General features: G+C 32.6%; 12 protein-coding genes and 2 pseudogenes across 23 annotated transcripts; 9 read left to right on the top strand and 5 right to left on the bottom strand.

Moving 5' to 3' along the window:
- Window positions 1-7162: 7162 nt before the first annotated feature.
- LOC114420062 lies at window positions 7163-10651 on the top strand. 2 transcript variants are annotated; one of them, XM_028385914.1, is made up of 2 exons: window positions 7163-8573; window positions 8716-10651. In XM_028385914.1, the coding sequence occupies exon 1, from the start codon at window positions 7210-7212 to the stop codon at window positions 8365-8367; it is 1158 nt and encodes a 385-aa protein (XP_028241715.1). In that variant the 5' UTR covers window positions 7163-7209; the 3' UTR covers window positions 8368-8573; window positions 8716-10651. The 2 variants fall into 2 exon arrangements, with proteins under 2 accessions (XP_028241715.1, XP_028241714.1); XM_028385913.1 differs by having other exon boundaries at window positions 7163-8586.
- Window positions 10652-12765: 2114 nt separating this feature from the next.
- Window positions 12766-29677, top strand: LOC114420061 (protein ALWAYS EARLY 3-like). Of its 3 annotated transcripts, none has more exons than XM_028385911.1 (21): window positions 12766-12918; window positions 14205-14302; window positions 14470-14611; window positions 14877-14975; window positions 15181-15243; window positions 15937-16014; window positions 17060-17207; window positions 17519-17769; window positions 17859-18237; window positions 19196-19273; window positions 19770-19981; window positions 20096-20146; window positions 21562-21888; window positions 21975-22153; window positions 22924-23206; window positions 24348-24581; window positions 25868-26035; window positions 26152-26295; window positions 26378-26602; window positions 27134-27424; window positions 29082-29677. In XM_028385911.1, the coding sequence occupies exons 3-21, from the start codon at window positions 14480-14482 to the stop codon at window positions 29244-29246; spliced, it is 3507 nt and encodes a 1168-aa protein (XP_028241712.1). In that variant the 5' UTR covers window positions 12766-12918; window positions 14205-14302; window positions 14470-14479; the 3' UTR covers window positions 29247-29677. The 3 variants fall into 3 exon arrangements, with proteins under 3 accessions (XP_028241712.1, XP_028241713.1, XP_028241711.1); XM_028385910.1 differs by having other exon boundaries at window positions 12767-12918; window positions 17060-17246; XM_028385912.1 differs by lacking the exon at window positions 15181-15243 and having other exon boundaries at window positions 17060-17246.
- Window positions 29678-31453: 1776 nt separating this feature from the next.
- LOC114420060 (sucrose nonfermenting 4-like protein) lies at window positions 31454-40048 on the bottom strand. 3 transcript variants are annotated; one of them, XM_028385909.1, is made up of 14 exons: window positions 39949-40048; window positions 39292-39527; window positions 39080-39167; window positions 38486-38665; window positions 37867-38004; window positions 37720-37779; window positions 37326-37415; window positions 35025-35129; window positions 34338-34476; window positions 34092-34265; window positions 33731-33794; window positions 33509-33578; window positions 32250-32364; window positions 31454-32009 (listed from the first exon to the last, which is right to left on the bottom strand). In XM_028385909.1, the coding sequence occupies exons 2-14, from the start codon at window positions 39414-39416 to the stop codon at window positions 31909-31911; spliced, it is 1449 nt and encodes a 482-aa protein (XP_028241710.1). In that variant the 5' UTR covers window positions 39417-39527; window positions 39949-40048; the 3' UTR covers window positions 31454-31908. The 3 variants fall into 3 exon arrangements, with proteins under 3 accessions (XP_028241710.1, XP_028241708.1, XP_028241709.1); XM_028385907.1 differs by having other exon boundaries at window positions 39792-39958; XM_028385908.1 differs by lacking the exon at window positions 39949-40048 and adding an exon at window positions 39792-39937 and having other exon boundaries at window positions 39292-39589.
- Window positions 40049-42604: 2556 nt separating this feature from the next.
- On the top strand, window positions 42605-54396 carry LOC114420059. Of its 5 annotated transcripts, XR_003668340.1 has the most exons (12): window positions 42606-43201; window positions 44037-44109; window positions 44210-44337; window positions 44454-44846; window positions 45671-46971; window positions 47180-47550; window positions 47669-49434; window positions 49526-49683; window positions 50469-50629; window positions 51104-51261; window positions 51800-53471; window positions 53546-54396. XR_003668340.1 is itself a non-coding variant. In XM_028385903.1 (11 exons), exons 1-11 carry the CDS (start codon window positions 43106-43108, stop codon window positions 52019-52021), a joined length of 4827 nt encoding a protein of 1608 aa, XP_028241704.1. In that variant the 5' UTR covers window positions 42606-43105; the 3' UTR covers window positions 52022-54396. The 5 variants fall into 5 exon arrangements, 3 of the variants coding, with proteins under 3 accessions (XP_028241706.1, XP_028241704.1, XP_028241705.1); XM_028385903.1 differs by having other exon boundaries at window positions 51800-54396; XM_028385904.1 differs by lacking the exons at window positions 51104-51261; window positions 53546-54396 and having other exon boundaries at window positions 51800-51977.
- Window positions 54397-57083: 2687 nt separating this feature from the next.
- On the bottom strand, window positions 57084-59101 carry LOC114420058 (pentatricopeptide repeat-containing protein At4g15720-like). The gene has a single exon (XM_028385902.1). The coding sequence runs from the start codon at window positions 58986-58988 to the stop codon at window positions 57177-57179; it is 1812 nt and encodes a 603-aa protein (XP_028241703.1). The 5' UTR covers window positions 58989-59101; the 3' UTR covers window positions 57084-57176.
- A 415-nt stretch (window positions 59102-59516) lies between these two features.
- Window positions 59517-61345, top strand: LOC114418827 (annotated as a pseudogene).
- A 773-nt stretch (window positions 61346-62118) lies between these two features.
- LOC114420057 lies at window positions 62119-64370 on the top strand. The gene is made up of 2 exons (XM_028385901.1): window positions 62119-63502; window positions 63583-64370. Exon 1 carries the CDS (start codon window positions 62258-62260, stop codon window positions 63401-63403), a length of 1146 nt encoding a protein of 381 aa, XP_028241702.1. The 5' UTR covers window positions 62119-62257; the 3' UTR covers window positions 63404-63502; window positions 63583-64370.
- A 2762-nt stretch (window positions 64371-67132) lies between these two features.
- Window positions 67133-73850, bottom strand: LOC114420056 (cullin-1). Its single transcript, XM_028385900.1, has 19 exons — window positions 73352-73850; window positions 73159-73258; window positions 71826-72011; window positions 71599-71646; window positions 71313-71516; window positions 71144-71221; window positions 70871-70960; window positions 70696-70776; window positions 70506-70568; window positions 70299-70334; window positions 70137-70223; window positions 69907-70056; window positions 69751-69806; window positions 68953-69073; window positions 68689-68850; window positions 68462-68605; window positions 68111-68329; window positions 67832-67999; window positions 67133-67734 (listed from the first exon to the last, which is right to left on the bottom strand). The coding sequence occupies exons 1-19, from the start codon at window positions 73489-73491 to the stop codon at window positions 67633-67635; spliced, it is 2235 nt and encodes a 744-aa protein (XP_028241701.1). The 5' UTR covers window positions 73492-73850; the 3' UTR covers window positions 67133-67632.
- An 8135-nt stretch (window positions 73851-81985) lies between these two features.
- Window positions 81986-82988, bottom strand: LOC114420055 (nuclear transcription factor Y subunit B-5-like). Its single transcript, XM_028385899.1, has one exon. The coding sequence runs from the start codon at window positions 82645-82647 to the stop codon at window positions 82282-82284; it is 366 nt and encodes a 121-aa protein (XP_028241700.1). The 5' UTR covers window positions 82648-82988; the 3' UTR covers window positions 81986-82281.
- Window positions 82989-88935: 5947 nt separating this feature from the next.
- On the top strand, window positions 88936-91617 carry LOC114420054 (COMPASS-like H3K4 histone methylase component WDR5A). Its single transcript, XM_028385897.1, has 2 exons — window positions 88936-89721; window positions 91056-91617. The coding sequence occupies exons 1-2, from the start codon at window positions 89026-89028 to the stop codon at window positions 91347-91349; spliced, it is 990 nt and encodes a 329-aa protein (XP_028241698.1). The 5' UTR covers window positions 88936-89025; the 3' UTR covers window positions 91350-91617.
- A 7471-nt stretch (window positions 91618-99088) lies between these two features.
- LOC114420052 lies at window positions 99089-104379 on the top strand. Of its 2 annotated transcripts, XM_028385894.1 has the most exons (4): window positions 99089-99230; window positions 99418-99474; window positions 100584-101408; window positions 101896-104379. In XM_028385894.1, the coding sequence occupies exons 2-4, from the start codon at window positions 99430-99432 to the stop codon at window positions 103795-103797; spliced, it is 2772 nt and encodes a 923-aa protein (XP_028241695.1). In that variant the 5' UTR covers window positions 99089-99230; window positions 99418-99429; the 3' UTR covers window positions 103798-104379. The 2 variants fall into 2 exon arrangements, with proteins under 2 accessions (XP_028241695.1, XP_028241696.1); XM_028385895.1 differs by lacking the exon at window positions 99089-99230 and having other exon boundaries at window positions 99250-99474.
- Window positions 104380-108002: 3623 nt separating this feature from the next.
- LOC114420053 (mitochondrial thiamine diphosphate carrier 2-like) lies at window positions 108003-111382 on the bottom strand. Its single transcript, XM_028385896.1, has 8 exons — window positions 111238-111382; window positions 110971-111132; window positions 110765-110893; window positions 110554-110665; window positions 109939-110066; window positions 109649-109801; window positions 108793-108930; window positions 108003-108529 (listed from the first exon to the last, which is right to left on the bottom strand). The coding sequence occupies exons 2-8, from the start codon at window positions 111085-111087 to the stop codon at window positions 108311-108313; spliced, it is 996 nt and encodes a 331-aa protein (XP_028241697.1). The 5' UTR covers window positions 111088-111132; window positions 111238-111382; the 3' UTR covers window positions 108003-108310.
- A 3333-nt stretch (window positions 111383-114715) lies between these two features.
- On the top strand, window positions 114716-115862 carry LOC114420050 (protein SRC2-like). Its single transcript, XM_028385893.1, has one exon. It carries the CDS (start codon window positions 114763-114765, stop codon window positions 115609-115611), a length of 849 nt encoding a protein of 282 aa, XP_028241694.1. The 5' UTR covers window positions 114716-114762; the 3' UTR covers window positions 115612-115862.
- Window positions 115863-116897: 1035 nt separating this feature from the next.
- Window positions 116898-119129, top strand: LOC114420049 (annotated as a pseudogene). The gene has a single exon (XR_003668338.1). The product of XR_003668338.1 is annotated as a ninja-family protein AFP3-like (transcript).
- Window positions 119130-120536: the final 1407 nt, after the last annotated feature.

Raw genomic sequence — 120536 nt, 5'->3', positions numbered from 1 at the left:
ATTTTTTTATGGAATTTATCTTGATTTCTTATTAGTCACGGGTATAGTTGCACTTGTCAACTTCAAGATGGACATGACCAAGAGGGATTTCATGATTCCACATGTCATACAATGTTATTAATTTGTAGATAATTGTAGCTTATAAATAATACATGACTTATAAATAATTGAATATATATCCCGTGATAAGGAAATTCATATTCAAATAATGAAGTAATTAGAGATAATATGTAAGTTTGTTAAAATCATGTGTGTGTGCACATGTGTCAGAGCTGTGAAGAGTTTATCCTTAGGATGTTAAGTAGTCTGTTACATGTATTTTGTGGACCCTACACAATACAATAATTATATTAATAATATATAGAAATTAAAGTCTTATTTTAAACATAAATTTGATTTAGATTCTGAATTTTTAGAGCAGTCCAGGAGTTTTGGTAAAACAGCAAAACCAAATTAATGTGTGAGGTTTTTGGGCCAGGGCCATAAAGAAAAGGATATTTGAAAACGTGCTTGAAGTCGAGCTTGAGGTTGTGGTAGTGCAAACATTGCACAAGTGCTAGCGAGAGCGTCAATACAATATACGGGATATGTCGTGGAGATGATAGATTTGTCCTTTTTAGATTAGATTAGAGTTAATACAAAAAGTAATGAATCGATTTAGTCAGATAATTAATTGGTTAATCGTCATAGTTGTGGGCAGGCGTTGTCGCGCTGATGCAAAAAGAAGCACGAGTATTCACTGGCTCAAGTGGCTCAAACATGTTAGATCTTCCTTAAAAGTGGTAATAAAAAGTAGGGTTGACCATGGGGTGGATTTGAGTCCGATTCAAACAATCCCAGTTAATCCAATAAGTTACAAAAGAGGCTTAATTTTTACTATTTTTTTAATCTTCGGAATGCATGAGTTCGGATTGGACAGGTTACTGAATCGCTTAGATGCAAAACAGGTTGAGCCAAGACACTTTGGGCTTAATTTTTTTGTTAAAATCCTACTTAATTTATTTATTTGGGTTGGACTCCTATTGTCAAGTCAAGTTTTATCATTCAATCTTTTTCTTTGGTGTTTAATGTCCATAAAATCTTGTATTAGACTCTTTAAATGAAATTAAATGATTAGAAGGCTAAAAAATTGAAATTAAACTCTTATATTGAGTTGGATTGGATGCTGACGAATTAAAAATTGAAATTAAACTCTTATATTGAGTTGGATTGGATGCTGACGAATTAAAAATTTAAACTCAAATCTGACCGTAAAAAATTATTTGAGATTGAATTTAAAATCCACTTACCCATTTGACTGGACAAACCCACCCAAATTAATTTTTTTAGTTGGGTTATGTTGGATTCAGATTAAGTCGAATCCATTTGTTCACCCCTAATAAAAAAGATTTTAGGAACACACCATTAGTATGTTACTGTGGGATTTTGGGATCCTTCTCCATACACTCAGTTTCAACTAATGAAGTTTCAAATAACCAATTTCTCACTTTCAATTCAGGGTCCTTCAATTTGAAGATCTTTTGTCTTACAGTGTAGTAGTATAATAACAAAAAACATATATCCAACATTCGCCTGAAGATTGTTGGTTCATTTCAGCTTGCCAAAACCCAAATGGAAACAAATTATTGATATCTTTTCATTAGCTTGGATTTAGATTCTGTCTGTTCTTAATTGTGTAATGAAAACTCACTTTATGTTGAAAGGTGATTGGTTAGCACAAAGTTTTTTTCAGCGTTCCCACACTTCAACAAAATAGGTGTAAATTAGTAGTACTTTTTTCCTCTCTCTCTCTCTCCCCTAAAAGCATAATGACGAAATTATATTTTTTTTCTCTTTTTTTTGTTTCAATTTGTTTCTCTATTTTTCTAATTTAATTTAGTCTTTTAAACTATTGTTATTCCAGTTATTTTTTCATTTTATATGCCCACCTTGTTCCTATTTTGTTTTTCATTTAGAAATCAAACAATTGTCATAAAATCATCATTATTAATAAAATTTCAGACCTATATCTCTAAGAAGAAGAAAAAAAACAAGATGAAGAAAAGTTGGTTTGAAAAAATAAGTTTGAGAACTGCAGTATGCGCATGCATTTGACTAAAAAAAAGAGCTTATTTCCCACGGTCAAAATTCGTCAAAAACTTAAAAATTCTGTCGATAATTCAAAATTTCTAATGGATTAAAATTCATTGAAAAAATATTCATAGGAGATTTTAATTGATAGATTTTTTACTGTCTATCAGAAATTCTATTTTATAAAGAATTTATTTCAATTTGTTTTTCATTTTTACTATTTGTCATCGATAATTTAATAATTATTTTTTTATTTATATTACTTAACATCAAAATTTGAATTAACACATACATGTAATTAACAAAACACTCAATTTCATAAATCCAAAACAAAAATAAATGTGGATAGAAAAAATATATTGGTTATGATGATTAAAAAATATACTGCTATATTTTTTTAAACATACAAGACAAGATTTGTAATAATCACAAGAAATTATGATAAAAGCGGCCAGTAGAGAGTACAACATAGAGTGGAGTATTTGGTACAATCACCAATGTGGATTTTCATCTTTCTATATTTGTATACTCTTACTCTCGGAAAAATGTTATTCACGTGTAGTATATAAAAGTGACATATTACAAAAAATATAAATAATGCAATAACTTAGAATTTAAGGTGCAGTAAAAAAATTGGCATATATATCACGTAAGTAAAAATAGGAATGGATGAATAATTAATTTGATTAGATGTTACTCAACTCAACTGAACTATACTGGTCTCTACAGAGATAACAAGTGAAGTAAAGAAAGCAAGAAGAAGAATGCTACCTCCACAGAAAACATAACACAGGTTATACTAAAATAAAAACACGATCACTTATGAAAATAAATATATTATGAAAAATTGAATACGAGTTTTTGTAATGATGTATATATATATATATATATATATATATATATATATATATATATATATATATATTAAAAAACTAGTTTCAGTAATATAAAAATTTACACTATAAATTATGAAATGTCTTAAAATATAATTAAATTATAAAAACTAATTTTCATGAGAGGTCTTTTTAAAAAAATTTAAATAAAAAAATTAAACCAACACCCTACCTAACTAAATTGCTTGGTATTCTGTGTCAAAATATTGTATAGTAGAGTTTGCCACTAAAATTAAACCAGCCACTCTAATTGGTGGTGACAATTTTTAAATGTGAAATGTTTGAAACTTATATGGCAACAAAAGGAAGTCTTTGCTCAAATTAAAGTTAGAGATTTGGCAATAGAGCACAAATAGAGACTATACTTCTCGCATTGAGTCCCAAGCATGAAATGACTTTGACCCCAAGGTATATATAGACAACAATGCAAGAGGATCACATATCATGCCAAACATGTTCTAAGATGCACAGTTGCTCATGCCTAACATATTGTCAACTCCAACTAATAAAACTGAAAGTTAATTATTGTACAAGCTATGCAAACAAAAGTAGCTTATCTAGTGGCCTCGAAAAATTATTAGACATTAGTTTAACCTATAAAATAAGTTCAAAATTATTCTAAAGCACCAATAGCCATCTTTCCTATTCCTACAAAGTAAATATATCACACATTTTTATAGTTTGTCAGTTGTTTATAAAATCTTTAGGATGTCAGATAAGATAAAAACAACAGCCAAGCATTTCTCCCTCTCTAGGATAGTAGTAACAGAAAAACAAAATGATGCTTCAGAAGAAAGGGTGAGATAATAGCATAAATAACTCACAAAAGAAAGAAAACAAATGATGCTTCAGAAGCCACAACAAATATGGCATTTCCATCACACAAAAATGAAATAACAACACAACTATGACAATGTTTGTCAAAAAGTAGGTTTAGGCTTTAATCAATTCAATCCTACAAAACCGACTTCTAAGATGAAAACTGTTCCTCACTTATTCAATGTGAGACTTCAACATGTTCTATTTTTCTCATCTATCCATCATGTGAGACTTTCAACACACTCCTATCTAGGTGTGATCACACCTCCCCTCATGCTAAAGACTATATGTCTATAGTGTGACAAACATAGGGATCCATTTATGATAGACTTTGATATCATGTAACAAAAATCAATAAACTCACACACATATTTGAACTAAAAAAATGAATGTATATTAATAAACCCACACACAAAAATATATAACATAAAAAAAATACACAGATTCCACTCTATCACATTCTTACCACATGTTTCTATTTGTGAATTTTTAGCTAGTATTGAAAAACTTTATAAAATAATACTAAATTGATAAGGTAAAAACATTTTTAAAAAATCACAAAAGCAAAAAAATAATTAAGCTATTGATGAGTTAAATAAGTTAAGATCAAGTTGTATTATATATATTTGTTAAAATAAATAAGTCAAACTTAAATATATATTTTTTCACAAAGTGAAATCTAAATTTAGTGTTTAGTTATTTGTTTACACCCGTAGTTTGTGGTTGTAGGTTCGAAATTTGATTTTGTGATAAAAAAAAACTATTTTTATGCATGTATTTGATTTTGATTGTGCTTTCATTCTATTAAGGAGTTGGTTTGATTCTAAGTTTATACTATGTGTTTCTATTGATTTCTCTTCATTTTTTGTTGCTCATTTTGATGATTGTAAGTTTGAAATTTTAATTTTTTATTTATTTCTTCCATTTCTAATTATAAGATTATTTAAAAAAATTGTTCATTTTTATAAATTTTTTTAATTTTTAGATGTATTAATTATTTTTTCCTATATATCTAACTTAATTATTATCTCTCCAAACATTAATGAAAAATAATTAAATTGATAAAAAAATAAGAAAAAAACAATTTTAAAATAATAATATAATTGATAAATTTAATATGATTAATTAAATTAATTATTTTTTTAGGAACGTAAATTAAGGCAAGTATTATAGTTAAGAAACTAATAAGGAATATTGTTGTTTCTATATAAGCAATTGTGGTTGTATAAAGTATAAACAACAACACCTCATTTGCTTCAACCGCAAAAGCAGTAAAGAAATGTTGCTTAACTTTAAAGAATTCAAATAATGAACTCTAAAACCAGAATCAAACACGATTAAAATTTAAAAAATCAAAAGTGTAATAAAATGTTGTTGTATTGAGAGAGGAGGGTGTGTGTGTGTTTAAACCTCGTATTTTGCTAAGAAATAAAAGTGGATGGTACGTGGTCCCAACGCGCGTTTGTGGCGAAAAGATTTTTTTTAAAAAAACGTGATAGGGAGTTGGTGACAATGAATGGGGAGTAAGACGAATGGCTAAGATGAGAGGTGAGTGAAGAATCGGACGGTATAGATGCGATGGATGTATTCGGATATCCGTACAGGTGGCGCGTGAGTATGACGCAGTTGCTCCTTTTTTTGGACGCTACTTCCAAACCCAATCAACTCTTTTCCACTCCCACTTATCCACCCATCAAAATGTCGGTCAGATTTTTTTCTAGCTTAATTAAGGTTTTTTATTTTTTTATTTCTTAAACTTTTTTTTGAAATTCGATTTTAAGTTATTAAGATTTTTGTTTCACAGATTAAGGTTTTTTATTTTTTTTTTCATTAAATTTTTTAGTCTCTAAATTTTTATTTGACCAATTGAGATTCATAAATTTTTAATTATTGAACAAAAGTTTTAATTTATTATTTTTATTTATTTAATGAGATTTCAAAGATTAAAGAAATAATTTTTCAAAAGTTTAAAAACTAAAAAATTTAATAAAATAAAATTAAAAAATATTGATCAGTTAAACAAAAGTTGAAGGACTAAAAGTCTTAATAAAAAATAATTAAAGACCTTAATCAATTAAATAAAAGTTAATTTAAGAATTAAAAAACCAATTTTAAAAAAATTAGAGATTAAAAATTTAATTAATCATTTTTTTTTGCATAAGTATGTTTTTGATCTTTTTAAATTAATGTTTTTTTTATTCTTTTAAATTCATTCTCTTAATTTTAGTCTCTGTAAGTTAATAATTTTATAATTTGATCCTATAAAATATTTTTTTATTTTTTATCATGTAAGTTTGTATTTTTCTAATTCTGATTCTTCCAAACATAAATTTATAGGGATCATAAATGAAAAAAATTAAATATTAAAGAGACTAACATAAAAAACACAAAATTATAATATATAAAATAAATAAAAAATTCCAGGGATCAAAATTAAAAAAAATACCCACTTACAAAAATTAAAATTTAAAAAAATAAACTTATAAAAACAAAGAAAACGTTAATTTATAATAACCAAAGACATATTTTAATTTTTTTTCACATTATCATTTAACTTTCTATTTTATTATGGCTATAATTTAAAACTAATATATATAAGTGAGAATTTTCTTCTTAATCCAACAATTTTTTTTTTTATTTCAACTTTGTTTTTAATCCTATCACATCATACTGTACTCTTATTATAACTAGGCTATTGTATATATAAACATTATATTATTAAAAAATCATAACTCAAAATTATTGATTATATTAGGATAATCCTATGCCAATTAATCAATACTTCTAGTTCTGGCAAATACTAATATAATATGAAAGTTAAACTAGCACTCACTGGTTTAAGTACCAATCTTTTTAGCTTATTTAAAAAAAGTATTATTACATTAAAGTTTTATAAATTAATAAAGAAAACCTCATGAGATGCTCTTTTTTCACGCGTCCTCCAACTTGATTTATATTATATTCAAAATATTGAAAATAACTTTTCTGGTGCTAAAAAAATTAAATAAAAAAGTACCATTATTAATCGCATGTGCCTATAACTAGCACACTTTTTAAGTTTAAGAATATAAAACCACTCCTCTAAAAAAAAAATATAAAATTACTTGTATAGTTTTAAATATGATCTTCAATTTACAATTTCACATTATACTTTTACTTTTTCTTTATTATGTGCACATTAGAGTCTTGGATTATAGAGAGAGAGAAAAATCTCATCTCGTAACTTTTCAGTACTGTAGGAGTAGAACCGTTTTAGTGATTTTGTTAAGGTTTTACTTTGTCAACATGATTTTCTTGGATTTGAAGTCCATACATGATTTGTCACAAAGCCCATTTTTATTGGGAAATACTATTCTCACTACCCAATTTACTATTTACTCTACTAATTTTGTGGTGCCACCCCCATCCGTCCTCTAGCAACGCAAGCATGTTGAATTGGCACAAGCACAGTCACAGAGCCCTTCTCCATCTGAAGACCTCGGCACCAAGATCTCAACATCAACATCATCCTCTTATCAAATTCTGCAGCACCATTTCGGACTCCTTCACAGTCTCCTACCTCATCACCCGCTTCGGCTTCTCCCCAGAGACCGCCCTCAGCATCTCCCGCAAGTTCCGCCTCGACAGCCCCCACAGGCCCGACTCCGTTCTCGCCTTCTTGGCCACCCACGGCTTCTCTCCTTTCCAAATCCGCCAAGTCATCCAAGGCCAACACACCATCCTCCTCTGCGACCCCAACAACCTCATCCTCCCCAAATTCCAGTTCCTCCGCTCCAAAGGCGCCTCCACCTCCCACATCATCCGCATCGCCACCGCTTCCCCCACCTTCCTCTCCCGCTCCCTCGACAGCCACATCGTCCCCGCCTACCAATTCCTCCGAACCTTCCTCGTCTCCGACGAACTCATCATCCGATGTCTCAGCCGCGACTCCTCCGTCTTTTTCTCCGACGACCCCCGCTTCCCTCTTACCGCCGAATTCCTCCTCGATAACGGCTTCACGCGTTCCGCCGTTGCCAGGCTGCTGCACATGTGTCCCTCTGTTCTCTGCTCACGTGACTTACCCGACACGGTGCATGCACTCAAGCAATTAGGGTTTGATACCTCCGCCCCCAATTTCAGTGCTGCGTTGGTCGCGAAAAGCACAGTGAATAAAACCAACTGGGGTGAGTCGGTTAGGGTTTTCAAGAAGTGGGGTTGGTCCCAGGAACACGTTCTTATGGCGTTTAAGAAGCATCCTTCTTGTATGCTGACGGAACCTGATGAGATAGATGCTGTGTTCAGTTATTGGGTTAAGGAGTTAGGTGGGAGTTCTTTGGAGCTTGTCAAGTATCCTGTTATTTTTCGGTTGAGCCTTAAGAAGTGGATTGCTCCCAGGGCTTCCGTCGTTCGGTTTCTTGCAGCGCAAGGTCTATTGGAAAGGAGTGGCAACATGGTCACGCTGTTTATTATGTCTGAGAAAAGATTCCTGGACACGTTTGTGAAACGTTATGAGAAGCATTCGTCTCAGTTGTTGAAGATGTATAAGGAAAGTGTGAATATGAATGTTGCCAATAGCAAGGAGAACAAGAAGAAAACTTGCTTGTAGTTTAACAGCCTTGCGCTGTTGTTCACTTGGAATACATGATATGTTCTTGTGTCTACTGAAGATCTGACGAACAATCATGCTAGCTTGTTTATGGGATTTGTTATTTTGCAGGAGTTTTGCCTGTGGAAATTTGTTGTATGTTTTCCTGCAGAAGCTAAATAAAGGAAGCACGAGTCTTTTGATGAAAGAGAGAATTGATCATGCTTGTGAGTGTAAATTGTATGTAGTTTTTGACCTTTTGTTTTGAATGATCTGATTGCATAGAATGCGGTTTAGTTAAATACTTGAATTATTTGCTTGTCTGAATCCTGCTATATTGTGGCGTGCTTTTAAAACTGCTTCTTGTAGGACTGTGAACTTTGTATTTGGTACAAACTACAAAGACTTTGGAGCTTCCATGATGTTGATGTGCATACTGCATACCTATGCTCATTAGTACATTGGCGATTGAAAAAAAAATGGGAAAAGATGTTGGATGTGCAATACAGCTATATAAAACAGGTAAACAGATTTCATATGGATATTTCAGGTGAAAAAAATGGAGCATTCTATAAACCAGGCAAATAAGGGTTGATTTGAAAGATTATTTGGTAACATCCTCAATCTCATTAAAATACTTATTTCTGCATATAAATTGTTGCTCTTGGTCAAATTCTATCTTCTTTTTTGGGAGGATGCTGTTCTTCTCACCTGTCAAGCAGGTTATTTTGTGTGAATTATTTAATTTAAATATTGCTGCTTATTTCATAATTTCATATTCATCCTTCTGGGATGTGTGTATTTAGTAGAGTTGTTCCAGATTTTGGCTTGCCTTGTTTCATTGTTTTTCTTTAGTGAAATGAGCTGATACTTAAAAGAAGCTATCCGCCTTTTGAGATAAAGCACCTACTCTTCATAAAACAGATATGATATGATGTTTTTCTGAGTAGCTGTTTTTATTTTGCAATAGATGACTTTTTCTGTGTGGTTTATTGTAAACTGTGGAAGACTAAACTAGTAGATTTTAGTTGAATGGTTTGATGTTTGCTCACCACAGGATTCAGAGTTTATTTATATATTTGTTTGGCAATGCTCGTATTAAATCTCAAATTCCTATGTGATTATTTGACCTTTTTTATGCATCTTTCATGCTGAATTATAGAGTATATGGTTGTAAATAACACATTAATTTGAACGATGAATTACATTGTTATATCAACTTTGATGCATGATTTTCAGAGTTCCCTATTAATGGGGAAAAAGAGTTTGTCCCCAAGCCTATTGAATCTTTAGACCAATCTTGTCTGAGCTTTGTTTTGAACTTCATTTACAATTTTACTGACTAGTGACAAGCAATCACAAATGAACTTATTTCACATGTTTAAGACTGGTTTGAATGTGTAAAATTGGGAATTCAGCATTGCTTGATTTCTCCTCTTACACCTGATTCTGTTTTCTTTTTCACATGCATCATTGCGACTGTTTAGATAGCTTTGGTTTGTGACAAAAGTGATTCCTTGTAGTTTTCTTTTTTATATTCTTTGGTCGAGATGAAGCTGTACAAACTAAATTTTGTCTTGCAAGTTGCAAGCCTGTTCTAAGATCAAAATTGGAAGAGGTATATCAAGAGGGGGGAGAAGAAAGTTAGGAAATGGATCTTCACTCTTCATAGAATAGCATGATATGCCCAACAAAGTAGATGCTCATGCCAATACCAAGTGTTCAAGCATTGATTGAAGAAAAACAATAAACTTCTAAGTACATACTTGCAGGCTTCATGCAACTGGCAATACCCTGTATTACTGTATATTTAAGCCCTCATGGCTCAGGAAGTTAAAGTAAGTTCATCCACTGATTTATTGGGTTATTATCATTCACGTTTTGAAGTAGTGTGCAAGTTGATCTGCATTCGTGTTATCACGCAAAACAAAAGACATTGATCCGAAACTCCTTGTCAAGTGAAGTAATGGACTACTTATGCGAGTCAGCATTACTCACCAAGCAAGTTTGCTCGCCCGAGCTTTCCCGTAGGCCGTAGCAAATAGCATGTGATATTGTGATGATTACTTTACAATCTCTATTGACATACTAGTATATGGATTTCTGTGGACATGATAGCTAGCAGCCTAGCAGAAGGGATTGTACTTGTTTTTATACTTTGTCTTATCTTTGATGGGGGACAAGCTTGAGCATCCCATTAAATAATTATCCTTTCCTGTTTTTATCACACCAACAAATTATATTATTATTTTATAGGATAATAATACATTAGTAGCTCCTTGATGATCTTTCATTTAATTTTTAATTATGTCCTTAAACTATAAAAATTTGTAATTAGATTCTTTTTTCCTTCTTCCAATTTTATTAATAAGGTCCTTCGAAAAAGATGAAGGACATAATTACAATTTATTTTTTTTAGAGTTTAGGTTCTTTATTTTCTCTTTTCTTTTAACTTTCAATTCAACATAATTGATTGTGTGACTAGCGAATGCCGTTTCCATTTACTATTATTCACCGTGTTGTTGGTTGTGCGTTAAGCCGGGTAGACCCAGCAATGAGAACTAAAGCAAATTTTGAAAAATATTGTTTTAATTTTATATAAGGGAGTTATAATATTTGTTTTTTTTAGCTTATGAATGTGTTATTTTATCTTGGGACGGACTTTGTCTTAAATACTCATGTTATCTAACAAAATCAAGTCTATAAGTAAGAAATGACATATAAGCTACAGTTATTGCCTTCGTCTCATATATCAAGATGTTTTATTCTTCTTTTTCTTACTTATCTTAGAACAAACATTTGATGTTTTAGAATTTTAAAGTATTTTCTCTTAATTATACCCCAGTTTAGTATCTACTATACTTGAAATAAGTAGGAACTTGTCTGGTGAGATATTAAATAAAGGTTTCACAGTCCAAATTTACATGTATTAAATATTTTTTAATTCATGTGTATTAACCTTTAAAGTCTAAGGATATGAAAATAAAAAATAGTACTACATGATACCATTTCTAATAACGAGCTTTCATTAGGTCTAATGTTCACTTCTAATAAAAATAATACTATATGATACAACAAAAAATTCACTCGATCTTTCTCTTCTTTCTAATGTTCACTTATGGTATTTTTATTTTTGCCTAAAAAATAAAATTGTTCACCCCAAAGTACTTGTCATCTTCACTAAAAAATTTGTGAATTGGATAAAGTAAAAATGGCAACTAAAAATCTTTATATATATATATTCAACGTATTATCTTGTATATATTTATAAAAATTTAGGATAAAGTAAGAGAAATCATCTTAATTTATTTTATCAACTATATTTAATTAAGTTGGTTGAACATAAGGTGTGAGTTATAAATCTCATGATACTTGTCTTCGACTAATATAAAAAAAAAATATTATTTTAATTTATTTAAATCTCTCTACATGAAAATATTTTTAGTTGTCATTCTTCAACAATAACATCTAAATTGTTTTTTCAGACAAAAGCATTTTTGATATTTTTCTTAATTTCTTATCTTTTTCGATTTATCTTTCATTTTTTAAAATTGTTAATTAAAAATAATATTATATCACAATATAAATTACTTATCACAAATAAAAAATAAAAGTATATATTCAAAATGTTTATTTGTTACAAATTTTTATTGTAATATTATTTATATATTTACAACTATTTATTTATTATAAATTTTAGTAACAATTAGTTTCATAGTTAAAAAAACTTCGCAAGAACACTCTTTTTTGTCTTCATTTTAACGATAAAAGATTAAGTATATCACATTTTGTTTAATAACAAATACATGATGCCCTGCTACTTAGCTATAGAAGTTCAATTAATTGATATTTTAAAGTAATTATAACCAGAATAACTGGGTTAGGAAGACATTAATACAGTTAGGCTTTTAAATATCTGTGAAATACCTTTTCAAAACTGTGATGTTTTTTTTTAATTTTTTTATTTTCGGATTAAAGTTTGGGTGAGATGGATCTTAGGTTTACAAGTATCAAAATAAACTTTCTCAAAAAGTATTTAAAGATGTATTATTGTATTTATAAATTATTTATTAATAAGATGTTTACATAGATAATAAAAATTAAACTCAGATCCTCGTGAGATATGAATTCATTTTTTATCTGGATTAATTTTATTGACTTCAAAATTGTGTTAAAGAAACTGTAAATTTTATATTATAAAGATAAACATATATATTTAAACTAGCTTAAGTTTCAACTCAGTTAATAAAGCTCAAATTCCTGTTTCGTCTCATGGGCGTTTTATTTTTTAAAATTTAATTCGAGGGTGGGGGAATAAATTCGTGGGCGTTAATTCAAGAGCGGAGAGCGAAACTAAAGCAGAAGAAATAAAAAAATAAAAATGGCACTATTATTTTAAAGTTTCGCGGTTATACCCCCGATTTCATTTCCATTTGGTTTTGTTTACGCCATCACATTTCATTTCACAACTCGGGGAGTTGTTGTTGTGGTTCATCTTCCTCCTCTATTCACTGGCACTTGATAGATCCCTCTCTCACAGCTTCCATTCGCAATCCAGTTTCTCTTTGATCGGTGAGCTTCTCTCTCTTCACTTCCTTTCACTGTTTTTTTTCTCTTTGCGAGGGCTTTTCTTCTTCCTCGGATTCCCAATTTCGATCCTGTCTTGCTAGATCAAAGGGGGAATTTCGCAGAATATTCCAATTCCCCGTTTGGTTTTGGGTTTCTAAACTCAAATGCGGGGTTCGGTGGGCCTTAGGGATAAATTAACTGAATCACCTCCTTTCTAGTTGTGGATTCTGAATTAAATTCCTTCTTCTGCTTCGCAGATGCCTTTGCTGGTTTTTCTTTTTCTCTTTGTTTTCTTTCTCAGCTGAGAAACTGCAGTGTGGAGCTGTGATTTTGCTTTTTCTCGTTTTCACTGAGACTTCTGCTTTTCGTTTCTCTTATCGCTGAATTGAAATTCAAGCTTCGGTGTGGATTTTGTGCTAGTTGCTGTTGTGTCTGCATGTTTGTGTGTTTCTGGATTTTTATTGGCCAGAGATTGTGAAACAAGTTCATGCAAGTGATTTGAAAACGAGGAGGAATGGTTGAGATTAGAGAGTTTCAAATGCAGTTCTCTGTAGGTGTTTCAGCATTTTGAAAACAAGTTTTGCATCTTCTTTTAATGGAGGAGGTGGGGATTGGACTTGGAAAATCTCTGAATAAAAGTTGTGGTGCAATACGGGCTAAGGTCTGTTGTCCCTTGTTGGTCATCATGGTGCATGCACTCTCCACAGAACCTCCTTATAGCTCTTAACTAGCCTGTCTGGTTTCTAATAAAAGGATGGGATTATCTTGTTATTTGATCCTCTTTTTTTTTTCTTTAATATATTCTTTCCAATATTTTTTTTATTCAATCTTTATATTCTTTTCAGTTTATGAGTATTTCCATATTCATTTTGCTCTCTATGTATTGAGCCAAAGTAAGTGCTTTTGTATCAACATATCATTGATTTATTTAGTGTCAAGATTTTATTGTCTCAAGTGTTTTTTTTTTTAAATTAAGAATCTAATTTCTGTTCAATGTGTTCAACTTGTAGTTTGCCTTAGTACACTCTGCTACCACCTGACCTAGTATGTAGTACAGAGTACAGACAAATGTTTTTGTAGCTAAAGTGATTCTTAAGTTGGCACTTGGCATTAATAGGTTGAGTCGTGGTGTTTTGAAATATGGTGCACTATAGTTGTAGCCGTAAACCCTGCATTATATATGCAATCAAAACAGACTTTTTTTAGGGTGAATACCCACTACTACCTCATTGTAAAGTATGCTATATTCTCCATTAGAAAACTTGAGGTTATTTACTTTTGATTTACAGGATGCATCTTCTGGGTTTTGAACCTTTTACTCCTCATCAACATTATTTGTAGAGGGAAAGGAGGTGTCATTTCAGTTTGAACAGCTTTAGAATCTCAAGTATGGAACCTTCTTTTCTATGACTCCTCTCTCTCTCTCTCATGGTAGGATGCAATTTTTTTTCCTGACGAAACTGTTCAAGGTATTTAGTTAATTAGATTGTATTTGTTTTGAACATTTTGTTTTACTTACTTCTCTTCCTTTCTGGTAATTTTTTGACAATCAAGGAAATCAGTTATGGCTCCTTCTAGGAAATCTAGAAGTGTAAATAAGAGGTTTTCTACTGTTCGTGAGGCTGCATCTAGTAAAGACAAAATTGCAGAGAATGCTAGCAAAAATAGGTTGAAGGCGAGTCCTGGTATTCAGAAGGTGAGTTTGTTTCTTTACGTCTTTGAAAAGGAATTCTTTTCTTATACACGTACTGAGTTAAAACAAAGGAAGAAATTTCACCTTTGCTCTTTATTGTTTTTGCCCGAGTGCTCTTTTCAAGAAGTCATTATAATATTTTTTTAGCATTTTGTCAATGTAAAGTTAGGTATTAAAAAAAATTGAAAAAAGTTTGGTTAACTTGGTCAAGCATTATGGATTCTATTTCTTAACTTATAATTGTTTTTCAAATTTCAATGATTTGCAGAAGAGAAAATTGGCTGACATGTTAGGGCCACAATGGAATAAGGAGGAGCTTGAGCATTTCTATGAAGCTTACCGTAAATATGGGAGAGATTGGAAGAAGGTTAGTTCTAGTTTAGTCATAAGGTGCTTTTTATTGAATAAAGGTTATTGGTCCAATCTCACCATCATGTTTTTATCTAATAAATGGGCTACATATTTATCTCTTTTTTGTGAATCTACCTTGTTTGATGCACTACAATTTCCTTGTGCAACATTATTACTGAACATGTTATCCTTTTCAGTGACATTTTTACCTATGTTTACAGGTTGTTCTTGCAATACGTAATAGATCTGTGGAAATGGTAGAGGCCCTGTACACTATGAACAGGGTAAAAGCTGTACAAGCTTCAACATCCTGGTTTTCTGATGTTTCTGAAATGCATACACCATGTATTCACTATTCACATGAAAATAAAAAGATTTTAAAACACATACTAAAATTCATGTAGAGATATGTACTTAGGGTGTGCTTTGTAATTTTTTTAATATTTCCTGTATCTTTCAATACTGTTTCTGGAGCTATTTTGTTTCTTCTTCTATACAAATGGAAAACAAGATTTTTTACCCTTCATAATTTCTGTTTTAAACAAGTGAATGTTTTATTTTATTTTTTCCCTCAATTCCTCCTTAAATATCTATACGAAGAACAAAAAAGGAGACAGAAAAGAGAGAAGCAGGATTTCTTCTAAAAAAATTGCTGAATCCTTTAATGAATATCTGTTTTTAATATTCAACCAGTAAGTACAAGATTCATTTTTTGTTGGTCTTTTCTCCTAGCTAGTGGGTCAGGTTGTGATTAATCATTCTTCTGGATACATATAACCCCCACCATGTTATTTCTGATTTCTATTGCCAATGTTAAAGCCCACGCCTCCCAGATCCCCCCCGATTTTTTTGTTACAATTTTTAATGAAGTTTGTATAGTTTATGTCATTGGTTAAGGGACAAATCTCAATAGTACAGATTTTATTTAGTGTAGTATATTGTTTCTAAGACATGCTAATCTTTGGCTTTATTTTTAGGCATATTTATCTCTTCCAGAGGGTACTGCTTCTGTTGTTGGACTGATAGCAATGATGACAGATCATTATAGTGTTCTGGTAAGAATGAGTTTAAATTTTTGGCAAGTTTTACTGAACATTTGCATTGGTCTTCCTGATTTTGTAACTTTCATGTGGCTGCTCTACGGTAGCTGTGGTATTAAAGATTTCCCCTCATAACAAATCTTTTGCATTAAGTTGTGTGGCTAGAAGAAACTGTGCTATTTCAAAAGTGGTCTCCCTCCATATTGTTTTAAACACTATGTTTCTTTTTCAATGAGAGTTTTGCCATTCACTTCTGTGATAATAGGTAAATTATGATTGAAATTATAGTACTCTACAGTTTCAGTTTGACTCAGTTATAATTGAAATCTAAGGAGTCTCTTTTCTGTCAATATAAATACATCCACATACTTGTCAATGAGTGGAGAGAAAACTGTGGCCTTTGTAGTTTACTTGAATTGAAAAGGATAATATAGGTTGCCCAGCAGAGTTTTCTGACCAATAGACTAAGAGTTTATTTATTTTTATAATGCTTTTGCTTATAAAAAGAATTTATTTTGTTGTCAATTGTGGCAGAGGTGTTGAATTCAAAGGGAGAGAAAGAGAAATAGACAGAGGGGGGGGGGGAGAGAGAGAGAGAGAGAGAGAGATAGGATGGAATTGCTTATGTAAAATTGATTGTTGCTCAGTTCTTATGCGGAACATCTATATACAGATTCTTAATAGATAAAGTGGGGAGTATTTCCTAGGCAAAGAGTAAATGGGAGCTGCTTCCTAAATACTAATTCATATGAAAACTAAAATGTGACACATGAGTTCATTTAACATATGATACATGTACTGTTTGTTATTCTAACAAAAGTAGTAGGTAGTTTTTGTCTATCTAAAGCTGTGTTTAGGAGGTAATAATTTGATTATTAATCTGGAATCTCTGCCAACCCCGGGCAGAAAATAAATCAATGAATGAAAGACAACTTTCCTTCAATTATTATGGGTGGGCACTGGTTATATTTATAAATTTGTATAAATTGCAATAGGTAAGATGGCCAGTTTTTGACCAGTGTTCATAAGCAATTAAAATATGAATAATTTTAATTGGCAGGGAGGAAGTGACAGTGGTAAAGAAAGCAATGATGATGCAGAAATATCTAAAAAGTCTCAAAAGCGTTTGCGGGGAAAGCATCTAAGTGACAGTAAAGCATTAGAAGGGCACTTTTCAGATCATTCTCAGTCACATTCTGTTGCATCAGGTGATGGTTGCCTGTCATTGTTGAAGAAGAGACATTCTGGTAGGATAATATGTCAAAATATATGTGAACACATTACTTTGCTTCAATTTTCTCATGTACCTCTACATTTATTTTGTTTTGGTTTCCAACCATTAATTGTTACAATAAGATTGATGAAATTTGGAAGATTTTTCCTCTTACTCTCAACATGTTAGGCTGATTATCTTTGAAGATCTTATATTTTGTGTATATATGAACTTTAGAAGGGATTTTTTCCAACCATTAATTGCTTCAATTCTTCTTCCCTTTTGTTGTTTGTGGTTTTGTTTCAGGAATTAGGCTGCATGCTGTTCGAAAAAGGACTCCCCGAGTCCCTATTTCATATTCTATTGGTAAAGATAATGGGGATAGGTTTTTTTCATCTGCCAGGCAGGGCTCCAAACAAATGGTTGATACTAATGATGTTGCTCATAAGGTTGCATTAGCATTGACAGAGGCTTCACAAAGAGGTGGCTCTTCGAAAATTTCTGGATCACCAGACAAAAAATTTGTTCCTTCACCGGGCCTGAAAAGTGGGAAGAAGGTAATAAGTTATTTCTATAACATCATCAATTGTCTTTTTCTGTTGTTTCTTTAAAATAAATACTTATTCCAGGTAGTTACTATTTTCAGCATCCTAAATCAGAAATAGCTGGAGCCAAGTTTTGCAGTTCTGACTTGGATGATGGTAGTTCTGAGTTGAGTTTAGGAAGCACAGAAGGTAATAATGAAGATTATTCTAGAAAAACAATTCATTGGAGTGGTAGAGAAAATACTGGAAGAGGAAGGAATCAAGAAAAGAAAATAAAAAAAGACAGGAAGAATTTAGAGACAGGAGAGAATTTAAACAAGCATTTGAATGACATAAAGGAAGCCTCCAGTGGAACAGATGATGGTAAAAATCTTAGTTTTATCAAATCAAATTTTGTCACAGATTTTGCAGATGCAAAAAATTCAAGGTCCTCTTACAAGGGTTCCAGGATGAAAAGTACAAAGCTACTGTTAGAGAAAGGTATTTGGTAATTGCTTTAATACCCCTTCCTCATAAAGGTGGTTGTCCTCTTTATAACTGGTATCTTTACATGGCTTTCTATTTCTAACTGAAACTTTGTGCTTAGCTTAATTTTTTTTACTAAACAAGTGTGGTAAGTTTTCTTCGATAAAATGATTGAAAATAAGGCAACATGATTGGTATTAGGTGTTTTTGTCATTAAGCAGAGCATACTGTATTTCATCTTCATACTGAAAGAAGGACCTCATTCTCCAGAATATGTTGCTGTTCTTTCTTGATAAATAAAAGGATACATTTTCCATTTAAGCATGATGTTTGAATTATTATATGCCTCTTTGGTTTTAGGCTTATATCTTTTCATTTTTTGTTATATGTTTTCATCTTCCAATTTGTTTTATAACATTTTTTTTTTGGATTGAAAGCTACATTTTGTTTGTCCTTGAAATATTAACATGCATAAGAAGTATTCACAGGCCTAAAATTTTATTGGAAGATTTCAGCATGAAGTGAATTTGTATTACTTAAGCCTTTTTGGTTGTTAGCTAAGAGTTTCATGATTTTTGTGAACTTAGTTGTTGTACTTGCCTACTTGCCAATGTTTGGGCAGGAAAAGAAAATCAATTGGAGAAGAAACTTATGTGTCTATTTCCTTTTGCTTTTCATTATTGAATAGGATTCAAGATAGATTAATTGAATTTGATGTTTACATGATGCAACCTCTAGCACAATACTCTTTTAAACTTTAAACTGTTATATACTAGTTAGACCTTAAAACTATTTTTGATGAGAATAGTTATACATTTTGTTTGAATTTTGTAATTCGTATTAGTGTATGTCTTGTACACTTTTCCCCTGACCACTTTTCCAGGCTTCAAATTTTTCCTGTTATTCCCACCCATAGTGCAATTTTTATTAATGTTATCATCCTCCTCCCTTCCCTTTACTTCTCTCTTTGTAGATGAAGGTTCTGCTTTTGATGCTCTGAAAACTTTGGCTGATTTATCTTTGATGCTGCCAGTAACGAACCCTGATACCGGTAAGACATATAAGTTTATCAACATATTAATGTTAGAATATTATTTAAACTATTCCTTCTCCCATCTCCCGTAGATCAATCTGAATAAAAAGTTCGTACCCCATTGCCCGGAGGCTCTTCGCTATGCGAAGGTATGGGGGAGGGATGTTGTACGCAGCCTTACCCTTGCATATGCAAAGAGGCTGTTTCCGGATTCGAACCCATGACCAACAAGTCACCAAGGCTTCTCCCATCTCCCGTAGATCAATCTGAATAAATAATAAAATTGCAAGGACTAAATTTCATTTCCTTTTGCAATGTTTTACCTTGTAATTTTCTTCTCTATTCTGTTTCTTCCTGCAATATGCTTAACAAAATTCATAAAATGGCATAATATCTGTTGCAATTTGTCATTCTTGAGTTCTTTCCACCTCTGCCAAAGAAAATATCTGTTTATTGTATGGAAAATCCTTTTTTGTCATACTTTATGATTGCCTAAATCTTTTCTGTGTCTCAGAGTCATCTGCACAGTTCAACAAAGGAAACCATGATGTTGTTGATGAATCTAAAATGGAAACACATAAAGTATTTCCTAGGATTGAAAGCACTGCTTCAAATAAATTGGGCAAGGTTTTTTCTGATGATGGAGCTGCTGTTCCTGAAGCAGAGGGAGCACACCAGCTTAATGCAGGATTCAAGAAAAGGAAACAAAAATCTTTTAACTTGAAAGTAGGAATTGGTTATTTTCCAGCATTCAATTGCAATGTTTATGGTTCCTTGTTTAATATTTTCTGTGATATTTGACTTGTGCTATGCAAGTAAGATGTATCTTGTTTGTTGCAGAATGATGAAACTCATACAGGTTCTCATTTATGTGGTTCCCTGAAAACCAAGGTGTGCAGTTATTGATTATTAAAGCCAGAATGATATATAATTTGGCTCTTATTTCTTTCTAAGTCCTTATTTTGTTCTTTTTTCAATTGGGTGTAACTTCAGATTGAAATGTTAATTTTGGACAGAATAGTAGTCTTGCTTGTAATACTTGAGGGGACTTCTTTCTGGAATGTGATAATTCCAATTGAAATTTAACCAATTGAAAATATTTGTCATGTACAGATAAAAATTAAAATATAACTATATAAATTTATAAGGTGGCAATTTGAAAGTAAAGTCGAAGTATAAGGATCAAATGTGTTATAGCCAATTTATGGGTGTTTGTATGTGCTGGCTATTTGCATTTGTGTTACAACATGCCATCCAGTCTCAGTTGGTGACAAATTGTCTTCTCACTTTATTTTCGATATTTTGTGAAAGTATGATAATGTTCACAACTCATGCATTTATCATTAATTGTTTTTGCACTTATTAGTGGTAAACATATATAAAAAAAAGCACTGATAAAAAAAAGCACTAATTTTAGATGTATGGTTTCACAATGGCTTCTTTGATCTCTGGCTCATTTAAGTATTTTCTTTTTTTCCTAGCATGGTGTAGCACATGCCATGAAATTGGTTTTCCTAACCCATTATATTTTCTTTAAACATTAAAACTTCTATGCATGCCTATTGTTTAAGATGTAATAAAAGTATAAAACTACTAATGAGCATTTACCTAACTACTTAAGCTTTTAGGAGAGCTGTGTTAGGGTACATGTTATATAAAAACATTCACAAGCCTTTGCCTAAAAAGCAAAAGCTTTAAGCTGTTAGTTGAAAGCTCATTAATAGTAAAATTACATCTCTATCTATCTTGTTTTATATATTGTGTTCTATTATAAATGTATTATACATGCTTTCCTTTTCTATTTTGGCTTTTAATTTGTTTCTATTTTTTTTTTTTTTATATTTTGCTTCCTCTAAATCTATGATACTGCCTTACTTTGCCCAAAAGTATCTCTTGTACTAATTCATTTGAGGTTGTCTTGTATATTACTATATTTTCATGAGCCTGTGGTAGGGTTTGACCCCCTATTAAAAAGGTGTATAAAAGAAGAAATAAGGGAAAAGGGAATATGCTTGTGTCAGTTACACAAGTCAGCAAAGTTAGTTAGGAATGAGAGGTGCTTGTACGTAGTCTTAGAATATAGAAAGGGAGAAAGGCTTAGGAAGGGGTATTCAGGAAATTGGGAATTCATTGTGGGGAGGATTCTGGTCCCTCGAAGAACCAGAACTCATCTTTCTCTGTAATTCAATTCATTCTTGGGGGATAACACAGTTTTGTTCTTCTTTTCTTGATATTCTATTCTCGTTATATCCTGATCCAGTTTCTATAACCCTAGTTACAGTGTCTAAATATTATCTTCATTGTAGGCTACTGATGAGGTGAAGAAATCCATTGTTAAAGGTAAGAGGTCATCTGTTTCTACAGCACATTCAAGACAACTAAAAGGGGTGAAATCCTTAGGAAATCTGTCTTCAAGCACTAATGACAAAAGGGAAAGGGATGATTCATCTTTTTCGCTGATGAAGGTTTCCTCAACTTATCAAGGCAGTCCATTAAACAGAGGAAAGCCAAGAAGAAAGATGGAAAAACCAAAACCAATGGTACAACAAGATTTGGTGGTGTCTAGAAATATTTTTAGCAGTCAACATAAGAAATCCATTGCTTCACTCCAAGATGGTTCTTCTAGTCAAAAGGTTAATAATCTGTCATTTGTAATCAGTGGCATCAATTGAATTTTTAATCTGTATTAGGAAAATTAATTTTACTTTTGTCATCCCAGGGAAAGCTTGTCAATTGCCTGTCTTCATATCAAATGCGGCGATGGTGCACTTTTGAGTGGTTTTATAGTGCTATCGATTACCCATGGTTTTCAAAGAGAGAGTTTGTGGAGTACTTATACCATGTTGGATTAGGTCATGTTCCTAGATTGACTCGTATTGAGTGGGGTGTCATTAGAAGGTATATAATTCGAAATGCTTATATTTTTGCTTCATCTTATACTACCATATTGCATTGATGATTAAGTGGGTGAAGTGGCGGATCTAGGATCCAGGGTCTGTAGGGGCAATTTTTTTTAATAATGATCATATATATGAAAATAAAATATCTAGTTGAATAAAGTGTAAAAGTATCTAATGAGCTGAAAAGATAATAAAATGTAAGAGAAAAACTAGCCAATAAATGAAAAAATATATCAACACTTAAAAAAATTGAAACTAGTGTGTTCAAATTATAAAATCAGAGGGAACAAAAAGATATCAACACTATATATATAGTTATATTTTTTTCAAGGTGAGGGGGTGCATCTGCACCCTCTGAAACATATATAGGTCCGCCCCTGAGTGGGTGTCTGGAAAAGATTCTACAAGTTTGTTGAGGTTTATGAAAATAACTTATGACTCCTATATGCTCTTTTTAGCTTGCTTCAGTGAACTTTTTAATGAAGCTTATCAAAATAAGCACTTGTTAAGATCATTTCAACAAATTTCATGGTTAAATTTATGACGTAAGTTCTCATATTATATGAGCTTATTGGAGAATCGCTTACTTTAGCTGTTTACCCAAGTGCATCTTGAGTTTATTAGAGATATAAAAGCATTCATATGCCTTCACTTGATGGTTTAAGCTTTTGGGTTTAGTTTGTCAGTGGCATGGACACATGGTACTAGAGGCTTTATGACCTAGTGGTCCTGTATAAAGTACTTAATCTATATGCTACTCTTATGCAGTTCTCTTGGCAGACCACGAAGATTTTCAGAGCAATTTTTGATAGAAGAAAAACATAAACTTAATCAATACCGGGAATCTGTTAGATCACATTATGCTGAAATTCTTGCTGGTACCAAGGAAGGACTTCCTACTGATTTGGCCCAGCCTTTAATTGTTGGGCAGCATGTTATTGCTATTCATCCAAAGACGAGAGAGATTCACGATGGAAGTGTACTAACTGTTGACCACTGTAGATATAGGGTTCAGTTTGACCAGCCTGAACTTGGGGTTGAATTTGTCATGGTATGTTTTCTTCTCTTTTGACAAATGATAATGGCAGGAATGATGAAACTTAGGTATTGGGCTGCCTAAATTGTTGTTGTTCTTATTATTATAATTAAAGCCCAATTGGATTCCGTGAATAGGCATTTTGTTACATCAAATTAGATGTTTACAACATGTATTTGTAATTTGCCAAGATGTGAGCGCATTTGAAGCAAGTTATATGACAAATACAAAGGTGATTATAAAGATCAATCTCATTAAAATCCCTATATTGGACAATATGAATATATCTTCTTGTTTATCTCCAATGATTAGTGCCCAACTTTTGGAGCATTGATGCCTTGTTTTAATTTAAGATGTGCATTTTTAAGTTAATCTTATATTAATTTCATGCATTTTACACTATCTGTGGTGTCTGTTGAAAGAAATTGTTGTTTCCTTGCGCACATGTCAAATATCATGTGTCTTTTCCTGTGTCATATCCATGCTTCTTATATTGTACTATTCTACAAAATAAAAATTGTAATGTCAAATTAAGTTATTTTATCCTTCTCTTATGCTTTAAAATTCATTGCTGTTTAGTTTCTTCAATATACATTGAAATTTAACAGTATATATCCTTTTATTTATGATGATCTTACAATCCTCAATAAAATCATATGATCTTAGGATACTCTAATAGTTTTCTTTATTACAGTATACTTGGGTTTACTAAAACCCAACATACACTTGAGTGTACTGTATAATTTCTTTTCTATTTGTATAACTGTAAGTAGTTAGGTACAGCTGGACCTTAACCATAGTCTAGTCAGTTTGACTCTAAATATTAGTCATCTCTCTAACAGTTACTTCAGTTTTCAGAATCAATAAAATAGATTTCTTTAGTTTTCTCTCAAAGGTCTAAAACTCAATAGATCAGGTGCTGCTATCCCTGATGAAAAAATTTGAGTAGTATCCTGATTTTAATAACCTTAGTAGGGATTGTTACACTATAAAGAGAATCTAAGCATAGTTTATTTTGCAATTTAGTTTTTGAATACTTGCATTGCTCATCTCACCTTAATTTCATCTTGTTACCCCCATTGATGTCCTAAGATAGTATGATCACTTCACAGTTTTCTCTGTTAATAGCATAATTTGACACATTTTCATATCTCAGGATATTGACTGCATGCCTTTGTATCCATTTGAAAATATGCCTACATCTCTGATACAATACAATATCTCTTCTGCTCCAATAAACGAGGACTTTATTGAGCTCAAGCCTAATGGAAAACTGAAACAGAGAAAGGTTGCTGGGCACACAATATTGTCCCCTACTGAGAACACAGATGCCATAGAAAATCTTCATATATCTTCCACTATGCATGGAAGAAGTACTTTATCAAAACAGGTATAAATTTATTTTGAGATGGAATTTAATTCTGTTTTATGATGATGATTTGATTGTTTCAAATCCTTAAAGGTGTAAAACACACATTAGTTCAGTTATCTATAGAGGAGGTCAAGTTCAGAAAAATAAACTAATAATACAATAATTTTAAAAATGAATCATGTAAAGGACAATATTTGAAAGGAATATAAAAATTGAAGGCAATGGACTTGCTGTCAATGAACAAGGCGCTGCCTCTGAAGTCTGAACTTAATATTTATCACAAAACACTTGCCAAATGAATCATGTAAAGATGTTTTCTAACATTTTTAGGATGTAATTTTTGTGGCTTATGATATTCTTGTTCATACACTCTGTTTCCTTAACTATGATAAGCTTTTTTTAACTTGTTTGCCATCAATCAGTGAAACAAGAAAAAAAGTGTAGTAAAAAGAAAAGGAATATTGCTTTATCATAATTTGGGTGTATATTCCCACAATGCAAGCTTATAGAAATTAATTATTGTACGAGTATTCTGAGCTAAAGGAAGAATTGGTGCATCTGAAGTCTTTGGGTGGAAGCTAAGAAGCATTATTGAGTGCTATACTGATTCTGGAGAGAAGGATCCTGTTTCATTTCTGTAAATGGAAATATATGGTTGTATTGTATCTATCTTTAATTGCTAATAAGCCTAATTAACTCTGAATATTTGGAGGTGGTGCAACTCAGACACTGTCAAAGTCTACCTCCTTGCTTAATGTTGGGAACCCAGAAACAGATTCTGAGTTCTCAGAGAGACTGGTGAAAAAAAATAGAAAAGGGAAAGGGAAGGAATACTCTTGTAATGTTTTATTGAATTATAGAGACTTAAAGAGAGAATTCTCCATCCAGGAGTTTCTATTTCATTAGAGTTAATGCTCAGTTCCCAACTGCTAACAAGTTGAATGTCCCCTCTCCTATTATCTAATATGCTAATTCCCTACCTCCTAACAACTTTAACTGCCCAATCATAACTATTCTAACAATTCTCTCTCAGGCCCCATCACTTAATGAGTTCTATTTGTCTAAGTTCTTGTAGGAGTCTACATAATTTGAGACCTGCTTTCCAGAGCACCCCCCCCAAAAAAAAGTCAACTCCAAAGTTAGAAACATAATCATCTTTATTTTTTCATTTTATTTAATTGGCTTTTCACAATGGTAATGTTTCTCAAGTTGTTTGCCTTTGGTGGATAAATTCATTACTTTTATCCTGACGGGTCCCTTAGTAGTTTTCTTGTCTTATCCCCCCCCCCCCCCCTAATTCATAGGTTTCTTCTTCAAGTTCCAAATCACAACTGAAAGTTGTGTGCAGTGAGATTGGGATTGGTAATGCCCAACTAGCATCAAGCTCTCGACCTTCCCTTCTTGATCATGTCCATTCAAAAGAAGCTGACATATTAGCTATTTCAGAGTTGAATTGTGCTCTAGACAAAAAGGTGCACAACCCAAATCATCTTAGTTTTTCTGTTGTTCATTTTACGATAATAGAAAATATCTGTTTCAAATATCCTTTTCTAAAATGAGCTTTGAGCTGTTAATTTTGAACTTTTAGGAACGTGTATTGTCTGAACTGAAGCACATGAATGATGGGGTATCAGAGAGCCAGAAATATGGAGACAACTCAGTAAAGGATTCAGAACCTTTTAAGAGGAATTATGCTTCAGTACTAAAGCAATTAACTGAAGCAAATGAACAGGCATGGATTTTCAATATTGTCTATCTACACACCTTCTCATTCCAGTAATTTACAATTGCATGAGTTTATTGCACTTCTGCAGGTTTCTTCTGCCTTGTTTTGCTTGAGGCAACGCAACACATATCAAGCAAGCTCCTCTGTTTTGTCATTAAAGCCCCTGGCTAATTTTGATGATCCAAGTGGTCAGGCCAGCTCTTCCAATTGTTCGGCTTGCCACAACCAAGAATCTATATCTCAAAGTCATATAGCTGAGATTGTCGAAAGTTCTAGAAGAAAAGCTAGAACAATGGTTGTTGAAGCCACACAGGTAAAGAAAGGAAGCTAATTGTTTCTAATTAGTAAACGCAACATTCAGAGTCAATTTTATGTTACAAACTTAAAGAAAACAAAGCACTTAATACTCAGTTATTTATGGAGTAATATTTACTGTTAAAGCCAAATAGTTGATCTTCATGTTTTTCTCATTTTTATAATTAACATGAACTGCATACACTGCACAGGATAGTCACAGTTGGGCCACCATCTATAAAAGGTCTATTATGTCTCCTTTTAGGGAAAAATTCACTTGGATGGATGAAAATTTAAAAGATTAAGGATTTGATTAATATATAACAAGAATACTGGGTAAGTTTGAGCAAAATATTCATGAAAATGTTCCTACTGACAGATCTATTTAAAGGTTCACTTTTATGACAGGATTTTCATGTCTTCCTTGATGAGCCTTTCAACCAAAAAAATTAATAACATGATATTTTCTCAGGATATCATTTTCAATTTTCTGGCTGACAATAATCTAGTGATGTACTTTGACTGCAATTTCTCATAAAAACCATTGCAGGCAATGTCAAGTTTAAGAAAGACAGAAAGTAAGGTTGAAAGAATTGAGGATGCAATAAATTTTATCAATAGCCAGCTTTCAGTGGACGAACCTACTGCTTCAGCTACAACATTTCTTCCTGCAGATTCTTTTTCTCTGGCTTCTCAGGATCAATTGACTGCCAACATATTGAATCCGTTGGCAAGTTGTCATGTACAAGATGCTGAACTTAATAGTTCATCTGATCAAAATGAAATGAAAATTCCCTCAGAACTCATATCTCATTGCCTAGCTACATTGTTCATGATTCAGGTAAATCACATCCTACTGAATTTGATTTTTACTGGAAAAATTTTCATTGTCAATCTGCCCTCACTACTTTCAGTTGCTTAGTCTTTTGAACATTGTGTAGTTCAACAAAACCGGACTCATGCTAATCAGTAACCACTAACAGTTTTTCACTGTTTTGTGGACAATATCTTCGGTGATTTTTCCATGTTATAAAAATATGTATTTAAATCATATCATGTTCTTTTAGATAGTGCTGTGGCCTTTACTTATTTATTTATTTTTTGGTAAATTGTTATGGGAAATGACCAATTCATGTTAAGACAGACTTCTCCATTAGATAGAGGGTGATTGGCATAAGTTGCTGAAACTTCCTTATTTTAGTTTGAAGTCATCACTCTAAATTTTGAACTAGAAAAAATAAATTAGAGCTTTAAGAGGTGATACAAAATATGGCAGTGGTTATTCTAAATAACTGTGTTTCTTTTATAGTATCAATACAATCAATTTAACTTATTGCCTCCCATTATTTAGGATAACTAAGATGTACACACTTGTGTTGTAAAATGATTTTTCCTGTACAATTTCAGTTTAGAAGATATAACCTATGCTGAAGAGTAAATGTATGTTTCAAATTGTCAATTACACTATCACATAATGACAGAACAAACACCAAGGTGGAAATTGCTGCATTCTAAAAAGGCCATATTTTACTTTTCTGATATCCCTACAAATATGTTGTCATGACATAAAAGCTTAATTTGTTTTTGGAAGACACGTGAATGTTTTATATTATATGTCTAATCCCCTCACAAGTCACACCCAAGAATGCTTTGGGCATGAGGTGCAAATAATGCAGACCTATCCCACTTGTGTTGATATTCAACCTTTTTTAAGAATGGGAGCAGTATCAAAGTCTAGACCACACTTGGTCATAGAGCTTTGATACCATGTCAGGAACCAATGAACCTAAAATATTAGGTGAAAAAACATGAATGATTTTATATTTACTTGTAACATATGTCAATCATATATAAGTGGCATTTTTAAATTTATGCTAGAGCAGATAACTTTGTATTATCCTGTAAAAAAAGCCACTGGGCTTAGCTTGAAAAATAAGTGGTTCATTTAATGATGACTTTAAATACAACAGTTTAGGAAATCAGGATAGGGATGTGACTTGGTTATATTAAGTTGGAGCCATTATAGGTGATACATTTGTTTGTGGTGCACTTTTACATGCTAAATTGAATTTAATTGCATTTGTTATCTGAATTTCAGAAAGAAAAATAATAGGTAGAATATATCGTTTCTTTTCTACAACATTGAAATTTGCTTTAATATCTTGAACTGAAGTTTTAAATTTCAAACTTCTCTTTTATTTTCTATACTATTTAAACCATATACCTACTACTACCTCTGTTAATTCTCAAATTGTCTTTTATTCAGTAAAAAACCTTAATCCCTTGTCAGCTTTGCTTATTCATAAAAGCAATCAGATAGGGCTACTATTCCCAAAGTGAGCTTTATCTAAATGCTCACATGGGACAAAAGGTATTGAATGTAGAGTTAATAATTGCAGGTTAATTAAATATTTAAAAATAAATAATTCAATCAGTTGTCCTTTTCAAGATTCTTTACCTGTACACCCTAATGTATCTTTTGATAAAACAAAATGCAGAAGTGTACGGAACGACTATTTCCCCCAGCTGATGTTGCTCAGGTACTAGATTCTGCTGTCACCAGTTTGCAGCCATTATCTTCAAAGAATCTTCCAGTATATGGTGAGATACAGAAATGCATGGGCATCATAAGAAATCAGATATTGGCTCTCATACCGACATAGCTTGGACTCTTTCCTCCTTTGTTGTTTGTAAATCTGCAATGCTCTGGTATTTGGCTGGTTCAACTCTTGCTGACGTGATCTCTATGGAGCGTCGTGAGACCATACCTACCTCCACTGGGACCCAGATATTTCGTAATTAACGCGGGGGAGGGTGGGGGGGACTATTTATAAACTGTTTATACAATTGTAGCCGGAAGAAAAGGGAAGGTTCTACATATTCTCTTTTCTGATGTACATATTTTTAAAGATCAAATCATAGTGAGGGACTAGCATGTCCTATTCAGAACCAGTAATGTGTATTATGTCATAATGTTAAATGCCATAAACTTTATGAATGCTATTGCCTAATGTTAACAGGCTGATTAGTGTATCTTCCCAAACTGTAATTGTTATCATTATATTTTCTTTCACCGTCTTGATGGCTTTCCACATCCCGATTTCAGATTGATAACAATTCAAGTGTTGATACAAAATTTGATTTCGAACTTGGTAGGTGCAGCTACAATAAATCTGTCTCGGGGTGGATGGGTGCCAATTTTAACATTTTTTCTCCGTCTTTCGTTTTGTTATGCTGGTCGGTGCAATTACAATTGGGACTGTTTCGGTTATTCCCGTGTAACTTTTGAGTTATGACTTATGACAACATAGCTTTTATCTTTTTGCCCTCATGCATCCCTTGTGTAGATAGTAATTTAGAACTGTTACGAAGCCAAGCAAAAACTACATTCAGCAACCCGGAACCCAAATTTTTATAAATAGCAGTGTGTTTGGAGAAGTGTTGGCAAAATTAATTTTAAATGAATTTATTTTAGTTAAAATTGATTTTAAATAAAACCAACACGAGCTAAATAAAATTGATTTTGAATTAATATAATTATCCAATACAAAACTACTTAAAATTACTTAAACTCAAGAATCAATTCTTTGACAAAACCAAATATGTTAATATTACTGAATATGTATTTAAAATCACATTAATTAGTATTTCAATGGGATTTTAGAAAATCTTATGTGAAATCAAACACCCAATTTTCTAACAAATAACGGGACAGTTTGTTTAAAATTTTAAAAAACAATTTTAAAATAGCAATTTTTTAATAAGTAGATAGGATTTGCATCTCAAAATAAGCAAAAAAGAAAAATAACTTTTTTTAAACAAAAATAGTTTAGACAAACACTAAAAAATAAACTTACTTATTTTATTAAAATTAGTATTGCTTGTCTTCAAGAAATAATAAACATCCATTGTTTATTGTTTAAATCCATAACAAACAAAAAAATTACTTATTTTTATTAAAATAATTTTTTTTTAAGAAATAAGTTTAAACAAAGCATACATTGTTTATTGTTTAAATCCATAACAAATATATATATGAGGAAGAATCAAATTATATAAGTGTAATTTGACAACTATTATATCATTCTATAACTTTTAGTTATATAGTGTTTTCTTAAAACTCTTTCTTGGATTAAAAGTTCTTTTCAAATAAATTAAATATGTAAAATTTCATATTAATCCAAAATCATTTGCTACCTCAGTCATATAAATTAAAATCAACAAAATTTAAACATTTCAAAATATATTAAAATATGGATCATTTGATTACCTTAATATTTAATTTTAACAAAATGACACAATCTTGATAATATATAAATATAATTCAATGATTAGATTAATAAAAATCACATTTTATATAAGTCATAAAAATGATGTAATAATTATTAAAGTTATACTGATATAATTTGATTTTTTTTCTTTCATATATTTTTTTTTTCCTTGAGCCTAGAAAAGTGATCCAAGTCTCCGTTCAGTATTTTATGGTGGGCATTGTAGACTCTAGTTGTCGAGTCCACAATGGATGTATTTTTCGTTCACATTTCGAACGCAATATTTTTCATTTACATTTCTCTTTTTGCTAAGTCTCCTCAGACTAACCAGCTGTTTTTTTTATTTTACATTTCGATTATGGAAGTAGTTCTGTTCATCGGGTTCTAGTTGTCGAGTAAATAGCCACCTAACAAATTTCATTGCCTAATTTAGTCCGAACGAAAAATAGATTAGTCCTTTAATGATTAAAGTCTACACCGTTTTCTTTCATTTCCATCCACTCATTCTCCACATTTTCCTTTTTTCTTTTCGAAAAATAAATTTCATATTTCCATCACTTAAATCTTTTGCATAAATGGGGGGAAAATGAGAGGAAAAAAAACACAAGAAAATATTTGCCCATCACCACTTGACAATGCCAATTACGCACTATCCATCGGGAACTAAAGATAGTCAACAAAACAAGAGTATTTCGAATATGGTCCTCCCATAATTTCCCCCCCCGGAATTTGTATCTTCACAATATGAAACGATTACAGACAGACATTGTGCACTCCCCTTTGCTTGTGTATCTATAACGGGAGCACAACAACATATTTGAACATAATATGACTGGGGGTGAGATGAATAAATTTGGGGCAATCAGACTAAAATTTACAGGCCTCTCTTTCTCAAGCCTAAAATCTTAAAACAAGGCAATGAAGCAAGAGGTCAATCCAATTGTATTTCAATGAAATAAAGATCAAATCACCGTGTAAAAGCTCTGGAATCTCTTTTTAGTGGCTGGGCCGAGATGGTTGCCTGACTATATGCATAAGTGTCATGACCACCACACTAACTGTTATAACCAAGGAAGAAGTTGAATATGTCACTCAATGCTATGATGCCTTCTACGCGCTTGCTGCCAGCTTCCACAATTACAAGCCGCCTCACACCTAAATCCAGGTTAGTGAACCCAAAATTTTCAGCACAGCAGTCTTCATAATTAAGTCCAATAACTAAAAACCAAAACTAATGCCAAACCAAATTAACAAATAACATTTCCAAGTTCAACAGTTTTATAGTCAAATTACATTCAGATTTTTCAAGGTTTAAAATGAGAAAATTGCCCCTTCATATGTTAGAAGGATAACACAAAAGCCCCTTTCATCTTAAAAACGGGAAAAGAAACCAACCTGGATTTGCCAAACGTTCCATCACTTTATGCAGAGAATCAGTTCGCAAACACATCTGACATCTTTGACTTCTCAGCTCGTAAGTATTGTAAGAATCCTGGCCCAATTGCAATGCCTGGACAAATAAAGCATGCAAGAGATACTTAGATCCTGAGAATAAAATCACTATATAAACATCCATATTTGTATAGAAACAGCAAGGAACACGACCATAAACCACACACTGACATTAGTACTATCTTGATATAACAGTTCAAAATGCAAGTTTTCTTCCTTATTCTTCAACTAAATTCACAAATAACATTCACCAAAACTTTTTTTTTTTTTACTGGAACACAAACTCGGACCCTTGGTAATTTAAATTAAATTTCAAAAAATGAACAACGAAAGGTAATCGACATAAACTATCAAAGTAGTTATTTCCATTCATAATGTTCAACTCAGCCATTAAGGACAAAATTGCTCATCTGTTTAAAACCGGTTTTTAAATTCTGCTAAAAATATTTACCACTAGGTGTGCGCTAATGGTGAGGGTGGGTTTACATCAGCACAGTTAGGAATAAAGCATAGAAAAGTAGAAATTGGAAATTAAAGAAAGATTTTATGGAATTGAATGGAAAGAACAGAAAATAGGAGAGATCTCCTCCATGGATTTCTCATTTCTCCTTTCACAAAGAGCAAAAGCTCAATCAACAAATGATACATGATAGATTCTCTTCTCTTAAATCCTCCTCCAATTTATTTACCTCACAAATCCCCTCTAACTAACCAACTTCTCATGCTACGGCCCTGTTTGGATAAACTTTTCCATAAGCACTTGTAAGATAAAAAAAAGGAAAAATGAAGTGAACTCCCACAAGTGAACTTCAGTTTTTTCCATATCAACCTCTAGATCCCTTAATCAGCCAATAATCAAGCAAAAGAAACAAATAATCAAATATCATTTTTGAGATACGAGATAAACATTTCAAGAATGAAGGACATTGCACGACTTCGATGGGAACGAAAAACAAATAAAAACATCTTAGTTCTAGACACTCTTTGTAATGCTGTCTAAATTCTTCCATTCTTTGTAAAAGAAAATTTAGAGAGGAAAAGCACTGATTTAATCTATCAATTCTTAAGATCGTCCTCATGTGACTAGTGTCATACAAGTCAGGAAAACTACCTAAACAGACAAGACAAACTGTTCATATTGTTTTTTTATTTTCACAACAAAAATTGTCAACAAAAAAGTTTATTAGGAAACAAAAACTTGCCTGATGAACAGTCATTTCATCAAGATTAATATGTGTGTAAGTTCTGTCCTTTGCCAAAGCTGTTATATCACTGTAAAGCAAGGAGGGGAGGAAAAGTGAGAAACTAGACAAGTGACTCTAAATAAGACTGGTAGGACAATTTAATGATTGGACCATAGATTGATTTCAAATATATCAAACAAGGCATCAATAAGTGCATTAAGAAGGATAAAAATAACTAACCTTCGACAATATATATCCAGTAATGAGTCACTATCATCAACTATTGGTATTGAACTTACTTGAGCTACAAAACAACGAACAAAATGTTATGATAGTATAATTATATTGTGCAAGCCAACACCTCTTTTATAAGTTATTTGTTTAAATCAGAAAATGGATTATCCTTGATTTAAATTTAGCCTAAATATTCATCTTGTTTTGTCGTTAATCACCCACAAAAACAACCCTTCTTCTCAAAGTGGAGGCAGTGCCCTCTACCATCAACTCATGCCTCAAAAATATAATAGGATACCAATTTCTTTATTCTTTCTGTTACTTTTTTTGGGTACAATATGTTCAAGGTCAGACAAAGAAATTGCACCTTGAACTAATAAGTTTAGGGCTGAAGTAAGTGAAGCATTTGGTCTCAACATTGCTAGAGGCCGGCGATTTGATTCCCCAATTTTGGGCACCCACGTCCCCACAGGGATTGCACAAATTGGAAGTTGAAGTATAGGTAATGAACTAGAACAATTCCTAAAATACCTGCAAATACCTGAAAAATTAATTTGGTAAGAATCAAGCATATCTTAACAAACATTAAAGAAAGTTAGGGGGAAAAACTTACATTTAAGGATTCCTGAAAGTGAAGCAAGATGTAGTAGCTGTGGAAATGAACCATCTTCTGAATGAATAATAGGAACTGTTGAAATTCCATTTTGCAGGATCTTCACAGCAATCTCTTTCAAATTATCATATGGCCCTGCCTGCATAAATGAAAACAATCAATATAGAGGCCATTATATAAAGATTACAATGACTTTCCAAAACAGATCTTCATTAAGCTCAGAAAGATATAAACAGGGTAATTATTGGGCAAAGTTTCACATAGAACTCAAGAAGCAGCTACATCAAATCCAAGTTCCAACAAAAAAATAAGTTGGCTAACTGCATAGTTGGTGTAAAGGAGAGGTACTTACAATTAAAGCATAAAATGATATAGTCAAATGACTGGATTATTTCTTGATTGATCAAACATTTACACAGGCCAAAGCATGAAGATCGCAAAAGAAACAACAATGTTTAGAAAATTGACATAGGGTTTGGATCCAATTGTCATTCCTATAGACCCAGGGTTAAAGTTATCAAAACATAAAGAATCATTTCCAAATCTATAACTAACTCAAGCTTTTCCATGTATAGCACAAAAATGAGCATCCTCATATTATACACCTTACAGAAAAAGGAAAAAAAACTAGTAGAAAATAAGAGCATATACATAACAATGCCATAAAAAGCCACATAAAACACTTACACGGATAAAACATTGTGTAAATCCTGTCCACTTTCCTCCTTTCCAAGCTGATATGGTATGTGTTTCAAGCTCCTCTTCTGTTAGATTGGACCCATGATTTCCGAGCTGAGAAAAGGACAACATGTTTTAACAGGCATTACGAAATATTGAAGATAGATTAAGCTTACAATTAGAATGTGCAATTTATCACCATCTGGAAAATCTTGATATTGATTCTCAACAACTGATTTCTGGAATCCAGCTCATATTATACAGGAAGCAGCTTAAAATCAATATCTTTAGAGATGCAAGGAAGTTATCAGAGAGTAAAAAGGAAATGCAGGTATTTAATTTTCCTGGGGTGGGAATAAATGATAGATACCAAGGAATATTTTTTTAAAAAACTTGTATCAAGCATTGGAATGATATATGTCCCAACCTCACTTTCTTGGGAATGATTCTAGATACATTAAAACAAAAACACTCTAGGAGCCTGTTTGGTGGACATTATAAGGAAGATAGAATAGGATGAGTTATCATATCCTATCTTAATTCATTGTTTTAGTGAGCTAATAAGATATGACAAGACCATCCTAAAACCCTACCCTATCCTATTCAACAATTAAAATTTTATACTGTGGTAAAAGTTAGGTTCAAACCCAACAAGATGGGATTAAGGAATATAATCCTCACTCCCCCTTAGCTCTTGATCTCCCTACTCGCTCATCCTTTCCTCTCCATAGTCCTTGCACACTTCATTTACACTCTCACCAGCAACCCTACTCTATCTTAGTTCATTGTTTAGTGAGCTAATAATATGTGACAAGACCATCCTATCACCCTACCCAATCCTACTCTTATCCTATCCAATGTTGTTAATGGCGGATGACGGTTTATGGCGGAAAGCCAAAAATCCACCATAAAAATATGGCAGATGGCGTAGCGGCAAATGGCGGACAAATAAAAAAAAATTATATATATATATATATATATATATATATATATATATACATATAAATATTAACAAAACAATAAATAAAAAACAAATATAAATAAAAAATTTAAAAAACAATGGATTGCATTCAAATAAACTAAAAAAGTTTCATGAGTTCACACAATAACCAACACCAAATAAACTCATTCAAGAGTTCAAAATAACAAAAGGATAAAAGCATAATGCAAAGTGCAAAGTATAAGTTGAGGTTCTGATCATCTTCTCCAATGTAATTAGTAGAAGAGGGCTGAACAGAAACAAAAAAAACAGAACCAGGGTGTTGCCGCTGCCGTCTGTAGCCATTGCCGTCGCCATCCATTGCTCGCGTGCGTGGTGCTCGCGTGGTGCCATCGTCGACTTCGGGTGAGACCGAGAGAACTCGCACTGGTGCGTGGTGCCGTCATCAACTTCGGGTGAGACCATGAGAGAACTCGTGCTGGTGCATGGTGCCGTCGTCGACTTCGGGAGTTCGCGTGGTGCTCGCGCTGGTGCGTGCTGCTCATCCCATTTTGATTCCAAAACTGGATTTAGGATTGGGTCGGGTCAGCCCAAGACTGCCCAATCTGTCATTTTGGGAAAATTTAAAAAAAAAACGTTTCTTCCGCCATAACTGCTATTCCGCCACCACTGTTAAACCTATGGCGGCTGCCATGGCGCCGCCAGTTGAAACCCACAACGCCACCGCTATTTGGTGGCATTTTTTCAAAAATCCACCATGCCATACCGCCATGGCGCCGCCATAACCGCCATTTGACAACACTGATCCTATCTTTTTTTATTCTATCGTGTCCACCAATTGGACCATGTTAAAAGGTTTATTCAAGAAACTTGGTGCAAAAACAAAGGTTAGAAATTTTAAGAAGACAGACCAAATTCAAATTTTGTAGTGGCTCCTTAAAAACTGATTTATCATACCCATATTCAACTGCGAATAAATGGAAATTAAATGTTATAAGTTGGTATTGTTTCAGCAAATAACATGCTGGTCAATTGATCATTTAGTTATTCAATGTCAATTGCTCAAACATTATTAAGATTCTTCTGTTTACTTTTTTAGTAATTTGATCTGACCATACATTAGATGGAGCTTGCTACGTGGCAAGGCTGGAGATACAGTTCTTGCAAGAAGATGGTTGGACTTGACACACAAGCATAAAATGGGACTAAATTGTAGGAATATGAAGCAACGGGCCCACCTTTCATGAACAAAATTAGCATTTCCAAGATATTTCCAAGTTACTTGAAGTGTTATACAAGCCATAACGATAAGAGCTTTGCTTTCAGAAAATTTGCCAACAGAAAGGCAAGTAGTCTTATGCTTTACATACCTCTCTTATAATTAAAATAAAATCCAAGGCACTAAGAACTCCAACAAACTGCCCCTTGCAGATGTCCCAAAGAGGAGCGACGGGAATTCCCTGTAAAATTACCCGATTCATAATAGTTGCATGAATAAGCTACTAATCAGCAAAGAAAAAACATACAGTAATAGTATTGATGAATTAATGCAAGAAGCAAAAGACTCAAGCAAGAAGGTTTTGAAACAACTGCTCAAATTCCACAAAAGGATTCAAAAGCATATTAGTTATTTCCCTCCTATTTATCAGGGTAAAAGAAAGGAAGATACAGCAGTATCCAGTATTCAAACACATTTTTAGCAGAATCATTCAACATATTTGAAAAGTCACTATAAGAATTTTAGTCCAAGCAAAGCAAAGATACCTGCTCATGCAGTATGTGAAATGCCTGTTTCACAGGCAGATCAACATCCAAGGTAACAACCTGTGGCCAGATGTCACTAAATTAGTAAATTATGTAATTCTAGATAGTAAGTTCAAAAATAATGGGTCAATGGAAAAAGTTCCAAACCTTGCCTGACTCGGGAAGTAATTCATATGCTGTACTCATAGATAGGAATGCAGAAATACGCTGACGAGAGGTCTGTATATCAACATCTGATATTCTTGGTAATAACACATTATTTAATGTACTGTCTGTCAATCGGACCTGAACAATGAAATTCCATAAGCAAGGAAAAACAAATCTATAATTTATAACAATATTAAAAGGCAAAATGAAATTTTGGTATACACATTTTCTTACACTAAATTACCCATCAATTGTTGCCTCCATAAACCACTATCACATTTTCTATTCAGTCTCTCCTCTCTCTCTCTCTTCTTTCCCATCCATCCCATTCCCCAAAGCACCCAGAAATCTCAAACCTTCCTTAAGATGTGGACAAACATTTATGATAAAAATATACCTACATATATGAGTATTAGTGGATAGAAAGACATTAAAAATAACAAGGATCTACGAGGTATTATAGATTAGTTGCAATACAATCTCCAAATAGATCATGGTATGAAAACTATTCTTTGAAATTTCAGTCCAAAGTGCAAACCCACTAGTCAGCATACAAAGAGAAGTTACGCTCATAAGTCATAACAACAATCACAACTGTCAAAGTATGACTAACTCTTACCATGCATCGAAAAGCCTCATTGTCCACATCCATGTTAGATCCAGAAACTATTTCTGGAGTTAAAACAGGTACAATATTAGGATCAGTAGCCAATAAAACAGTGTTAACTATCCCATATTCTCCAGATACACAAGGTTGATGGTCATCATGCCGCCATTCTCCATCAACAAAAAACTTGTACTGCATTCAAATAAATATAAAATAAGTATCTAGGCACCAAGAATAAAGATAAAAAAATTTCTCAAATTGCATCGTTTTAATTCCACTAACATGTTTCATAAACAAAATCTAAAAAAAAAAAGCTAAAATTGTGAATAGATCTTATATTCAAAACCTCTGGAAATAAAAAACCTCACTCAATAACCATTTCTCTTATGCAGTCTAGACTTTAAAGTATTATCATTAATGCAGAGCTCGATGCCAAAGGAACATTTTGCCACCAAAACATACTTACAAACAATAGACAATAAAAATTATGAAATGCACAAAACCAGTTATCCAGACACACATTTACATACATAAAATTTAGAAAGAGCATGAAACTTGGATTCAATCAACATTTAGTACCAGCAAAGCACTAAAAACTAAACTGACCTGATGATGACCAGGGATCAAGCTATGAATAACTTGAAACACAGTTGGGCAACCTTCCACTGGCGACATTTGTAGAAGTTCAGACCACCTTGAAAGTGACATGAATCCCACGAAAACCAACACAATAAATCAGATAAAAGTAGAGCTTTTTTTTCTCCAAAAGGGTGCTGGTTGCTGATGGATTAAGTTGTAGCAATTTACAAAAGACTCACCGTGTGAAAGAACCACTTAGATACACACTTCTTCCTCCGTATGGCCACACAAACCGCATGGGAATGAGCACGGTCCCTGCCACACCACTCGCATCCCTTGCAGAATCCATGCTTGGACTGAACATTTTGCTTCAAATTCAGAGTGTTACACTGAGAATACCCTCATAGAACACCAACTCATCGCATCATGCCACCTTGTTCAATTCGTTGAGTAAATGCAGCACCAATTCAATGCACTACGAAGCCAAACAGAAAAAAGCTAAAGAGAAAAGGCAGAATTCATCCTAAAATCAAATTCCTGTTGGGAAAATAAAATAAAAAAGTTAAACTTTTGATGCTTTGTTTCACGAAAAATGAAAAACAGCCAGTGTCCATTGCTCATTGCAACAGGACCAAACAGAGATTTGAAGCGGGTACGGAAATCAACACCCCAATTTGCATGCCACAGACCCATTGACTAATAGACACCAAACCCTAACCCTAAATTGAAAGAAACGTACCAAATCGAGCCTCGAACTTCCACGAATTTATGAATTTCTGGGGGGGGGGGAAGAAATAATATAGAAACCCTATTGAAACATAAGAAGATATAGGTTGAGAAAAGAAAATCGAAGATGGGTGAGCTATGAAAGAATCCAACCGTGAAAAGAAAAATACCAAAAAAGACGAAACCTTGAAATAGATGCTGAAAATTTATCACTGAAGCCAAAAACAAAAATTGATGTTAATTTAATCCGAAAATAAAGAAAGGAATAGGGTCAATGAATTATGAAGCTGCTATTGACTAATCATTGTTAGAGAAGAAAATGTAATTTGTTTTTGCAAAATGTCAATCTCCAATGATTTTATGCATCTAAAGTAATGTAATACAGTAAATTTTTAGTTAAGAAGATTATAAATGTTAAATTTTCAAAGTTTAATTATCAGTCAATAAATAAAAGTATGATTTTTAAAAGGCTAAATCTCATTTTTTTTATTAATTATATTTTAATTTTTTATTTTATTTTGATATGTTAAATTTTAAAATTTTCATTTTTATTATTTATGTTTCAGATTTATTTTAATATATTAAATTTTAAATTTTTTTATATTTTTAAAAGTTTTATTTTAATTCTTTTATATTTTTTATTTGAAAACATTAGTAATCCGTTAATGTTAGATTTTGAAATAATTAATTATTTTAATTATTATTAAATTAAATTAATTATTTTACTTATATTTAATATTCCATCAAAAGAATATTAATATTTTTAATGAAAAACAAAAGAAATAATTTTGGAAAACATAAAATAATGAATCACAAAATTGAGATAGAAGCGTTACATGATTAGCCACTACAAAGATAACTAACTAGCTATCCATTGGCGAGTCTTGAACAAATACAAAAGGATCCAAAATAAGATTTATTTCTTTTCTTGGGAGGAGAGTGACATTAATAAAATCAGTGATCCCGATTTATTTCTTTTCTTTTTTCAGGGTACCTAAAGTAGTGGTGGAGAAATTGGTGCGGGTGCAACGTAGGTTCCTGTGGGGAGGAGGTTTAGATCAAAATAAGATTGCATGGGTGTCGTGGAAGTCAATTTGTTTACCAAAAGAGGAAGGCGGCTTGGGCATTAAGGATATTAATCAGTTTAATCTCGCATTACTTGGAAAATGGTTGTGGAATCTCATGCAGAATAAAGGAGAATTATGGGCTAGAGTTCTTGAATCCAAATATGGAGGATGGAGGGGTTTATTCGAAGTAGACAGAGTGGGGGCTGAATCAGTTTGGTGGGGAGATCTAAAAAGGGCTCTAATTCAATCTCAACAGGGTCAGATTCTTCAGAAAGGCATGAAGTGGAAGGTTGGCAACGGTGATAAATTTAAATTCTGGGAGGATAGGTGGATTTGTGGAGAGGAATCATTGGCTGAAAAATTTCTCAAACTATACTCAATTTCCCTTTAGCAGCAACAGCTCATACAACAGATGGGAAGCCACAAGGATAGTGGTTGGGAATGGAACTTTACATGAAGAAGACCGCTGTTTGATAGTGAAATTGATAGGGCAGTCAACTTCCTAACTGAGGTCCCACACAAGGTTATTCAGCAACAAGATTTTGATGGATAGGAGTGGCTTGGAGATCCAACTGGTCAATATTCAGCTCATACTGCCTATAGTATGCTTGGGGAAGGATTAGAAGCTGGAACACTGGATGAGTGTTATTCAAAATTATGGAGCATAAAGGTCCCAAGCAAAGTAATTGTCTTTGTGTGGAGGCTACTCAGGGATAGATTACCTACAAGGCTAAATTTACAGCGGAGACAAGTGCAGCTCACTGACATCTCATGCCCTTTTTGCATAATCAAAGAGGAGGATGCAGCTCATCTATTCCTACACTGTAGCAAAATCTAGCCTCTTTGGTGGGAAACTATGTCTTGGCCGAATTTAAAAGGTGCTATCCCCCTCACCCCTAAACAACACTTCCAGCAGTTTATCGATATTCAAGTGGATGGTGCTCGGCTCAAGAGATGGCAATGCTGGTGGATGGCACTAATGTGGTCTATTTGGAAGCTAAGGAATTCCATAGTCTTTTCTAATGCAGCTTTCAATGCTAATAAATTGTTTGAAGATGCAACATTCATTCTCTGGACTTGACTTAGAAACTTTGAGAAGGATTTCTCTATTCACTTTAACCAATGATCTAGTAGCATTAGATAAGGGTTTTATTTTCAATAGGGGATAGATCATTGTGGGATATTAAATGTCATTTCATTTTTGCACGCATAAAAAGGTTCTCTCTCAGAATGTATAGGTCTGATCGTGGAACCTTTTGTATGGTGGCTTCTATTTTGTATTTAGTACCTCTGGTACTCCAAGTTATATATATATATATATATATATATATAATATTATCTTTACTGAGAAAAAAATACAAAAGGATCCCACCTAGAACATCCCAATCATGCCAATTCAACAACATTACTAAAACTCTATTACTAGCTATTCTCATTAACCAAACCATAAGGTTATCCAGATAATTCACACCCTTTATTTTTATTTATTATTCACATTTATTATATTAAAGAGAAACGATGGAATTGACGTTACACAAGAAATGAGAGATTTACTTTAGTACCTTCGGCAAGACACATTGGATAGTTTTCATTATATCTGTAAACTATTTTGTACATTATATATATTTAAAATCATAAATAAAAATAACCGGTGAATAAAAATAAAAAAAGGTGATTTAAAAGTCCTTTTTCTCATAAAAAAAAGTGTAAAAGTCCAAATTTCGAACCAAACATAGATAGAAAGGCAAGAAATTAAAAAATAAAAATAAAAAAATTGTGAAAACTGAGAGACCAAAACCCAGGTGAAGGTCCTTTCTTTCTTTCCTTCTCCGTGCTCGCTGGGCACATCATAACATTCATTCAAGAGCGTGAAAGATTTTCGAATTCCGTTTGAAGTCTCAGTCTGCGTCTAAACTCAATTCATTCATTCATCGCTTCCTCGATCTCCACCGTCTGATCAATTCTCCCCTGATTCTTTGGTCAAACCCAAAATTAATTTTTAATGCAACTAATAATTCACTTCAACGATTGCCCCGTCGCATGATCACACTTTCTTTCATCGCTTTTCGCTTCTGGGTTTTCTGCTTCTTCTCCTGGGTCGTTTTTTTTTTATAAATAAAAAATTGATTTTTTTTACGCCAATATTTTTTGTGTGGTTGGGTTGAAGTGATGCTGGACTTCAGGGAAGGTTCCAGAGTGAAGGGGTTACTTTTCGGGTTCTGGGGTTTGGGATTTTGGGGTTAATTTTGTGGTGTTCGAGATGGAAGCCAATACTGAGTTCGAGGAAGGAGAGGCTTTCTTCTGTTATAAGGATGATGATGACGACAACATTGACCTTGATTCTCTCTCTTACATTGTAAGGGTTTACTTCAAATCATAAACAAGTTCAATGCTTATCTAGTTTGGTTTCTCTACACTGATTTTGCACGCAAATAGGACAAACAAATGAAATCATTTAGTACCATAATGAATTTTCAATTCATCAATGTGTTTTGTTCCTGGGAGAATACAGGGAATTGAGCAGTTGTTGAATTTTTTTATGATTAAACAAACTTATCTTTCGGTATTGGAAAAGAAATTCAGCACTATAATCGAAAGAGATTTTGAAACATAATAATAGTATGTATTGGGAACTGACAAACAAAGGTAATCAATCCTAGAAAACTGCTAATGCATACTATGAATCAATTATGTTTGCCTTAGGGATGCTGTAGATGCTTTTGAGTGTGTTTGTTTCTCCATTTATTTAAATCCCAATTTAACTCCAATCAATGGTTTTGAATCTCTCACATTGAGGGGCATTGGAAAGTGGGATAACAAAAAAGCACACTTTTTTGCAGCACTATCTACTATCTGCCACATCCAATCTCCCACCATTGATAACTACATGCTGCATCAGTTTGTACTTGTGATGCAAGTTCATCTTTTTGCTGTTTCTCAGATTGTTGATGGTATGCTAATTTGCATTTACAGTTTGGTCTGGGGGAAGACTATTACCTGCCAATTGAATGATATAAATAGTGATAACTGTTGAATTCTTGTTGCTGGGCTTCATGATGCCTGTTGTGATGTTGCTTCGTTCCTAGTGATATTTTTTAACTGATGCAATTTTTGCTTTAGTCATTGTCCTCTTGATTAAATTTCATCTTCAAAACAATAGGACTAATAACTTGCTTCCTGTTTTATTCAAGGATGAGAGGATTCAGCATGCTCTGGGTCATTTTCGAAAGGAATTTGAAGAAGGTATCTCTGCTGACCGTTTGGGTAAGTGACATAATAGAAATCATATCTTGTAATGAGAAATGAAAGATCTGCCTCTGCACTCGCAAAAGTAATATTATTGGATGATATGAATGTTTTTCAGGTGCAAAATTTGGTGACTATGGCTCCTTTTTACCTACCTGTGAACGCTCTCCTCCTTTGCGATCTTGTCCAAAGACTCCACAAAAACACAGTAGTTCCCCAAAATCTCCTAGCAATCTCCACATGGTGGTATATCAAAATTTATTACTTTTTATTTGCTTTTTTGTCCATTGGATGGGAAAATAATGTGTTAGCTTGGAAGAAATATGGTTTTCTTGAGCATTGTCGGTTATGTTTTAATACAGGCTGCATTTCAGAACTCAAAAGCACCTCCAAATATACCACCTTCTATGAGGCTTGGAACTGCTTCCTATAAAGCTCCTCCATTTCGTAATATAAGAGTACCTTCAGCGGATAACTCAGTAAAGAACACAGATATTTCCTCCAATGAAGTAATAGAGAAGTTCACTTTGAAAGACTGTGCAAATAAGTCAGAAAATTTGACTGACCAAAGAACACTGAAGTTGCGAATCAAAGTGAAATCAGATATCTTAGCAAAAAAGAAGGCAGTGATTTACAGTGGTCTTGGACTCGATGACTCTCCATCTTCATCAATGGAGAACAGCCATGAGGAAAGTGAAGATATGCCACATGTATCTCAAGAAACCCCTGAAGAATCTCCAACTAGCATTGTTCAGGTAGATGATGTGTTCTATATCTATGAACCCATTATTCTCATAGCTTAAGCTTTCAAGTGAAAGTACACGAATGGTTTTGGTTGTGTTTAGGTAAACAACTTAATTTAACATTTATTGAATAAGTTCTATGGTTCTAAATTGCGGTTTCGTTGTGATCCTTGACATTGCGAGAAATTGTGGGAAAATGCAGCTGATGCAGCCAGTCGTAATTGTGGTTGCTATGCACTTGTGGTGAGTTGAAAAATCTTTATGTTGCGGACTGCAATTTAGAACCAAGATAAGTGCCTATCATATAAATGCTTATGTATAAGTTGTCTCTATAATCAAAGAGGAAATAGGGTAAAATTGAGATAAGTTGAAAACAACTTATAGACATATCGTAAACTATTTACAAAAGTTTTTCCAAACACTTGCACAAGTGCTTATGACATAAGATAAGTTCAAATAAACTGGAAATAAACTTCCAAATTCACCCTTTATATCTGATTCAACCAAGTGCTTAAGGCATAAGATAAGTTCAAATAAACTGGAAATAAACTCTTCCAGATTCATCCTTTATCTAATTCAGCCACTCATGCAAGAGCCCTTTGAGCTTGAAGCATGGATAAGCATAGGTCTATCTTTTCTTGTGTGCTGAAACTTAAACTTTTATTCAAAAGAATCAAGGCAACAAGGATTGAACTCTAGACTACATGGTCACAGAAGCTCTGATACCATGTCATGAACCAACTGCCCTAAAAACTTAAACAGTTGGGTGAAAGTACATGAATTGTTTTATATATAACAATATTTTTCTTTAATTTTGATAATGTTTGATGCTACAGGTTATGATTTCTTTCACTATCCCTGGAGGTGTGCTAATATCACCTCTACATGACAGTCTCCTCTACTTGATAAGAAAGGAAAAAGCTCATGGAAACATCAAACCCATGTATTCTCTTAATGGTCATCAAGAACATTATTCCATGTCTACTGATGAATCAGATTCTTTTGTGGGGGATGGACATTTGTTGAAGAAAAGGAAGGTGACAGTGGTGGACCAAAGTGACAAGCAGCATATGAATGGTAACCATTCTGAGAATGATATGACATTGCATACGAAGAAAAAATTAAGAAGTAGAACTCTAAATCGAAAGGACTTTCTATCTAATGACCTGAGATGCACTCCACTGTCAAGTTCAATTTGTGATGCTGGTGAAACAGATGAAGTCACTGTTAAGGCTTTTGAAGTATCCAAGGAGGTTGATAAAGATGGTGTGAAATGTAGAATGGTTTCCACTGAAGCAGTGAAGGAGGATACACTAGAGTCAATATCTGGTCAGGATTTTGACAAGATTGAGAAGCAAAATACAGGGAGTAGCTTTATGCAAAAAGTTTTAGAGCATAAAACGGAAATTTTTCAGAATAATAATTCAACTGATCCTAAGATTAATAGCAAGTGTAATGCATTTGCAATTTCAAAAAGGATCAAGTGTGATACAATGAAATGTAAGGTGGATCAAGATACTCAAAAGTGTGAAACTAATCAGGAAGGAAAGGTAAAATCTGAAAGCAAGAATGAGTCAAAAGGTGAAAGGAGTCCTGGAAAAGTTATGACTGATGCTGAAAAAGATAGCATTGGTACTAGTAATAATGCAATGGTAAATGATAGAAAGAGTACTGGCATTGGTGTTACTTCTTCGAAAAGTAAAATGCATAAAATAAAGTCAATGAAGGATAATAAGGTCACAGATTGTGACAGAGATTCATTGAAAGGAAAAAAATCACAACGGAAAGTTGATCGAATAAATCCAACTGATAGGCCTACCCTTAATAAGGCTACAGTAAATTCTATCCTTGATCATGTTTATAAGAGTGCATATATAGTAAAGGAAAGACCAAGTGGCAATAAAGTTGTTAATCAGTTGTCAGCTGGGCCATGTGTAAAAGATGCACCAGGTGCATTTTCTATTGCTGAAAATAAACCAACTTCTGAGATTGTTCCGTCATCAGCAGCAGCAACACCTCAAGTTATTGAAGAAGATTGGGTATGCTGTGACAGTTGCCAGAAATGGCGACTTCTACCTATGGGTTTAAAGCCTGAGCAGCTTCCAGAGAAATGGTTGTGTAGCATGCTATATTGGCTGTAAGTTGATTACTCTCATCTTAGGTTCATTTATGAGCATATTTTTCTAGTTAAAACTTAGTTTATTTTGTATTATAACCAGAATTGAGCAGTATCTAGAGTGATATACAAATTATAATACATTTTTACCTTTCTTCTAATTATGATACATTTGGTCTTTGCTATATATATTATTAGACTTTCAATATTCTTCTGAAATTGTTGTTAGGCCTGGAATGAATCGGTGTAACATCAGCGAGGAAGAGACAACGAAAACACTTTATGCTTCTTATCAAATGCCGATTTTTGTGGGTCAAAATAACATGCAAAACTGTGCCACTGGACCTGAAACTGAAGTGAGATCTGTTGATGCTCTGCAACTTGGCCTGAATCACAAAAAGTCCAGTTCTGATGTAATGCTTGATCGAGGAAAGAAGAAACATGGTATTAATGAAAAGGCAAGGTCAGTAATCAATAATGACATTGGGCCTGCAGACTCAAACCGTATGAAGAAATCTATTTCTAAACATTTGAGCAGGTTGAACAATTTGATAGAAGAAAAAAACACACCTAAGGTGAAAGAAAAGCAAATGAATGGAGGTATCTCATTCACTTCATGGTTGATATATCATGTTGCTTCATATTTATTTTTATGGCACAGTAACTATTTATAGTTATTTTTTTAATAGAATATGTCAATGTTGTCAAATGTGTGCAGGTGACAGAAATCATTTTAGATTGAAACATAAGATGGAGGATAATCAACATGGATCTGGAACTGCTAAGAAATCTAAGACTGAAGATGTTTACTATGCTGATAAACAACTGAATCCTAGCATGGAATTTAAGAAGGTTGGTCTAAACTCAAGAAATGGTTTACCAACAAAGGCTAGTGGGAAAAATATGGGGAAATATGATGATTATTGTTGGTCTGATGATCTGGAGGACAAGTTGGTAGTTCTGGTGAAGAAAGGAGACTGGGCACAGTTTTCATCAGATGATGGTTCATTGGATGCTACAAACAGCAGCAAAATTGGTTCAATTAAGAAAAGGAAAATGACTGACTGGCTGGATAGTGAGAAACATAACAAAACATTGTCCTTGGAAGGCGATATGAAATGTGGTAAAGAAGGCAATGTAAATAGGAGGGAGAATAAGTATATAGTTTTGAATATGGATGCAAAATCAGTAACCGAAAGGGATGATAAATTGGTTAGAGAAAGTGGGGTGAAGCGAGTTTTCTCTTCAGACAGCAGGGATGAAATGGCTATTGGAACAGAGGTGAAAAGTGTTAATAAGGTCCAGCAGCCAAGAAAGCACAAAAAAAATGTTGCTTCTTACCAAGCTTTGGATTGTTTTGATCAATTGGGTAAGGATTTAGGCTCTGGAGAACTTTCATTGACAGCAACTTCAAGCTCTTCTAAGGTTTCAGGGTCTCATAAAGCTAGAACTAACCTTGAAGATGTCAGAGGCTCACCTGTAGAATCTGTTACCTCATCACCTTTGTGGACCTCCAACATGGACAAGCGTATTTTGGCAGCAGGGGACACATCAGAAAAAGATGATGCAAGAAAACGTGGTCTTTCAAAAAGTTTGGATAATAGGGAGGGGAAGTTATCAGTAAAAATGAAGGAGAGAATTTCATATGACATACATCCTGCACATGGTAATTGTGGCAGTGGTTCACATCTTGAGGAGAAAATGAACAAGAGTAATAAGGAAAATGCACTTTCTTGGCAGAAATCTGGTAAGGTTACATCATTGCGGGTTAAGGAAAAGGACAGAATTTCTGGTTCGGAGGTTATTAGGGATAAGATGAAGGTTTCAGCTTCAGATAATGATTTTTACAAAAATGATGTGAGTTATGAGTCAAGAGTTGATCCTAATCATCATGCTTCTGGTACTGAGACAAGAAATGATGTTAAGAACAGTTCTCTGAAGTCTAATCACAAGATTGTCGACCCTAGTAAGAAAAATTCTTCAAGACATTGGTCAAATGAAGCTGGAAAACAAACTGTGCAAAAACAAAATGAGATTGGGAATCCAGTTCTGAAAGTGGATGCTACACGTAGCACTAATAGAAAGATTATCTCCCAGCAGAACCTGATTCAGAACTTTGTGGAAGAAAACATAGCTAATCAAGTATGCACTGGATCAAGAGATGGGAAAGCCAAAGTGATCGCATCTTCCGAGGATAAAGTGAAAAGGGAAACATTATATGTGGGTTCTAGAACTGCACCTGAGTCACAAAAGGGAGATATGTCTAATGGGCACCCAGTTCACGCTTCTGGCAATGATGTTCCCAAGTTTGCGAGAAATCCAATTGATGTTTGTTGCAAGGTTGGAGTTAATTGCAGTTCAGAAAGTTTCATACCTGATGGACAACTCAGTGAGTCAGGTCCTGTGACAACAAATTCTAGCCAAACTGCCTCTAGCATTCTGGAAGAAGCCACAAAGCTAAAAGATTCTGCAGATCATTATAAGGTTACTTGATTATTTAAAGCTTTTACTTCACCTCTGTTTGTTTAATGTAGAATCTTTCTTTTTCTAACCTATGGTTTAATTCTGACTGTAGAATTCTGGGTTTGAGTTTGAAAGTAATGAGACTTATTTTAAAGCTGCCTTGAAGTTTCTACATGGAGCATCACTTCTAGAAAGTTCTCACAGTGAGAGTAGCAAGCATGGAGAGACAAGTCAAATGCAAATATATGCTACTACTGCTAAACTTTTTGAGTAAGGAAAATTTGGAAGATATGTGTAAATTTGTTACTTTTATGATCTCTGATTTATAATGTTTTCAGTCAAAGTACATTTTGAGTTAAAAAAAAGGTTTGGGAATGTTCAGTAAATTGGAAATTTCAAACTTTCTTTTGGAGACTACAAATATGTATGGTAGCAACTAAATATAATAAAGGGAATAATTAAACTCTTTCTACTAAGGTTTTTTTTTTAAAAATAAATAAAACTTCTCCTTGGCCTTAATTTTTGTAATGGATATCTCTCCTCTTCCTTTGGAGTGTTCCCACTTTTTTTGGGGGGTGATTGTGCTTTGAGGTTAATGGGGATTAAGAGGACAATAGGAGCCATGAATTATAGTGCTGCCATAACTCAATGCTGCTTTAAACTGTGAGTCTTTGTCTGTTTTTGGAATTACTTAACCCAACTTGTTTGCTTCTCTGTAACCTAAGCACAAGTTTGGATCTGGTGGGATCTTGTATGTCAATTTTGTGATACAAAGTCCAAAAACTATCTTCAATAGTTCAATTACACTCCTTCAACCATTATATTCAATTAAAACCCGTCAACTTTGTCATCAGTGCTTTCCTACTTCCTAGCATAATTAACTTTCTGTGTTTCACTGCTGCTTTGTGCTGTTAAAAACATACTTTTCATATGTTAAAATTCTTTTTATAAAATAGTGCCATCATATTACCCTAGAATTTTGATGGACTGTGTTTTTCTTGATCTATTTGCTTTAGCTTCCCTTTAATCATAAACTTCCATAAAATGTATTCCAGATCCTGCGCCCATAAATATGAAAAATGCCAAGAAATGGCTGCAGCTGCTTTGGCATATAAATGCATGGAGGTGGTATACATGAGACTGGTTTACTGTAAACATTCTAGCATAAACAGGGATCGGCATGAGTTGCAATTAACTCTACAAATGGTTTCTCAAGGTAATTGAATACAGTTTAGACTTTAGATATAAGTGTATTTCTTCAGGCTTGTTGAGTATTGGGAAAAAACCCAAGTCCCACATTGGCTAGACATAGTACCAAGATATAGTATATAAGTGAGGGGCAACCCTTACCCTATAAGCTAGCTTTTGGGGTCTAGTTAGGCTCAAATCCACATTCTAAGATGGTATCAGAGCCTATCCTAGATCCATTAACGGGTCACCTACCATATTATCCACGCACCAAGCCCAAAGTGCTAGGCGTGAAGGGGTGTATTGGGAAAAACCCAGGTCCCAAATCAGCTAGAGACAAGGCAAAGATAGAATATATATATATAAGTGGGGAGGGAGGGGGGGAGGGGCAACCCTCACCCCATGAGCTAACTTTTGGGGTTGAGTTAGGTCCAAACCCACATTCTAAGATTGAGCATTGTTGTATGTTGGTGTTTCACTGCTTTTTTACTCCATTCTTTAGGTGAATCTCCTTCGTCTTCTGCATCTGATATTGATAATTTAAATAACCTGGCGGTAGTGGATAAGGTTACTATGACAAGGGGTTCTAATACTCATGTTGCTAACAATCAAGTCATATCTGCTCAGAATCGCCCAAATATTGTCAGGCTTCTGGACTTTGTAAGTTTTAATTTCTTGACAAGCCTCATGTTTCATTTGGAAATTTTATCTGGGTGCCTTGACCCTGGAGTACCACAGAACTATTGTTGGGGATTTAGTGGTTTAATGATTCAACGTAATAGTAGGAAATTGGTTCTGTATTGGACTACCAGATAGAATGAGAAAAGTCCATATGGATGGAAGCTGGTCTTTCTACACTAAATAGGAAGTTCAGATTTTCCCCTTAAAATCAGTTTTTATTGCAAGCAAAATCTTGGCTCAAACCTGTAATCCCTTGAAAGCACAATTAGTGGTTATATAAAGATCATATGGTAATTCAACTGTCATATTGGCTATTGTCACTATGCACATTTTAATGCAACGCATGTTATAGTTTTTGTCAGAGGTAAAATGTCAAGCTTATAGTATCGTTTATTCCTTTTGTCCTTCCTGCTTCTCCTTAAATAATAAGTTTAGCTTATGTAGTTATTAAATTTGCCATAATAATTTATTTAATGAAAAAGTCACTATGGGTAAAAGTCAGCATGTGATTTTGCAGACTCAAGACATAAATCTTGCAATGGAGGCTTCTAGAAAATGCAAGAGCACTTACAGGGCTGCTAATTTGAACATGGAAGGGGCACGGAATAGGAATGATTGCATAACTTCTATTAGGAAGGTTGTTGATTTCAGCTTCCAAGATGTAGATGAGCTTGTACATCTGGTTTTGACTGCAATGAAAGCAATTACTCGTGCTGGCCTTGGTGGTGTTAGAGATTAACTTAATACTCTATATAATATAATGTTTTTTTGGGTTTCTCTTCTCTACTGAGAAGGTATCCTTAAAGGAAGTGGCTTAAGGATATCTACCTATGCTGGCACCTGGAAACCTGCAAAGAGGGCAGGTCTCCCACAATATGTTATACCCTTATGTACATGTGTACAAAATGAGCTTATTAGCAAATTTTGGAATGTATTTTTAATTGCTCAGGTTCTTATTTGTGAATAGGAGCACAATTCTCTCACCCTTAAATTTTATGGGTTAGATTGTTAGAAAGAGGGAAGTGATTCCTTCTTGTTAAGTAACTGAGGATGGATATAATGTAATTGTTCTGTGCTACATTCTTTGCTCCACGGATTTGGAGCCCCAGAAAAGAAGAAAATAAAATCTGGAATGTTAGTCAACCAGTTTTGAGGGCTTTGGATACTGATATAGTCATAACAAGTTTTAAAGAAATATTTTTTTGTTATCATATTGAAGTTATGAATGATTAGAAATCCTTGCAGAAAGGTTTTTATTGCGTGTCTAATTGATGCAAACCCATATATTGGTCCTGCTAGCTTTTGGAGTTAAAGTGTTCAGATATACAGGTACTTAGTCATAATTGTTAAACCTGTTCTTTGTTCTACGCTCGTCATCTAACTTCCTACATCAGTTTAGCAGATTTACTGTTTATTATTTGGATCTGGTTAACTGTACAAGATGAATAATCAGCAATGTCAGTTGACTTTGATATACCTTGTGAGGAATTTATGCTGGTTTTGAGTTCTATGCTTGACCAAGGTTTGCAGTTTTTTATATTTGATTTCTGCGAGAATTTATTTTATGTGTTTCCTTTTCTATTGGTAATTTGGGAGGAATTATTTCATCTGAAATTTGTTAATATTTGTAATTATCCTGGACGACAGTTCCTATCGTCTCTTTTGGCACAAACTGCAAGGAAGCCTTAAGGACACATTGAGATAGTGATTCAATGGGTAATTCTGGTATTAGCTGTTAAAATCATATAAGGTTCTGGGTATATTGATATCTCAATTATGCTTCTTTACAGTCACTTGCACATACTGAAACATTGAGAATTTGAGACTCAGTAAGTTAGTATCGTAAGCCCAGGAAGAGCTATATGTTTTTCATTCAGGGTTCGGTATGTGCTTTTCATTTTTCAAATATTGGTTCAGTATTTTTCATTTTCCTTTCATGTTTGAATATTTTATTGCTGTGGGATAAGATTTTTGTTGTTGTTGTTGTTTGAATATTTTGGTCCTACATTTTAGTGTAATAACAGTAAACCTGTCTACGTGCTCTAACATATTGGCAGATATATAAAAGTTCCTTTCTCGAGTTATGTGCTATGTGATAATACAATTATGCAGAGACTGGACTGTGATACACTCAATTTGATTTCTTTCAAGCAGCCCCAAACCAACAAATTATGTTTTGGACTATGATGGTATGAAACACTACATGTTTGCCCCTCCTTTTGATTTAATGATGGTATCCCTCCTAACAAGTGTTTTTCCACAGGTTCAAACCCTTGACATAACACAGGGTCCTCACTATTGAACTCAATTGCATATTACATCAAGGAAAAGTAAAGGGTGTGTAGCTCACAGTATGTGAGCTATACCAAATGCATATTACAATATAATTTGTACACTCTTAAAAAGTATGATTTTGGTTCATATATATTTACCAAATTTTGGTTTTGGTCTCTAAAATTTGAGTTTTGGCTTGTGCATTTTTTTTTTTATATAAATTGAGCACTTTTGATCCTTCCCGTTATCATAGATCCATTAAATGCTGACTTCGTCACTTGATGGTGAGTTGGGAATTTGGATCTATGATAATGGTAGTGACCAGAATTGCTTACTTTTGAAAAACAAAGCACTCAAATCAAAACTCAAATTATAGACCAAAACTAAAAGTTTGGTTTAACGACTGAAAACATATGCAAGCCAATTGTATATTTCAATTAGCTTAATGCTCCATCTGTAACATGCACCATGTTTGCCATGAATCTCTCAGCTTTTGATTTATATCTGACAGCATTTTTGGTTTTGTTAGGTGCATTGCAAATAGAATATGCCTTGTGTTAAAGAAACTCTCAAGCATATAACTGACAACAGTGGTTTTATAAGGTGCGTCTTGAGCTTGTGTTGACTGCTCTTCTCGTGGAGATCAAAGTTGGGTCTACACAGCCTTTTCTTCTTCATTCTTTCATAATTCCGTTCTCTTATTTATATTATTATTATTATTATTATTATTATTATTATTATTATTATTTATTTCAATAAATTTGTCTATTGAGTATTCACCAAGATATTTGTTCAGCTTACATGTGCACTCTATATATTAAAATTTATTATTTAATTTTACTGACGCCTGATGGACACATAATTGATTAAACACAACATTATCAATTTCCTACACAAATCCGCTGTTGCCGTTTCCCACCAGGTTCCGATCCCTTGGCGACATGCACCCGGAGGATCATGGGCTAATTGAAAATTTGAAGAGAGGTGAAATTAAGTTTAAGACTTGATTTAATGAAGCATATCAATTTAGATTAAAATATAATTATATTATCAATATCTTTATTATGTTATCTACAAAATATTACATTAGATCAGATTAGACTATAATTATATTTATTTGTTAGTATACGTTTTTACGGTTTACACAAATATTCTGTTATGGTTAGATAGAGTATATATCTAGGTATTTCTTTAGCGGGATGTTTGAAATTTAGTGCCAATGGTTACATCGATGTATATATTATTATAGAGGTGAAGGAGGATAACATGAGATAATAAAGAAAAGAAAGAAATCTTCTCTAATCTGCAAGAGTGCAACTTAATGGAATGGGGAAAAAGAACTTAGGTGGAGGTGGAAAGAAAGAAATCGGGAATGAAGAAGGATTCGGCTTCTATCACGTTGAGGACGGTGGTTTGTGACTTTCTTGCAGCAAAAGAAAAACAACTGCATCCTGAATATTTTTCTTTTCTTTCCATAGATAAAGGCTCGTCCATGGAAATGGGTGAGAAGAGTCTCCAAAGGAAAGCCAAAAAAGAAGAAAACAATTATATCCTGTCAAAAGCCAGGAGAGTTGTAACGGATTAAGGAATTAGTCTTTTTCAACAATAAGGTAAATTAAAGTTTGAATATCTACTAGATGCAGGGTCCTTATTTAGTGGGTATGAAAAAGGAACATGATTGCCTTCAAAAAAAAAAAAGGAAAGATGTTAGAATTCAAAAGAAATACTAAAATTTCTAATGTATATTTAATACACATATAAATTTGTATAATAAATTTTGTAACAATTAATTTTGATCTAATAATGTATTTTTTACATATATAAATTATAAATAAAAATCATAGGTCTAATAAAAATTTATATATGTAAAAAATACATTATTTAAATCTATGATTTTCATTTAAAATTTATATATGTAAAAAAGTATATTATTAGATCAAAATTAATTATTATAAAATTTATTATATAAACTTATGTGTATTAAATGTATATAAGAAATTTTAGTGTTATATATAGTGACATTAATTATTTTATAACATAATTGATCTATTAGTTCAGGTGATTAGAACATCGTGTTAATAACGTGAAAGTTTTGTTTTGCCAAAAGAGTAATGTTGAAATGATCTAATATAGAAAAATAGGGCTGGATGCACGAAGAAAAACCCTGAGTTCCCAAAGGAATTGTGATGCAAAAGAAACTTTTTAACATAGACTTGAACCCACAACAAGCCTACTTGTCTATCCCACCCACAAAGATTGCCAACAAATTTCTGACACAAACTGAGGAGCCTTCCTTAGATGAGCGTTGAGGTAAAAACAAAAGGCTTTCTGGCATGTCTGTGATGGTGTTGGATCCATCTGTGAGAGAGTACAACATGTGCTTCAAGAAGTGGGAAACGGAGAGAAGCTACGTCTACAACTTGACCAGGGGATGGAACCAGATTTTGCATCACAATGATCTCAAACTTGGTGATATGTTGCAACTCTGGTCCTTCAGAATCTCTTTTTGGCTCTGTTTCACACTAGTCAAGATGTGAACTTGGACATGATTTCAATCTTCAAGGCCATATTACACATATTCAAGTCACTTAGTTTCTTTGGGTGGTTAGATTTATTTTTTTATACCGTTTTCTGTTATTCAATTAGTTATTAAACTAGTTTTATTCTAACTGTTGACACATAATGCAAAGAAATGAATTTGCATGAAAGACAATAGTTTAGATAATCCATGAGTTGATTATATACGTGCGCATTAGTGTGTATGTGTATCAGATGATATATTCTCACTTGTTTTGAAATAATATTAACAAGTTAAAGCTTTATTTAAAAAAATTTATTAACAAGTTAAAAATTTAGAACTAATTATAATATATTCTTTCTTTTTTTTGTACTAGATAATATATTCTTACTTGTTTGAAATAATATCACTCTCAAATTATAAATTCTATATAAATAAAGTAAAAAAAAAACTAATCAATTAATTAAAATAAAAAAAAAGTGTGAAAAGAATACCAAAAAAATTAATCAATTTACTAGTTTTAATCAAATTTAAATTAACTTAAATAATGAAAAAATAAGTTTAAATTAGAACTAGTTTGAGCTTGGGTTTGCTCTCATGTAGCCTTTGTTACAACATACCACTTTTTAATTATTTTTTAATTAGCTTGGTTATTATTAACTTAAAAAATATTTTTTAGATTTATTCAGATTTAGTATATTTTTGGAATATAATTAATAGGAATTTTCGTAAAAAAAATAGACAATTAATGATGCTAGTGTTAATCTCTTTTCTGTTCTTCTCCACGTGCTGATAATGTAATTTCCAAATGAATAAGGAGAAAGAATCCAATGGCGTTATACCGATAGAGATAAGTGCGAAACTCAATGATGAACCATGACACCAACGATGATCAGGTGGTGGATTGCGTTAGTGGTGGAGGAACAGTCGGAGAGGTTAGGGATGAATTATAGGAATTGTTTGATAAAGTCTAAAATTAAATTTAAGGATTATTCTGTAAATTATTATATTGCTCTTAAATGGTTGTATTTTCACTGTTTTATGGAGTATACTACTAGACATTGTTTTTCTGAGAAATACTAAAATGATATGAGACAAATCTTTACCAAAAATCTCCACAAGTGCATAATCCATTTTTGAAGTGATGGAATCTGTTAACATCTCTCACAACCAATTCTCTCTCTACAATATCACTAATCAGCTTAAAGGCCCCATGACAATCCCTGCACATTCTCAAGTTCTTCATTATTCTGATCGTGACTCCTTTAGGTGTGTTTATTAATCCAAACGCCAAGGCAAGTTTCTCACTATGCATGCTCACAATTTCCTCTTTGGCCTCCTCTTCCACATCAACAAACACCAACCCTTTAGTCCCTCCCACATATCCCCTTCCCTTCATTCTCTCTTCCAATTCCCTTAGCAAACTCAGGATCTCCCTCCCTTGAGTATATTTAGAGATGTCTCCAGCATGGAACAAATAAGTTGATTCTTTTATCTCAATCCAACTGCTGCCAGGTTCCTTGTAAACTCCAGTATGCTTCATTTCGGATCGTAGATTATGAGCATTTTCCCAGTCCCCTGCCAACGCATATGCATTGGACAATGTAACATATGCACCTGCTACCTGTTGGTTGGACTCTATTAGCCTATTACTGGCTTCAAGGGCAATGTCTACCCTACCATAAAGCCTACTAGCTGAAAGAAGGGTCCCCCACAACATGGCATATCCATCACCTTCAACTTGAACTGACTTTGCTAACTGGTATGCTTCTTCAATACGCCCCACTCGGCCTAGCATATCTGCAATGCACGTGTAATGCTTTGCATCAGGAGTCACCCCATATTTCCCATCCATGGAGTCAAGGAGCTCAAGTCCTTTATCTACAAGCCCCGAATGGCTGCAAGCATGCAAGACCCCAACAAATGTGATATCATTAGGCTTTATTCTTCTAACAACCATTTCTTGAAACAGTTGAAGAGACAATATGCCTAGTCCATACTTCGCAGCACCCACAATCATTGAAGTATAAGGGATCACTGAAGGATTTTGGATTCTCCTGAAGATTTTGGCAGAGTAATTAACACAACCACATTTGGCATACATGTCCACAAGTGCACTAGCAATCACATCACTTGCTTCATGTCCAAGACGTATGACCACACCATGAGTGATTTTTCCAGAACCCAGGCTTCCCAGACTTGCACAAGCACTGACTGCACTGCACAACATGAAATGATTCGGTTTGTCCAATCTAGAATGATTGAATTCCTTAAACAGTTGTAGAGCATGGTGCCCTTGTGCATTCTGAGAATATGTGGTGATCATGGAAGTCCAAGAAACCACATTCCTTGTACACATGGAGTCAAAGATCAGCCGAGCCTCATCAACATGGTTGCACTTCCCATACATATCAATGAGAGAAGAGCATGCAACAAGGTTGGACCCTAAACCCGAAACCTCAACAAGAGCATGAATTCTTCTACCAATCTCAAGGTTGGCAAGGATAGAACAAGCATTAATTAGAGTGGCAAACGTGAATTCATTGGGCAGAACCAAGGTTCCTTGCATTTGGTGGAAGAGACAAAGTGCCATATTGGGTTGACCCTGGCTGACATAACCAGCCATAAGCGAAGTCCAGGACACGACATTACGATGAGGCATTTCGTCGAACAGTTTTTGTGCATGGTCGATTGTAAATAGCCTGAGATAGCAGTTAATGAGATGGTTGGTGGCAAAAGTATCATTTGACAAACCAGATTTGACAACGTTGGAGTGGGTCGAGGTTGCAGAGGTTAAATCCTTGCAAGTTTGGAGCTTTGCAACGAAGTGAGCTTTGGTATTGGTGTGGAAATGGAACAGCGACAGTTTGTGTTGGCGGGAAAGAGAGGAAGAGAGGGATGTTACCAAATTCATGTATATTCTGTCCCCTCAATTCATTCTCCAATAACTATGCAAACGACCTATGAAAATTATAAGTTGAAGAAGGACGCTCTGGTCATTGCACTGTCCTTTTCATAAGTTTTTATTTTTTTTAACCTCTGTTATCTTTAAATTCCTGTATATATCTCTTAATAAATAGAATAGAAATATGATTAATAAAATTAGTCGAAAAATTAACGAAAAACTTATAAGTTATAAACTAATAACTGAAAAGTTAAAAGCTTATGAATTATCTAGTTTAATCATATCAAAATTGATAAAGATAAAGATAAGATTGATAAAATAATTTTATTTGATTTCTATAATTTCAAAAACAAGTTCGAAAAAATTGGATTTTTTTTCCTATCATCATGGAATTATTTAAAAACAATAGAGAAGAGATCCTCTAATTCTAAACTAAACCGTCCTATTCATGCATAATAAAAACTATAAAAGTCTGGCTCGCAGTGGAGGTAAATTAAAGCGTAATACACGCCCTGTAACTCCAAAAATTCTACGTGCATGGCTACTCTTCAAGTGTCCAACCCTCCCATCAACATTGATGATGTCTAAGAACTAAGAAAAATTAACCCAAATACAATTCCTGAAAGATTTGTGCGAGATGTCACCGAAAGACCAACCCTTGATGCCATACCTCTCTCACTCACACCATCATCTGATGACATGCGCCCATCATTGATTTTTCTAAACTTACCAAAGCAAACAAAGACGAAACCCATGAAGAAATTTTGAAACTTGCAGCTGCTTGTTAGGAGTGGGGTTTTTTTCAGGTAAATTAATAACACTTTTCTATGTCACTATTTGATAACTGCCTCGAGTCTTATTAAGTAACCTCCATAATCCATATCATACATAGATTTGTTTTTTGTAATATGTTATATATATGGAAGGAGAAACTGATGCTGAGTTTTTTGTTAGTTAATTAATCACGATATTGATCTCGATTTGCTGGAGAGCATAGAGAAGATCAGCAGGGGGGTTCTTCATGTTACCTTTGGAAGAAAAACAGAAATATGCATTGGTTCCAGGTACGTTTCAAGGTTATGGCCAGGCTTTGGTTTTCTCAGAGGACCAGAAGTTAGATTGGTGCAACATGTTTGGTCTTTCAATTGAGACTCCAAGGCTTCCACATCTATGGCCTCAAAGCCCAGCCGGATTCAGGTAACTAAAACAGTAGTTCAATATATAAACTTGAATATTTTTTTAGTTCTTATAATTTAGTATTTTTTATTTAGTTCTTATAATTTAATATTTTTTATTTTTTATTCTTGTAAAATTAATTTATTTTTAATCCTTATAAATTATATTTATTTCCTTTTTTACTTTTAACACTTTAGATAATACTTTTTTTCCTTACAAAAATTATATTTACTAGAAGTGATATAATTTTAGTCCTTTGGTAGGACTAAAAACACTGCATTAAATTTTGGTAAATATAAGAACTAGAAATCTATTTCTTACAAAAAAAAAAAAATCTATTTGATGGAGAAATAAATTTTTTACCCATTATTTAAAGTCTAATATCATATGTTAGTTTAGTACTATTTTTGTTAAAAATTTAAAAAAGAAAGTTGCAGTGAAACAGTGGAAGAGTACTCTAGAGAAGTGAAGAAACTATGCCAGAATATGCTGAAATACATGGCTTTAAGCCTGGGTTGAAGGGGGATGTGTTTGAGAAGATGTTTGGCGAGACATTGCAAGGGATTAGGATGAATTACTACCCTCCTTGTTCTAGACCTGATCTTGTCTTGAGTCTGAGTCCCCATTCAGATGCAAGTGCCATCACTGTGCTGCAACAAGCAAGAGGAAGCCCAGTGGTAGACTTGAAATACTCAAGGACAAAACATGGGTGCCTGTTCTGCCAATTCGAAATGCACTAGTCATAAACATTGGCGACACAATAGAAGTAAGACCTTTGCTTAATTATTTTTCTCTTTTGTTTTAATTTGTCCATAGGAATTTGATAGCAGGTAGCAAATCCTTTCACATAACATCAATCTCATCTCCTGTTAATTACTTTCCAGTGATTTCTCTCCCTTTACTTTTATTATGTTTAAAGTTTTTTGATATATCCACATTTAAATTTTTCAATATGTAGGTGCTTACCAATGGAAGATACAAGAGTGTGGAGCATAGAGCTGTGGTTCATCAGGAGAAAGATCGCATGTCAATTGTGACATTTTATGCTCCTAGCTTTGAATTGGAGCTAAGTCCAATGCCAGAATTCGTGGACCAAAACAACCCATGCAGGTTTAGAAGCTACAATCATGGACATCTCAGAAAGCAGGTTACAGGGGAAAAAGACCTTGGACGACTTTGCGAGAATCTAAACAAAACTCCCAAATCAGTTTCCTGGTTTTCGTTTCGTCAATGTGAAATAGACAAATTTCATCATAGCATATGGTGTCTTTTAGTAATTTTTTTTGTTACATTCTTTTCTGGTGTTTATATTCTCTTTCTTTGGTAACCACCAAATAACAATCAAGAACTACATTTTATAAGCTTTATTAGTTATTATTAAATTGTGCTAGTTAGGTATTTCCAAAATAAAAGTTGGTTGATGGGTTATTTAATAAAAAAATATATTATTTTGATATGTGATATTTATTTTGAATTGTTTAAAATTAGAGAGAATTATTTATATAAATAATTATTACTTCTTATGAATTGTTTAATTTTTGTATTAAATATAGGTTAAATGAATTATTTGATTTTTTATCTTAATTTTTTAGTTTAATTTATTTTTAAAAAAATCAAGTTGAAAAAAAACAAGATAAATGATCAAAATAATTTTTAAAAAAAATAAATGATGAAATTAAGCGTCAGTTTCTTCTTTTCTTTTTCTTTTTTACTTCCTGTATAGGAGTTGTTACACTTACACGAAAAAAAAAAAAAAGCGAACAATCATACGAGTGCTCTGTACAAATAATTTATAGGAAAATGCTACTAAAAAATAGACAACTTTTTAAGAAAATGCATAAAATTAGTAAAAGTAATACTATTCACTATTTATTTTGTGTTCTATGATTTCAACAATATTTTTTTTAATTCCTTAATGGCTTAATCAGTATTCGACGTTAGTTAGCAAAACCCTAAGTATATATTAATGAGTTTGATTTGTGTAGATACGAAATACGATTATTCTTTCTGCTCTCTGAAATTCAGATTCCAATTCGTTTGAAATGCAGTTGCCATAATTCCAATCCAACTCGTGAGCTTCCTTAATCGGAAGGAACCTCACCATGTTGAAATTTCACATCCACAGAATTCTTGTTTGCGCCAAGGGTTTCACATTCACAACCCTAAAATGGAACCCTATTGTTCAACTCCAATTTCTCAAATTCGAGTTCTGCACTACCTCACGCTCTTTCGTGGTGCCCTACCTCATCAACAATTGTGGCTTCTCCCAAGAAAACGCTCTCAAAGCTTCCCTCAGGCTCCGTTTCCGTGGCCCCCAAAAGCCCGATTCAGTTCTCTCCTTCTTCCGAAGCCACGGCTTCTCCAACTCTCAAATATGCCATATCCTCCAAAAAGCACCCCGGCTACTTTTATGCAACACCCAGAAGACACTGTTGCCAAAGTTCCAATATTTACTTTCAAAAGGTGTTTCTTCCCTTGACATTGTTCGCATGGTCACCCCTGCCCCTCGTTTCCTTGAAAGAAGTTTGGAGAATCATATAATCCCAACATGTGAATTTGTAAGAGGGTTCCTCCAATCTGACAAGCGAATGATTCATCTTCTGATTCGCAGTCCTAAGTTACTTAATGAAAGTAGTGTGACACCTAACATCAAATTGTTGCTTGATAATGGAGTTACCCACTCAAGCATTGCTTTGTTGCTCCAGAGACGGAACCAGTTACTCTGGTCTGCTAACTTGTTGAAGACTGTTGAGGAATTGAAGCAAATGGGTTTCGATCCTTCAACTTCAACTTTCAGTATGGCATTGCTTGCCAAAAGGACTGTAGGGAAAACCAAATGGGCCGAGAAGATTGACACTTTTAAGAAGTGGGGATGGTCCCAAGAACAAGTTCTTCTAGCATTTAGGAGGCAGCCTCAGTGTATGTTGTCATCCCGTGATAAAATTAATGCAGTGATGAGTTTTTGGGTAGAACAGGTGGGTTTCAATTCTGCAGAGATTGTCAAAGCTCCAGGAATTTTTCTATTTAGTCTCCAGAAGAGGATTGCTCCAAGGGCTTTAGTTGTGCAGTTTCTTATCTCAAAAAGTCTGCTACAAAAGGAGGCAAGCTTAACTACACCATTTATTCTGCCTGAGAAGTTGTTCCTTAAAAAGTTTGTAAAACATTTTAAGGAGGATTCTTCTCATCTGTTAAAGCTGTACGAGGAAAAAATGAGTCTTGAAAATGATAGGGGCAACCCTTGTTCGTAGCCTTCATCAAGTGTGTAACATGATCAAATTTTGGTGCAAATCAACCACCTTGTTTTGTGCAATTTTTAAAAAAAAATAGTTCTGCCTACCAAAATTTTGGTAAAAGTCATGCTAACTTATCTTCAGATTTGTTATTTCTTACGAGCTTTTCCTTGCAGAATTTTGTTATTGTGTTTCAGGAGCAACATGCTTCCATATACAGATATGATTTGAGGAGGAAAAAACTAGGATCTTAAGGCCTTCTATACTCTGCTCCGAATTGAGAAACGTCGTGGAGGAACTGAAGCCATTAGGGTTTGACCCTTTCAAACTGAGTTTTGCTATGGTGTTACAGGCTAAAAGTGCTGTTTCTAATTCCCTATGGGATGCTAAAGTTGATACCTTTAAGAGATGGGATTGGTCTGAGGATGAAGTTTTCATTGCTTTTAGGAATCAGCCTAACGTCATGCTGTACTCAATGGAAAAACTCATTACAGTTTGGAGAAAAGGGTTGTTCTGAGGGGTTTGGTTGTCCAGCATCTTCTCTCCAATGGTTTGATAAAGAAGAGTTCTAGCTTGGTTACACTGTTTAGTAAGTCTGATAAGGTGTTTCTGCAAAAGTACGTGAGATGTTTCTGGGACAGGGAACTTACTAGCATGTGGTTGTTGTGGTTTAACTTATGGATGCTGATTTTGGTGTAAGCTAGCCATAGTATTATGCTTATTCATCTCTAACTAGTATCTCTTCTACTCCTAGCTAACTCTGGATTTCTTCTAGTTTGATTGTTATGTTTCATATGCTTAGTTCGAACGTCTTTAGATTAAGTCACAATTCTGATCAATAGCAGTAATTTGACATTTTATAGGTGATTGATCCAAGACAACAAAAGGTTTTATAGTTGTAGAAAGCCTTTGCAAGTAATATTGATGTTGATTCTCATTAACCCTCGTTGTTAGTTTGTTTCATTCTATATATTTTCTTTTTCAATGATGGGTATCTTTAGGAATTGTGGGATTGGAATGTTGCTTGAATTTCTAGCATTTTTTTTTACCTGTTGGGCTCGAGAGCATGAGAGTATACAAATCAAATATCATCATTCCCGATAATGGTGGTAATTTAATTTCAGCCAGAATAGAACTGATGAGATATCAGAAATGCTTGTCTGGCCTAGGGAAACCTGGGTGATTGAATAGTTGAGTATTTGTATGCAAATTTTGCCATGAAAAGCTTTTGAATATGCTATATGGTATTCCTTCTAGTTTCTCTCTTTCCAAATGAGCACTGTTTTTGTCATGAAGTTGAAGAAAGGTTATTCTTCTTTCTATTAAGTAAATGTTTTTTAGAAATTTATATAAATATATTATATATAACAAATATATTTTTATAATATAATAAATATATTATATGAATTATATTAGCATTTTTATATATGACTTATTTAATAAATAAACATTTTTAATATATAAATTATATTTAAATTTATAATAAATAATTTAAATCATGATATAAAAATATTTTTTACTATTGATATTAATTTTTGTTTAAAAATTATTAGCAATAATTTAGAGTTGGAGATTAAAGAGGATAAATAAATTAAAAGGGATAGAAAGTTAAGAATATCAAGTATACAGATCAATATAAAATTATGGTAATTTGTGATTAGTTGAGAGGGGAATTTTTTTGCTAGTTGTGAGAGTAGTATGCGAAACACTTGTCTTAAAAAGAAAAAAGAAGAAGAAGAAGAAAAGATATTAAGAATGTCTAAGCAAGAGAGTGAAGAGAATTAACGGTGGTCTCACCTTCATATTGTGAATTTTAATTTAGGCAAATATATAACAATGGTCCCTTGCTTTTTTCTTTTAAATTGATCTTTTAATTTTTAAAGTTATAAAATGAATCCCTTGTTTAATTAATGAGAGTTATTCTTTCGAAAATTTTATCATTTTTTATATTTTCAGACAATTTTGATTTTTTTTATTCATTCAATACCTAAAATTTATCTCATCAAATTTACCTATATAATGCAAAAAAAAAAAATTCTCAAAATCGGTAATTAACGAAAAAAGTTTAAAGCATGCCAAAAATATAAAAAAAAATAACAAATTTTTCAAGAGAACTATCATGTTATTTATTAAATAAAAAATTATTTTAGAATTTATAAAAATTAAGAAATCCAATTTAGAAAAAAAAATATTTTTCGTAAATATAAAAATATTCCGTAAAATGAAAATATATCAAATTTGAACGCCAATGTAAGTTTGGATATAGTGAAACTATGTGTATAGTGACTGTAAATATGAGTTATTTCATTAGCCAATTAGACGACATGTGTTAAAACCTTAGCTTCTTATTTATCTTCTTTTCCGGCAATCTCCGGTGGCTCCTCCGACATGGTCGTTACCCAGCCACCAACCCTCCTCCACGGCTTTCAGCTCTTTCCTTCTGCTTCCCTCTCTGCGCTGCCACTGTCGTTCCTCCCTCTCACGGAGTCGTCTCTTTCGCGCTCCTCTCACTCTCTCGCGGCTCGTAGTGGTTCGTCTCTTTTGCAGCGAACCCATCTTCTTTCGTTGTCGGCGACGTCGTCCTCTTGTTGCGAAGTCTCTTCGATGGCATCAACGCCACCTCTTCATAACCAGATGCGTTGTTTGTGGCAGATCCGGGGTTGAAAAAACCAGATCTGGTGTTCGAAACACCATATTTGGGGTCAGAACAACAGATCCGGGAGTAACATTGGGTTCTTATCCGATGCTGCTTCTTCAGTTGTATTGTAGAAATTTATTATGCATCTCAATCTTTTCCTTTTCTTTGTTTTAATGTGGTAGGAAATTAATTTGTTTGTTTTGAATTAATTCCTTCCTCTGTTGCCTATTGGAGTAATTGAAATTCCTTTTCAATTGGTATTTTCCCCTTGCTGATTGGTTATTGTGCTTGCATTTGCAACTTTTTTCTTTCCCTTTGTGATGGATGACCTTGCAGAATGGAACTTTTTTTCCTCGAAGATTAGATAGGATTTGGGGAAGAAGGGGAAATTGTCTGAAGTCGTGGTAGGTAGGTGACGATGCTCATGAGTGGAGATGAGAGCTGCTTATGTCAATTTTGACATCAGTTATACACTAACCGATGCAAAAAGTTTTTCAGATTTAGCTTACTAATAATTTGACAACAGGAATAAATTTAAATATTTTTATATTTTCATATTTAGCTAATAAAAAAATGAGTTAAGGTACCATTCATATGTTTCAGACTTTAATTTATGTTATAAAAGTAGATATAGTAGTTTAAGAGTTTTAATTTTGATCAAATGTTATGATAAAGATTTTATCATTGTTATTTAATTTAAAATGACCTTTAATTTAAAGTTTTATAGCAAAAAACAATTATACCATTACATGTCAATCTATGTTTGGTGGACAACAAAATCTTTTTTGTTTTTCATTGTATTCTAAACTTTTTATAGTTTGTTTGTATTCTAACTGAATTCAGTCTAGTTATTATAAAAAAATCATATTTTAATTTAATTTTAATCATATGTGAAAATTAATATTCCATTTATTTCAATGTATCAAATTAAAGTTTTCATACAAAGCACAAGTGTTTTTAAGTTGAATTAAAATACACAAAAAGTTAATTAGAATAATAAATATTTTATTATTGACGTAAAAAGTGACTTCTACGAACATTTGTACGAATCACGAACAAGAATGGCATTAGATAGTAAAGATCCATTCCATATCCACGCAGCAATACCATTAATCCTTGGGATAATTCGATCCTCTAACAGTTATAAAATATCAGACACTACAAAATATAGAAATGTCGTTGTGAAATATTATCGTAGGCAAATTAATGTCGAGCCATAGCAGTTGGGTTTAGATTTAAAAGGCATACCCAATCACCTGATGATTTCTAAGCTGATAATCAAAATACAATTTCCTTGAAGCGCTTACACAATTTTGGGGGGAGGGAGGGAAGGGAATCATATAACCAACGGGCATTGTGAGAAGGAATTGCAGCAATCAGAACCCAAAAAGATGGTGAAAGTATCAGTGAGCAGGATTATGGAATTTTGATTACAATTTCCCAACATGATCACACATCTACATGGAGGCAAAATATACAAGCACTGACAGCTCCTCCTTCAAGGATTTTTTAGGAAAAACTCCTCTCTTTTTTTTTCAGAAGTTCAAGCATGATCCTTTTGTTTTGATTTTGCAGTAACCACTTCATTTGCACAATTATTCATACCATGTCAAGCCAAGTACTTGAACATATTAGCATTATCTTTGTCTCTTTCCAAGTAGTCACGAGAAATCAAATCTTCAATCCGCTTTTTAATAGCCTTGACGTCAGGCTGGGAAATTACATTCCACGTGAAGAAAAAAAATAATCAAGAATTGAGAGGGGGAAAAAAATATAAGATTATGTTAGGAGAATGGTCAAATATGTACCTTAAACATGCGACCTAACTGCTCAACACACTCAACGACTAATTGTTGGTAGCCCAAAACTTTTCTACTCTTCATAATACGCACAATTGAGGCATCAATAGCATATCTTCTGTCCTTGTCAACATCCTCAATTACTTTTTTCTTCTCATCCACGGGAGGAAGAGGAATCTGTATAAAAAAATGAGTCAATTCCACTCAAAAGTCAGTATATAGAAAAAGAGACTGAGAAAGCCAAACAAATAGAAAGAAAGATTAAAACATATTTAAATAAAATTATACCTTGATTCTCCTCATTTTGTCAGTAAATTTATAATTAAATTCAAAATAATCAGTGGATGAGATTGTTTTTGTATTTGGCTCCTTGTTGAGAATCTTGTACTTGGCACATGATAAGGAATGGAGCAATCTAATAACATCATCGTCAGATAAGTTTAACTGAGTCATTATCTCAGAGTAACTCAGTCTATCTGACAAATTAAAAAGCAGTAATGCTGAAGCCTATTAAAAAAGAGATACTAGGTCAGTAAAAATATGTACAAGAATCCATGGATATCACAAATGTAAAAAAACCAACGAGAGGGCATAGCATTTACATAATTACGGATGAGTAAAGCAGGTAAGTAATATTACCTGGTAGGTTGTAACAATCAGCTCCACGGTTTTTGGGTCAAATTTCCCACTTATATTACAGGTACCCAACGAATAAATCCATGTAAGTTTCCTGTGCTTTGTTTTAGTTTGATAAAATTCTTTGAAAACTTCAACACACCTAATCTAGAAAAAGGAATAAATAGGACGGTATTAGTTATAACCAAAGTCTGGGCACTAATTTTTTATATCAAGAAGATCCAGATTACCATTTCTGCAGGAAGATTGAGATCAAAAGATTTGTAACTAGGCCAGAAACCAGTAGTCAGAACTGTAACTGTCAAGTCTATGCCAGGGTCTGCATTGGGATTATTGCTTAAATACTCCTCAAAGCTAGTTTGATTCTCCTTTGCCAGTGTCAAATCTGTAACCTGGTAGCAAAGCAAAAGCATTTAAATTTTCTTTTATCAACTCACCAAAAAAGTTGATTATAGCATATCAGCTTCTGTTTACGAAGATTAGAAATGGCTGACCATTCCTTCCATCTTTGAGGTAAACTGTCCACCACATTGTTGCTTCAATTTTGTCAAAATACTTCGCTCATGATCATCATTGGCACTCTTGTCAAAGAGAAGCCTTCGAGCAAGCTTCTTCCTGAAACCAACCAAGCAAGAAGTAAAAATGTTATAATGTCATTTAGATAAATTGATAAAAGGTCTAGAGGCATAAAAGTAAATATAAAACTAAAATAAATTTTCTTTTTGAAATAATTGCACTCCATTTTATCTCTTCATTTCCATATTTTACCCCACCATTATCAATTTCATTTTAGCTACCCATTCATCTTGGTTTTTAAGCTGTTCCAAAAATATTCATCCCACTTTCTAGTAAACATGAATTAAAGGACCAATTCTCCCTATAGCTTAAAGTGTTAGGTAAAGGCCAAATATTAGTTTCATATCTTTTAACATGACAGCATAAGAGCATTTTGGGCTTGAAACATGGACAATGCCAAGATTCAACTAGAGCAATAGGGATACCACGGATTGACTCCTAACCAGTTGATCATACAGGCCTCTGATATTATGTCAAGGACCAACTCTCCCAAAATAATGAAGGCCCATTATTGGTATTGTACCTCTAAAACTAAGGAAACACATGCAGCAGAGCACATTTAATTGTCAGAAACAACCAAGGATTAGTGGAAGTAATTTTTACGACACAGTGGAAGATAAAGATTGAAGCACCAGCCAAGCATTATAAATTCTTTTTTCGGTAAGCATATCCAACCTGGTAATCATCATACAAATTTTCCTCCTCTTTTATCTTACCTATAGAATTCAGCAAACAAGTCTTTGTCACTAATATAGGCAAGCAGCTTGACCACCTGCAGATAGACAAAAACAAATCCCAAATTCAAAAGTCAAAACTGAATGCATCAATCATGTTTATAGAAGTATATGTGGAACATCGAGAATAGTGCAGACCTTTTCAAGAGTTTCTTCAATTGCTTCATCACTTAATTTTTCACTTCCTCCTTTCTTAAGAATGTTATCACAGAAGGAGGCAAGCAGTTCTGCGCTTGAACTTCCAGCAACACCTTTGTTGCAAAAGACCTCAAAAGCCTCTTTAAGAGCCTATATGATCAAAACATCAGATTTGCATGTACACATATCAATCCATAATTGTAAAGCTATTTTCTGCTCAAAACAAAAACCTTGTGGAAAAGAGTATGATTCTGGAAACAATCATTCACATATGCCAGGTACTTGTCATGCAGCTCAATCACCTTCCGAACAAAAACCTGAAGCAAGAGACCAATTTCAATTTCCACAAATGAATAAAAAATGCAGTTAAATTAATAAAAAAAAATTGTCACCTGCTCCTGCAGACCTACAATATCCTTTTTTTCTGCCTGTAGACATTTTCATTTAAAAGGACAAAATAACAAGGTCAGTAACAAAGGCAAATTGCTTCCAAAATATGACATCATTCACAACTTGAGCAGTAAGAAAATCAAGTAAATGAGGCAATTAATAAATCACTTTGTCAGGAAAGCAACTTCAAAATCATGTAAACCATTCACCTTTTTGTTGCTAGCTGCATCTTCAGCCTGCTTCACCAAAGCCATACCTTCAGTGGTAACATGCTGGGGAAAGGGAAGAGAGAAAGATAAGCAAGTGAGCAAGAAAGCAAGCAGAACAGAAGAGCCCAATATTGACATTGACATATATAAAAGGGAGAAAAACCATAAAGATAGGTTCAACATGACCAACCTGTTTAAATATATTGGAAACAGGATCTAAGCCTCGAGGTATTTTAGAGAATAGCCTGAACATTCTTGACAAGTCTTCAACCTAAGCATTTAAAGGAACACATGTGGTGAGAAACCATACTCTTGGTTAAAAAAATTGTACGCATAACAAGTAAATAGAGTTTTTTCATGAGTACCTTATCATCTCTAAGTAAAGCATGACATCCAGAGTGCTCTTTCTCAAGGAGTTGGTTTGCATACACAGATAACAACTCATGTTGAACTTTCTAAACGAGAAATTTTCAGAAGAACAAAAGAAAACACGAGAAAAAGTTCAGAAACTATAAAATGAGTCAAACAAAAGAAACCGTTATAATCATTAAAAAAATCTATAAGTTGCATAGCAATACTCCACTGTGCATGGCAGAAAACCAAATAGCTGAAATAGTATCATAAAGTCAATAACAGACCTCTAATAACTTTGGCTCGCTACTAGAGTGCAAGTAATGAGCAACCCTATCTTTCTCCCGTTTTAAGCACTCCTCAGCCTGTAATAAAAGACATAAAGATCAAATAGGGGCCAGAAAGTAATGTAAATGAAGAAACCAAGTTACAGTAAGCATAAATGAGAAACCACACCTTGAGCATATAATCAGGACAAGAATCTTCTAGGATCCAATTTGAAGCCTTTCGAGAATAATAAGAAGAAGTGTCTTTGAGCATGGCAGCTTCAAAATCATTCTCATAGTGATCCATTTGCCCCATTCCAATTTCAACAAATATGTCTAATACATTCTTTAATAGAGCTCGATCAATCTGTTCTCCCTCCCGTTCTTGATCAATCTTTATAAACAAAAATGGATTTGTTAATTGATCTAAATTTGTAAACATGGGAAATCTAGCATACTAAGGAAGAAAAACATACTAGTGAAATAACTGCATCTCTAACTTTCCCATTTAGTTCCTTGTAAATCTGCAAATAATAAAACCCATGAATTTATTTTTCTAATGAAGCTGCATTAAATGAAATGACAATAATAGGAAAGCCATCCAATTTGCACTAGCACTACAAAGTTTGTCATTATTTATAACATATACAAGACTAATTGAAAGAATTATTGCGGCATAACAAAAGGTTCATTGTAACGTTACCAAATCGCGGAAGCAAGTCAACCCAACTTCATTAAGGGGCGGAAGTGACCTCCGAGCAATAAAGTATCGATCCAAATAATGAAAGAACCGAGAAAGCCACCGAACCATAATTTTATGGTTTGCCCATCTCTTCACAAGTTCTCTCAACATAAATTCATCGTGTTTCTCTCTCAAAGAAGGTAATACCTGGATCCAAAAGGAAGAAAAAGGAAAACAAGGCAGCATTTCATTAGAAGAAAGGTCAACAAAATTAATAAACAGTACATACACCAAGTTAATTGAAAACAAACAGAAAATATAAATATTTTATAATTAAACATGTAGATAATAGCCCAGTTGGATGATAGCCAAGAAATCCCATTCGCTAGAACAAAAATGAAGTTGCACAGTCACTGGCTGTGTTTGGTTAACATTTTGGAATTGGTTTTCAAGATTCCTCCCTTAAACAGCAATGCATCAAACATCATCTGAGGGGCCAAAAAAGGGGTTTTGATCTCTGATGAAATGGCGACCATGATTTGTGCCACTCTAGGAGCAACAGCAAGCTACGACAAGACGGGCTTCCACGATGCGGCTCATAGCTGTAACGCCACTATATCGGCCCTATAGTGGGCAACTGACTACTATGCGGTAAGGTGATTAAAATTTTACAAATACAAACCCTTACCTTCATTTCTTCCCATATTAATAAGCTAAACATGAGAGGCAAATTTTTTCATTCCATCCCTTTCAACTCTGATTTTATTCCCTTTCCATTCAATCCCACATCTATAAAACATCCTAATGAAGCTTAACCATACAAGGAATTCCTCTTAAAAATATGTTTTTAATATAAATAAAGTAATATCATTTCTTCAATTTAATTCTGTTTTCATCTATTAAAAAACTGGATGCATAATCGGTGGTGTTTCCATAAAAAGTATTTGCCACCCCGGCATGCTCCAGTCAGTCACTGTGTATTTCCTATACTCATTTCATAATTCTCAGTTTTAGGATAAAATGCTCCAAAACATGATTCAATGGGTAGGGTTGCAGGAATTAGGTAAACTGATCAAACCACATTTTATACTAATTTTGAATCGTTTAGAACTACCTTACCTCATGTAAGAGCTGTAAGATACATTTTCCAGAAAAAGGAAAGATGCGTCAAAGTCCCAGAAATGTACTAAAAGAATTAAGTTGTGCTTATGCAACCTATGATACTCCTAATTGTACTATACTAAACTTGTAAGAAAGTAGTGTAGGGATAACCAAATAATATACCACACATAAATAATTCCAAGTTTGTTTAAACAGTTGATCTTAAGATGCCCCAGATGAGAGTGTTACTAACCGTTGATACGATGTACTCTTCAAAAGACTCCTTATACTTGTCGTAAAGTTGTTGGGAATAGTCATGAGGAGGCTTTTGAGTGCACATGTTGTAGATGGTCCTGCAACACGAATCAAGGAAAAACAGTGCTCGGATATAGAAATTAAAAGATCTCAAACAACCAAAAAAAAAAAAAAAGTGTTGAGATGAATACGTGTAAAGCATCATGTAGTCCTCGGAGCTGAATTGAGGCTCGGGCAAGCCTTCGAGAATGTTCTTGAGCTTGGTGATGCCCTTCAGCATGAAATCCCATCCCTGTTCTAGGTCAATAGTCTTCCGCTCACTCATTGACATGTTGCCGAACTAAACCCACCGAAATCTGCACTCAAACGATGAATATTCGCACACGCTAATTCAAAATTGATAGGTATGGAGAAGATCACGAGGAAGGAAGCAATAATTATCCAGAGCGAAATAGATTTGAAATGTGGAGAAGAAAAACAGAAGCGATCGGGGTAGGTAGATTGAGAGAGTGAAATCGGAGAGAGAACCCTAAAAATGGTAGGTGAAGGAGAAGGAGGGAAAAGAAAGGGTCCAAAAGAAAGAGCGAAGAAGAGAAGAGGAAGAAGGCAGAAGCATTGATGGGAAAAGGAAAGGGAACACATGACCCCCCCTCCCTCTTCAAAACAAATCCTTCTGGACCAAAAATTGCTCTTTCGGTGTCCGGTCTATTATTTTAAATGAAAATCTTTAATAATTATTTCAGATCCTATTTTGAATTAAATTTGATGTATATTTACTATTTTTCACTTCATCAAATTATCATTTTAATTATTTTAAAATTTAACAAATTTATTATAATAGGTTGTGACTAAATATCTGTATAAAACATTTTATATAATTAATACATAACCTTTTATTCTCTTTTGATTTATAATGTTATATGATTTTGATAACCAATGTTCTTCAATCATTAGTTAAATAACTAAAAGCATAAAGTATTTAGGGTTTATTAGATTTGTTAAAATTTACGGTACTGGTACTAGATAAGATAAATAGGTTTGTTCCGTGTTTAATTTGAAAAAAAAAATAATACAAATTAATCAAATTGTTTCTCAAGCTAGCTCCAACAACAAGATCATGTCATTTATTTCGAATGTTATTTGTGTGATAACGAGTAACAAAGACAATCTTACTGTATGAAACATAAGAGAATACAAATAAGGTCATAAAAATATAATTTTACTTATTCTAATTAAAAAAATTATCCTTTTAATTTCTCAACAAATATACCACTAGTTATCACTTTTCTATATTATAATATATGTAATTTTATCCGATTAACTTTGCTTGAAAATATATTTTGTAGAAAGAGAAGGAACGAAAAAAATATTAGACATTTGTTTTGTTTCAAAAAATCATATAAATATATTTCATTCTCATAATACCAGTAACTAGTGAATTGTTGTTCTAAAAAAACCTAATAATTGTTTTTCCATAGTTTAATTTTATTATCATTTTCATCCTTGTTATTATTATTATTATTTATATTTTCATTTTTATTTGTTATTGTAGTCATAACCACTTATTAACTCTTATTATTATTTTCACCATTTTCATCTTTAGTTGAGAAATGATATGATTGTATAAGCCCTAAATACCCTAACTTATTTATTTTAAAAGTATATTAAGGTTACTATTTTTATTAGGGGTTGGTTTTGAAAATAAGAATATTTAAATGTTTTTTATTTTTGTATTTGTTGGCAAAATATTTTATTATTTTTATGATAATTATTGTGAAAATAATTAATATATTTTTTTTTATTTTTAAATAATATTCTATTTTCCTTTTTATGATCAGGAGATAATTATATGTTTTTTTTAGAAAAAAGATTAAATTATGCTTTTATTTCTTATAATTTTTAAACTTATCCTTTTTAGTTTTTATAGTTAATGAGTGTATTTTTTAGTCCTGAAATTCAATAAGTAAATTTTTTAATCCTTAAAATTTACATTTTAATTTTCAAAAGGTCTCTACCGTTATTTTTTTTTAACTTAGTTAGTTAAAAGATTTTAACACAGGAATTTTTAAAAAATTAAAATGTAAACTTGACTAAAAAATCAACTTATTAAATGGATAATTGAACTCAGAAAAAAATAAGTAGGTATTACTTATTTTCATTTTTAGTAGTTCATTATTGTAATTCTAATTGTGTGACCCCTTATCTTTTAAATAACTCAATGGTCCCTTATTATCTTTTTACTAAAATAGTAAAAATTATTTTAATTTTGTATCTTTTTAAAATATTCATTTTTTATTATTTATGTTTCAAATATTGGTCATTGTTATCATTCCAAAACAATGATTGTTTTTTATTTTGACACAATTTTTAACCATGATTTAAAATACTAAATTTATCATATTAGATTAACTATGAAACTCAAAGAACATTTAAAAAGATATCATAATGGTAAAAATCACACTAAAAATGAATCTTACAAATAATGAAAAAATTAAAAAAAAAATTAATATCAGATCTTGTTTTTTCGGTTGCTCGTAAAATTTATTTTTCAAGCAATTTTTTCACGGCTATGCCTTTTTTTCTAAAAATTAGTTAAATTTCATTTTTTAAGTAGATAAATATAATGAAACAAGTTTCACAAAAAAAAAAGATTTAAAAATTATGCTAAAAATCAAAAACAAATTTCATAAAAGGTAATATTGATATGAATTTGAGAGATAAATAACTAAAATAAATCTTCTAGAAAAAATAAAGAATCAAAATTTTTTTTAATAAAACGATAAAAGCGATTTCTAATAAAAATAAAATAAATGACTAAAAGTATATTTTAGTCACCAAATTAAAATAAAAGTGATAGATTATAGTCATTATTTATATTATCTTAATAATCTCACGAGATATTCTTTCCAATATAAAAAGGTTAAGAATATGTATAATCTGATATCTACCTCGATAACATTTCTGAAAGGTGTCATCATACATAGATGCATTGAGAAATGCAAATAACATTTATTTTACAGCAACATTTTTTCTTTTACAAAATGTGTAGGTTTAATGAATCTAGCTCATTCGTGTTTTTGTTTTTATAAATTCCAATAATTTTGAACCAATAAAATTTAAAAAAAGTATGTTATTGAATGTGATACTAATTACTTAAACTCGTGCCATATGCATTAGTGAAGGTTGTGAGCAAGAACCATTTTTTTTCTTTTGTAGTTTATTGCTGGATGGACCTTAGATTCTGATGTGTTTCCACTAGGATTAATTTTAGTATAGTTGAAAACATCAGGACAACTACTTCTGTGCTTGTAACTCACATTTCCATCAGCACTTCAAACTAGAAAGACATCTTTATATTAGTGGGTCATTATGATCCTCAATGAATCACAATGTAACAACAGAAATAGTAGGAGGGAATTGACGAAGACGACAGAAAACTTTGATGTAGTGGCTAACGAGTAACGACAACTCATGAATCATGATGAAAGCGACAGAGTGTGAGAAGATAGAATTATGATGCAGCAGCGGAGATATTGCAAAGAAACTATAGAAGCATTTAAGAGCGAGATGGAACCAAAAAAAGAAACAAGTCAAGTTACATATATTTGTTTTAAATATTATTTACAGGTGATTCCAATCTTTTCATCGTTTCTGTTTCCAATGTAAAAAATTCTAAAGAAAAACTGAACGTTTTTGTTGTTGTTATCAATCGAACATAGTTTTAGAAACATTTCATTTCAAGGGAAAGCATTTTCTCATTTGGGACCATATATTTGCTTTAAATAACATATTGAGACTTTACGTTTACTATATTGTTGCATTTTTTTTCCATTGCATTAGGATATAATATTATTTATTTTGCGATTACTTTTATACTATTTTCTAATATTATGTGATTTTCCTTCTTTAGTTAAAAATATTTTCATTTTTTATGTTTTTCTAATATTTTGAAAATTGATTTATTTATTAGAATGATTAGTATAAATAAATATGGAAGGTTTTTTTAAAAAAAACAAAAACAAAACAAAAAATTGTCATTGATCGAGGAGAACTTGAGTTCTGATATCAAAAGGGAGTTTGAGAGATGGAGGGAATAGAAAAGAAAAACAAAACAAAACAAATTGAGTCAAAAGGGAAGAAAGTTCAAAAACAAGAAGAATAGAAAAAGTTTGTCGGTGATCAAGGATCAAAATAGAATAGAGCCAAAAGTAAATTAATTAAATACAATATAATGATATACAATCTGTTTTTTTTTTTTTGGGGGGGGGGGGGGGGGTGGGGGGTTCTCTCGCTTTCTTCTCCTTTTATCGAAGACGCAATAGACTAATTTAAATAACGTATAAGCTAATTAAAATCAAATATGTTGAAATAGTAATAAAAAGGTCAAAATTAAATGTGCAAAAACTCATTTATTTAATTATTCTATATAAATGTTAAATTAAATTCTCTATATTCGTCTGTAAAAAAAAAATCTATGCTCGTTTCAAACTGTCCCGATCACAAGACAAGAGAAAGGCAAACTGAATTTGTGATTTTTATTCAAGTGATGATGCCCAAATAAATTGATGCGACGAAACCCAAGTAACGTACATGCGTATGTTTGGGTTCTCATTGAAGTTGCGGTGTCACGTGTTTCATGAGCATCTAAGGAATAAAAGATAGTCATTGAATTTGTTGGCAAATATAGTTTATGAGAGATGCAAACGTTTAACCAAATATGCACGTAGGATTAGGAAACATGAGCTCCAATAAAAAGAGGTTGCTTTGGTTCTCATTTCAAAAATACTATTTTGACACAAATGTGATTCTATTGCTTATGATAAAAATGAAATCATGACTTGTTTATGTATAGTGACTTAGATATACAATAAAATTATAATTTTGTTGAGTATTTGAACTCAAATACATAACTTCCACAAACTTGAAAAACCCTTCCTAAATAATGTTTCTCCTTACAAAACTCCAATTCTTCACTTAAGAATTACAATGAAATGATAAACACTTGTCACTTACACGTACTACACTCTTTCAAATATGATAATAATTTAATTTGAAGGATAAAAAAATATGATAATAATTTAATTTGAAGGCAATCAATTTAATAAATATGAACACCAAGGCTATTTTTTTACCTTGAGAGAGAAAAAGAAAAATATAATATATGATATGATTTGATATATAAATATTCATATATATCATTACTCATTATAAAACTTCCGGTGCCTTTTCTATCATAAGTGATATGCAAAGTAATTAAGTAATCGTATATGTTAGAGACGTCAGGCTATCTCTTACTACTTTTGAATCGATCGAAGTGAATGAGACAACTAATACCAGCTTTGAATCACGAGTGATGTGCAAAGTAATTATATATGATTTATTAGTCGTGTGAGACGAATGAATTCTTACATTTTCACAATATATAAACCACTTTTGCTACGTACTCTATACATACAATAATTCATATACTGATATATGGCCCCTGAGAGAATGATAAATGATAAGAACAAAACATGGTTTTCATACCACCACCTTAGGTTTATATTAATGCGTAAGTTCTCATCTCACAAAGTCAATGTGCGCATGGTGTTTGTGTTGGAATACAGCACACCCACATATATATAATACCGTTCACTTAGCTTGTGTTTAATTAATAATTAATTTGTACTTCGTAGGCACGTTATATATACTGATAAAATAAAAACCTTTGTAAGCACGTTGAATCTGTTGCTTCCGCTCCGGGGCAACCAATTTCATGCCGGACACATGGCATTAGCCACGGCACAAAGTAAATTTGATCCATATATATACATTGACGCGGCTTCTCTGCTGTTCTTGTATTATTCCTTCAAAATCAGACAGTCGAATCATAAAATTAGATATTAATAAAATTAAATATTAACATAACTACATGGATAACACAATCCTGAAAAAAAGAGTACAGCAAAAAAGCCAATTATCATTAGGATTTGAAAACAGTATTTTTAACACTACAGTGGTATTTATCTCCATTCTATATTATAGTTGTTTCAACTTGTATATAAAAAATATATTATACATTAAACTTAAATATAACTAAATTTAATTAATTTTATCATATTATTATTTTTAAAATATTATTTATTTAATTTAAATTTTATTTTCAATATAAATGATGTCAACTAATTTTTTAATTAGTGTGAAATTAATTATTTTTTCAGTACAAAGAGAAATACAAGATTTAAGGCTTTAACACAAGAATTAAAAAATACAATTAATTTATTGAATTTTTTATTAAAAAAATTAAGTAAAATTTTTTAATATATTATTTATCTTTCTAATTAATTATTCGTTTATTCTTACATGTAATATACAATACTACTACTAAGTCTTGATTAAGGATAATCCTCGAAAAATATACATATATATATATATATATATATATATATATATAATGCAACATTTGTTTTGGAATACAATATCTATTTTGGAATAAATTTTTTCTTTCAAATGTCATATAATCTGAAATGAAAGGAGTATATTATACTTTTTTTCTTTCAAAATAAATGTTATTCTAAGTTATTTTATATTGATAAAAAAATTAGTAAATAAATAAAGAGAGTAATAATTTTATAAAACTATCCTTATTATTTATATTATAATGAAAAGTTAAAGTGAAATTTATCAAGGGATATTAGTAGGGAAATTTAATTAATATTACTTTAAAAACTAACACAATATTTATTTTGAAATATGTTTTAAAATACGACATTTATTTTGAGTATTATTTATAATGTTTATATTTCACTTTGTTTCTCAGTTTGGGTGTCTTGTCTGCTAAGGCGCGCATCATACAACATTTTATTTTCCTGTGAGAAGATCAACAATTGTAAATTTATGCTTTCACAAAAAAATATCACTTTTCAACATAAAAATCACTGAAAAATCAATGTTTTTATATAACTAATACATTAACTTTGTATAATACTTTATAAAATAAAAATTAGAGACTAGCTGGTATGTGATAAAATGATTGATAGAGAAAAATAGACAAAATATAATAAAAATGTGATAAATAATTATTAAGTAATCATATATTACTTCCTTCGAATATCTTTTGATATTTTAATTTTCTATTTTTTTCCACAATATTGATGTTTAAGAATTTCAAAGTCTAATTAATCTATTTTTTTAAAAAAAATATTCTTATTTAATATTCACTACAACTAGTATTGTAAGTATAAAAAATGAATGTATTAAATGAGAACATTTTAGTCTAAATATAATAATTTTTAAATTCATTAAATATTTATGTATAGTAATATTAAGCATCAAAAGATATGAGGATGAGATAATAATAACTAAAAAAATTGTTTTGATTAGTAGATGCTTCTTGTTCTTGAAGAAATTATTAGATAATATGTGACCATCATGATTCAAACTATTATATATATATATATATATATAAATAATAAAGTGTTATTAGTTCTTTATCTTAAATTTTGAATGCATGTTATATGGAGATTGATTGAGGTTATAGAATATAGTCATCCAGGATTTTCTAATAACTTCTCCCATTTCCAAACTTCTCCTTGATTTCCATCGAAATCAATAACTCAATACAACAACTTGAGTAGAGGAATAGAAAATAGATCTGTGTATATATCAGGAGAGAGAAAAAACTGTGTGAAGGAATCTTAGCTTTTTTTTAAGTAACCTCAAACGATCCATTCCCATGTTTAGAAATATGACTTAGTACGATGAATCTAAACAGCTTGTAAACTCCACTGTTTTTTGGCTTCATTGTTTTGGGTTTTTGTGCTGACATCTAATAAACACAATAGTTAATTTGGTAGCTTGTGGTCCCATACCCTTAAAATTATGAGTTCATAAAACTGTAACCATAGCATGAAATTTAAGATACATTAATCTATATTAACATAACATTTAGTGACGTACTAATTTATAGATTCTGATTAACAATTCTCTATTTTAAAGAGACCCTAGAAAGTGACTTAGTTTTTTTGGTGACCGCGATGGAGACTTTCAGATAAGGTTAGAACAAAACAAGGAGAATGAAACTAGAATATATATAATTAAACGGGGAAACATAATTGATTTTAAGTTAAATAAAAAAAATGGATCTTTAATCATGCACTTTTTTTTTAATTGAGTAACCGTCATAAATTGTCATTTTTTAATGGTTTGAAACCGTTATAAACTAACTACAAAAACCTACTTTTTTATTTTAGGGACCAATTTTTTTTTTTTTAAAAAATTATTAGAAACCTATTTAAAAATTTATAAATAGTTCAAAGAAATAATCGAGTAATTTAACCTTAATTTCATAAGGGTGTCAAACCTCGATCTTTCAGGTTCTAAATAAGTGATGAAGAATTCATGGAAATCTTTCTGGGAATATATCAATAGATATATTGAAAACGGTAGCAAATTCCTAGATTCTCCTCTACGAAACATCGGATCAAATGGTATCTATACGTGCATGATGACAGTGATGTACTAACCTCAGGCTTTCTGTCTTGTTGTGAACATATTGCTTGAAGAGGATAAACATCTTTTCATATTAATCTTAAATATAAGGATAATTAATCCTTACCAAATTAGAACAAGCAAATTAAGCTAGAATTTGTGGTCAATGATAACGAAAAAGGAGGGGGCTTGGGATTGTACGGAATGTTTTATCGTTTGATTTAGTGGTTTTAAATCATCATGTGGATGACCAAGCGATAAACACATGCCATGATTCATATCGGTATCTCAAATACATAACAAATCAATCCATAAAAGGACGCAGATACCAGAACAGCAGCACACACACATAGATATACGTAACAACATACAAAACAAGTAATTTAGCTAGCTAGTTCTTGGATCTTGACACAAACAAATCCAGTTAATTAAGACAAGAGAATTGTTACATTATTAATTAATTATCTCACCATCCTCAAAACCTTAAACTAGCATGTCTCAGACACATTCCTGCGGTAGTGAAGGAGTTTAGCTCTGTTGTTTGAACAGAGTAGAGAGTACAATACCTGTCTTTGATTCTTGGGGATAAAAAAAAAACACATTTTGCTTAGTTCCTCTAGCTAAATTAATTACTTGACCTCTCTTAGGATTCTTATTCTCTTTTGGGGGGGCTATTTCCTCTATCGACTTCTAGTTCTCTATATCTTTGCAAATACCTTCTCAATGGCTCTGCATAGTCGTCAAAACCAAGCGAACCCAAGGCCCAGCATATGTCATCCCCGTTCACAGTCTTCCTCCTTTCCTTCCTGCACTTCTCTGACGCCTCGCTCGTTACAAAGCTTATGAACTCCGACACGCACTCTTGCATTGTTTCCTTCGATTCCTTGGAGATTTTTGCGTTCGGAGGTAGAATCTGCTTCATGATCCTCCCAACATTGGCTATTGGCAACAACCGGTCCTGTTCCCTGATGCCACTATTTTCGGCATTAGAGGAACTGCCTCCAACGTTATCCACCATCTTAACTTGGAACAAACTATAATTCAACAATTGAACTGAGAGAAGAATATGTCAAGGTCAGAAAGAATATATATACATGTATAGATGAGTCATGAGTGCACATGCAAGCGCACTTAGTCACATTCACACATGAATAGTAATGTTGTGACTTGTGGCATGCGAATGATGCCTAGCCCGTCGGCTACAATATTGTGGGGTCTGATGCTGGAACTGATTAATCAATTGGAGTTCACAGTCATTTTTCGTTGCAAAGTTTAGACAAAGTCCACCCAAGTGATCCTTCTATTTCATTGGCTTCATGCACTGCTAATGGATGCTGAGGAGGCTTTTGAGGCACTTCAAAAGACTGAAGATCAATAACCATATCCGTTGGAAAGCTCCAAGGTACAAGTAATTTATTCATTTTATGGTACCCGTTTTAACTAAAGGTAACCAAATCATGATTCACCAAAGACATTATTTATAATATTATTTTTTCCCTTAATTTATTTTCTACATCGCGCGTATCAATTAATTAATTGTCTTTAGTACATATTTTTTTCCCTTTTTTATTGTAAAACAATTATGAAAAAAATTTAAACATATTTTTCGTTCCTGCAATTTAACATTTTTGTAAATTTCTTTTTTCCCCCCAAATCTCTTAAACAAGCATGTCGTCCGAAAACTATAATTAACTAATGAGTATGTGCCAACTTTTTTTATTTTAAGGATTGTGTGTGTATAATAATATATAACAACAAAGATCAAACTTAAATACTCATGTATGTATTCCAACCTCCCATTGGGTTGACCCTAATGGGTAGGTGTTAAGGAAGCATATGATATTCTTATTTAAAAGTTGATGAAGATCATTTTGTTTATTTATTTTGGTTTTGCAATGTGGTTTAAGAAAGTAAAATTATAATTTTATTATTAAAATTTTGGCCTTATAAACAGTAGACTACTGTTTTTGGTTGGTGATAAATTAATAATATACTTGTGAATGCTAATAATATAGCTATGATTTTTTATGGTGTTTAGATTTTATTAAAGATGTTTTAAATAATATTTGCATATGTCTAAATTTTTAGTTTTTGTAATTTATTTTTATTGTTATTTTTAGTGATTCGACCCACAATTCATTATTATTGGAATTTAGGTTAAATTGTTAACTCATTTTACCCGTACATGTCATTCCCTCTCTTATTTTATAAAGGTTAAATATCCCTTTTAGTCTTTTTATGTTTTAGTATTTTTTTATTTTTTTTTATTTTGATATATTAAGTTTTAAAAGTTTTATTTTAATATTTTTTTCTGTTTTATTGTTAAAATTTAATATTAGTGTTTTGTTAAAAACATATTATATAAGAAACATATTTGTGTTATCCGGCTGGGTCAGTTTTGTTTGAGTGATGAATTATGTAATTGACTTTTAAAAGACACACAACCACATTTTTTTGCTGTTAATATTTTAAAATTTAAAAATTAATAAAACACTATTATTTTTAATGAAAAATAAAAGAAAAAATGAAAATGAAACTTTAAAAAATGTAACAGATTAAAATAAAACTTTCAAAAATTAATGTAAAAAAAATACTATACCCATTGCACCTACTACAATGGGATAAAAAAAATACATTTAACCTTTTTAAAAAATTCTTATACCTTTTACCATTCCAAAATTCTAACTGTATATCCAATCATAGCAAGTGGATGAAGGATGATACCCATTGCACTCATCTCTCTTTAAGACAAATGGAATCATGTTATCTATCGAGAATAAAATAAACACGATTAATTAGCCAATTCCTAAAGTCCTAGGTGACGAACGTTCACTTACAAACCTGATTTGTCTATTATGTTGATTAATTAACCATACAATAATTGTTTTTGCCTGCCTCTACTACAATGCTTAAGACAAAGAGAACATATGGTGGAGTCAACTAATTAAAGTAAATTTCATTTTAAAATGTTATTCTAATACAAAGTAATAAACATAGAAATTTGCCAAGTTTTAATTTATTCAACAAGAAAATACAAAATAAGATGGTTTATTCGTATGTATTCACTCCGAACAATTGTGGTCTCTACTTTCATTTTAAACTTTTGTTAATGCATTTTAAACTTTCAACCTTCTGAGTTTTATTTTATTTTTCTGAGATGAAGACGGGAACAAAAATTTCCCTCGATTAGGAGGTGAAGACAAGGATCATGCTTCTTGTCTAACAGGTTCCCTATATTGACAAAATCAATTTTAATTTTATATACATGTCTATACATATATAAATGTCTTTTAAGTTGTTTTTTTTTTGTAATTTATTATTATTAACATTAAGAATTAGGAAAAGGATAATATTTAAATATTTTTTAAAGTACTGTTAATGCTTTTTTAAATAATAAAATTTTCATTTTAGTAACTTAAATTATAAAAAATAATTTTAATTAGAGAATAATAGTGAAAAGACTTATGAAGAAAAGCACAGTAAGTTTTGCCTTTAGGAAAATGGAAACAGGAACGAGATTATAGGGAAACTAGAATAAGGACATGAGATTATGAGAATATAGAAGATGCAGGGCCCGCTCTCACCCCATAGAAGTTGTAGTAGGTATATACTATGTGTCGCATGTGGTTTAATAAAAACTCATTACTTAATGAAAATATGCGCATGTAAAAACAAATTTATCGTGTACTTAAAGTTTAGACACTCGCAAACATTTTATCAATTAGATCAATGCAAAGATTCTTTCTTTAGTTAAAACGTGCATTCTTACCTCACTGGCTGTAAGATTGGTCCTTCTTATTCACCGAAAAAGCAATGGAACATTGTGGAAAGGCAGAAGCCATTGCTTTACTTGGAGTCAACACTAAAAACAAAAACAAAACAGTGGTAGTCCTTTGAGCCACAGAGACGGTTCCCGCAAACAGTCCTTTGATCCCTTTCTTTTTATTTTATTTGCTTATTCTTTAGATTTTTTTTTATTATCATGAATCAGTGTTGTGTGTTATTGGATTTTTGTATTTATGTTTTCTTCTGTACATATATTTGTTATTTTTGAATTAGATGAGCTTACACATGACTAAACTTTTCTACCTCACTAACTCGTGGTATTTTGAATTGTGTTGCATATTTTTTGGCACACAAAAAGTTATCTGAGTTGAGTTAGCTCACTTTCTAAATAATCGGCTTTGATACTTCTAAACTTATGATGCTTAATATATTTTTATTTGATTTAGGAACATCCAAGATGTGAGGAACTGGTTCTTTTAACGAATACTATACTCAAATTCAAAAACTTATTTAAAGAGAATTAGAAAATCATCACCTCACAAGAAACAAACGCAAAACACCAGGGTTGAAAACTTTAAGCATGTGTTTCATAGCATAAACCTCTATATTATAAGCTGGTGAGAGACAAAATGAATTGGTTGATAATGGTGAACCCTACCTTATTAACATGGATGGATATTCTGGGCATCAAAACAATTCTGATGACATTATCATTTTAACTGATCAGGACAAATTTTGTTGTTAGTTTTGTCTGTTGGAATCATATTAGGGACCACTTCGTTTTATGCACCACAAGATTTTGTGACTGTTGGTAAGCTTAAAATTATTCTCTGGTTGGCCGATGTGATAAATAATGAAGTCCTAATCTGCATCCTAAAGTCTGATGGGCTAGCTGTTACCAGAATTTACTTTTTGCTTAAATCGAAGATCATGTAAAGATATTACTGATTTCATGAGAAATTTCATACTTTTTGCTTAAAAGCCACTGTCTCAGACTCTCAGGAATACATGCATCGTTGATAGAGCACAAGTTAACTGACCACTCATCACCACAAACACCTCATATTGCCAGCCTCACAAACACTTGTTCATCTGTCCTTGCATAAGCTTAACGTGAGCATTGTAAAGGCATCCAGAGACCTCAGATATGTTTTTCTTATTAGAAATATACCATGGCACTTACGACTTAAGACTCTTTCTCATAACATTCAATAATCTGAGACTAATTCTCTAAATTTTCTCTTCATACAGGAAACAATTTTTTTAAGCCAAAACGGCGTTTGACAGTTTAGACTAAAAGAACATACATAGACAAATGATTATTAGCATACTTTAATTGTGTTTACTTGGCTTAATTGGACTTTGTACAAGTTCATAATATCAAAGCAGTGGTCTCTTGGGGAGAAAAAGATACTGAAGGGATACAAAAGCTTTTCACAACAAAATTGCATATAAATAACTCTTCAGATCAATCACTCTGGTTTTCCACGACCAGATAAGCATTTCTGACATTTCATAAATTCTACTTTGGCTGAAATTGAATTGCCAACATAGTGGAATTGATATTTGATTGGTTTACCTTCTTGTTAGCAAGTCTAAAGGGTGAAAAATGTTAGAAACTCAAGAAACATTCCATTCCCATAATTCCTGAGGATATTTGACATGAATCCATCCATCTCTTTGAAAAAAATATATGTAATCAAACAAACATTGTCTACAATGAGGGCGAATCAATATTAGTTATTCGCCATAGTAAAAATTTATTCTCTGGGATCACTTGCTTTAAGTTAAAACATATAAAATTACTAACGCCCACCAGAAATGGGACTTCATTAAAAAAAACGTTCCAGATAAGCAAATGAAACAAGACAATCAAACTAGTAGAAATCCAGATTTAGACAGGAGTATATAAGAGATACTAAAATGAGATGAAGAAAGATAATAGCTTACAACAAATTTTATATTCAAAAGTTAACTAACTGCCAGATGTTAGCATCCTCCCAGTCCCTGAAATAGCCTTAGTATCCCAGATGTTTACTCCTAAAATCACTCGACAAACTTTGGAAAAAATAACTAATCAGACAAACTAAATGGGTACATGAAGCCTTTACAAAAGATGAGAAGTGTTTTTAATCAGAAACTAAATGGGGCAATTAAGCTGGTATCAAGCCTTTACAAAAGATGAGAAGTGTTTTTCCTTGGACAATTTTTATCTCACAATTTCAACAGATGAAAAGAATCTTCCACAAAACAATTCACAAATTTCTAGTTGAGGCTATATTAGCAATCTGACAAAATCATTTGCATATGATGCATATGGCTCCCGAAACATAATAACAAAATTCTGAAAGGAGAAACTCCTAAGAAAAAATAAATCTCAAATCTGAAGACGAGTTAGCATAACTTTTTATCAAAATTTTGGTACCCAGGACAAGTATTTGAAAAAAAAATGCACAATACAGGGAAGTTGATTTACACCCAAATTTGATTAAGTTAAATTACACACTATCATTTTCAAAATTCATTTTTTCCTCGTACAGCTTCAACAAATGAGAAGAATTCTCCTTAAAACGTTTCACATACTTTTCCAGGAATAACCTGTCAGTCATAAAAATGGTGTAATTCATCCTTTCGTAGCAGACCTTTTGAGATAAGAAACTGCACAACTGAAGCCCTTGGAGCAATCCTCTTCAGGAGACTCCAATTAAAAAACCCCGGAGCTTGTCACAGAATTGAAACCTACCTGTTCTACCCAAAAACTCATCACTGCATCAATTTTATCACGGGATGACAACATACAAAAAGGTATGTTGATGAGGTAGGGCACCATGAAAGAGCGTTGGTGGGAGGTGGAGGTGGTAGTGTAGAACTCGAATTTGAGAAATTGGAGTTGGACAAAAACTAGTATAATAATTACATTATTGCTATCGTTGTTATACTCACTGAAATAAATCATTCTACTAAGTTTTAATTTTTTTCAATAATTGAATAAAATATTTTTGAATAATTTAAAATGTTTTCAATTTCAATGATATACTTATTTTATGATTTTATTCTTTATAATTGTTTTATGATTTTGATCCTATAAGAATTTTGTTTTCCAGTTTTAATATTTAATAATATCTTTTAATCTTTATAAAATTATAAACTTTTAATATTGACCTCTCTTGTAATATATAGTATTTAATTTAGTTTTGTTATATTGAAACATCATATTTATTTCTTAATAGATTTTATTTTTGAGATATTTCAAGTCTTATGTATAAAAAAATATAATTAAAATGAAAAATATTACAACACGTGATCAATTATTTTTCAATAAATATTAATTATTAATAAAATTAATAAATACTCCACAGTGTAATGTTACAAAAATACTACCTAACTCTCCCATCGTTTATGGTTATCATGTTAGCACTAACTAGTGATAGAAATAAAATTTTATAAAGATTAAATTTATAATAAAAAACATATTTAAGTTTTAAAAACTATTTAAAAAGATAACTTTGGTAGCTATTTTGTAAAAAAAGAAATTCTCTGTCTAATCTAATTCATAGTATTGAGTATTTGATTGACACTGGAACAAACAACACTGAAGTGCAAGCAAGCAATGTCGACGGAAGCAGCAGCAAGAGAATCATTGGATTCAGATTCCATGAAGCCCAACTACATCCTTTCCCAAACCCTAAGCGGGCACAAGCGCGCCATCTCGGCCGTGAAATTCTCCTCAAACGGGCGGCTCCTGGCCTCCTCCGCCGCCGACAAGACCCTCCGAACGTACGGCTTCACGAACTCGGACTCGGACTCCGACAGCCTGACGCTGTCCCCGATGCAGGAGTACGAGGGGCACGAGCAGGGCGTGTCCGACCTGGCCTTCTCGTCGGACTCCCGGTTCCTGGTCTCCGCCTCCGACGACAAGACCCTCCGTCTCTGGGACGTGCCCACTGGGTCCCTCATCAAGACCCTCCACGGCCACACCAACTACGTCTTCTGCGTCAACTTCAACCCCCAGTCCAACATCATCGTCTCCGGTTCCTTCGACGAGACCGTTAGGGTTTGGGACGTCAAGTCCGGCAAGTGCCTCAAGGTTCTCCCCGCACACTCCGACCCCGTCACCGCCGTTGACTTCAACCGCGACGGGTCCCTCATCGTCTCCAGCAGCTACGACGGCCTGTGCCGAATCTGGGACGCCTCCACCGGCCACTGTATGAAGACTCTCATCGACGACGAGAACCCTCCTGTTTCCTTTGTCAAGTTTTCCCCTAACGCCAAGTTCATTCTCGTTGGCACCTTGGACAACACTCTGGTAATTCATTCTCTCTTTTTTTTTTTTTTTTTTTAATTTTTAAGATAAAGGCAAGCACTTTAGAACAAGAGAGTAAGAGGGTAAGATGAATTATGCTTTTTTCCGTAGGCTAATTTATAGAATCTGCATTGTCTAGCTTCTTCAAAAGCCGATTTTAACTCAATCTTAATTCATTCTATGTTTTTTATTTTGTTCTATACTCATTATTGAAACAAGGCCTAAACTAGTTCAAGGCTTTGTGCTTTTTCCCTGTGCCATGAATGCGTTTGCATTTGTTGAAACCTGAGAAGGTGCTTCTATTGAAATTTCAAATTGGTATTCTCAGCTCAGGCTTCTTGGGTTCTCTGTTACTTAGGCTTTGGTCTTGGACTTGAACCAAGATATTATTATGCAGTCTCATAGCATTTCTGTTTTGTCTTTCTAAACCTGTGGAAAATGGCACAACTTATGATATTATGGTTTTAAGGAATTGCGATGAAATGATCTCTGAATAGTAAGTGTGCTCATGAGCTTCACTGTAAAATTTTTGCTCGTGAGTTCTGATAAATTCTACTTCGATTTTGGAATCTCTTGGCTTTATAAATATGAAGAGGGAGAAAAACAAAATGAATTTCTTTTTCAGGTTTAGTTTCTGTAAAGATTAAACTTCTATTCTATTTCGTGGGATTTTAAGTGTTGGTCATCATAGGTTCTATTAGGATAGACTTCTCAGTAAACATATGTATAGGAAAAGAAAATAAGAAGAAAAAATGAATTAAGTTTCTTCCCTAAGCTCGAGTTAGCTTGTGGTAGAAGCTTAATTCCTTTTATCCTTTTTTTCTTTTCTTACAAGTGTTTATTGAAAAGTTTATCCTGACATGCCTTTACTCTTTATTTTACTGAATGACATTTTCTAGAATAAGGCATTAAATGATAGAGACTATGATGGGAGGAAAGCAAACAGGAGTAATGGTGCATTGTGGTTGGAATGAAAGTGGAAAGAAAAGGAAGAGAAAAGTTAACATTAGAAAGAAAAATTCAATATTCAATTTTTTCTTTGCGAGTTTACTTTTTTTTCAATTCAAATTTAAAACTTTTCTCTCCTCCCCCACTTTCTGTCCACCACACCAAATTGACCATAAAGTGATTGAAACTTAATGGGAGTTTACTCTTTTAATGGGCTTTAATATGTATGATACTATTTTTTTTGCATGTAATTGGTCATAGCTAATTTGATAGCCTTTTATTTGTTCAGCAGTAGCCTATTTGGTTGCTTAATTGGCTACAAGATTATTTTTTGTCCTTCTAGTTTTCCATTTCTTTTGTCTTACATGGGAATTTTTCTTTCCCTGCAGAGGCTTTGGAACTACTCAACCGGGAAGTTTCTGAAGACTTACACCGGTCATGTTAATTCAAAATACTGCATTTCATCCACTTTTTCTATAACAAATGGGAAGTATATTGTTGGTGGTTCAGAAGACAATTGTATATACTTGTGGGATTTGCAGTCAAGGAAAATAGTGCAGAAATTAGAAGGGCATTCTGATGCTGTTGTTTCTGTGTCATGTCACCCTACAGAGAACATGATTGCTTCTGGTGCACTTGGCAATGACAACACTGTGAAGATCTGGACTCAGCAGAAAGACTGATTCAATTTGGAACAAATGGTTATTCAAAGTTGAGTTGGGGGTAAGTGACTTGTAATGAAACCTTAAACTCATTTTGTAGTTGAGAATTTTGGTTGAGAAACTCTGTACCATTTCCCAGTCGAGAACACTATTTAAGTCTCTGATCGGTTCCACTTTGAGAGATTGGAACATGGATATGGGAACACAATATTATGAACATTTCGTTTTTCAACCCTTGTATCTTGGCTAGCAGGTTTCGCCATTTAATTAATTAATGTCATTAGTCATTTGCTAAAAGTTCCGAAATTCCTGGACATGTACCTATCTTGTTTGATAAATATATCAAAAGATAAATTTCAAAGACTAAAAAGATGAAGTCGTGTTATCTATCTTCAATCGTCGTGTTATCTATCTAATTGGGAGCACCAACTATGCCCCAATCATTGAAGACAGTAGACAGTGGTTTTCTATCTTCTGCATAATGAATCATGCTCTCATCTTTGAGGCAGTGGGGATTCAGACAAGATGCAAGGCAACTCTTTTAGACAAGATTCGATCAATTAGTGGTCAAGCTATAATAGGGCTTAAGTCACTGTGTGGATAGGAATGGAAATAAGCGTGTTGAAAGAAGACTTTCTCTAGGTATAACCTTACCTTTTTAAAAGAATAAATTCACTTGTGTTTTTGGTTTGGTGTTAGGAAATTAATTTTGTATACATTTTCATATGTTTGACTTTACATTGGACAAAAAAATAAAAATTTATTTTAGGTCCATAATTGAACCTAAGTTAAAGTAATTTTGAGAAACTTGTAGGTTGGATACTGAATTTTATTCCTAATTTGATTTTACAATAAAACATTTAAAAATAAATTACATCTTTTTAAAATCAATTTCATTTAAAAATAATTTTGTCAAATGCTCATCTAATCATACACTTATTATTCTACTTAATTCTATTTCATGTTAAAGCATTCAAATATACTCCACTTATCTCTAAATAGGTTAATTGGTAAATGTCAACCGGAAAAAAATGTTATATTAAGTAATAGGACATGAATAAATTTATAAGCTTAATTTTTTTTAGGTAGGTGCTTAGTTTTTAAAATAATAAAAATTTAACAAAAAATGATTATTTTTGTTTATTTAAATAAGCCAGTTTGTTAAGCCTATAATTTTTTTAACTTAAAATCAGTTTTTTTTAACGAAATATACTTTTATAAAAGTCTTGGCGTAGTTTAAACATTGCTAAATGTTTAAAAAGGAATTCTAAAATATATTTTTGTCGATGGATAGTATTCAGTAAATTAATTTCTAGAAGTTATTTAACACATCTCAGAATTTAGTTTCCGAAATTCATACTTATTTCTATAGTCACTGATTGAAAGTTTTTCTTTTTTCAAAATATTCACCAGAATATCTGTATGCTACATTTTTATTTTTCAGTATACCGATGAAACTTGCTTGCTATGTCTTATCTCTGCATGCTACAATGGGTTTGGTTTGAATAGGAAAGTAGAAGGGTGAAGGGTGAGTTTGGTTATACGTTTTAAGGTCTGCACTAATGGAAAATTCACATCATATATATATATATATATATATATATATATATATATATATAAGACGTAAGTAACAATTAGTGTATGTTTTATATAATTTTTTTTAGTTAATGTATAATTCTTTTTTTAAAATATTTTTTCTTTTTTATTTGTATTTTTAAACATTATGATAAAAAAATTTATTATTTCTATCTTATTACTTTTCAATTTCTTCCATTCCATTTCGATGGAAACAAACATAACTTGAGTGTTGAGTGTTGACATGCTGTTATTGTCTTTTTGTGTGAAGGTAAATAGGCTGTGATATAAACAGTTCGAGGCTTCGACACCTACCAATGAATGGAGTGGGCCTGTCCCTCTCTTGATCGTACCACAGTCACATTTTTGTTTTTGGATGAAAATGGGCTACGACTTGTCTCTGCCTGCACCAAAAACTAGTTTTGCACAAACATAAAATTCAAAACTCAATAAAAAAAAAAAAATACCAACAAAATCCAGCAAGCACTTTAGGCAGATTCTTTGGTGGTCCTCAAAAATAATAATGAGCATCTTTTTTATCATTCTTTTTTATAGAAAGTATAGGCATTTTTCATTGAAAAATATTGCTCAAGTCTAGTAATAGTAAGACCATTGTAACTAATAAAGTTTTATTTTTAAGTATTTAAAAGTTAAACTCAAACTATTAATTCAATTAAAATAATTTCATATTGAATATATTTATTGATATATGATTTTTTTCATCTAATTTGTGAGAAAAATATTTTATTAATTAAAAGAAATGAAAAAATCTTAAGAGACTTGAAAATATCTTTAATTCGTATATTATTAATGCATATATATATATATTTTTAAATAATGAGATCAAATTTGTTAAAAACAAATTAAAGAATGAACTTGGAGAAATTAAGAAAACAGAGAACCCAGACTGCAATTAATTAAGCGCAATCTGTTCTTATAATAGAAGCTCATGACGGATGCAATTAATTAAGTCTGTAAAGGAGTAGGAGATGCGAGTATGAATGAATTACTGGGCTATAAACGAGAATGGAAGTTTTGGCACCATGGTTGACAAGGTCCAATGCGATTTCCATGCCAGAATTCCCCGATCCAACAACAAGAACATGCTGATCTTTGAAATCCTTCCCAGAACGAAACCCAGTGGAAAGCCACTGAGGCCTTGAAACCTCCCACGGTACTCCTCGAGCTGACCGGAGTCCCCGTTGAGGGCCATGACCCTCCAGTTGTGGCAGCCCTGGTCGTACTCGGCCAGCTCCACGGTTCTTCGGTACAGCGGCGTGATTCCCAAGTGGGAGACGTATTTAATTTGAGAAATGAAAATAGCCTCTCGGTTGATAAAAAAAACATCTCCAAACTTTTATTATTGACTGAAAATATCTTTAATTCGTATTTTAAAAAATCACAACTTTAATCAGTTCGTTTCAATATTTCATAATTTTGTGATTACAAAATACCTGGCAACAGTCTAGTCGTGCCAATTAAAAAATCTTCACTGGTTCGGGGGAGTATTTTGGTTAACTTTTAACTTTTTTTTTTATTAGTTGAAAAATTTGCTTGTTGATTTGATATATAAATTTTTGTTAGTAACTTTTATTGTTTTTTAAAATGTTTGAAGTATCATTTTTTAAAATGTTAACTTTTAATTTTTTATATTTTTTTTATTTTTATCCTCAATATATTTATCTAATTTTTTAGTTATTCTTTTTAAATATAAATAATAATTTTATTATTTTCTTATCGTTTTACACTTTTTTAACTACTTAAACAATTAATTTTACTGAATATTAATAATTTAATAAATTAATTTTTCAACTTTCAATTACCATCTTTCAATTATTAGCTAATTTTTAATTTCCAACTAATTTTTCAAATAGTTTTACTCAATAATATGCAAAGAAACAAAGCTGTGAGAAATTGACCATAATAATAGTATTAAAGGCATAATTACGATTTACGAATATGGAATGCACTCTAACTAGAACACTAAACCCTGCTTTTCTTCTCTTCAATCATAAATTCATAATAAAAAAAACTCACATGCGCGCGTCCCTTTTGTTTGTTGGAGATAAAACATAAGTAGGCCCGCTTTGATACAGAAAGCTCAAATGCCATTGCACACGAGATTAGGCTAAACATACCAAATCTTTTGTATTATTATAACCAAATTCTCTAATTAAGCGTAAAACATGTATTTTAATAGAATTTTTAAAATATTCAAAGAAATTTAGTGTTATTATGAAATTAAATAACTCAAAGAAACCTAATATTAATTTTGAATTTTTTTCTAGACCACAAATATACTCATAAATTTTGGATAATCTTCTAATCAAAATAATTTTTTTTTGAGTCGGGAGAATCTTATGAGTAACAATTTTTTCTTCAAACATTTAACACAGTTATAATTATTGTAAAGTAATTAAATCCAAAAACAATATATACATTCATTATAAAATAATTAAGGATATTTAGATAAAAAATAATTAATACAGAAGAGAACTTAAAAACAATTTTATGAAAAAGAAAAACAAAATTAAAAATAGAATCTTATACTCAGAACCAAGGGAGTATTTCTCTTCATTCTCTCACAATTTCTCGTATCAAACACCTCTATCTTATTTTCATATCATGAATATTATTTCTCCCGACATTTCCAAACATAGCGTATATACTCTTTCTATACATATTATTGAGAAGACTAAAAAAATGTTAAGACTACATATATATTTAGTCTAAAACTTATTACAAATGTAATTGATAAATTATACTTTCAGGAATTTATTTTTAATTTTGTTCGTTTTTTCAAAGACTAACGTAATAACGTTATATACTTTTAGATAATTAAAATGATAGTTTATTCTAAATAATTTTTAAAGTAAAATCTTAAATTTAAATATTTTATATGAAAAAATATATTAAATAATCAATTTTATATATTACGAATTTTTATAACTTAATAAAATTATTTATCATAAAAATACTTTGATTAAAAAAATAAGTATATTTAGGGAAGACTCGTTCAGATAATAACGGTCTCTTGCTGTAGAGTTTCAAATCAATTATCAAATTATTGAGTAGAGCGAGACCCCCCTTATTTTTTGGGTAAATAGCGAGATAATTTTTCGAGTGTAAAAAAAGAAATTTAAAAACCTAATGTGGAGTTGAGAGTTTTTGGTGTGGACCTTCGAAATACCTTATAATAAAAGGGGTGACAATTTTTTATGTATAAAATTCCTAAAATAGGTAAGAAATAATATATTCTCAATTTAGCGTACTATAATTTAAATTTAATAAGTTATTTATTTTTAAAACAAATTTACTTTTTTTTTCCTTATAATAAGTATTTCAACGTAACATACTATAAAAACCAAAACTAGTTTAATATAAAAAATTACATTATCATTTATATAGTGAAGACAATAAATTACGATTTTAATTACGAGACAACATAGAAATTAATAAGTTTTTTTTTTTTGCGGTTTTATTTTATCATTTTCCATGGATAGGATAGAAGAATAGGCGAGGAGGGGTAATTTGGTGAATTCGCAATGAAATGAGATGGCCACGTAAACGCGCTACATGTAAGCGGTATGGCAGTGGAAGTGGTCCTTAACCGAAGCTCACTGGCAAATTATAAAAATACTCATAAGTTGAATGGATAATTACTCATAATATTAGAATTGCATAAGAGACACTCCTGTGATATCATGCTGTATATAATTTTTTTGTAAAAAATAATTATATTTTTTTATGATTAATATTTTATATTTTTAATCTCTAATAGTATCATTATCAAAATCATTAAATCTTTGATTAAAGTTTTTGTTAATTGATTAAAATATTAATTTTAATATAATTATGTTGAATGAATCAATGTTATGTTTGTTTGTATTTAATGTTATATTTAGACTATTTAAGAATTAATTTTTATTATAATTATAGTAATTGTTTTAATTAATTTTTTATTGATTTATTATTATTAACTTTATACATAAACATAATAGGAGTCTTGTGTGTGCGTGGTATATGAAAATTAATATTATTAATCAATGCAAGTAGAGTTGAGTACCAATATTATTTTTAAATAGGAGGAGGACGATGGATATTATGGAATCTTATCCATTTTCCTTCCTATGTTATTCTCTGTTTTAGACTTGCTTAGGCTGTTAATTAACAAAAAAAATATTTTTTAGACACATAGAATGCTATTTAACACTTGATAAAAAAAGGGTATAAATATGAATTGGTAGATTGAATCATCATTGAACCAGTTAGTATTTAATGAGCATGTGACTATTAATAATTCATTAGTAATTTTTTTGTTTGTATTATAAGTGAATTTACCTCTCACCTTTTTTTTTTTTCTGTTTTTTGGTGAATACCTCTCACCTTACTTATGCCGTCAAGCGGGGAAGGGGTTGGGAGAAATTTTGTTTTGGTAGTGTGGCTGGCCCGTGGGCAGATATGGTTTCTAAATCAATTTATGCATATTTTGATTAACTCATTCATATAGCGTGGTTGAAAGTAGATTATTTGTGTCAGAATTAAAGAATTTGCAACTAGTAAAATAAAATGGCTATAAGTATAATTTAAGCATGTATTTTTTTATATATATTTATGTGTTAAACTAGTTTAATGCATATTTAAGAATGATGCTTGCTAGGGTTGTTCTAAAGTGTTATTTTCAACATATTACGTATATCTTGAAAGGACACTTTAGAACCACCATACCAAATAGGTATATGTTGAAAGTACACTTTAAAATCATCATAGCAAGTATCATTTTTATATTTCAAACGGGTAAATTCCTGCATCATCTTAGAGTAGACTAAACCTCAACAAACCTGGGTGAATCTAACCCCACATCTCTTCAATCTTAATGCATATCAAAGAGCCCGGCATGTGTTGTCCATATGAGTCACTCATGGCACAAGTTTATATAAAGAAAAAGACCTTCATCACTACGCACACAATATTTTCTCCCGTCTTTTGCACTTTTGGATCCTGTTCATGCAAGTGTTAAAGTATTTTACAGGTATCAAGTCTAGTGGGAGATTAGTTATTTTTTTAAGCTCATGACTTAAGATTTGAATTTCTACTAAATAAAATTTTACATTTAATATCTAATTGTCGTTCAAAGAGAATTATATCCAAAAGAAATTCTCTGTAAAACAAAAACTCACAGGTACCGAATTCAATATTCTTCTAACAAGATAATGTGTAATATAAAAAGTTGCATATCAAGCATGGGGATAAATTTATGTAATACTTTTGGTACATGGAGAGATATTTTTGTTATCAATAATAAAGACAATATTAATTATTATTATTATTATATATCTTTTTTATATAAATATTACATAGAGATCGATATATTAGAAACACACTTTTTCATTTTATTTTAAAGAATACTACTAAATATGCACTATATATTATTTTTAAGTATGAGGTCAGAGTTTCTGTTAACCAGGCCAAATGGAATAATATTTATTAAGAAAAATCAATTTCTTAAATAAATTTTAGTATTTGACTTTCAACCTGAAGTACCATATCTTCCGTTGGAAAAAAACTTTTACATTATTATCATTGAATGGGGCTGCCAAAAGGAAGATACTAACCTAGAATTACTGTTGGATGAATAATCTGAATCTTGACAACAGTAAAAATTATAAAAAGATGTATTTTATAAATTAAAATAAATGACAATGTATTTTTTATATGAATTTAATTAAATTGTTATTCAATCACTTATTATCATATATAATAAATTTATTAATTTTTATAATAATTATTTATATTTTTATAGTAATTTTATACAATTATCTCTAGAATAATTTATAATTTAGTTATTAATAATTAAAAGATTTAGATTAAATTAAAATATAGAGAAGAGAAAAGGAAAAAGAAATTGATGTGTGTGAGTCTAAGTCTGAAGCACACAAGTAGAAAAGTGTAGAAGCATTTCACGCAGGAGAATCTCCCCATACCATAGTAATAGTATGATTGGAATCTTCAAAGCCACGTGTCACTACCTAATCACACGCGCCACTTGCGCGTCAGGATATACTTCCACCGGACCCTGCCCCTGCCCCTGAGAACCCTTACTTTCTCTCTCTACAAACCAAAACTCACTTATTAATATTATAATATTAATTGATCGAATATATAATATCAGCAAGAGCCAAGGAACCCAAGAAGAGAACCACTTGGGTTTAGTTTTTAGCTTTATTTTTCACTTTTATTTTTCTTCTCCTCCCTTCGCCTCTCTCTCTCTCTCTCCAATTCAACCTTCGTAGTGGCCATGAAAGCTCTTCTTCCTTAACGCAGCAGGTACCACTCTCTCCTCTTTATATGCACAACTTTGTATGTATCTATATATGTACGGAGAGAGAGAGAGAGAAAAAAGTTATTATGTTATTATTTTGTTCATCAATAACTATGCTTTGTTCACGTTTTCTTTATTTCCAATCTGCTACTTGGCGAATCGGTGTGTAACCATCACGACCCATTTTCGCAGCTTCGCTTCTTCATGTGGGTCGAGCCGGGTTCTTCTTCTTCTTCCATGGAGATGGAGGTAACAACACTGCGAATCTCTTCTCTTCTTTTTATTCTCTCTCTCATGCTGTGCTGCTCGTACGATTTTTATGTACTTGCAGGTGTGTTCTCGTGTTTAATAACTGTTTTATTTTTTGGATCATATTGTAATTCTCACTGGAAAACTTGGGTGTGTGTTTGTGTATGTGTCTGTGTTTGTCGCCTTTTCTTTTTGTTTAATATTACATATTTGCTCTCCGTGTGTTTCATCTCGTGTTGCTGTTCTTTTTTCGTGTTTGAATGTTGTTGGTTTCGTATAGATTGTGCTGCTTTTGGCATTCGAGAGTAATGTGGTTAATGGGTTTTTTCATGCATTTGTGTCGAGTCTTCGACTTCGTTCTTGTTTCATATATATTAGTTCATCGAATGGATCTGGTTTGTTGATTTGTTCTCAGTTTGCGTTCGGTGCTCCTCTCGCTTTTTTGTTACCTACTTGTTCATATAAATATGTATATCAACTTGTTACGAGTTTTTTCGGATAACATAGTTTGTTCTTGTGAGTTGATTTGGTTGGTATACGGAATCTGCTCCAACTTCGTTGGTTTATTCCTAAATGTTGCTGTTTAATTTGGTATTTTTGTACTTACGTGAGTATGTTCTTTTTTTTTGGCCAAGTTACATAATAATTATTTCTTTCTTTTTGTATTTCTATTATTTTTTATTAATTTAATTTTCTCCTTTTCTCTGATTAATTGGAACGGTTGATAATTGGGATTAAGATTATGATTTATACATATAAATAAATATATTTATCCCACTGCTTCTAAAACAGTTTGTTTAACCGCACACTTACATGACTAGCAAATCTCAACTGTGAATTCATAGGATGTCTTGGAGTATAATTTTGGGTTGACTAGTGAAATGGTTCACTGGTTTGACTCTTAAAACTATTGCTTTACTGTCCACCTCCCTAGCAACAAGAAAGATATAAGCTTTAAATGAAACTAATTTTAACAAGAAAGATATAAGCTTTAAATGAAACTAATTTTAAGATGGAATGCTTAAAATTAGTCCGTCACCTGGTACACTTCCTATTGTGTGCTTATTCATTGTTTTTAAGAAAATTTTGTGTTAAAATTTTTTGGACAGGTGGATGCAGTACAAGTTAATGACCTGAATTGTATTGACGAACAATCTCTTTCTCCAGAATATTCTGGTGTTTATGATGCTTTTGGTGAACCAGACATATTTCCTCGGGTGGGTGACCAGTACCAGGTTGAAATTCCATCTTTAATTTCAAAATCTGACTATTACTGGCTTCTAAGGAATCCCCATGAGGCAGAGAGCACAGCAAGTAGGACTCTCCATAAGTTTCGAGTTGGATTACCCATCCCAATAATTTGGATTAAGGATGTAGAGAACAATAGGCACGATCATCAGAAAAATGCATGCAAGTCAAATGGAGTTACAAATAAAATTGAATCCTCAAAACTAGAATGTATAGAAGAGACCTTGAATGGTCTGGATTGTGATAAATTAAAGCCTAAACTTGGGTCCGTTGACAGTACATTGGTGAAATTAGGAGAATCAGGAAATTCCAATATGCAGCAAGAAACAGAGATTGAGATGTGCAAGAAGCATAGAGATAAAGGCCATTGTTTAGTTCCTGGGGCTGCAAGTGACACCTGGAATCAAATTGAAGAGGCCAGTTTCATCCTTGGCTTGTATATATTCGGGAAGAACCTTGTTCAGGTGAAAAGATTTATTGGCAATAAGAAGATGGGAGATATACTGTCATTCTATTATGGGAAATTTTATAAATCTGACAAATTTCAAAGATGGTCTGGATGTAGAAAAATGAGAAGCAGAAAATGCATTTATGGCCAAAAAATATTCACAGGACCAAGGCAACAAGAGCTCTTGTCTCGATTACTACCAACTGTGTCAGGGGAATGCTACAATAAATTACTTGAGGTACTGACTTATTCTTCCAAAGTTTATGCTAATATCATAACTGTCATGGATTGAATATACCAATCCTTCATTCACCTTAATAAGGCCATGTCTCCTCCCTCTCAACCATATAAAGAAGATGAAGGAACTTTTGGAAATGCCAGAGTTTACAGGTGTCAATTGTTTATTCTCGAATAAACATCACTTCTGAAAGTGATGATGACTTTTGGTTGAATGTGGAGACAAGTTTCAAAGCCATATTTTGTTTCAGTAGAATTTGCAGTTTAAATCAAGGAGTATTCAAAGTCATACGTATTTGAGTTCTGTTTCCACATCATAAAAGAAAAGTTCTGTGTAACAAAACTTTTGATTCTAATTTGAACATCATGGACCATATTAGTTATGCAGAACAAAACTTTTATTTCAGCAGGTCTGTGGCCTATTAATTCATCTTTTATTTATCACTAGGAATGTGTTATGACTAATATTAAATTCAATTACGTGGTAGGTGTCCAAGGCATTTGTAGAGGGGAAAATGCTTCTAGAAGATTATGTTTTAACTTTGAAGGCCTCAGTTGGGCTCAAAGCTCTTGTTGAGGGAGTAGGAGTTGGTAAGGGGAAAGAAGATCTTACAGGACTCGCTATAGATTCTATGAAATCCACACAAGTACTTCCTGCTCGCCAAGAAATACCTGTTGGCAAAGCATGTTCATTGCTTACTCCTGAAATAATAAGCTTTCTAACAGGTGATTTCAGATTAAGTAAAGCTCGAACAAGTGATCTCTTCTGGGAAGCTGTTTGGCCTCGTTTACTTGCCAGAGGTTGGCACTCTGAGCAGCCAGATAGTCATAATTATGCTGCTACTTCTAAGTATTCTCTGGTCTTCCTTGTCCCTGGAGTTAAAAAGTTTTCAAGGAAACTAGTGAAGGGGAATCACTATTTTGATTCTGTTAGTGATGTCCTGTGTAAAGTTGCTTCTGACCCTGAGCTGATTGAGCTTGAGACGATAGCAGATAATGATTGCACTAGCCAAGAAGGAAATGGGTGGACAAAAGATACAAAACTGGACCGTGAAAATTCCCCTGATCAACCACGCCACTGCTATCTCAAGGTAAAAACTCCAAACCACAGTACAGATGTCATGAAATTTACTGTTGTGGACACAAGTCTGGCTAGTGAAAAAATGACAAAGGTGAGAGAACTGAGAAGCTTGCCATTTGAAATTTTAAAAGCTTGTACTTTTGAAAATGACTCTGATGATGAGAATACTTCTGAGGAGCAAACAAATGAATCTGAGTCTGTCAATACCACTTGCTTGGATAGGGAGAAGAATGACATTACTAAAGCCAGTAAATCTAATACTGGTAAGTTTGTCTCTTCACTTTTGAATTGTTTAGAACACAATCCTTCAAAAGAGGAGCTTCCAAGGAGCAGCATGGGTTCTAGTAGCCTATCTGCTGCCTCCAAGGGACCAAAGACAGAATTCTTGAGTAACACACTCAAAAGAGATGGTATGAAGTGCCCATCACTCCAGAGAATGGTATCTGACAACAAAAATGATCTAGTCCCTGTTACAAAAAGACGGAGGAGATTAACTGCCTGTAGTCGTGCAAAGAAAAATAGCAACACTGCCAATTTCTTTGTGGTTCCCAGAGTAAATCAGGAGGAGGCCAGTTTTTGCCCGGATCCAGACAATTCAAAATCTAGTGCAAATGTAACTGCCAACGTCTTTGTGGCTTCCAGAGTAAAACAAGAGGAAGCCATTCCTCACAAGTCAAAATGTAGTGAGAGTGTTCTTTCATGGGAAATCCCAACCCAGGAGAAAAACTCATCAGCAGATTTTCCAACCCAGAAAAACAAAACATTAGCAGATCCTCCATCAAATCCCAGCTCAATCATCAATGGAGAAGCTGTTCGTGACACTAGTTCTTCAGGCAATAAGGATCAATGTGATAAACCCCAGCCACGGACTATGATTGACCTTAACTTACCTGTTCCACTGGAAGTTGAAGCTGATGAAACTTTTGTGAATGAAGTGGCGGAGATGCAGCAAAATAACACAGGCAAGGAATCAGATGATCTCAGTGTTGTAACAAATGCCAAACTTAGTGAACAGCCTGACATTCACACCCGGAGGCAGAGCACCAGAAACCGGCCACCAACAACAAAAGTGCTAGAAGCTTTTGCCTTTGGATATCTAGACAGAAAGGAGAAGTGCAGAAATAGAGATTATCTCCAGGACAGTTCAACAAGGCCTTCCCGACGTGTTTCTCGCAAATTGGCAGGCTCTAGAAATGGTGGTACTGATCTTGAAAAAGAGGAAAAAACAGATGTTGTCTGTAATGGGAATGGTAACCATAGCATTGACAGTAATGTGATATACACAGGCTCCAAGTGTAATGAAAGATAAATGAAACGGAGTTTGAATCGAAGCAGTGGAAGTTTGATTACCTGTTTCTAATATCATGAGATGGCAACGCATGACATAAACAAGATAGCAGCCTTTTCACTCATTGAAGTGGTTATCTGCACATAATGGATGTTAGATATTAACTTCGAAAGAAGTTTTTTTTACAGCTTAAAACTTTTCAAGTTTTTCCCTCTGGTCTTCCCAGCTTTGCAATCAACAGAATCTGAGATTTCTAGTCTCCTGGAGTTGAAGTTTTATGCTTTTCTCGTTTCTTAGTTGCAGTGCCAGTCTTCAATGTCAGACAAGGTTCCACTGAACTCTTGCTGCCCCTGGTTATGAACAGAATACACAGTAAGCCAATGCACATTATGACTATAGTTTTTTTTATTACTATTATTTTGGGTCACATAATTAGATGTTTAACCTCATCAAGTTCTGTCAGATGATGACAGAATAAAGGAAAAGGAGCACAGTTACCATAGGCTTTTCCCCTGTATGGGTGTGTCCTCCTAGGTAGGTGATGACTCCAAACATTCATTATATTATTATACATGCATATAAGATGTGATTTCATCATAATTATTTGGTGGTTGTTTGTAATAACTTGTCTTTGCCGTTTTGCTTCGGATAGTTACACCATGCTAACTATTTATATATGCATGGAGGGTACTTTAAGTACATCTCCGAGTACTACCATTTTTCCCTCCCACTCCCAAGTTGTGAAGTAGAAAGCCATTCCTTACATCAGCCAATCACTACCCCCAAAAAAGTTGCCCCTCTTGTCTTATTTGATTTCATTTCAAAACGGATTTTGACTCGATTGAAGTGTTAAGTTCTTTTAGAGGATGGATAAAGTATAATATAAATAATAATGATGTTGATTTAAAACCAACGGATGTTAAGATCTCAACTGCTGATTTGTCAATAGTTGTTATTCCATACTTTGGAGTCAAATCCTTCAAAATGATTCTTAAAACACCATGTCAATAGCTATAAATGGGGATAATAATATGCAAGTATGAGTGTTTAAGGCTTGATTTTGCCCCGGACTTAATCTGTGCCCAAGCACTTTGAGTTGGATATGGACTTTGTCCCTCAAAGAAAAAGTGTCACCAAATTTTCAAATCTTGACCTAGTGTTAGATGAGGATAGGGTCTTCAAGTTGACCGGCACATTGTTGTCACTTGCTTTGTAGTATTTCTGTGTTCAAATTTACTTGGCTATCTAGATTTTTAAATTTTTTGAAGTGAAAATGATACCGATCTTTGTCATTATCTTATTTATTGAATTTTGAATTTAGGCTAACCTTGTTTTATCCTATTCAAGTTTGATCTTAGACCTATATGTTATCGAGTTCATGGATAAGTTCAGAAAATTGATTTAATCAAAATTTAAGATCGAGTAAAGTACGTATATCTCTTAACTCATACGAGCACTCTTATCTTAGTTTCTATAATTTTTTCTTTTAATCTTACAGTTTTTTTTATTCAAAATATTTGGAAATTAGTTTTTGCTTAGAAATTTCATTTCGTCTCTGCAATTGACATTTGACAATTACTTTTTCCATTTTTGTTTTACTTTTAGCCGCCTAAACTTCCTTCTTTATTAATAGATAATTAATTTGCATCGTATTTTTCTTGTTTGGCTTTATTTTACTCTAGAGAAATAGGAGTAAAATGCCACAAGAATAGTATTTTTTGGAAGTAAAATTTTGGACTTTTACCTTCAGCAACACATATCCTTACAATGACTTTGAAGGAAAAACACTTAATTATATTTTTTTTCATTAAATGCTTGATTTTATCGAAATAAAAATATAACGGATAACGTATAATGAAACTTATTAATCACTTGTTATCATATTGTTTGATGAGGCAAATCTAATTATAAGGATTAAAATCATTTATTTCAACCAAAGTAGTGTTCAAATGATTTTTTATAGACCCAAATCAAAATTTAGTATCTTGCAATCAAGAAAATATTATTTATAAGAAAAGTTATGAATATTTTAAAATACAAAAGTTGGTTTCTAAATATCTGTCTGACTATTCATAAACATTTTTTTTGGAAAGTGTTACAAGTGAGATGAGATTAAATATCTTTTCTTTTATATTATTTTACTTTTAATTGAAAAATAACACATGCCATAATTTTTTTCCTTTTAAATATCAATATTCTGTCCAAGTATTATTGCTAGTCATAAACATAAATTTCAAACTCATTTTTTTTATAATAATTTCTTCATAATCTAATATAAAAGTTTCGTTTTCTTTTCAACATTTCTCAGTTCCAACTAACCATCGGTCTCAGACATAAATTACGTCGCAGCCAAATGTAGTTGTCGGTTTCTTTATTAAATTCCACCAAATGCTTTGGACTACTTCAATTCTGTGATAAATAATGCGTCCGTGTCCATAATAATCTTCCAATGATGAAGTCATATACACGTGCCATGCATGACAATAATCACGTGAATCATTTATTTATTTTAATGTAAATATAACTATTATTTTATAAATTCAACAATTACCTTACATAAAATTAATAAATTATACAATACAAAATAAATCCAAATCCTTATATTCATAAATAAAAAACAAGGTTATACAAAAACTTACTTTAAGGGCTTTTTTCATAAATAAATTATATAAATATATGCACAGATCGTGAGTGCGATATTGTTTATGTAAATTTAACCAACTAATTCCCTTATTTGATCTTTGAATTTGTTTAGTTTCTAAATTTAAGAAAATAAAAAGTAATTCTTAAATATGCATTTGAATGGGACATAAAGGTCATTTTATGTGTGTCACAAAGACACACAAGGTGCCAACTAAGACACTCTGTTAAAGATATACATAAATTAATTTTTAGACAAATGTGGTGGATGAAAATATGAATCCAAATATTGTTTTTTTTTTTTAATTTTAAGGATTAATGTGACAAAATGCTAAATTCAGAGACCAAAGAGGAGAATGCATGACTCTTAAAATTTAGCTTTAAACACTTCAAATTTCAAAACGATTAATGCACGTGTGGACTATACAAACGTGTCGCGTGCGTGTCCTCTAATACGCTCTGTTAAAGTTAACAGAGATAAATTCATGGGTTGGGCTATCATAATGGACTAAATACATATTCAAGAATTGTTTTCATTTTTTTTTTAAAATTCATGCACTAAAGTGACAACGACTACCACCAAGTAAGGGGTTTACTCAAATTTAGTTTGATAAATTTGCATTAATAATATTTTCTATATTTCATAAAATGTTAGCATAATTCAGGATTTTGAAAAACATGTTTTATTTTACAATATGTTATATATTGCTTTAATTAAATAAATAACAGTCAAAGTAATAGACTAACCGTGTTTGATTAGAGGAAAATAAAACAGACTTTTACAAAAAAATGTACACTACTTGAACAAAATTATTCTTATCTTAATAATTTTATTTTGATCATTCCAAGTACATAATAATGATTTTGCTTGTTTCTCCTGTCCTTATAACTTAAAAAAAAGTGTTTTTTTAATCCTTAATATCCCTCCTCTCTTTTTTTTTGTTCAGATGTTTTCCCTCTGAACCAAATAATACATAAAAGTTTCATAATGCTTAGAGATTACGGGCAAGAACAAGAATCCTGAAGAATACGATGGCATGACGCTGTTTTGCCATGCACCTTTTCCCGTAACGAAACTGTCACACGCACACGCTAGTTCGTTTGCCTCTCCTAACAAAATTCTGCCCTTCAAAGAATGCTATGTAGTGACATCAGTCAAATGCTTTCACGTTTTGTTCTTAAGTATGCCATGAAACTCAACAAATTGTTTTTTTGTCCATCATCTCCCAAATTTGGTGGGAATGAAAGTTAAATGTAGAGTGAGATACAATCCCCTCTGTTCGATCACTTGCCAATTCACCACCAACCAATGAAACAAAAAAACAATGGGGATTTTTTATAACAGCCGCAAGATGAATCTTGGGGTTCAAACCTGTGCGTCAGTGACCTAACTAGGAGGGGCCCTTTCTGTTTTTAAATGAATAGAAAAGGACGAGCTTTCCCATGCAATTAATAAATTAGAATCTTGCGGCTTGCAAAATGACGAGCTCAGTACATTTGGGATGGCTACAAAAGTGACAAATTTGAGGATAGACTATTTTGTCCAACAATAGGATGCAAAAGAATCTGCACGGCACAGACTGAGAACCTCAAGCTCAAAAATATGTCCATTAATTATGTCCGAATTTTACTACCAAAGACCAAATATAGGTTGAGAATCGAAACACTAGATAGGCTTTCGCACCATTTTGGACATTTACATTTGGAATTCAAAATCAGATGTAAGCTTCAAGGACAAATCTTCCATTTTAAAGGAAGTTCAATCTTATCAACTACCACTATCATTACAAAAAATTGGCATCTCCCTCACACTTTCTTCCTATACTACGTGGGAATCAATTTGTATTTCAAAAAAGAATATGATCAATAGTAATGAAGAAAAAGTGGGAAAAAATCAATTGAAAGTGGACTCTAACCAATCTGATGTCAATTCATAAGCAACAAATGTCACAGCACCAGCAGGTGCAGCTTTGACAGTGGACGGAATTATCCCCTTGTACAGACCAGCCCAACCCTCTAATCGCAGTATCCGTTGCATGGCATCAAGCATATTCCTGTATGCATGATGCTCGACTCGAGCTCCATATCTTGGATGCCTTTGAAGCCCTTCAATCTGTAGCAAACAGAGAATGAAGATCCATCAATCATGATTACATTGGCAATGATAGAATAACATAACGCCCAGTTTGTTGTTTAATATCCTCTAATTGTTTCAGTTTTAAATGACACCAAAAACACCATCTATCCAGCCTAGCATGACCACAAGTTTACATTTTTTTAGGGTTGAGGGGTAAGGGTATCCAGAATTCTCAATTCTCAAATTAAACTTTCATCAAACAATCCATGTGCTAACACTAAATATGTGCAGAGGTTTACCTGAAATCTTTTTTTGACAACATCAAGTGGATGACAGACAAGCTTGGCACATGTTCCAGCTGCCAATCCACAAAGGAAAAGCTGAAAGCTAGAGAGGTTATCTTCTGCAGCAGTGTTGGAGTATCTATGATTCCAAGCCTACAATTTCACAAAAAATACATATTCACAGGTCCAAAAACTGCAGTGTCAAGTAAACTGAAACAAGACATTCATTAGCTGTGTGAAGGAATCCAACTCCATCTTTAATGTAAGATTACAACTTACAAGTGGAAATAAATCCATAGTGACATAATTTGAAGGTTCCTTTTCTCAACAGAACTTTAATCTAAACTACAATCAATTATCAAAATGCCAACCTAACAATAGGTATGAGGCATGGACACCACTAATTTCTCAATTGAAAGCAGTGGTGCAGCAGCTTTATTGATGCAAATAATTCATCCAGCTTAGTGATTGACATATAGAGGCAATAGTAATCTGTGTGCAGAGTCCTCACTGATGGGTAAAAAGATAATCTAAAAACAAAATGGATATCATTAAAAATTAAACTGAAAAAGTGAGGCACATATTGAGCAATCTTCACAACTGAATCAACACTCATTACACCATAAGTGAATAGGAATAATTTCCTGATGCATTGAGTCATTCTGATTCTTCTAGCATGACCTTCTGCATGAACTATAAAATGAAGGCATAATACTACAAAGCAAGATAAGCTGAACCATGCAGAGTCCAAGAGAATCTGCAATCTCATCTCACCACACTAGAGTTGCACAATAAACAAAATATAACATACAATCATGATCATGTAATCTAAAAAAAAACGAGATGTTAAGTAGAATGACTGAAATTTTACCATGCCCCATCGCTTAAATGTATCATATGTGCCAAATTGTAGGCCTGCATAAGGTATAATCTCCACTAGAGTGGGCGACAATCCAGAATACAAGCCTTGGAATCCACGAGTATGGACAATATCCATGAATGCTGACCTCATGTTGGGATATACCTAAATGATGTCACGATATTTGCAAAGACTTGTTACAAAAAATAGCTTCAAAAAGGACCAAAACAAGACCAGTATTTCCACACAAAGCAAAACAGAACAGCATAAATAGTATAAACATGAGGAGTTAATGCTTATACCTTTGGTTCACCCTGAGAAGCTAATATAGTTCGGAGAAGATCAAAGGGATATGAACCTACTGTAGCTGCACATCCAGCTAATGCCCCACTGATGTAGGATAGATAAGGGCTTAAATTAATGTGATTCTCTGCAGAAACAAAAACAAAAAAGTAACCAATGAACAAACATAAACCTAGAATTGGAGAAGATAAAGGACAATTCCTAGTATGTAATCGTATTTTTCTAAAGTGTGCAGAGTGTATGGGCATAGGTTTTGGCTAGCATATATAGTGTACACTCCCATTAACTACAGAAAGCACCCTCCTCCCCAAAAGAGCCTTATGCAAAATAAATTGGTATAATTGAATTTAGCAAAATATTGCAATGAATTTGAAGAGCTTACGGACCTAACTTTTAAAAGCTATAGCCAGCACCGATGTGATTAAACACCAATTAAGTCTCAAAAATAAAATAATCCATGCATTATAAAGCTTTTATCCACTCTCATCCTAACACAAACTATCATATATTGTAAGTTTATTGGCTTTGATGATAATTTCCTTAGAAGTCAAATCAACAGTGATTTCTAATTCAACTAAAAAAAAATAGTGACACTGAATAAGAAAATAGAATACCTGTCTTGGAAGAACCAGAGGCAAAAGTCTTCAACTTGTGTAAAACTGTAAATTGTATAGCTGTATATGGCATAACCATGAGCAATGCCGGCACATTTCCCCGCCAAAACCCCTGCAAAAAAGTGATAGAAAAAAAAAAGGACTATTAGCTTTAAAAACACACACACAATCACAAACTGAAAAGGGTGGAAAATCTGGTTGGTTCCAGTACCTGTACGCCTTCTTCTCTAAGAATATCCTTGGTTGCCTGAAGCATACCAGTGTATTTTGATGCTGCAGCCGTAGCTGAAGCCAAATCCTTGCGTAGTAATGCCCATGAAGATGTGGGCTCTAGCTGGACCTGTTGTTTTCAACATGAATAACCCTGATAATTAAAGAGGGATTAAAACCAAAAAACGTGACAAACAAAATACATACCTGGAATCGAATCTTAATAACATCAAGGGGCGATGTAACAGTCCGTGATATTCCACCAGAAATTGCCCCAGCCAAGGAATCAATCATGGCACGCTTCAGTTTGCTCGGTTCCTCCATTGCCGCAAACACTCTCTCTCCCCCCTTCCCTTTTCAGCCTATAACCTGCGACACCGAATCAAAATCAAGTTAGGGTTTCCCGAAATTGGGGAAAACAGAGAGAGAAAACGACGCGTCGTGTAGGATCTGCGTAGAGACAGAGGCGCGCACCTGGATGGTAAGACGAAGGAGGCAATGGAGAAGAGAGCCGACATTGGAGTCTAGAGAGAGAAGAAGAAAACCACTTTTTATTTCGATTCACGCCTTATTTGATTCTGTCAAATTTAGCGGAGACACTCTTCAAACAAATATGAAAAATGATGATTGTGTTTTTAATTGGACGGAGAGATTCTAGGGTGGTACAATACAATAGGGGGAATTGTATTTTTTTAAAAAATTTAAAATCTTGTAATTCATAAAATTATTTTCAATCTCATGAATTCATATTATAAATTTATTAAAATTTAAACTATAAAATTCTAATAATAAATTTTTTAAAAAAATTAAAAATTGTTACATCGACACAATATTTTTTAAAACCCACAAGATTTTTTATATTAAAATAATCTTTTAAAATCTTAATTTAATACATCATCTTAAATAAAATGCATATATATATGAATATAAAATCATCAAAAGGCTTCTATTTGATGACCGATTGACTAAATAATGACTAAATTTATCTATTCATTAAAGTACAAATACTAAATTGATTAATTTAAAATTACAAAAATTAAAAGTCTAAAACTAAATTTGATCAAAAATACATAAAACAAAAACACATTTTAGAAAGGAAAAAGAAAAAAAGTTATTTCCACGAGAAACTCTTTTAACCCGAAATACTTGCAATACCGATGCCTCGATTCAACTTTCATCATGTTTGGGCCATCTCATAGAAGCTTTTAACATTGACAACACCCCAATTTTTAAAAACTTAACTTTTTAGCCCTTTCAATTTTTTTTTTATATTTATCAATAAATAATATTGTATTGGAAAGAAATTTGTATTTGTAACATTTATTTATGGTATAATTCTTAGTAGTACAAAACATCCAATGCTGTCTAGTTGCTTCCGTTTATGGTCCTTGCATTGAATTCTACTTGCAAGGAGGACATCTACAAGTTTTGGAGTGCTTATTTTAAGATTTTTACTATTTTTATAAGATATAAAATTATTTTTATAATTTATTAATTTTTTTTATCAACAAACGTTATTTATTAGTTTTGTTAATTTTGATTGGTGGAAGAATTCCAACCCACAACCTCTTCATGGTTATTTTTTTCTTCAACTATTAAGTTAACCTTATAATTCCTCATTTTTATAATTTATTAATATTAGATTCCAACTCAAATGGATGGTTATAATTTTTCCTATACCTTTCTTTTGGTTTAAATTATATTCTTTAATGTGGAAAGAACGTGAATTAGTATTTTTAGAGAGTGGAGTGGTTTAGTTTTTTCTTTTTTCTTTTTTTTTTGTGTGGTAGGATGGTTTAGCTTATTTCAAAAAGTAAAAATGAAATTAAACATTCCATCATAAATACGATTGGTATAATTAAGAAATTAGACTAATCATATACTATGAAGTGTTTAACTTGACTTCATTTGCATATTGAGTAAGTTATGCAACTCTTTATTTAATTACCTACATGCTACAGATGGTAGGGTCCCCGAATGTGTTTATTCTTCGAGTTCAAATAAAAAAACGGACTAGAATTAACTAGAAAAGTTTGTTGGGAGAAAACAGATAAAGAAGAATCTGAGAAGGGTCCCAATAACTTGGAAACAGGCAATTTTCGCATGTGCTACTATAAACAGAAAATTATATATATAATATAGAGAGGATAAGCCAATTTTAAATAATACGTTATGAGAAAAAAAGGAAATGAATTTATCGAATCTTACAGAAATAATAACAATAGTTTGATAAGATGACCTTAATTTGTTAGTAAATAATAAAATAAATGGATTTTATATGCTTTGTTTTTCTTTAACCCGCAAATACGCACTAATGAAGATGGGAAAAGTCGTGAACCGCGTGGGACATTGCATATTCGAAGTGACGCTGACGCATACAAATGATGCATGACTTCGTCAAGTACAGTGGAAGCTATGGAAGTTTCGGAAGCAACTCTGCGACTGTTTCCTTTCACACCATTGTTACAGTGTTACTTTAATTCCAGTGATATACTACAGTGCAGAAAAAAATTCTTTATATGTACGTTTTGTGTATATAATTTTAAAGTATTTAAAATTATAAATTATATATTTTATGCAAAAAAAAATTAAAAAAATATTTAATATTTTATTATTTTATAAATATGCACAAATTCTATTTTTTACCATTGCTTTTAAAAAAACATTTTATGTGTCATCTTAAAATTTTAAAACAATATTAGTATTATATTTTCAATTTTATCATTATAACAAAGAGAAAAGGATAATACTGTATGAAAAGTTAAAATAATAAATGAGAAAGATAAAAGATATAGTAAAAGCGATTTTAAACTATAGATAAAATAAATATAAAAAGTATTACTATTTTTTAAGGAAAATTTATCAATAAAAAACACTTTAATTTACTTATTACACATGATGAAGAATAGTTAAAAGGACAGATAAATAAATAAAAAGTGTAAATACCCAAATTTGTCAGAAAATATGAAGTGCTGATGAATTAATTCAAATTTAATTTTTAAATATGTAAAAAATATGATAAATTAGTTATGTCATTAAATTTGTAAGATAATTTTTATTAAATTAATGTTCAATGATTAATATGACGATAAATTATATTTGTTGAGAACCAAGTTAATATTAAATTACAAAATTTATGAATTAATTTATTATAAAATTATCTAAAAGAATAATTGGTTGCACTTTTGTATATTCAAGACCTAAATTTATATTTTCATCTTTTAATAATGAATTTGACTATTTATCGAATAAAAAAAGTAAGTTAAAATATATTTATAATTCCTAATAAGTATTCGAATTTTATGTTTTTTTTAATAAAAAAATTATTTGTTTTTGTTCATCAATAAAATAATAATTTCATCTTTTGTGAAACTTTTTATTAGTTGATAATAAATTAAAGTATTTTATGTTTGTTCACCAACAAATGAAAATAATTTGTAATCAATTTATCGGAAATTAAAAAAAATGTCAAAAGACTAAAAGTAAATTATTATTTTATTAAAAATTTAATAAATTTTATTATTATAAATAAATATAAAATTTAAATATTTATTAGAAGCTAATAACATATTTAATTTAGTCAAAAGTATTTATAAAAAAACTTACACTTTTTTCTTTCTTCCCGGCAAAATATCTGGTACAACAGCCTACACACTTTTTCCGTGAAATATCACAATGATAAACAATAATATTTAAATACTCCATTAAAGATGTCATTAACACGGCAACGAAAAAAAAATGATCTCAGAAATATATTTGTTATCATATGAGATAATTTGATCTGATATTTTTGTTATCTCTTTAGATGTCATTTTTTATTTAAATATAAAGCCGCCATTGTTGATTAAAAAAAGGAAACATTAATAGCGCGTGAAGTGGAAAGGGAGGAAGCGAGAAGATTCCTCTCCGCGTGGCAGCTTGGCACTATAAATATAATATAGTTGACCTCAACAACACTATTTCATATCATATCTTGGAAAACCCACAGGCACGCTGAGCATGGAACACAGAACCCTAGAACTCAACCTGGCTTCAGCAAAGGATCTCAAAGACTTGAATATATTCTCAAAGATGGATGTATATGCTGTGCTTTCACTCTCCGGCGATCAAAAGACCAAGACTCCCGTCCACAGAAACGGCGGCACCAACCCAACATGGAATTTTCCGGTCAAGTTCACTTTTGATGAATCGGTGGCGCGGCAGAACCGTTTGGCCCTCGAAATCAAGATCCGCTCCGAGCGCGCCCTCGCCACCGATAAGGACATCGGCCAGGTCCACGTTCCTCTCATGGAACTCCTCAAGCAACCTGGCGACGGTAAATCCTTCCAGCACGTTAGTTACCAGGTCAGAAAACCCTCCGGCAAACCCAAGGGAGCCCTCAATTTCTCCTACAAATTTGGCGATGAATTCACAGCCCCAGCCAAGGTATCAGCACCCGCACCTACCTCGCCTTCTCACAAGGTGGACCCCGTCACGGCTTATCCTGCTCCCGCGGTGGGCTCCACTTCTTCTGCCGCGTATCCCGCCATGTATCCTCCGCCGCCGCCGCCACAATATGCCTATCCTCCGCCGCCTCAACCCGCTCACGGATACGGATACGCTCCACAACATGGATACGGTTACGCGCCACAAGCGGCTTATGGGTACGCGCCACAACCCGGGTACGGTTACGCTCCTCCTCCTCCTGCTGCTGCAGCAGTTCAAAGACCGGGGAAGAACAATTTGGGAATGGGATTGGGTGCGGGGTTGCTTGGAGGAGCCTTGGGTGGACTTCTAATTGGGGACATGATTTCTGATGCCGGTTCTTACGACGCTGGTTTTGGAGATTTCGGTGGATTTGATTTTTAAATCTCTTGTTAGTTTTCTTTGTTTGGGGGTAGTTTTTTATGTTCAAATGTGAACTTAAATTAGAATATGTTTTTTGCAGTAGATACTGTTTTGTTACTTCTAGTTTCTTGTCCGGTGTATAGATGTGGTGTGTGGATTTGTGGAAGCTACTTCTTTATGTAAATTTTCAAGTTTGGTTACGTAATGTATGCTTCACGACAACTCTCTACTTTTTCTTTTCTAATTACTCCAAAGTTTGATTTCTGTGGCCAGAGATGATTTCATGTTTTTGAGAATATTTGTTTTGTGAAACTGCAAGAGATAATTTCTACAACGTATCTTTTCAACCGTGACTAATATATATTGTTTGAATTTTGAAGTAACCTAATCTCCTTTGAAATTTGGCAGCTATTTATTATCATCTATTTCCAGTCAAAATAATTTATACTGCAAGCATTCATAATCTTAATATAGTTGCGCTAGTACCGTCACTAATTTTTTTAACGTGTAAGTAACAACAAAACTAAACTTGAATTTCAGCTTTCAAACATATTGTTTTGAGAAAATTTAAGCTGTTTTTAATATTTTGTTACAACTTAAGTCGTTTAAAGCATTCATTCATCATTTTTATATAAAAATTACTATTTTATTTTATTTTTTAATATAACTCTAAAATAGTTTACTTACTAAATGAAAAAAATGTATACACTTTATGTTCGAGAAAGGTCAACTGATCAGGTTACTTCAAAAAATAATTTTTATTCTTATTTTCCATTTTTAATTTAATAATTCTAACAAGTATCGCATATTTGATAACTTTAAAAGGTCAACTGGTCCAGTTTTTTTTTTTCATCTTAAAAATCGTTATTCCTAAATTATTTAAAAAATTTCCAACAACTATTTTTCCACTTTAAACGTCATACTTACCTTTTTTCTTCTTCTTATTTTACTTTACTATGTATGTAAAACCAACAATGTTACCTAAATAATTCGTTGACATATAATGAATTGTTGAAACAAGTTGTTCTGAATAAGAATACACTCTTCAAATTAGAAGTTTGAATTTATAATATAGAAGTAAATAAATTTTTTAAATAATATTTTCCCTTTTCTCATTCCTTTCACCCGTTCAATTACTTTTCTTTTCTCTCTTTAGAGATTGTCAAAAGGTCAAAGTGTAAACTGGTTTTGATCACCATACCGTGAAACTAGCGTAAATTTTTGGAGTACTTGTGCTGACTGCTGAATTGTCTTATAGTGGGCTTATGTTCACGAGGCCTCTATTTTTTAACTTGGGCCTTAGTACTCTTTTCGAAGTTCGTCCCCTATTCATTTCAACTCTGTTTTGTGTTGAGTCGATAAACCCTAATTGCGGTGTAAAACCTAGAAGAAGGAGGAAGAGGAAGGATGAGACCTTTGGACGAGCGCAGTGTTCGAGCTCGTCGGAAACAACCCGAAGAACATCGTGGAGAACCCATCTCACGAAGGTCCCGATTAGAACCCTGGCCGCTACTGCTTCCGCTTCCACAAGAACAAGATCTTTAACCCCAGCGAGTCCCTCGTGAAGCGCGCCACGGCTACAAGAGTACAAGACAAACCACTACCCAACACCACTCGCCTCGTACGCGCCACCTCACCAACCACTCCTCTCGCCGCGTGTCCCTCCAAAACCCCCCTCATTCATCCACGTGTGTCGCCCCCTTATCCCCAACCCATTTCCGTCAATTCACACCCCACCCATTCCCCTCTTCGCCTTTTCTCTCTCCTTTCCCCACGCGTGTCGTACCCTTTCTCTTTCTCTGTCTTTCTATATCCTCAGCAACACACTCAGAAAATGTGGAACAACTAGAATCTTTTGTTCCAAACAAAAACGTATGAATTGGTAGGTTTTTCTCCGGAGTCGTCTTCAGTTACCACTACCAAGTTCCACGCTTGGATTTCACGTTTCTCCGAGGTTTTATTATCATCATCTCTCTCGTGTCCCTGTCTCCGTCTCTTAGTTTCTTCTTCAAATGGCAGAAGTTGAAGACAGAGACAACCCTCATCACGACCACCCTCTTCTTCAACAACACAATCTCCAATGAACAATTTCCCGCGAGATCTGTTAAGAACCTTTGTGGGAGTGAACAACAACAACAATAATAACAATAACAACAGTCACTACCACAATTTGCCTATGCCAGTGGTGAAGTTAGAGGATGAGAAAGAAGAGCTGGAACTAAGTCTCGGCCTTTCGATGAATGGTAGATTTGGGGTGGACCCTACATCGAAGAAGATAAAGAGAACAACCTCGATACCGGAGTTTGTGTGCGACGAGGAGATGGGATATGCTGCGATGGGGTGCACGGGTCTCTGGTGAGGACGTGTTCGCTTCCGACGGAGACGGAGGAGGAGTGGCGGAAGAGGAAGGAGTTGCAGACGCTGCGGTGGATGGAGGCACGGAGGAAGCGCTCCGAGAAGCAGAGGAACATGAAAGCCTTGAGAGAACAAGAACAACAACAACAGAGGTCCGAAGGGAGCATTCCGGCGGAGCAAGGTGCAGGGGATACGGTGAGATTGCACCACCCTTGGCGAGGACCGTGTCGTTGACTGCACGTTTTTGTGGACTCGGCTTGAATGGGGACTGTGAAAAGGAGAAGAGAAGTGGAATAGCGTTAAAAATCCAACTGTAAGGAAAAAATTTCTTGCAGTCATACTTGCCAGTGTGAAAATGAAGATAACTCTTTTAGTCTTTAACAAAGGGTTTTAGCTAGGATAGTTCTTTGCTATGAAGGATCTTTTCTTACTCTGCTACTGAATTGTCTAAAAATTATATGACAGTTTTACTCCCTCTATATCGTGGAAGAAACTATATATACCATAAAATAATCATCCTCTTACTCTTATATCATGAATCCTCTAGCGATGATCTGCCTTAGCTGCTACACTTTAATTTAAGGTTATTATAAAAATGCCGGGTCAACCCATCAAAAGACATGCAATAACAGAGAAGCCGGAGAGATAGATATAGGAATATCAGGAGTTCATCAACCACAATTGAATCCCTCTAAATGCTCATTGGATCATATGACAAACAAGACCATATTCAATTGCCTTGTATATAACCACCCCAAAAAGGTTGGCGGAAATGGCTGGATTAAATTGTTTTCAAACTTCTGGATCTATAATTTTTTTCTTACTTACACATCCCAGTTCAAAGCTGCAACAGATTCCACCACATATTTGATTGGGCACAAGAATCCTATCCACAACAGATCATTCCAGGTTTTATTCATCAACTAAAGGCATGGTGACAGAATGAACTGTAAAATGCTCCTTGGAAAGCTATCTTTGCCAGGTTTTGTGCATTGAGTCAATTAGAGCTTCTTGAAGTCCAGGATAGGATAGAAGACTCTTATTAAAAAGAAAATTTGTACCTAAGGACTTTATGAAGAGAAATTTATAGGATCCCGATCTGCAAGTTGGTGTCAAATCTGTACATTTCCCTATTGGTTTATAGTTTGCAATCTTTGAATGTTTAACTCAATAGTTCTTATTCTGAATTGCTTTACTTTCTTTTTCTTTCAAGAAGTTGTAGTATCTTTTTAAAAACTTGATACTAATACTAATTCAACAAACAATATAGTTGTAAAACATGAAACAGGTTGAAGTTTAGGTGTTTTGCAACCAAGTGACCACTGTATCATGTGATGATGTTATTTTATCATGTGTTGTACCTTACATTTCTCCTTGTTTTACTTTCCTTAGAGAATACCCTGAAGACCTCGAAAGAAAAGGCAAAAGAGCCATCAATGGCTGAGCCAGAATCAGAGCCAACTACCGAAGTACTTTTTTTTTGCAGCTATGATTGGCCGTGATAGATGCTGGTGCATTGGGGAAGCATTATCACATCCATGGAGAGAGACAATATGTTTGTCACCAGGAGGGATGTGGAAAGGTAGCAATTTTGTTACTTACATATGCACACAGATACACATGTATTTATCATATATATGCCATTGTATTGCCAAGTTGTGAAATAATAGTTTACATTACTGCATGCTGCAAAAGCAGATCCAATTACTGTGTTGAGCCCTAATAGCCTATAGCTTTGGTGAAACATTGTGTTGAGTCCTCTCAAGCAGAAACGCTGTTTATCTTTCATGCCATGAATATAGATTTTTGCATGTATTTGCTTTTAGATTGAGAGATTACACATCAATCATTCCCTCTTCATTTCATTTTCTAGCTTCGGTCTGGATCTTCTGGTTGTGTCATTTCCATTTTAATAAATGATGCTTAGTGTTCCACTGTACATGCCCATTAAGTATAACCTGGAAAGCAAATTTCATGGGACTATATTGTATAATGCTTCTAATGCAACTCTGGGGGACGGGGATAGGTAAAGTGATCTAAGAACTGCATTTTGTTGCAGACTTGAGGTATTAGCATGTTATGTTCCATGATTGGACTTTGGAGCACACTTAATTAAAATAAATCGTTAACACCTTTTTCCAATTGATTTATATTTTTGTTAATTACACTTTCTTTCGTTCTTTCTTTATTTAATGCTACATATCAAGTAACAATAGCTTGCTGTGGTTTACTTTAATGGCAGGTCTATCTAGCAGAGATTTCTGGATAGCTTAATGTTGAAAAGACATTTTCTCATTCTTACAGGGGAGAGGGATTTTGTATGTCCTTATGAAGGCTGTGGTAAGGTGATGAATCGATCCAATTAAGGGTTTGTTCTTGTTTTCTATGATGGAGTCCTTTCTGTCTATTGTTGCATTTTCTGTATATTGTTCAATATGGTTTACACATTTGGATTTGTGACCTATTCCAATTAGCTGGATGCTTGCCATCACGGAGATCATCACCAATTCATTCTTTTACTGTCCACTCTGAATCTGTTCATGGTGATGAGACATGTCTACCTAGTCATTAAATTGTTGATATAGAGGGTA

Source organism: Glycine soja, chromosome 7, assembly GCF_004193775.1.
Source record: "Glycine soja cultivar W05 chromosome 7, ASM419377v2, whole genome shotgun sequence".
Taxonomy (NCBI): Eukaryota; Viridiplantae; Streptophyta; class Magnoliopsida; order Fabales; family Fabaceae; genus Glycine; species Glycine soja.
This window is presented reverse-complemented; position numbering and strand designations above follow the sequence as displayed.

Bases quoted from the DNA above. Each gene is read 5' to 3' on its own strand.
- LOC114420058 (XM_028385902.1), bottom strand. From the start codon at position 58,988: ATGAATTTGGTAACATCCCTCTCTTCCTCTCTTTCCCGCCAACACAAA.
- LOC114420054 (XM_028385897.1), top strand. From the start codon at position 89,026: ATGTCGACGGAAGCAGCAGCAAGAGAATCATTGGATTCAGATTCCATG. The intron at 89,722-91,055 runs GTAATTCATTCT...CTTTCCCTGCAG, and splicing joins GCACCTTGGACAACACTCTG to AGGCTTTGGAACTACTCAAC.
- LOC114420059 (XM_028385903.1), top strand. From the start codon at position 43,106: ATGGAAGCCAATACTGAGTTCGAGGAAGGAGAGGCTTTCTTCTGTTAT. The intron at 44,847-45,670 runs GTAGATGATGTG...TTGATGCTACAG, and splicing joins CTCCAACTAGCATTGTTCAG to GTTATGATTTCTTTCACTAT. The intron at 46,972-47,179 runs GTAAGTTGATTA...AATTGTTGTTAG, and splicing joins TGTAGCATGCTATATTGGCT to GCCTGGAATGAATCGGTGTA.
- LOC114420055 (XM_028385899.1), bottom strand. From the start codon at position 82,647: ATGGTGGATAACGTTGGAGGCAGTTCCTCTAATGCCGAAAATAGTGGC.
- LOC114420060 (XM_028385909.1), bottom strand. From the start codon at position 39,416: ATGTTCAGTCCAAGCATGGATTCTGCAAGGGATGCGAGTGGTGTGGCA. The intron at 35,130-37,325 runs GTATGTAAAGCA...TCCTTTTCTCAG, and splicing joins TTATTTTAATTATAAGAGAG to CTCGGAAATCATGGGTCCAA. The intron at 34,477-35,024 runs GTAAGTGTTTTA...TCATTTATGCAG, and splicing joins TTACACAATGTTTTATCCGT to GCAGGGCCATATGATAATTT.
- LOC114420057 (XM_028385901.1), top strand. From the start codon at position 62,258: ATGTTGAAATTTCACATCCACAGAATTCTTGTTTGCGCCAAGGGTTTC.
- LOC114420053 (XM_028385896.1), bottom strand. From the start codon at position 111,087: ATGGAGGAACCGAGCAAACTGAAGCGTGCCATGATTGATTCCTTGGCT. The intron at 110,894-110,970 runs GTATGTATTTTG...TGAAAACAACAG, and splicing joins TTATTAAGATTCGATTCCAG to GTCCAGCTAGAGCCCACATC. The intron at 110,067-110,553 runs GTATTCTATTTT...TTGTTTCTGCAG, and splicing joins CTCTGGTTCTTCCAAGACAG to AGAATCACATTAATTTAAGC.
- LOC114420061 (XM_028385910.1), top strand. From the start codon at position 14,480: ATGGCTCCTTCTAGGAAATCTAGAAGTGTAAATAAGAGGTTTTCTACT. The intron at 23,207-24,347 runs GTATGTTTTCTT...TTCATATCTCAG, and splicing joins TTGGGGTTGAATTTGTCATG to GATATTGACTGCATGCCTTT. The intron at 24,582-25,867 runs GTATAAATTTAT...CCTAATTCATAG, and splicing joins GAAGTACTTTATCAAAACAG to GTTTCTTCTTCAAGTTCCAA.
- LOC114420050 (XM_028385893.1), top strand. From the start codon at position 114,763: ATGGAACACAGAACCCTAGAACTCAACCTGGCTTCAGCAAAGGATCTC.
- LOC114420056 (XM_028385900.1), bottom strand. From the start codon at position 73,491: ATGTCAATGAGTGAGCGGAAGACTATTGACCTAGAACAGGGATGGGAT. The intron at 73,259-73,351 runs GTATTCATCTCA...TTCGTGTTGCAG, and splicing joins GACTACATGATGCTTTACAC to GACCATCTACAACATGTGCA. The intron at 70,335-70,505 runs GTGAATGGTTTA...AAATGTCTACAG, and splicing joins ATGCAGCTAGCAACAAAAAG to GCAGAAAAAAAGGATATTGT.
- LOC114420062 (XM_028385914.1), top strand. From the start codon at position 7,210: ATGTTGAATTGGCACAAGCACAGTCACAGAGCCCTTCTCCATCTGAAG.
- LOC114420052 (XM_028385894.1), top strand. From the start codon at position 99,430: ATGTGGGTCGAGCCGGGTTCTTCTTCTTCTTCCATGGAGATGGAG. The intron at 99,475-100,583 runs GTAACAACACTG...TTTTTTGGACAG, and splicing joins CTTCTTCCATGGAGATGGAG to GTGGATGCAGTACAAGTTAA. The intron at 101,409-101,895 runs GTACTGACTTAT...ATTACGTGGTAG, and splicing joins GCTACAATAAATTACTTGAG to GTGTCCAAGGCATTTGTAGA.